The sequence below is a fragment of the Styela clava genome, chromosome 2 (genome assembly GCF_964204865.1).
Source record: "Styela clava chromosome 2, kaStyClav1.hap1.2, whole genome shotgun sequence".
In the NCBI taxonomy this organism is placed as follows: domain Eukaryota; kingdom Metazoa; phylum Chordata; class Ascidiacea; order Stolidobranchia; family Styelidae; genus Styela; species Styela clava.
In genome coordinates, this window is record NC_135251.1 from 15,183,556 (window position 1) to 15,319,540 (window position 135,985).

Sequence of the window (135,985 nt, forward strand, 5' to 3'; positions counted from 1 at the left end):
AGTAAACGTGAAAGTGTAAACCATTTCTATAAAACGCTTAATATACTCAAAGTTGAAGATATAATGGAATTTGAAGTAATATTATTAGTCTATGATTTCCATAACAATTCTTTGCCAAACTGCTTCGACGACATAGGCCTACTAACTAAAATTACTTCCAATCGAAGAGATAGTTTCAATTTGTTCATACCTTCATGAGTACATCTGTGAGCCAGCATTCCTTTATGTTATATTGGGCCCAAGCTGTGGAATTCTCTCCCCTCGAATTTGAAGACATTGAAATCCAAAAAATTATTCTAGAAAAAAATCAAGTCCTACTTGGTACCAAATATTAAAAGTTATTATTTCAGAACCACACTGATATATATTTTCCGTATGTAAATAGCTACAACCTCAAAGAAAGACCATGACAAAAGTTGGGACACTCCTCACTTGCACATATTTTAACTGGCACATTATTTTGATGAGAATGTTAAACAGTCATAATATTGTTATTGTCTCTGAGATTGCTAACTTATTTTTGAACAAGCAGTTAAGCTCTCTTCATCTGTTTTGCATTCTAGTTGGCCATTTATTTTGTTCTATAATAGCGTGCATAGCATACATTTTTTCCTCATATGGCTGTTCACATTCTGACATCTGCATGCGCATGTTTCCTTTTTGTTTCTGATTCTGATATTCCACATGTATGATCTTTGTTTTCTATTTGGGTGGTGTGATTCTTTGTGAGGGTTGTAGACGGTATAATTTAACTCCTGTACCTATTATTGTAATTAGGTGACCAGTCGAGCTATATTAGGATTCTCCCCTACATTTTAACTTGCTGTAGTACTATGCTGATTTTATCCTTGATCGAAAAAATGCTGTGTGGAGCAGGGTTGTCAAACTCGTGGGTTTTCGATGGCCGCATTGCATCTTGGGAGTTTTGCAAACGGCCGAAAACAGTTTCAAATTTTTTTTTATTACATATGTCCTGACGTTTGGCATTTCTTTTGTGTCACCAGCTTACTAATATCAGGCTGAAATGATTTTACAGTAGCAACTCTAATTAACGAGGTCACGTGATCATCGGTCAATCTGGATCGTTGAGAATGTTTGATTTATTTCAGTAATGCAAAAACATTGTGTTTGTCATTTCATGCATAGATCAGTAAACAAACAAATAACTGACTTTTCGGACCAGACATTTCTCGCCACATTTTCTACAATTACGTGGCATAGGACCGCTTGAGTTATGATTGATTTTTATGATAGTTTTTTAGTAACTAGGTAGTCTTATAATTATGATAATATACAAACACATAAAAATATTTGTTCGAGGTTGATCTTTGAAATAGTCATATTGACTGCTGAGCTTATTCTAATATTGTCTACTGATATTGTATTCTTTCGTTGTACTGATGAAAATGTGACAAATTAAACAATGTGCTTTAGAATTTTGAGAAATGTTGAAATATTGCAACTCCCATTTTTTTTTTTCAAAAATGCCTCCTTCTTCATGTATTTTGCGTTCTATTTAATCCTGAAATTTTTTTTTCAAGGATTCTTTTGCCAGCTTGAGTTTTATTCAGTGGTGGGATTCAAATTTTTTTGTCAGCCGGTTCCATCACAAAAGTCATATTTTCAGCCGGTTTTGTTACAAACAGAACATTGACTTTAATCAGTAAAGCTAACCGGTCCGCTGATCTCATAAAATTCCTTGAGAAGGTTCCATAGAACCGGTGCGAACCGGCTGAATCCCCTGGGTGTTTTTCAAATATTCAGATTTTCAAATATTCTTAAGCGAATATTCTCTTACAATTATTCGAGGGCCGCATTGGAGGTGCTCTGGGGCCGCATGCGGCCCGCGGAGCGCAAGTTTGACACCCTTGGTGTAGAGTAAAGCATGAAAATGTGTGATGGTTAGTGTGATGTTATTGATTAAAATAATGGCCAACATGTGTGTGGTTTGACCGACATCGAAACGTTTTTGCATGGTTTGTGAACAATTTATCTTTTGTCCCAACCACAAACTCCTCTTCCGCAGGTCTTTCGACTAGCAGTCAAATGATAGTTAAATAATATGGATCAATATTTACACAAATCAACAACTTCCACTCAAATGTGGGGGGTAGTTTTTTATTGATTTCTTATTTGCAATCATTGAATATTGTATTCGCAGATATATATATATATTTTTCGTTTTTCAGGACGTCATGATGATTAATTTAAAAGCTAGCTAACTCAACATAAAAGGTGTAAACATCAACAAAACTTGCAAACTGATGAATCATCCGTGATGAATTTGAGTTTTTCAATTTTTTATTTTATTTGTTTGTATATTTTTCTTCTCACTGAGTAATTTAATTGATTTTAAGTCTCCCTTTTTTCTCCTCCGACCTTATCATGTCTCGATGATTGTATGTGTGTGTGCGCGCGTGCGTGCCTTAATTAGTTTTTATACTTTTGATTGAGCGAACACGTACTATTTCTTTTATCAATACCTTTCCATCTAAAATCTGTACGCTTCAAACCTTCCTTGAGATTTTGTTTGCTCTCCCGATTCTATACCCAGTTATTTTTTCATTTTATTTTTATCTATTACTTTATCGTTTATTGCTGATTATTGAGTCGAAATAAACTTATACTAAGTAAACTGAGAGGAAACGCATTTCCTTACCCACAACAAGGTTAAACCATAACGTCTGGTGTGTTTTCATGTAATATCCATCACGAAAGAATATAATTATAAGTGTCATTACAAAACCAAACACGAGAAAAGATATCGAAAATACCACAATATTTCTCGGGAAGCAATTTTAAAATTTAGTTTAGCACGACCGCAATTCAAAACAAAAGTATTTTTTAAATTTAAACGACAAACATAGTTCTGAACAATTTATTCAAAGCGTTATGAGTCTTCGTGAAAACTATACAAATACACCCAGTAAAAATTATGTTTACTTCTCAACAGAGTACAACTAAAATCGATAGTCATTAAATAGTTATTTTAAACTCAGGTTATTTATAATGATGGAAGAATACGAGATGAAACATTTCATTTAAGGTTTGCGATTTTCGACTTGATATAATACAGTAGTTAATTTCTTAAATTTGTTCGTAAAACCACATAATTCTTTCAACGAATGTGATTCGTGCAGTTTGTCGAGCGTAACTTTGTTTCGTCTGTTATATTTACTCGTTTCGTCACGGTATATCAGCATGCGAATGACTCACTCGTACTTGTTTGTTTACATTTTTTGCGTCAGAATTAAATATATATGTTATATTAGTAACACCTAAAAGTTACGTTGATTTTGAAAACGAAATTCTACGGAACTTCGGTAATTCCTGGAACTTCATCGCATTGACTTTATCAAAACTGGATTTTAATGTAATAAATTTCCTTCTTCCAGTTTTCGGTCCCAAATCTATTTAAAACCTACTACCCATTATATTTACTCAAACCTACCAAATATGATTAATGGTTAAAAAAACTTGCTTGTGAAAAACGTGATTGTCGTAATCACTTATGATGATAAATATTTTTCCGGAATTGCACTCTAGAAATAACAAGATAATCACGAATTCATTGTTAAGACCAAATGCCAAGTAAGTCAATATAATTTATCATCCACCTTGAAAAATGTAAACTCGTCTACTTTGATCTATATAACAATGCTCAAATTTATGGACACGAAGACCAAAACGAAGTAGTACGATCATCAAATATTTTACAGTACTGGTGCCGTTGTCTTCCCTACTTTTACTGACCACCAGATCGCAACAAACACGGAACAGCCACAAGGTGCGCAAATTTTTATTTTGATGACGACTTTGCACAAAAATTCACAGCGAAAAACGATTACATGGTAACCAGCGAAATTTTTGAGATAAAAAAAGTAAAAACCTTCTAACGGCAAAATCAATCACCAACCACTAAAACTTTCAAAGCAATTAGTCCAGTACTTTGAGGTAAAAGGCAATAACAACAACAAGAAAAAAAGAATATTAACAACAACAAAAAATATAATAACTAAACGATCTATAGGTTCACTCGTGTCCAATAGCGCTAACTATTACATAAACTTCACCTCCAAGCAGTGGTGGGATTTAAATTTTTGTCAGCCGGTTCTATCACAAAAGTCATATTTTTCAGCTGGTTTTGTTACAAACAGAACATTGACAGAAAAAGTAATGCTAACCGGTTCGCTTATCTCATAAAATTCCGTGAGACGGTTCTATAGAACCGGTGCGAACCGCGGCTGAAACCCACCACTGGCTCCAAGTATTTAGAACTCTCGCCATGGATTCAATTTTGTTGCATGCATTTCAAATTTATTGTACTTAAATTTGGCACGCCTTTCATAATTTTGTCAATCGACCAATCAAAATTATTGATGTAAATATTGCTTAGGAATTTAATAGACATCAAGATTTTGTTTAAATTAAAAATCGTATTGGAAGATAATATGAGAGAGGTCAACTATAGGTTGACCGCTTTGATATCAGGTGATGATAATTTCGAGAGACGACACAATCATTTTTGCGGTTAGAATTCACATATAAATTAGAGTTCATTCGTTGCAAGATATCAAACTGAAATCGAAGCCGTATATTCTTCACAGGCGCGATGTTTGGAAGAGACTACTACTAATTTAGAGTATGACACGAGATATATGTCGATTATTCAAAAATAGAAGGTTGAGCTTAAAAATTTCAGAAGTATTTTTCACGACTCAGTCAAAGCTATACGAATATTTCAGTTGAAAACTTAAGTGAGAAAAGGGATACGCTACCGATGTTCTATGTGCAAAGTGTAAATGATTATGTAACAATGTAAATAATATAAAGGAATGTGATCGTTTGGTAAATCTGTTTGAGACAATAACAAGATAATTAGTCGAATAGTCTTTTATTATTACTATGGTCTATATTTCACTATCAAATGGTTATATCAAATTGAATAGTTCTTTCTGTATTTCTTGAAAGTTTGTTTTTGGTACAAGAACAAAACGGTATGACGTAACACTGATACGTTGCGTTTGTTTTACTGATAACTATATTGATATTGAATCTTGCGCCTAATATACGCAAGTATCCTTCTAATAGGTTATATAAGGTTCCACATGCACATGCTACATCAAAACAGATAAATATCTTTTGCTTCTTGGAATGTTAAACAATAAATTAAACTAGAAAACTAAAAGAATGAAGGATACTCCCGAAGTATGTGAACCAAGATGGCGGACACCGAAACGTAGTATGCGTACCAAGTTAGGATTAGGCCATAATTTCAGGTACAAATACTACGGGAGTCACTTGGCTAGTTCACCAACTCGTAAGGAAATTGAAATAATAATAAAATTATTTCCTAACCCTAACCTGGTAAAAAGTACTGCATTCCGGTGTCCGCCATCTTGGGGCATATACTTCGGGTATCCCGAATGATGGATGAGGAAACATTTTTTAATATGACATTTTGTTTACCTTTTATGCAGTTTTAGTTTATGCAATGGGTTCAAGTTGGTGTCTAATAATATTGATAATATCTATATCAAGGTAAATAAAAGCTCCATGAATTTGATTGTTTTTATGTTTTCACGTTCACTCAAGGTTAAAATATATATGTTAGAATTTTTATCCTAACATTTCGATTTTTATCAATAGTTTTCAACGAAATCTATAATTTTTACAGAATAAATCTCCCGTCTGCGCAATTTGTGAACGCAACTAAACTAGTTCGAGAACCAACTGAAGGTCGGTACGGTACATTGATAAGAAATTTGATAATTTATAGCATCAAACAATGTTTATCAATATTTTAATAATATCCAGCTGTAGATCAAAGTTCTTCCTTGTATTATTGAAAGTAAAACTATTTACATATAATGTGCATAATGCTGATACTGCACGATTTTGGTAAATTGTTTATTTTTATACAGCGTGTTTTAGCGCATAATATTGAAAGTGCTTGCTGATATGTCTGCATACGAGAGATTTTTGAACTGTTCCTTATTAAATACGTCGAATGAATACAAATTTCCAGGCTTGTCCATGGGAATGGGATTCCCATGGAAAACGTCCCATGGGATGGGATAGCACAAATTTGTATTTCCCATGGGACACGTGGGACCCGAAACCGTATGATTTTCAGGAAAATAATGGTAAAACATTTCATTATGGACTTCGTGTCCATATATTTGAGAATAGCTCTCTTGTTAGTTATGAAATATATTCAGCCTTAACAATATACTTCGTACATGTATAATAGTTATGAATATGAAGTTAACAAAGTCCGTAAACGTTATTGTTTTGCATGTCTATTCGTACATGTAGTCCTATTTAGTAGACGCTAAACCTAAATTTAACAATTTTTATTGAATTTTATTCCATCGGGAATCCCATGGAATGGGATGGGACAGGCATAATTGCTATGTCTCGTGGACAAGCCTGCAAATTTCTCAAAATAGTTTTCATTTTGTTTTGATACAATTAGACGACCTCTACTACTGATAAAGTATTCTCTTTGTGTTCTGTCCAGTTGCGTGTATTAAAGACCCTGATGAACATATTTTTTGACTTCAGCCTATGCGTATATGCATTACCCACGACAGAAATTTGAACAACATTTTATCAGAGATATGACTTGGTATTTTGCGTCTGATCCCAAAAGAGGAAATCGAAATATTCGTTTGAATATCTTGTCGAATAAATGTCTCCACTTATTCAGTAGTGGCGGCAATAATCTGAAATAATACCCTTTCGATGGTAAAATTATTACATCATAATCCGAAAATGTTGAATTTGCTGACTAATCCAATCGGAAGCGGATCAGCGGTCAGTTTTCGTTTGTCACAGAATGGTTTTAACTTCCAATCAACTTAGATGTGGTGCCTTTCTCCCTATACTATACAAAAATATCATTTGTAAAACTTTACACGATTTATAAGTTATTTCAAAAATAATATTTTTAAATATTTCAACAGATCTGCTGAGATGGGTGTCGCGAATCAGGTACATAAAAACAAATTGTATATTTTTTAATAAATATTTATGCAGAATAATATGAGACATACCACAAGAGAAACTCCTAATTATATACAGAATACAATTTAAAGCGAATGATGATTATCATATTAGTAAGTATTAGTAGATCAAAAAAGATCTACCAAGAATACAAAGTTGGTTTAATTACAGAGATTAGTCATCTTATTCAGTGGTTGACTATTTATTTTATCTCATGTTGTCAGGGGTGGGTATTTTAAGGAATTTATATTATCAATATATACCACACGATATATTAATGCTTATATTTTTCTGGTTCGGCTTAATCCGGTACTTTATTAGTTATAAATAGAATCAAAAATTGTTCTCTATCAATGTCTTTTTATAAAGGTTTGACTGGGTTCGAAAACACTCGCATGTATAAGTTTTAATTAAGATAAACTATCAAGCTGTAAATTTCATAAGTTTATAGTCATGATGTTGTAATCGCAACGGAAAGTCAAAGTGTCAGGGCATATATTATGGTGGTTTCAAATAATTAAAAAAATTTTCAGTGTACTAGTCACAGGGTCACTCAAAAAACGGAATCCATGAAGTTCCTGATTATCTCCGTGAAATTGGAGTAAATTATTTGATTTTGTTTATACTTCTGTTTGTGTATGATTGATACCCAAAAATTTCAGGAATCTAGGACGTTTTGCACAAAATTGGGGTTTTCGATAAAAAATGTTCCGAATCATGCACAAACAGAAGTTGGAGCATAAACAAAATTTAATAAATTTTTAATTTCTGTAGAAGTTATTAACAAATTCATGGGTACCGTTTTTTTGACTCAACTTGAGGAGCAACTTGGGGTGAGTTGTCATGGCATATTTTACACATTTCAGATTACCAAATGATACAACTTGTAAATTGAGAGGAATATCAGATCTTGGCATGAATGTAGGTGAGTTTATCAATACAAATCAAATTTTGTATCAATTTTAAAAAAATTCGAAATAAAAAAATAACTGGTTTTATTAATTTGATGATTTTCCCCAAACTCGTAATGCAATTTTCGTTTGCGATATTATTATGTTATTGGAATTTATTATTATGCTACAGGCTATTTGTCGAAGTATTCAAATTCGAAAAAGCATGTAAAAGAAAAATGATGAAACGTCAGCAGCAACAATTAATGAAAACGACTGTTTTCGAAATCATAGTCAAGACCTGATAATGAGGCAAAGAACTTCTGTTTTTTAGATGATTATGTTGTCCCTTCAACAAATTTACCTTGGATAGTGACGATTGAACAACATGGCAGACGAAAATGCGGTGGGATCGCTATTGATTCTAACAAAATTCTAACAACAGCTCACTGTTTTATTCGCAATCCAAGACAATCTAACCATAAGCCCACACCCAGGCCGTGGTAAGTAAATCAGGTTACTATTTCTTTCATTTTTTTGCATAAATAAAAATTTAAATGAAAATATAAAATAAGCATTATTGTTTTATGTTCATAAATATTTGGTGTAATATTTATAGATAATGTTGCAACTACCAATAATAGTGTAATCTATATCGCTGTACATAGTGTCATTTAATTGAAATATTTCTTATTGCAAAAAAAAACTAAATATGTATATGGAAGAGAGAGACGATATATTGGAAAGCTACATGTAACATCGCATCACCATACAAATAGAACCATTCAGACAAATCCAATTTTCTAAATAACAAAAGCAAAACGAACAGTATTTCAAATACTTCAATTGACTATGACTCGTCTTATATCAAAACTTCTTTCGTCAATCATAGCAAAATGCTGGAAAATTACGACGTCAGAAGTTCAAATGGAAAGAAGTATAATATAAAAAATGTGAAATGGCATAAAAATTATCACCGCGAAAGAGGAAATGCAGACTTTTACAGGTAAGAAAGCGCTTACTCTAAATAGCTCAATTCATTTCACATTTTCTAGATAAGAATGCACAAGATACATTGAATATTTACGTACATTTTACACCGGAAAAGATGTGCCGAATAAAAGTATTTTCTGAAAAAACACCGGTTTCGTTATTTTCAAATATTTTTTTGTGGTATTAAATAAATATAATTGAAAAACAACATGGTAAAGAGTTTTTATAGGTATCGTAGATCAAACAAACAATCGTTTCCTATTTTTTATTGCAAAACGGATTTGTTTTATCCATTAATCTATTTTTGAGTATTTCGCCTATTTTGTCGGATAGTAAAAGTGATAAGACAAAACCTTGCTACATGACACAAATTTATACAAAATGTAATTATATGGAGTTACTTTTTCAAAGAAGAATTCACACAAACTCACAAATGAAAGAATTTATACATCAATCGACAAATAAAACAAGTTTTCATTTCAGGATATTAGGCCTATACATTTATTGAGTTTATATAATAATAATCTTACGAAGACAAAAATAAATAAAAACCGTACGGACCTCCTGAAGTATGCGCACCACGATGGCGCACAACCTGAACTCAGGTTGTGTACCAGGTTAGGATTCAGGTTATGCGACATCTTGGTGCGCATACTTCAGGAGTAACAACCGTACAATATTAAAAATAAAGCAATATGAAACTTACAATACTGAATTTCAAAGTCTATGTCCGTCCAAGGGACTCTCTCTGAAAAATATCCAATAACAATTTATACTACAATGAAAAGAATGTTTGTTACAAGTTTAAGTACAGAAGATGTCACATTATGAAATGTGTATTTTTGGGGGTACTCCCGAAGTATGTGAGCCAAGATGGCGGACACAGGAACGTAGTATGTGTACCAGGTTACGGTTAGGCCATGATTTCAGGTTCAAATACTACGGGAGTGACTTGGCTAGTCCCAGAACTCGTAATTTAACTAAAAAATATAATAAAAAATAAGAAAAATTGGAATAAAATTATGGCCTAACCCTAACCTGGTACACATACTACGTTCCGGTGTCCTCCATCTTGGTTCACATATCTTTTTTTATGTATATCCAAATTGAATCAAGCGTTTTTTTTTTTGGTTTCTTCTCTTTAATATTTGCTTTGTTAGTAATGTTAGTTATACATTAGACATATCTAATTTCGTTTTAATACACTTATAAGATTCGACATTGCAGTTGTGGAACTCGAATCACCATTATCATGCGGTTTTACTCGTTGTTTGAAAACCAGTTATCCTGTTCCTACTAAGAGTCATGTGTGCTGGGCAATAGACGAAACAAAATCAGGTAATAAATCTATTGTAAAATGAAAATAAGAATCTACAGCAATCCAGCAATGAAAAAATATATTCGAAAATGTTGTAAAAGTACGGCTTAGTTTTTTTTAGTTTAAAATACTTTTGTATTGAACTTTTACTCCATGCTGACAATATTGTCAAAATAAAACAGGATTGCCGACTTCAGATCAAACACAACTACATCTCACAAAGATTGTTGTTACTCCCTGCAGGGAAGGCCATCGACCGCATCACAGAAAATTTCATTTGTGTACAAATAAAACAATGGCGGAGGTAAGATTTGTAACATGAGTATGGCGGTTTTCAGTCAACGCAATCTTGAAATAACAGCTAACCTTTTTCACCCACCCTAAACTAAATCATGGTAATTGAAATACATGATAAAATAGATCTATACTGAATAGAAGAATCTGGGTTAGTTGAGAATACGAATGACACTCCATCAACCGTCGTTTAAAGATAAAAAAAAGTAATAGGAAGTTTATATGCATTAGGGCGATAGAAATGATTATGTTAAAGAAAAATACCAACAATATGATCAACAACAACATAATAAAAAAACGATCCGTATGAACATTTCGTGCCCAATAATTCATACGAATAGATAATGATATAGACATCAATAATAGAACTTTATCGTTTTGCTATTTGAGTTCAAACAATTCAAAAGAAAGGGGGAACTATATCTAATTCATGAATAAAATGCATAAGCCATAGCCGATTTGGAAAATTGAATTACTGCGTGACAAAGCCTTGGAACTGAAATTGGTGTCTAAATGAAACCCACTCACCGAAAATTGTACTCAAAAAATTCAGAAACGAGAAATATGACATTAAGTAATCAATCAGGAAATCACCTCAATAGTGGATGGGATCAGAGATTAATTTTGTCAGAGTGAAACATTCTACAAAGAAAAATTTCCACGGTTGAGCTGTTTGAGAGAGGAATGTCTTGAGTTGAATTATCTTGAAACCCTAAATTAGTTAACTTGGATTAGTGTACACGGATATTGTATATATACCAAAAAAGTGGACTTGTCATATTTTCATGTTTATAATTTTTTCGCTTAGTCCAAATATACGTTTTATATGAAGATTTCATGTCAATTCTACTCTACGACTTTCTGAACACTCATACATAATTTCCGAAACCCATTTGAAAATTTTCGAAAGTATCAACATTAATCACAAAAAACTGCCGTATATACATACATACAGATGTAATAGAGGATTTTATGTCAATCAAATAGCGGTAAATGTCAATCTTCATTCAATATAAGTGAAGATACATCAATTATTGTTTCAATACCGCTATAATTGGGCGTTAAACTTACATCGAAATTGAAAACACATTGTAACGCCGGTCAACCTGGTTGATAATGTCAATCAAATGCGGAATTTATCGCGATAAACAAACAAAGAGTTCCGACATAAACAAGTCAATCTTTTGTACAAATAAATTTAAGAACGTATGTCTATTATCATACTTACATAATCTTTTTCTGGTGTTCTGAAAATGCATGAAATATTTTCCGTAAATCTCGACATTTTTCACAAAATTGTGATCAAAGCAAGGTCAACTCAAGTTCTGTTAATAAATACGGATAATTTATTCAAAAGTGAATCAGCCCATAGAAGTTCCAGAAGTTACTTCCAACACACCAGGAAATACGTATTTGAATTTCAAAACGAGTTTCAATAGAAGTGAATTATATCGTGCAGCCAGTCGACGACAAGCAAACGATATCAGTTTTAGCAAATGGTATCCATTTGTATATTTACTTTGTGACTTGTTCTATTTATATTCGTCGACTCGTTGACGTGTATACAGACATTAGAAGCGCAGGCAAAACTTATATCGTTTTATATCGCGGCCTTTCACCAGTTGTCATGAATTGCCCTTGTCGGATGATAAAATGAAAAATATAATACTCTTTTTCATGTCTTACCTACAATTGCTCCATTACTACAATTGCAACCACTACTAAACAGCAAAATGCTCACCTATTGCCTAATCTAATGGAACACTCAAATAAAGTTAGGTTTACTTAGCGGGAGCTCTCCATGAAATTTTGCAAGTATTGACTTTCACGAAAATGTAGTTTGACATTTTTCGAGAATGTAATTTTGTGAGGGTTTTACTTTGCGAAAGCGTACTTCTTCAAAAACCTAATTTTGAATAAATGTACTTTTGCCAGAATTCGGTCTTGAGTGTAAAAATTACTTTGCACCAATTATAAATTCCCTACAATAGAAATGTTGTGGCATTTTATCCTAGCCAAAAAGCTTATTGCCCGCCCTACTTTTTAAGCACGTACATGTAAAAAACTGCAGTCTCGGAAAAAGTTTTTGCATTGGGGGTTAGGCTGTTCGCCCAATGCGCTTGATAGCACGTTGGCTGCTCCTGGTTAAAACAATATTATGAGTTCACTGTTCATCCACACCCGCTCATCTTACCTAAAACCGTCAATATATAGATAAAGATTACAATTATAAGAGCAAATGGATTGTGGTATTATATGGTATGTCAATAACAGATTATGGTCATGATTCAATATACAATTTCGTCTAGAAATATAAACCAGATATACAAATCACTGACTTATGGCTTTCATCTTGCTGTGTATAAGTTTTCAGGAACTTGCACCTTTCATTATGTCTGATAGACACGATAAAATTCACATAATGAAAAACAAATAATAAAACAAAAACATATTCGACGCAGTTAAATCACGTTGGAGATCGTCAAGTATTTCTCTTTGAAAGAATCAAATTATGCGCTTTTACAGAAACGACATTGAAGATATCCCCAGCTAACATGACAATATATATTGAATACCAAAATGCAAAGCAATTTACTTTTGAGCAACGTGCGGTACAAACAACAATTATATTTAGTTTGGGCAGTGTCGGTTGGTTTTTCATTAAATACAATTATGTCCACATTGCCATCATGCTATATTTGGCTCCAAGACTGAAAGATGAAGTCTTAATACCAAGTAAAGTAAATCAAAATTGTTTCATATTTCCAGGGACAGAGCGGACAGCCAATACTCTGCACCGATATGAAAACTGGTCATTATTCAATTTCCGCATTGATATCTCAAAGAAACCCTAGAGGCACTGCAACCGTGTTAACCAATCTATATCACGATGTTTTTCCAGATAAGTGGGCATCCTGTAACTCAACTATTGGAAAATTCCCAATATCACCATCTTAAAATAGATGACATCTTTCGTTGTTAAACACTGGATTCAAAATATTTATTTATTTATAGTTATAGTTATAAATAATGTTGGCCTAAAAACATACTTTTTAAATGCATTTCAAATATAATGAATGGGATACGTGCAACATTTTTGTTAAGTGCAATAAATTTTCACCCATAAACTGATAAACAAATCGCAAATTTAAATATTAGTTAATGTTTGATATCTTTCATGTATGATTTGTAGTGAATTGACACCACTATTCTATAACCATCCACAAAATTAGCCCATTTATAAAGTTCTCATTGCACTCCCAATTTAACCGTCAAATACGACAGGGTTTGACGGGAGCTTGCAGAAGAGTGGGTCCGCATGGATTCGACAGGCTCGCAAAGGTTAATGCGAGTAAAAATGTTGTTAGTAGAAACCTGCTCGCAACAGGCATTTTTATTGAATCTCTCGAAACATTTTAAATCGAGGGAATGTGTAATATATCATAGTGTATATGAACTCAATACGTTTATGTATGTGTCAGACTCAGTATTACAAACTTGGTTTTCCAGTATTACATATTTCAGTCCAATTTCATGTCCTTTAATATCGATATTGTTTGATGAAAGAGGTGAAAGAATCATTTCTAAATTCGTTTTAATTTCTAACTACGACTTACACAATAGAATATATATTTCAAGATATTTTTGTCTATGCCACTGTGATCTTGCGTGTTTTTATCAATGAACTTTTAGCTGTATATATTGTTTATTAATAAAGTGTAATGCAATGAAACTAGTAGTCATTCATGGAACGGTTTTTCATATATGGTGATTTTGAGACCACACCTAATCGATAAGGATTATTGGAAGAAACTGTGAAAACGGAAATGTTGTGAAATGTCAAAAAATATTATAATTCTGGAAACCATATTTATTCAACAAGTACACTCCATTATTAAAAAATTGCTGTTAGCAACATGAAAGAATAATACTGAGAAAGACAGCAATGATTCCAAGTAAATAGTAAATGAATAATAGTAAATGGTGATTATTCAAACGATTTCAAAAGAACGAGTAAAGTTGTATTTATCACCCAGACAAATCGCTGGTACATCGGTGTATGTTTTTTCCTTTCGAGAATAATTGCACTTTGCAAATGTTATACAAATAATTGAAATAAATTTGAATACTATAATGATTCCTCAATGCAAACAAGACTAACCCGCATAACATTGAATATTTTGAGATAAGACATCACTTCGCATTCACAAATTGAATTTTAGTGAAATTTAAACTTGAAATTACGATTGCGAACACAAATCTATTAGAATGCGATACCACCAACAGCAAAGTTGTAACTTTATATCCCGTAAAATTTATTCCTGTTAATTACTGCCATATATCCTCATGTCCACGTGTAAATAATGAATCAAATAACCATCAATTAGTAGATAATATTATTCCTAATTATAGGATATTAGCGACAGGTTTTGCTAAACAAGCTGCTCTTTTTATTGTCTATGAATAACCTTACCACTTTTAACATGCCCGTCGTCGCGTGCAACCTGTCCACAAACATATCGTAAAAATAGAATATGATTGAGTGCTTTTATGTTCAGCATGAGATTTTATCAGACACCCATGCTGGTATTTAATAAACCATGTAAATTTTCTAAAATTATGTTTTATATTGTACATACCTAAATACAATTAATCATGATTATGAATACATGGGAGAAATGTGTTTATGGTTGTGTATCAATATCAATTTTTAAAATGGCGGAAAACATTGGAATGCAATGTTATTAAAAGATCAATACATTGCGTGCTCATATGAAAATGTCATCAAAGCAAATACAGCGAACAAAACTCCTTCGGGGTAATGGTTCATCTGACTTGTAAGCTTGACGTGGAATATATATATAAAAAAAAATAGAACACTGAAGCGGCAGTGTAGGCAAGAAGACCTAAAACAATCATAATCCGCCTACTGGAAAATATTTTGTGGCACTCCTCTAAATATTATTTTATTCCAGTCAAAATTTTGGAAATTAAAGTCTTGTAGGTCGCGTTTTCGGTAAATCAATAACCAATGAATAAATCTGAATTGATTAAGTGTATTTTTTTTTTTTTTATGTGAAGCGCTTATTTGATATGCCTACATCTGTTCTACATTCAATATTGTACCTTATGTAATTGTTTTCACATACGCTATAATTTTATCAGAAATTCCATATTGCATTCCAACACGCATTCTTTAAATCTTTGTCGAATTAATCGTAGAAAACACATGACTATGTTGCTGTAAAATCTTGTATACTCTTGTTCAAACATTAAATTGGTATGAAGTATATATTTAATGTGTTATTTGATTAGTAATATCTAACAAATCTATATTTGTTCAACATATCAATGAAAATTTCCAACGTTTTGTTGTTTCAAAAAATAGTTTGGCGCTGTTGCCCACGAACTTTATTTCGAAATGTTTTGGTTGTAATATTGAAATACCCACATTGATGCATCGTAAGCTTATATAATATCTATAAAAGCTAAATATCTACATACAAAAATTGATTGCAGTTGCAAACATGAATGAATACGAAAACATTGATGGAGTTGAGTTTCGTAGAATTGGAGATGGTGGATTATCAGGTATTTTTCGTATTTGCTTTCTTGCTTCATACATATTATTAATAATTACCGCTGTGATTTTGTAAACTAATATATGCATGAAACTACTTTATGAATATATGGTTACAGAATGTTAGGCGCAATAAAACTGGGAGGAAAAGGCAAGTAATCTCTATATAATAAAGTTTACTTCACACTTCCTCAGACACAAACCCAAACTGAAATTTGCGATGATCATGCAAATACCGCTTTTAGCATTGCATTTATCTTATTGAAAAATAAAATGTATTTATTATTGTGGATATGTTACATCGATGCCCTGCTATATTATTAGCAAATTTCCCGGGTGAAAATGGCTGACTAAAAGCAGGAATGTATTGACGAATATTTTATTATAGCACCTCCTCTGAATAAGAGACCAGATGAAACGAAAATTGCACATACGACAAAATGGAGATGGATTTTCATAACAATTGGCTTCTTTGTTATCTCTGGCATATCATCTACAGCATTTTATCTAAGTTGGAAGGTAAACTGCAATCGCTGAAGTCATTTTATTCTCTAGGATCCATTTTTGTGTAATGCGTCGGAGGTCGCTTCTTGGAAATAAGCCTTGGTGTTAAATTTTAGTTCAAACTATTCTGTATAGTACAGTGTATACGATCTGAACAAATTGAACTACAGCATATTACAGAGTTTCTGCCCCAAAAATTGCTTTTAGCGCATCAAACATTCATTTATAAATGCGTCACGACTTTATTTAACGAATGTCCAGAACATTCGGGTTTGGGGTCACTTCTAATTGGTCGAGCAACGACTACTTTTAGTTACGTACGTTTTTCAATTGCATTGTTACTGTATGTGTATTGTGTATTCCTGCAATAGCTATACCAAGAACAAACGAATAATGAAGAAATGTGGAGGGAAGCGCTGACAAAGATAAACATGACCATATTCAAAGGTATGGAAATTTTTGTAAACTGAATACATTGACATTAGGCATTAAATTCTGCATTATCTATTACCATGGGCTTGTCCATGGGACATATTTTTTTTTCATAAATCATCTCATGGCGATTTATGCCCGTTCCATCTCATGAACCAGTCTGGTAACTAATCTAAAAATAAAAAAGGCCATGTGTATTTATTTATTTATCCGGTGTCTCACCACGAATCAAATAATAGATAAAACCAAGTGTAGTGCTGACGTAATCAATTTTGCTATCATAAATAAAATGTGTGCTGTCCCATGGGACGTTTTCCATGGCCACGGTTGACTATTACTACTGCATTCATGATAATTTATTAAGGTTATTTGTTGAAGAAACTCTATTTGTTAGACTTCTCTAATAAAACAAACACTTCTATGGAAATAAAATGTGTACAAATAATACATTTTATAGTGTGTTGTGTAAAGCAAGAAACCCAACCAGGAACTGCTAACGGATACTGATGATAATTATAATTTGAATAAATAATTCAAGTATTTTTTGCATAATTTCATAAACATTCAATATACAGTATGCAATGAGGCACTTCAGCGGAAAATTTTCACTTATTTCTGTATTGCTCTCTTGTTTAACTACTACGCAGATTCACGTGGATATTCATATTTGGAATATGAATATTCTACCCCGACCGTATCGTAAACTAGGGCTGGACTACGATGTTCTCCATCCATAGGTTCCTGCAATATATTGCTTCATCCAATTTGTAGCATTTTGTATCGAATTTGAATGAATAGACTTTTACATAACGATGCAACCCGATCTAAACTTGGTCGCTTCAACACAACTTGTAATGTATTTTGTATGTTTAGAAATCCAGAAGAAATTATCAAGCTAAAAACATCCATCCGGAAGTTTCCAAATTGTTGGGATTGGTAATTTCAGTTATTTAATGACATCGTGAATACGTTTACTTTTCTTTATATAAGATATACGATACAAAAATTTTAAGTGAATTGTACTAGTTCTATTTTATGGTAATGATTGCAACATGGCTATACAGGCTTACATCATCATTTTTGTGGGCAATTTCAATTTCAGATATAAAAAAAAACGCCCGTCAGGTAAAGGAGGAAACATGCACCATATGTACTCATCTAAGTATGCGTTAATGGATACATTTCCATGATCATCTATAGCTGAACTTAAAATTTAATTTTATGATAAAAATTCCCTGGAACTGCAATCTTGTGATTTATTCACTTTAGGCGGCATAAAAAAAAGTGAGATAAAGCGATTCGTACATTGTATTTTTTTTGCGTATGTATTGTTTATATATATATATATATATATATATATATACATATGATAACGTATACGTTGAATATAATATTAATGATGGGCTATTTAGTTTATAAAACTTTTTTTCCTATAGTCGACCACAATACGTTTTTGTATAAGGGGTAAGACCGGCAGTAAGATCGGGATCTTTTATATGAGTTATGTTTAAAAAATTAAAGAATTGTTTTTGTTGATATGCTAGAATTTGCTGAATGAGAGTTTGATGACGACGAAGAGCCGATTTGCGTTATCTGGTCTTTCAGTTTAACGACATTTAAAACACATTCGTGCTGTTGTTACGGCCATGAAGAAATTCATTATTTATGTGTATATAAAAAACCTTTTTTCTCCTAAAAATTGTACTTTTCCGATTTCGAGAAATGAAACACTGTTTTTAGTTTTTATATAGTTTAAGACAGTGCTTCTCAAACTTTTTTTTTCGCGACCCCAATTTTCATAAAATCGAAGCCTGCAGATACTCGCGACCCCACAACTAGAAACGTTCAGCTAATATATGAGTTTATTTACAATGTACCCGTATATTGACTGAAAGTGAACGTTGGCGGGGAACATTGGCACAAAAAATATATGAACGAGTCCGGCAAAGCGCCGGAAAACAGGATAACCTCAGAAGATTTGATAACACATGGCATCGTATGAAAACCACGGTGTAAAATCTCTTAAATCAGAGTTATAACGGTTCTTTGGCGAAACATCCATATTGTAAAATTTAATGCAGGTATGCTCAATAAATAGGTCAAAATTGAACTATTGTAAACCTATGTGGAACTAATCAAGCTGTCCCAACTCTACAACGGATTACAGTAGCATTCTTTCATTTGAAATAAAATGACTTGCTAACAACGACAAAGAAGACAGATTGCTACACAAATAATACTAGTCTGCTCCACGAGTCTGAATTTTTTAACATTATCATCATAGCATCACCAAACAACGCTTTTGCTAAGAGTTGATATATTTCACCCGCAACGTATCAAACCGGCATAATTTGAGGAGCATATTCATGGCATGTCGATTTGAAATGGGTGTTGTTGTGAAAAGCACCCAGGATTTTTTTAACGTGGGGAACACGATGTATCTGAAAAAAAAAAACATACGCCAAAGATACAATTTGTAACGCCGTAAGACGTTTCAAAAACTAAATATTGCATGTTGTTTATAACAAAACTCCGTTAATTTCCTTGTTGCGTGTCGCTCGACTCCCTTTTGTCAGACGTCGTTCGGAGAATTTTCAATTTCACAAATATAAACTGCCATCGCGGAAAAGTCAGGAGTAGCCAGCAGTAAAACCATATCACGGCGTTCGCTCTTTATTGTTTTTGTTTCATAAATAAGGTAGCCGTTGGGTATTTGTCGGGGATAAACTAATGTAACAGCACTCTAGTGAATGTTCCAAGCGCAGTATAACCACAGAGTTCCCACTAATATGAACGATAGTTGAAGCGAGTTGATTTTTTTTCTATGCACGAAATAATAAGGTGAGATGAACATCATTATAAGCGGCCACTAAAAGAGATAGCGCATCTTAAACACGATTGAAATTCTGGCGGTGTTAAATTGCGCACAGAATAACATAGTTCTGACCGCAAAGCGGGGGCAATCGAGTTTTCGAGTCAATCTGAAATGAAAACACAAATATACAAAATCTTCCGGCATCCAAGATAATTTGCGCTGTCACATCTTTCAAACTTTCTACTCTTGCCTAACAGTAACCAAGATCGATATGAGTTACCTGTTACTATGAGTTGGGTGTAATAGAGAGAATAGTATAACGAACATAGTAGCCATATAGTAATTGTGATGAAACGTTTGTCATAATAAATTTAGGGGAAAATACATCCTAATCATCATTCTAGAAATTTTTTAGTCAACATTGACGTAGGCCTGTCACACTTACCTGAAGATTTAAGGTCAGCCGCCCGAATTTCTGAACAATATATGCAGAGTCATATCGTAGGGTGGCCATATTTCCAAACCCGAAAAGAAGGACATATCGTTTGGTAGAACAATATTTCACATGTGCCCGAGATATACATTATATATCTACTAAATTCCTTAGGATTAAAAATATAAATAACAATAGACGAAGTGACGACAATGCAATAATGCATTCTTGTCCTGTCATCGAGCAACTGTAGCCGCAAGTAATGTACACCGCTGGGCATAATGTACTGGGTCTACTGACATAATATACTGCTAAAATCGAAATTTCACTAAATTGCTAAAAACAAGATGAAATGACATGAAGATAATCGCAAAACAACACGATTTTTACGTGATAAACAAGTATGCATTTAACCTAGAGAGGTGGTTCTAAACTTTGGCGTGTCTGCCGAACCCCAAACGATATTGTGCTAGCTCAAGTTGAGCCCCATTCAACGGTTGATTTACTGAATTAGGAGCGCAATTAGAACTTTACAATAGAGAAGTTTTGTGAATGGTTATAAAAAATTATGATGTAACCGTAGATATCAATATGCAGTGTGGAAATAGTCATTGTCGTGTCACAATGGTGCTGGCAGCAATATCTTTTGTTGTATAAAAATTGCACTTTTGAGATCGGAAAGATGATACGATACCTGAAAAATGTTGGTAGCTCAGTCATTTCTCAAACTTCTAACGGCATTCGAATGCGGATTAAAGCGTTTTTTTCATAGATTCTTGCAGGAATTAACATAGACTACCAGTCAGGGTAGGAGAACTTCGCTCGTTTATCTTCGCTAGTTGCCTCAGCAAGCCATAACACTAGTCAATTCAGTGACAAAAGGGATGCGACAATATGTCGAAAGTTTTTTAGTTAATTTTATGACGAAACAATACGAAATGCGATTTTTTTTTATTTCTCTATAAATGCGACGCAGGCCACAGATAATGAAGCGGCGGGCCACATGTGGCCCGCGGGCCGGGGTTTGGACCACTCTGGTCTACCTTATGACTCAGCGTTATTTTGAGGCCGTCCAGAACGGATGATAATTTAGCAAAGCTCTAATGAAATATTTGTTGCCACAAATGTTATATATACTTAGTGAAACTAAAAACGTCTTGAACCTATATCAATTTATATACACTTATTTCCTACATTCAACCTGCTCGTAAAACTGAGCTGCAATTTTTTGGTGGATTAGAAATGAGGTGTTGCGCACGAAATAAAGGTATTTTTAACCTATTTTGTATTCGGGGTTTATTGAGGTATTTATCGACATATGTGGTATCTCAATGCATTGCTCACTTCTTTCAAACTTTTCCTAACCCATCAAAAATGTTGAATATGTCGTAAAAGAATTTCAAATATTTAATCCTTCGAAAAAGGAGGACATTTTGACATTCTAGAGCGTCCTCGGAGGACATAAAATCTTTACCGAAAAAGAAGGGGTGTCTCCAAAATGTCGTGTCCCACTCGTCCCATTTGTCCCACGTGTACAACTTGTTCCACGTGTACCACTTGTTCCACTTGTACCACTTGTCCCACTTTTACCACGTGTCCCTCTTGTCCCACTGTATCACGTGTCCCACTTGTCCCACGTGTACCACTTGTACCACGTGTACCTCTTGTCCCACGTGTCCCACTCACGGGTACGGAATATCATATTTTTCAATTTCTAATTTTGAATAAGGTTGAAATTTTTGTGAATATAGAATTGTCGAACAAGATAAGTACGACTGGTAAATTTTGTATTCTATGGAAATTTTCCGAGATATTGGGGACAGGGAAAAATATTATTTTGACCACGTAGAAATGTCATTATTGCCGATTTATTCAAGTATTTAGTATCGGTGTTTTATTCTAAAGCTGAGTTACGTGAATTCTCAACACTGAGTATTAGAGAGATTACCAATTTACGGAGTCTTTAATTATTATTATTTAATACGAAAGAAACACGAACACGATATAAAATTAAAAGCATAAAAAAGTCAAATATCGCATTCCGGGGTCAGTAATACTGTTCGGTTAAAATTGGGACCTCAATTTACAAACTGTGATACAAATCCTACAAAAAAGATAGAAAGAAGCATAAAATTATTTTGTGTTGTGAATGCACTCCTTAACCACATGCTCGACTATTTTCGACTCTATTTATATTTTGCTAAGAAGTTAACAAAAAAGAGGCAAAGTCATCCCATAAACTGGGTCCTATCTATATTGACAAATAAATATGAAACGTTCATACCGGTGCATTATTGTATTTTTCCCAGACCAAAATTCTTGTTTTGCTCGAAATGCATTAGAGGTGCATTCTATTCACAGATTTTGGAAAATATGATGCTGACAGAAGATTATTAAACGTGTAGTGAAGTCTTTCAAAGATCAAGAAAAGGGAAATTTCCCTTTGTCGTTAGTATGATTGGAAAATTATTTATCAGTCGGAACTCTTGTGTCCTAGAAACGGAACTCAAATAGGCTAATGATATTTGACGATTCTGAGTACGTTAACAAAACTACAATCAAAGTGCGAGCTTGGTAAAATATGTTGGTGATCGACATATTGATCGTATTGTCTCTTTATCTTCATCTAATTCTCGACCTGAGAAATGATGTATCGTTTTAATGCTTGATGGGGAAATGAATAAACGATTGGTGTGAAACTAAAAGTAAATAAGAAATAAATTTACTCTCACATTCTGGCGAATTTTGAACATATACGAGTTATATTCTATTATGTGATATCGTCCCTAATTTATAATTTCCTGATAATGCATCTTTCGGGTACGTACAAATCTCATGATGAACCCAACCAAACACAATCTGTTTAAAATCCATTAAAATTTCGGCAGGAGACGCATACTTCTATAGAAATAGGAGACATACTCCCACAGAAAGCCACGATCCGCATTCCGCTGCTGACAATATTCAATAAATGATGTTGTCACGTCACATTTATTAATCGTATCAATTAGTGTAAAGGTGCGTTTTAAAGATACTCCTACACCCCTTTCTTGAAAAATATTAAGGTGATGGTTCGATTAAATGATGTGAAGTACCAAAAGACAAGGTATTGTTTTATTTTGCTGATATAAATACTTTAAACAAAACCAGTCCAGAATAAAATATCTATATCTAGAAAATAAATTTTTTGAACTTGAAGGTTATCTGATTCTGAACGATGCCCTAGAATTGATAATTTTTAATTACAATGACATTTTCATCATTTTTGTTGAAATCTATCTGAATATACTAAAATTTCGAATCTAACTTCAATAGAACGAATTTTTTATTTTGTAGTCAAAGGTCAAATAAGTATTCGAAATCACACCTCGAATATTAGGGTGATGGTTCGATTAAATGATGTGGAGTACCAAAAGACTACGCATAGTTTTACCTTGCTCCTATAAATACTTTTAATTGCTTATACAATACAGTATCGCTGGACAACTTAATAGTCACGGCGAAAATCGCGTTTTCAAGACCATCGCCATCATGAAGCAATATTTTCGAGTTTTTACCCCAAAATTGATAAAAAGCACGTGCAATGCACTCATTATATTCAAATATTTTTGAATACAACAACAAAAAAACGACATCGAACACGCAAAATTAAAATAATCGATGAAACCTTGGTAACTTCGACATGCGATAATCAGTTTCTTGCTCAAATTTATTTGGGAAATTCAAAATTCTCATTTTTGAATGAATACATTATCACAAAAGTGGGTTTGTTTTTTGACCACCACGGGGTCAGTTGGACAGAGTTACCCAAAGTCAGTCATGAATAGTAATATCTATTTTAGTGGAGAACAAATTTGTCGATACTATTCCTTTGATTCCGCATAATCCTGTAGACAACCACAAGATAATATGAATCAATGAAACAGAGCCAAATTTATTTCCTCAAAATACGACATATCATACCATTAAGCCTACAGATTTCGAAGAGAGCACAATGTTCACGCACGATTCGAATCTATGTTCCAGTGTAGCGATATTACATGCTTACAACTACGAAAATAGTAGATAAAATTTTTTGTAAACCAACTGGCGGTGCCATACCTTTCAACTTCTGCCGAAATATAAAATTATTTTAAACTTTGTAGTTGATAGGATATTGATCTCAATATGCAATACATTAACTTTGGAGACGCCAGGAGGAATGTTTTTCCGAATCGCTACCATATAAGGTGCGTACGAGTCGTATGCAATCTTGATTTTCACGCATACAAGTTATTCGCAGCTCAATATCGATCAATGAGGTGCTAACATAAGTTCGATCGATTCATAGGAGCAAAAAGGAACAACTGTGTGGAGTTATAAATACCGATGGGTCGAACGGTATTCATTCATTACTTCATTGGTTAAAACAACTAAGGTTTACGGATTTCTATCTAGTTCTCGATATAAACAGCAGCAACCAAAATGTCCGATGGCGAAGAAGATCAAACTGCAATCGTTTGCGACAACGGATCTGGGTTAGTTAAATCAGGTTTTGCAGGCGATGATGCGCCCAGAGCTGTTTTTCCATCCATCGTCGGACGACCAAGACATCAAGGTGTTATGGTTGGTATGGGACAAAAAGATAGCTACGTCGGAGATGAAGCCCAAAGCAAGAGAGGTATCCTTACTCTCAAGTATCCAATTGAGCACGGAATCATCACTAACTGGGATGACATGGAAAAGATCTGGCATCATACCATGTATAATGAACTTCGAGTTGCTCCTGAAGAACATCCAACTCTTCTCACTGAAGCTCCACTCAACCCCAAAGCTAATAGAGAGAAGATGACACAAATCATGTTCGAGACGTTCAACGTCCCCGCAATGTACGTTGCGATCCAAGCTGTACTTTCTCTATATGCATCTGGTCGTACAACTGGTAAGTGTTCAAGTATATGGTTTATTCGCGCATTTAGAAAATATATTTTATACTAAACGTATTCTGCTATTTTTTTTGAATCAATTCATAGCTAAATTGGTTTAAAATAAGGATGAAATGAACTTTAATTTGGAATTATTTGGAACTTGCATTCATATTCCAAGGCTGAACGACGATTGTCATGACATGTGAATGACTGTATTCATTTTATTCCCTCCAGGTATTGTGATGGATGCTGGTGATGGTGTATCTCACAACGTCCCAATTTATGAAGGATACGCTCTGCCTCATGCCATCGCTCGTTTGGATTTAGCCGGTCGTGATCTCACCGATTACTTGATGAAAATTTTGACCGAGAGAGGATACTCTTTCGTAACAACCGCAGAAAGAGAAATTGTCCGCGACATCAAAGAAAAATTGTGCTATGTCGCACTTGACTTTGAACAAGAAATGGCAACAGCTGCTTCATCAACTTCTCTTGAAAAGAGCTACGAACTTCCCGACGGTCAAGTAATCACCATCGGAAATGAACGTTTCCGATGCCCCGAAACACTTTTCCAGCCTTCATTCATTGGTAAGTATTAGTTGAAATTGACTCTTGTACTTGAGAACATGATACTGCGCAATTTCTAATTCTAAACGTTCTTTCGTACAGGTATGGAATCAGCTGGTATTCACGAAACTACTTACAACTCAATCATGAAGTGCGACATCGATATTCGCAAGGACTTGTACGCTAACAACGTGCTCTCCGGCGGAACCACTATGTATCCTGGTATTGCTGATCGTATGCAGAAAGAAATCACTGCCCTTGCACCAAGCACAATGAAAATCAAGATCATAGCCCCACCAGAAAGAAAATATTCTGTATGGATTGGAGGTTCAATCCTAGCATCTCTTTCTACCTTTCAACAAATGTGGATCTCAAAACAAGAGTATGATGAAGCAGGTCCTTCCATTGTCCACAGAAAATGCTTTTAGAATAGGAAATTGTTTTCGATATTCATGACTGCGATAATTTAACTTTTTCGGTTAAACCTATGTCTGTTTTACTCTTGATTTTTGAAGACTTTTATTGAAATATTATCAGTCTAATTTCCGTTTTGCTTTTCGAACACTCGTTTCATCACTCGGTCTATAATTCTCACTCTCACTTTCTTTCTACTCTTTTTTTTTCTTCTCTTCGCCAACAATTTTCATACCATCTACTTCTTTCTCCTTTAGGCCTTATTTTTATCCAAATAGTATATTTTCTAGTAAGATTATCAAAAACTTAACAATACTATAACTACGGAAGTTACAATATTTATAACGATTATGCATTAATAGTATTTATTCCATACTAATTATCCAATTAACAGGTCTATATTTCAACGAAACACTTTAATTAAATTGGACTAATTGCAATAGTCGATAATAAAGTATACATTCTAATAAATATTTTGGTAGCATAAAAATAGCAAATTAAAAATTATTATTTGAATGGGAAATTGCCTCTGTTTGTTGTATCAAATAAAAAATTGTAGAAAAAGTTTTGTTCGTGCAGAAAGATGCCCAATGCACAAAAATGGCAAGTTTTGTGCCCGATGCTTTGCTGTGGAAATTTTGTTTGCAAATTAAGATGACTGGAAACATGGCTCAATTCTTTTTGCAAGTTAGTTCTTAGTATATGACCCAGAATCACCTTCTGGGTAAGTTGTTCTCTAAAAAACAATATGTGGGTGAGGTACAATAAATGGCGAAACGACGAAATGAAAATATATTGCTATCAAAAATTTGATTCATAGGTTTAAAATACAGAAAACATAATGGCCAGAAAATAACCGTATTTAAGTTTTTGAAGGATGTTCTCACATATTTGCTGCTCAGAAAAAGTCTCTGCATAAGCCTTCATTTAGACCCGGGAACTGGGCCCATGCAACAACAGAGAGTTATCATAAGCTTTTTCGCAAGCTTCCATTAAAATCAAGTTTTCCACTTTTGAGGTGGCTTCTTTATCTTTCAAAAAGATTCAAAATTTTGCATTTTGCTTGCAGTTTTAGTTTTGCAGGCTACATAAATGCTGCTAAAACGCAATTTTTATGTCATTTTCAAGAAGAGACCAATTGTTCGCAATAGTAATAACCATTTAAATATAAAAAGGCCAACGACTTTTAGGCCAATCATAAAAAAAAACATTGGCATTGGATTAAACTATGCGCTTACTATACGTTAGAAAAATCACTGCTGAACAGTAGTATCATTGATAGAAATTTTCCTTACTAAGACCAGTATAAAATATAAATGCAAAAAACAACTTATCTATACAATCATCCTTTCTGCAATGAGTTGTTTGATTTACGATCAATACGATCCAAAATTTCCATTAAAATCAAAGAATCGTTGGCAATTTGCAACGCCAGGAATATACATTTCTCCATTTGCCATGAGAAAAAATTATCGTTAAATATTTTAATAATTTATGAAAAATTTCAATTAATTGCATATCGATCTGAAAAGTATTTGTCGAAATATATAAAGGTTTGTAAAAATATATTTGAAATCTTTATGTCTAAATGTGAGCACAAAATTTTAAAGATTAAAAATCAATATAATCAATAAAAACCAATGACATCCATGGTAAGGGTATTGATTTTTAAGCAAGTTTTATCAATTCGCATTGAATATTTACAAATTAGCTTGAGGTTGTTAAAAATACCTTCATTACAAACTTATTGCGAATAAGAAAGACATTGAGGATTCAAAACCGTTACATTACTGGAAAGCATGGAGCCGCTGGGGAGTGATAAGCCACAAGATAATATTTTGGAAAGTAAACAATGAAAATTGATACATAACTATTAATTAATATAGTTTAGTAAAATCAGTAATTTGACTACAATTTCAGTATACTCGGTATAACAGTGGTTCTCAAACGGCGGGGCGCGCCCCATAAGGGGGCGTAGACAATTTTTTGAGGGGGCGTGAAGCTAATTTAAAGCAAATATATTTGTTAGATTTTGAATAAAGCATACTTCCATCTTACTATCTGTTATTTGCAGTTTATCGTTAGCTAGTTATTTTTGAGGTGGGGCGCGAGACTTGACAAATTCTAAAAAGGGGGCGCGGCTTATAAAGTTAAAGAACCACTGCTCTAGATTGTGATATTATATTTTTTACAACGTCAAATGCAAATCCACAGACAAAATCAAAATGATTCATATTTTATAAAATGACATACACGGTTTCGTTATGAGTTCTCCAACACAGTATCGAGATCAGTTTCCCCCAGAATAGAATAAATTCCTAATAGTCTATTTTCTAATGATCTTCTCTATTATTCCTTGAACAAGAGAGCAATGGTCAAATATATGTACACGATGGTCGCGCTTGGTACTGGTGAGGAAAAGCGTTAGAGCGCCGAGTTTGTTAAAAGGATCGTCGAGAAAGCTTGACAGAATAAAAAGCTCTAAATAAAATAATAAGAACAGCAAAGTTTTGTATGAAATATCAAGTACCTTGAGATATTCAGAAAAATCAAAGTAATAGTCTTTTAGCGGCATTAACCCTTCAGGTACTGAAATTTAAATTCGAGAATTCTATTAATTGCGCAGTGAAAAAAACGTTTTTTTCTTGCAGCAACAATCACGCCAACAAGAAAAACCACAACAACAATTTAGCAAAATGATTTATATGTACACGTCCGTACCCAACAAGCGTCGTTATTAACGATATCAATAACACTCATTACACCGTTTAACAAAATGCGTCATTTTGCAGAGAAACATAGATACAATTGATAACTATACTTGCAGTGACGCAACTAGAAATTTTCTAACTTGCATTTGTTAGCTAGATTTAGTTTTCTGTGATTTACGCAAATCTTTTGATCTTTTGAGGTAATAAATTTTAGTTCAGTTCTATTGAGTGAGGTTTAGAAGTGTCACAAGATTGTACAGTGACGTTGTTGGCAATATTCTCATCTGCTAAATTGTATATATACACTTATACAGTATATAAAAGTGTGTGGTATAATAGTAGTATATGTGAAATTATTGTGTACCGAGTTGAGAAAATTTAATCGGTTGACCGATTCATGGAACAACAGTCACTATTGTTTATTTGTGTTCCCGACTCTGATTGTTGAATTTGGATGTTTTTCAAAATTTGTATAAACGACGACAAACCATATATGAATCCTTTATCGGGCCCTACAGTTTTTGCTTCGTCGTCGTCAAACGCTTCAGTTCGACAATGTGCGAAGTCTACCAGTCTGACGTCAGTCCTTGGGGATTTATCGTTTACATGTATTACGTCGGCATCATGTCCTTCATAAACCACAACTATTGAAGAACCAAAAAAACGATATCCGTGTAGTCTCGAAAGTACAGAAATAATTATTTGAACCTTTTCAATAACACTGTTAATCATCTTTCTCCTCAAGGCATTGTTTTTCCCGGTAAAAAACAGTCTAACGCTGTCCTCAAGTCCTTTGGGAGTAAGACCACGACCATAAAATTTATCTCGACAAACGAATCCACCATCTTGATATACCTGAATAACAGATCAAACACGCCAACATATCAACATGAACCATGCAGGTTTACTTACACTTCAATAAACATGCTACGTTAATCAAGTAATTTTTTAACTATGGCTGTAGGAATTCTGCCGACCGTCGATTATCAACCAATTCTTCAGATATGATTTTAAAGTAAACGTAAACTCATTTACGTACCTGAAATCCAGATAGTCGTAAACCAATTGCAGCTGTGGTAGTAGTACGGTTTTTTCTTTCACGATGACTAAATTTTTCCTGAGTACATTCTGATTTTGCATACAGCTGTGTGCCAGTTTTCATATCCAGTATACAAGGTTTTTCAAATTTTTTAGTCAGATTTTCCAGTATAATATAGGCTTTTGACAATGAAACGGCAATGTTAAGCGAAAAATTTGTGTCGATCAAGTTAATAACGAGGCATACTTATTACTGTATCAATATCCTATAAGTGTGGTAAATTCACAAACACATGGCGTTTTCTATCAACATTACAACCAATACAAATCATACTGATTGCAGAAAATTCCACTTTCATCACGATCATCAACAGTCGTAGGTAAAAAAGGGATATCAACTTCCACTTCGGTATAAGTCCAAACTAATAATTTCAATTCAGTAGCAAAGGATACTAATTGTTTTTCCTTCGTGTTTTGTGTGACGTCCCATCCTCTGGACCCTTTCTGCCCAAGGATTTCGACCAACATCACATGGTGGGGCGGGAAGACCTTTACTGAAGTCGTTTGTGAAAAAATTTCGCTTGAAATTCGGATCTTCTTCTAGTTGGCTGGGTTCTAAATTCCTAAAAATCAAACTGAATAACTTACCTGCATAATGCTCATTAGAAACAAAAAACGTAAAATGACCAGAGCATTTATGATGATCGCGGTCAAAATAAATATAGTATTTGTTTATCATTTGATAACGGTTTCATAATTGTAAAATTGAATAGATATATTTGAAAAGATTGAGTACCTGTATTTATAATCATTCTGAAACGCTCTTTTCGAATTATCCGAGGACGCAGTAATAAATCCATTTTTTCGACCATTCTCAAAATGACCATTAAAATCATATTTTCCGACTTCATCAACAGATACAGTGACATCAACAACGCCTATATTAAACCAAAAAAGAGTAGTTTCATTGCTCTTGCCTCAATAAAGTTTATTCTTATTTTGAATATACGAAAGGAAACTTAAAGCAAACTGACAGTTCTAAAATGATGCTGGCGAAATAACCTTTTTACGTATACGTATAAGAGGATTAAAATTTAAAATAGATATCACATTATATAGAAATTCATTCAAAGAATTATAATGTCAATAATGCAATATTAACACTGTGTTATATATAATATATATGTTTAAATGAAAATCAGGCAATATCAAATTTAATAAAAAAAAATGGTTTTGTTGAGAAATATATAATTATGTTGAATTTCTAGTAAGTCCCATTAAAATCTTTAAAAACGTCATTCGAAAATTACTAATCCAAAGATATATCAATGCAATAGCGTTTAAAATATTCAAAAAATTTATAGCCAAATCAAACGCCACATATGTGCAGTATGTACAGACCACGTATCATATAATATTTATTCCAACACACCTTGAAATAAGGGTAAGTGTGGCCTGAGAGACTCATCGACGTCTCGATAGAATTCTAGTTCCCGTCCATGTTTCACTTTACAAATAGAAGCATAATCCGCTGTTGTCAGCAAGCAATCATGCCCTGTTACTTGATTCGTGTACTGAATTAACTTCATTATTATATATAGGTGTCAACGTCTTTATGCAAAAACTTAACTACGATAAACTTGAAAGCTTTTACTGTTAAACTGAAATCTTTCATATAGGATAATTCGTTAAATTCAAGTTCACGTACGAATATGTCACTGCAAATTTTTTGGAAAACTACAGCTCAAAAAAAAGATACATTCATTAAAAAATTGAAACTTTGAAATTTTAATCTTAAATTATTACCAGTTTGAAAATTTTTACATCAACTTTCTAAACATTTTTAACGGAAATCCAACTGTTACCTATATTTGATAGAACTGATAATCACCCTCAGCGGAATCTGAAAATGAAAAATACCGGGGTGTTTTACATCATGAAACTAAATCTAAAGTTTGTTTTGTAGGTTATGCAAGATATGCATCGGGTGATTAAAAAATCACTGTGCTGATATAATATATTTGTATATTTAATCGTGGAATGCATTAAAGTGTCCTTTAATCTGTGAAAATGTATCTTTCTAAATTAATTTACAAATGTTCGGAGAATTCCACGTACCGGTACTTATATAGATGAAGCAATATTCAGATTCGGCATAAGCGGTACGCTTTAATCAGTACTATGACAACCAATTTTCCAAGTCCTGCATGAAAAAGCCTCAGTGAGTGCAAACATAATTTTTGTTTTGATGCTATGCTATGCTTTCACTCTCGAACTCTTCGCCATACTACATTACAGCGATGTACCACAACTTCTTGGTATTGCATTTAATGTAGCTAAGCTTGATTAACCAAGTAAGCCAGACGACCAACTTCATTCTGTCCCTCGGCAATTGAGTCTATAATACTGATGCAATTTAAGGCACACGGCACAATACATGAAGTACCAAGACATATAAGCTTTTAGGATTATTTGTAGATCTCGAAACATTAGCTCAACCCAAAACCTCTCTTTTAGTTAAAATGCATTTGGCGCTAACGTTCTGTTCAATTATATGCAAGACTGCTTGGCTCGTTTCCAGTGGCGTGTCAAACTTTACTGCTGCCCAGGACTTTCTGATAATGCTGCCCTTTATACCTATCTTAAAAAATGATTTGGGGAATAAACAAATTATAGATGTTGTTATACATAAGAATAAATAAATTAAAATTCAAGTAAGAGTAAAATGTTTGAAATATTATTATTTAAATCATCAAACTAAGCAACAAACTTACCCCTATAACGTGCTGCCCGGGGCGGCTGCCCCCTTTGCCCTCCTCTAGTCATGCCACTGCTCGTTGCCCACAGATTTTAGCCAAATACAAGACAACAAAAACAGTAAGACGGTCTAAAGTCAACAACGCATCTAAATTTCAACCTTCGCTCAACTGAGTTATCACCGTGTATATTTCTCGTGTTGAACAGAAGAGATGTTTGTTCACGTGCAGCTTGTGCACACAAATCCTATGCGCACGACGGAAATTTTGCTAGATTTCATTTGTTGACCTCGCGATAAACATACTTGGACATTCCAGACGCGATGGGATGTTGTAAGAGTCTTCATATAAGTTGAAATACAACATATTGACATCAAAATTACAACTGCAACTTTTAGTTATCAAGACTAATTTCACTATTACTTATGATTACCTCACGAGTAAAAATCTTGACCCAAACATATAAGTTCGATGTCCAAATAAGCTTGCTATCAGACGGTTGTTTTCTCTATTACTTGGTATATGGTATAATATTTTTGAAACTATTTTCGAAACAGATACCATTGTATTCAAAATATTTTGCACGGGAATAAGCTATACAAACTTATTTTACAACCCAAGTATGTTATTACAGTCAGCGGAACTGCAACAACTAAAACTTTGTGTCCGAACTGATCAATACTAGTGTAATTATAGGCTCAGTACAAGATAATAGTTAATTTGCGTCTCGAATCAAAACCTGTCTGCAGTCACGACAATAATTTCTAAACAAGGCCAGGCACGAGCATAATATTTTCATCGATGAGGCAACGTCACGCTCATCATCCGGCGCAGCTATTACTCATACAAATTTCCTATTGATAAGTCCGACCAGCTTGTCTACCAAGAGAATGGAATGAATGGATTGTATCTATACAGACAGAACTTTTTTGAAGGTTACCACATATATAACATAGTTTGCAATACTAAGATAACATTTTGAAAGTATACACTCTACTATTTTGACGATGAGAGACGAAGATACATAGCGCCTACTCACCAGAAATCACCCGTAATATTTAGTGGTAGGCTACTCATTTGAACTCGAGACATGTAGTGATTATATTTTAGAGCACTCAAAACTACAAGTTGGATCCGCTCGTATATATAGTATGGATTCGTAAAGCGGAATGAAACCATTCCATCTTATATTTTTTTTCGGCAGGTAGCTCGAATTCGATGGAGACTTTTAGCTCTGTTACTACATGTGCCGAGATATATAAACAATAGATAAATATTAAAGACATGGAACCTCTAAAAATATATTACCTTAAAATCATATCACTTTAGGTTTAGAGTGACGAGATATAGCATTAACGATAAACATAATTCCGCAGAAACAATACAGTTTTGTCCAAAAATGGAAGCAATCTCATAATATAAATACCATAGCGCGAAGCGCTTTAGGGCGAATAATGGAAAGAGATTAAGAGGTTAACATCGAATAGGAATGTAGCATGAGTTTCTTATACAGCTGAGATGCGCTAAAACAATACTATTATCAATTCAATTAATGAATATTCAGTGTTATTGCATTATTTACATGTTTCTTTATCTGCCAGAAGTTTCAAACATGCAGTTTAGTTTTGGGTATATATTTGGTATGATATTTACACGAGACAACAAAAATTGGAAATTAATTTATTGTTTTTTCTCTGGAATGTATTCATAGGAAAAATCTTTGTTTTGATCGGGAACGTGGAACCATTTTCCATCCATCGTATTGAAGTCGTCACATTCGAGCACGGAAGAATCGGGCACCTGGCAAGGAGACATGTGCATTAAAAAGAAACCTCGGCGTTATCCGTGGTATATGATCAAAATCGATTGGTAGATATAAACTAACTTCAATCTTTTTACGATTTGCAACAATTCACACATGAAGAAATAACTCCAAAGGTTAAGGTATCTTTGTAACATATATATACCTTTTTCAGAGGAGTGTATCGTGCGTGAAAATGATCTTTATATGAGACGTTATCTGCCCTGAAAACAAATAAGTACATGCTAAATAAAATTATTATTCCAATTGAATTTTTTAATTTCAAGTAATTAATTTTTTCAATATATATACAATTAAAAATGTTTTGTAACATATCGGTAAAGCAAAAATGACCACGTTGCAGTAAGATAATAGCAATCACATTGACGAACCTGTTATAGCAAGAAATATAAGCCCATCTTCTGCGATCGCTCAAATTTTTATCGCTGGTATGCAAAAGGTTGCAGTGGAAGAATAATCCATCGCCAGCTTTCAACTCTACGTATATTTTATCCATAATTTTCAACGCCTGGAATATTCATTTTTTGCATTTTAGATTCAAGCAATCAATAAATTTGATGCCCAACATTTTCTTGTGCTAAGTAAAATTGATCAGCTTCATTGGCTGTTTAATACTTGTTCAATAAAGTTTAGGTTCATGCTATTAGCAAAGACTTTTTTAGCTCAATTTAAATTGTATGTACCATTCCAATCCAGCTCCAGAAAATCTGAGTAATATATATCGCTTAGAAGTATCAATCCACCCCTTTCGGAGTATGAATAACTTACCTCAGTCACTCTTTTCGGGTCCGCTCCGGCCTGGTCTCCGATTCTGGTATGATCAATTCTTCCCATTTTATGTGAACCTTTGACGACCTATATATGTCTCAAATAAAACGACGGCCCCGAATAACATTAATTGCGACTTCAGATAAAAGCGTTCTATTACTATGGAGCTGTTGTATTTCACTCTATTTAAATATATCTTGACGAAAGAAAAATTTTTTATTAAGCCAAGTTGAGGATCAGTATCTTATTAGTATCAAAGTTGGTGAAAATAGTTCCGTTTTGTTACAATTATTCGACCATGAATTAATATATTTGGTCTGTATTTCAAATCCGACCTGCAAAGCGCCATTTCCTTTGTCGGCATCGTCAACTGCTACTTGAACTGAGATCATATCTGGTCGTAAAATTCCATTAAGATACCAATATCTGCAATATTTGAGCTTACAATAATTATTGAACATAATAACCGTATTGGGTTTGTTTTGTAAATTTTTATATACACTTGACAAATGGCCAAAATTTGGCCGCAGAAGGATCGCAACGCAAAGTTTCGTGTAGGCAGAAAACAAGTTGATAATGTACCATAGATATTTGAATTATCATTATAAAAATCGTCCCGATTTACAATCAACTATTTTTTTTTAGGATAAAGTAAATATAAAAATCGTCACACCCGTAATCTTGATGCCACTGAAAAGCTCCTCCTGTTCGAGCATCTTTCAAAATCATTTTAGTATGGTAGTGGAAAACCTCTCCTCCGATTAGCTGTAAAATTAAGACCACCCCAGATATTTAGAAGTTGCCCGGTATTCTATTTTCATTGTGCCTATGGAACGATTTAGTCAATACGAATAATTTTGTATAAAAAATATGCATTTGTTGAAAGCAACTCGATTTTCACCCAAAACTGCAATTATAGTGTATGTATAAAAAGTCTTTTAGCAATGAATGGTTAATGCTCAAAACTCTCGAAAATAAATTGAGATTGTTTAAACATATTAGAAAATTTGACAACACAGGGTCTGTTTGGTCAAATTTAATTTTCCATTTAAATGTACGAATAATTTAGATTTAACCTTCTCGCATGTTCCAACCACTCTTTCACATCTTCCCATAACACCACTATAATCATCTCCAGGATGATTCCATAAAATTATTCTTATTCTCCCACCATCGCCATCTGAATCACTATAAGACCTTTTCATCAGTTCTGACTCAGGTGATTCCAAACTTTTTCGCAATTTCGTGATTTCTTCGTCCGAAAATAAGTTCCTGAACAAGATAAGGAAACGTTATATTTAAGATAACGGATCGAATGAATCAAATTCTACTATTTCAAGTTTTTGAATATTTGAATCAGCTCGAGGAGATATTCCCTCGTAAGATATATACATGTTTTTGGGATGTTAGAATAATTCAAGTTCGCCATGAACTTTTCATTCCGTTCACAATATTTCAAATGGAGTTGGTTATGATTTGAACCTGATATTGTTAAGGTGGTAGGGCTGTGCAGATGGATTTTACAAATAAATCACTATAGGCTCGCTTACTGGTGTAATAACGTCGTTTGTGAAGATTGCTAACCAAAATGCTACCAGCTCTTATATGAATTTGATTAATCTAAATATGACAGATTATTCAACCTGACGATAATGAATCCGTTTTTAGAGAATTCATGCTTCATGGATTCAGTAACTTCAAATTTTTGCCCAGGTTTCCTTTCATATATTGGTAGCTTTGTTCCATCGTCTAAAATTTCGTAATCAAAATATACGCTTCATTAGCAGTTATGGTCCGCGTCTTTAGCAACTTTGTTGTCGTACTATAATGGGAATTTTTGATTTACGTTTCATCACGTCCACCTCCGCATTGATATAACGAGAATATCGGTCAGAGACCGAAGACTTATCGATCGAAAGTTAGGGGATCCCCCAAAACAGCGCTCTTACTCCATAGTGACACCTTGTGTCCCATCACTAATTAATTAATAACTCGCTAATTATACTACATAATTCATCCAAAATCAATAGGCTTCTGGTACGAGATATGATGAATGCACATGCAAAATCTGCAGCGGATCCAATCTCGCTTTCGTGAGATATCGCGTGCATCTAACAGACATATAGACAGACAGACAGACAGACAAATACCTATCAACATACTTACCGATCTTAAGATTGATAAGTAATAACATCACGCACAATAAAACAGGTGATCTATGAAATTAAATACTCACGCTCCATAATGTATCTGATGAGTCACCGAAATTGCTTCAATGGAGTAAATGTTATATTATTACTTTATTGGTAGCGTGTTCCAAGATAACAATTGCTAAAAGAATTACTGATTTGAATATTAACCCTGTGGTAACTTTTCTGACACCCCTTGCTTGAAACTCGCAAACTCAAAGGGATCGATAGGCCACGCTTTCGCGGTCTGTATTCATACTGAAAATCCAAATCAAGTGAGCTTTTGCCCTTTTGCTCTACGCGAGGTTTCCGTCCTCGCTGAGCTCACCTTAGGACACCTGCGTTACTCTTTGACAGATGTACCGCCCCAGTCAAACTCCCCGCCTGACACCGTCTTCAGAGCGGATCGCCGGCGACCGAACGCCGCCGGCTTAAGGCCAGAAGTGTGACCCGGGGTTGCCGGGTCGCTTTTCGCTTTACTGAATAAGCAAAAAAACAATGGGAGTAGTGGTATTTCACTGTCGGCCCGAAGGCCTCCCACTTATCCTACGCCTCTCATGTCTCTTCACAAAGTCGGACTAGAGTCCAGCTCAACAGGGTCTTCTTTCCCCGCTAATTCCGCCAAGCCCGTTCCCTTGGCTGTGGTTTCGCCGGATAGCAGACAGGGACAGAGGGAATCTCGTTAATCCATCCAAGCGCGTCACAAATTAGATGACGAGGCATTTGGCTACCTTAATAGATTGCGCCACGCCCGAAGAGTCAGACTCGTTTGTTGCGCATATTTATATGAGCGGAAAACGCTAAAATGGAATAACCTTTTGTATGCAAACAATTTAATCGGTGAGTGTTTTAAATTTTTCTGAAGCCTGGAATAAGCAGAAATCACTGAAGCGTGACTGTGGTAAAACAGTGGGTATGACTGGCCAGAGAAGCTTATATCGTGTAACATTTACTGTTAGAAAAAACGAGTTTAACAAATTATCAAGAATCAAATGACTACAAATTTCTGCAGTTAGTGTTTCATATACGAGTATTTCGTCACTTGACGAATTGGCTATGAACTATTTTATATAAATGTCCATTAAACGGTTCCATTACATTTGAACCCACGTACATTTGAACCCATGACAATTGCACCTGTATGCTATTGCACCCATGGAATTTTTTTTGTTTTTCGGATAGTTGAACCCATACTAACCCTAACCCATGGGTTTTAGCACCCGCATATAGATTGAACCCGTGGATATACACATGGGTTCAAATGTACGTGGGTTCAAATGTACGGTCACCCCATTAAACATGTATGCGACTGTTTGCAACGATATGTCAAATTTGTCTGTGATCTTGGGTCGCTGCGTAAGATTGCTGTTTCGAATATATACAATATTAAAAATACTTAATGAACTTTCGAAACATTTTTGTGTAAATGAAATCGCATTCATTCTGGAACGCTGATACGGATTCTGACTCTGATATTGACCTACATGATGCTTCGACGTTGCTGAGCAAATATTTTATACATTCCCTCTTGGACGGTATTAGGTTTATTATTTTAATTGCTACGTTATTGGGGACAAAGCTAGCATGCTACCAATTCTCCATTCTGAATTTTTCCTCGACCGCGTGGACGTACCTTGGTAATTACTGCACTGCGAGCTATTATTTGGTAACAACATAACACCTCCACATGGCTCACTCAATTGCTTGTGAATTGTCATGTAGACTTGACAAATACAAGCCAGTGAACTGCTGTGCATTTTGGTTAATAATGAACAAGCCTGTTTAAATATTGTTCAGAGATAATCATACAAACAAACAGTAAACTTCTGCTCTTAATATTCGCAGTCGTAGGGGCTTAACTAGAATCAGTGTTTCAAAATACAATTGCAGAATTTTTAGCTATCACCTCAATTTTGCATTAAAATTTTAGGAATGCCTGTCTAAGATCACATTTTGACATCTTGTAATTTTTTTGCATAATAACAACTCAACGAATCATAAGTTTCAATATTTGGAAATATATATATGCTAATCATTATATTTATCTATTGAATAGTTATTGATCATCCTTCTTCGGTATATATTCATAAGAAAATGTTTTGTTTTGCTCAGGGATATGGAAAATTTTTCCCTCCATGGTGGTGAAGTCGTCACACTCCAGAACAGCAGAATCAGGAACCTATAAGGAAAATACAGCAGGTTAATTCAAACAATTCGTACCATTTTTCATGTGAAATCAGAGTTAGCGAAATCACTGATACTCAAAAATTTTAGCATGGCGTTTATTACATTTTTGAAGGCGGTACTTTGTTTCCTTAGTCCGGAATCATTTCGGAAACAATAATAATTTAACACAACGTACAATTCGTGTCCAATAAGTACTTACCTTTATCAAGGTCGATTGATTCAGAAAATGGTCCTTATACGTGTCGTTATCTGTCCTGCAAAACAAATCAGATTTGTGATATACATAGGAAATTGTAAACAATGATCTCAACACTTAAAAGAATCATATCAAAATTAGAAATGATCTGTCTAAATCTAAGTGTACTATCCTATATAAATATACTTCCCCGTGGTCTCAATAGAAAATGATTAACAAACAGACATACCGATTATAACACATAATGTAACTCCATCTTCGTCGATCGCTTAAATTTTGATCGCTGGTGTGCAGAAGATTGCAATGAAAGAATAAAGCATCGCCTGCTTTCTTGTCTACGTATATTTTTCCCATAGTTTGCAGAGCCTGGAATATAATTCTATGTAAATATATATTAATATCCATATGTCTATTTAACATAATATATATAACATATATGTTTGTCCACAAAGTATAACCACAACCACAGCAGACTTTTTGGTTGGTATTTCATTCACTATTTAACGAAATGGAAGTTTGAAAAATTCTAATCCAGAATGTCATAGGCATTGGTTTCTATGTCAGACATCGATTAGGAGTGAAACCTAATGGTGGAAATTGTATTTGCTGCCTCATTGAAGGCCTACAACTTACCGCTTCTACTCGTTCCATGTCGGCTCCAGCCTGATCTCCTATTCTGCCGTGATAAATTCGTCCCATTTTGTGTGAGCCCCTGATGATCTGAGTTTTGAACATGTGACGCATGAACAAATCGTCATTTTATTTTTCGTATTTAACATCTAAAGTCACTTTGTCGTCCAAACATAAAAAATATAGCGGTGCCACGGCGACATAAAACTACTTTGGATGTGTCACACACCAAATATATATATATGACAATAACTGATCTCATATTTCATCTATGAAGATGAATAAGATAAAAGTAGTTCAAATAATGGTTTATATGTGTATTTTATCCTAAACATAAATCCTATTTATTCTTTTTACAACATACTTGTAATGTGCCATTTGTTTTGTCAGCATCGTCAATAGCTACTTGAACAGACATCATGTCCGGTCGTAGAAATCCAAATAGATACCAATATCTAGAAATATAAAATGTTGTTCACACATATTTGCATATTATACTTCTAATTTACTAAATAAGTTTCTAATAATCTCAACTGTGAAAGAATTTATATAGAGAACGACCGATAAAGGTGCTGGTTAGGATAAATTATATCCGGTATCCGGTCGTAAGTTACTTGGCTACAGATAAAAGTTACTATGATAAAATAACTGAGATACTCAATAGGAATAATTGGAAAGTATAATAGCGAGGCTAATTTTAAAAAGATAGCTAACTTTACCTTTTTGCATGTCTCAACCACTCTTTCGGATCTGCCCATAATACCGCTATAATCTTCTCCAGGATGATTCCATAGAATTATTCGGATTCTCCCATCCCTGCCATCTGAATCACTGTAGGTTCGTTTCATCAGTTCCGATTCTGGCGATTCCAAACTTTCACGCAGTTTTGCAATTTCATCATTCGAAAATAAATTTCTGTCATTCAAATTTTGTCAATCAACTGTGTACATATAGAAGCTTTATGTTTGGTGAATTTGGTTAAAATATAATTTCCGAATATGCTTCGTATTTGTAGAATCTGTCATTACGCGAACTCAAATATCTATTTAATTGAATATATATACCTTATAAATGAAACAAAACGCATTGCACCTGACAATTATGAATCCGTCTTTTTCAAAGTCACGCTTCATTGCTTCGGTAACTTCAAATTTGATACCAACTTTCTTCTGGTAGATCGGCAACTTCATTATATTTTCTGGAATCGAATAATTACAATATACTCGTATGCGAGCTTTATGTACCGTCTGATTTTGACACGCCCAGGATTGGATTGACTAAAGTGCGGCTATAAATTGCCACAAGCTTATAGAAGTAGTTTTTGCGAGAAAAGCTTCTGTGCCAACAGTGCATATATATATATATATATATTCCCCTAGGTAAATCGGATTTGATGATGCTATCAGGATTAGGAAAGCTATGGATTAGCCAATGACTAGAGAAAACATAGCGTCACGCTAATAATCGAATTGCGGAAGTCATTTTTGGCGATTTCTCATTTTCGAGTTTGTGCATCTCTGATTCCAGCTTAGCGCGTATTAATTTGAATTTATACTACAAGATAGGAAGGCGTGCACTTGTGATATTCACTGTCCAAGTCCAATTCACCTTGGTTGGCTTTTATATTGGGTGCATTGCTGTTTTATTCTTTATATTTAATCTTAGCCTTATTTCGGTGGGTGTGCAGAACGTGTTATATTGATGAAATATATATTTTTAAACATAAAAAAAATATTGTTATTCAAACTGATTAGCTCTTTTGCTAATTACATTCGTTTTTGGAATGTTTAGTTTTCAGGACTGGTGCATATAGTAAAGTTGCAAAATTGCGTATGTCCCCAAGTCATAGACACATTCCTGCCTAAGTCACAGTGCGCCATTATGACGTCACTTAACTCAAACTGCATCATACAAATTAACTTAAATCTGGCTACGATCAAAAAATTGAACCATGGCAAAATATTGACTCTCAATGGCATAACAATATTATTAAGAAATTTTTTTTTATTATTAGGAAGTTTTTTTCTCAAAACTGCTAAAAATGACTTACGCAATTTGGTTATTAGCGTGACGATAGGGCAATGCAACATTAGCAGTTAGTGCGCCGGAGACCGAAGGTCACTAAACATATATATATACTATATAAATCGGGCAACTAGATGAGATGGCCCATTGATTGTACAATATCAAAAATAGATATGAGAACGATCAAAAAGATATGAAAACGATCAAAAATAGGAATGAAAATGATTTTAATAGCATATATAGGCCGTAACAAACATAAATTTTAAATAGAGCTCGGAACTAAACTCACGTTCCATGATGTGATTGATTTGTCTTGAATATCTCTCTCCCCAATTTCTGCAATATCGCTAATATTTAGATAATTCTATAAAGATGCTACGTCTTGAGTAAATGTAGCCTACTCAATAACTATATAAAACCACAATTTGAAAAGACGTCTCAGGCTATAGTATCAAAACAACCTAAACATTTTATTGTCAACCTTTAATTGGATAAATCACTGTTCCGAGCAGAATTTTGGTTATTGTTCACAGACAGACACATGCATCGGTTGCGGGTTCTGCTGTGGGCCAGATCTGAATTAAATCATTTTATACCTCTCTTTTAACCCTAGTCTTTCTAATACTCGAGTACTCGTCTTTAAAACTCTTACTGATATAGCGTACTTTTATAATGCTACTCTTTCGTTAGTACAACCGTCATAAAAACAAATATTTGCATTCAGAGGGTTCCAAGAGTCTTGTTGCATACTATCATAAATATATTTCGTATGGCCTTGTTAGGATATTTATGTTGGTGAGTATGTAGACTTTTGAATCACTTACAATAACTATATTCACTCTTGCTACAGCATCCCTACATTATATGATACACAACAATACACATACGGGTCCACGGGCGCAAAAATGAAAGTGTAAGTGTAACAATAAGTTCTGTAAACTCATGCAGACTTTGTTATTATTAATTATTTAAAACAGTGTAACCGGCAAAGACTTAGTTAATGAAAGATGATATCATTTTAGTCGCTTTCATTATCTTTGCACCCGCGGACATTTGCATCCCTACTTTTGCCCACAGATTTTATCGCCCGCATATAGATAGCCCAAGTATATACATTTATCTAAATCAGCGTACATTTGCACATGCCTGTTCATGGGCGCAAATGTGCGGTTATGCAAATATCTGTTATTGGGAATGTCCAGGGTACAAACGTCCGTGGTTGCAAATGTACATGGGTGCAAATGTGAAATGTACATGTGCGGGTGCTAATAACTGTAGGTACAAATATCGTGGGTGCAAAAGTATGCGGGTGCAAATGTTGTTGGTGCATTTTACGAGTGCAAATGTTCTTACACCATTTTAAACAAAATGTTCGGCGCTGACTTTTCCGATCTGTAGATATTTTGTCTTGCCTTGCTAGGATATTTATGTTAGTGAACAGTTAGACTTTGAATCACTTACAATAGCTACCTTCACTCTTGCTACAGCATCCCTACATTTTATTATAAACATATGGATCCACGGCGCAAAAATAGAAGAACGATGACCCAGTCAATAGCACAAGTTTATATTCAAAATTAGCGATCATATACTGTAAAAGGGTGAACTTTTAATTGTATATATTTTGCTGCTAAATACCTTTCACTGTGTTTCCAAATTTATGAATCTAAATCTCTCACTTTTTTACGTGTAACAATAAGTTTTGCAAACTCGTGCAGACTTTGTTATTATTATTTAAAAACAGTAATAACAGGCAAACCCTCAGTTGGTGAAATATGATATAATTTTGCACTCACGAACATTTGCAAGCGCCCACATATAGACTGCACCCGTGAACATTTGCGCTCATGAACGTTTACAAACGGGTACGGACATTCGAACCCGCGTGTTAATGGGTACAAATATGCGTTTATTTATGCCAATGTCCGAGGGTGCAATTGTTGGTGCAAACGTTCGTGGATGGAAATAGGCACAGGTGGAATCTATATGCGCGGGGGATAAAATCTGTAAGTACAGATGTCCGTGAGTGCAGTTTACGGTTGCAAATGTGCCATCAACATTTTTTGCAGTGTTCAGCGCAGACGTTTCCAATTCTTAGCCAAATCCAGTACGAAGATTTTATAACAGTTCATTTGAAACCTAATATCTTATACTTTAGTTTAATCGTCCAAATAAAAATATCCTAGACCACAAAGGTCACCCTTCAGGGTCGCACTCCCCCAGGCCAATTATCGAGACAGTTAGCGCTGCATTTGGTGTAGTGCAAATGCTATAGTATAGGACAGGGGTGGCCAACCTGCTTTCGACCGCGATCGACTAAAATCTTCAAAATAGATGGCGATCGACTGATCGGTAATAAGGTCTCACGCAAAAACGAATGGGCACTGAGTGCGCAGATAACTGCACACACCCATACAAAAATTCCACCGCTGCCAATAAGAGGGCTTTGTGGGCATATTTATTATTAAAATCGGCACAGAATTTGTATTTTTTTAAGTTGTTGATTAAATATTTTTTCGTACCCGAATTAAATGTTTCATTATTTAAATCATACAATTCAGATAAAGGGCGTGTCTAATTTTTATCCGTAAGCGTTGAAAATTCTCCAAGAAACCTTGCGAGTATTATCCAAACAGCGAAAAATAAATATTAAATGAATGTTACGTGACTGCTCAAACTTCAGTAGCCTATCTAACTTCTTCCAAACGCGACTCTTCTCTTGTTTAGAATTAGAACAAATTGAGCATTTTGATGCCACTGCAAATAAAATTTATCACACTACTCATGGAGTAAGACAATAAATTTCGCATACTGCGGAAGTTATTGTAGGATCGTTTTTCTCAGTCTAGACACGAGATATTCGGCACTTCATTTTTAAACCTTGGCAGCGGTAAAACTTGCATTTTTCACGTAATAATATGCTTTTCGGGCTTGCCCAGACTCAAATACTGTATGTGTATATTGCGCATGTAAAGTACTGTATTCTTTTTGTTGTAAAACACACAACTGGCTTGAGGCAATTTTTGGTGGTATTTTAATAAAATAAACGCGATCGACTGCACGAGACGTGGCAATTGCAATCAACGTGTTGGCCACCCCTGGTATATGATAACAGATGTAGGTCCGAAACCGGTGAATGCATACAGTAGAACGGCATCCTGTTTTCAAGCTCACTTATCTTGATTTCGATACTCTACCACGTAAACACTCAGTTTATAAGAGTTTGAATATGCGGAAATACGGTCTAAATCTAAATAACCTTCAAATCAATAGTAACCATTGCAAGTAAATTGCAAAATTGATTCCACATTAAAAATGTATTAAATTGATTTTCTAAAATGACAAAATCGGAAATTATCGAAAAGATCCTTGTAAGATTCCACCATCCAATCAGCATAGGATGTTCGAAATATAGAAGAATGTGAAGAATCAACTTCCAGCCAGATTGACCTGAAAGATGAACATTGTATTACCAAAAGTAGAGTAAACGTGAATGATTCTAATTACGACAATTTGACGATATCTTTGACAAAGTAATATGCAAGAAATCAAAGATGAAATCTGTCATTTATAACATTACAGCAAGTCAACAAGTTTAAAGATGGATGATATAGCAATTAGCGATAATAGGTCAGGGGTGGGAAACTTCTCTAGTCGGCGGGCCAGATGTGGGAAAATGAAGTTCTCGGCGGGCCGGATTATAACATGAACAGTATTCAATATCTTAATCACATAATTATTCGCTAACGCAAGTAAGAAAGTTATAAATCGCGTTTAAAGTAAAGTTTGAACTTTACAAAAAATAGAGACCAAAAAACACATAATGAATTTATCATAATGTACTACAAGTGTAATAATGTAATAGCATAATGTAATGTACAGTTAGCGGGCCGGTCAAAATCTCGTCGCGGGCTGGGCCGTATGTTGCCCACCCCTGCAATAAGTGTTGCATCTCTCAACCAGAACAGGAAATTAATGTGTGAATCCTGGCATTACAAGTTATGTAATACCGCTTAACAAACTTTTTGCAACCAACCAGATGATGATCAGGATGCTATTCCAACAACAGTGTATTTACCCATTCTTTGTCAGCATATGTTTAGCCAATTCTAGAATTCCGTCTATGACGTCAAGGCCTTTATTTCCACCATGTAGTGCTATATTATCTTCATACCTTAAAAGAGTTTTTCAATCTTGTTAAATATAAAGTGGTTTCATTAACTCATACCGGTCTATTTAAATAATCTATCAATGGTATAAAAGCTTACATTGATATTTCATCTGGAAGATTTTTCATATCCGATGTTGGTATGTAGGGTGGGTTGCTGACAATAATATCGAATGGTGCAAATTTTTCCAGCAGTATACTTTTTGCAACACCACATTCAATGTGAAGTATCTGAAGCTAAAACAAACAGAAAGTTTACATCAGTGTAAAAAAATACCACACAGATTTGCTATAGTTTCTTAGGACATGCATATGACAACAACAACATCTAAACAGCATGTCAATATTTTTTTTTCAGAACAAAAGATTCTTGAACCTTCAGTACAGAATCAGCTTTGCTGTTTTTTGATTATTTAACCAAAACACTGACTCTGTTTCTTTTAACAACATTTTTACCACATATTGTGTTCTTTGAAATAAATTATTCCCAATACAGGCACAATCAGAAGTTGACATTCAAAACCTGTGGCACTCAAAGTGAACAAACAAGGAAGTTGATGATAAATGTTTCAATACCTTAGTCAACATGTCTAAGTTCAACAGTTTAGAATTTTCTTTTGATAACTGGACTGCATGAGAAGTTGCATCTATAGCAACAAATTTCACATTTTCATGTTTCAAGTTGTGCAGCAAGGATAATGTGATAGCACCTGATCCGCATCCTATTTCAAGAATCTGAAAGCACAAAATTATCATATTGTGTGGAATCAGAAAAACCTTAGCCATTTAATAATATTAGTCACACAATTCATATATCCTCATTCACATAAAAATTCATTGTGCAATAAAAATATGCAAGAGGAAAGAGTAACTGAATAAATAGTAAGTAATTGAGGTATCAGGTTCTATTTGAACATTCTTTCTAGGAAACCAAATACGGGAAATATTTCAAGAAGAAATAATACAAAAAGTACATACTTTCAAAGGTGAGTTTTTTGAACCATGATTGTTTAGACGGCATTTGATGCATTGTAAAACATGTTTTACAAGTTCCTCAGTTTCTGGACGCGGAATGAATACAGGAGGTTTCATTTTTAAATTAACTCCAAAGAAATCCCACTCTCCAAGGATGTATTGTATTGGCATTCGTTTTAATCTTTTTACACATAGATCATTAACATATGATATCTTTTCATGTGGTATAAGATTGTTCATGCAACTTTGCGGGACAAGTGAAATCTGTTATAAATAAATTTTTGACCATTTATATATAAAAAAAAAGCACCAGAATCTGATCAAAGTTTTATCTTTCATTGACAAAATTACAATCGCTTGCCCTGGGATATTAATAAATAGTTATTAAGATCATGTAATGAAACTGAATTTGAAAATCAATCTAATATATTTACCACTTCATATAACTATATAAATAATTCAACAAATGTAACATGACTCACAGTTTTTTTGTTAAACAGATGAGCAAATATATATCCCGCGGATTCTTCTGGTTCAAGAATGTCATCAGAAATAAATCGATTGTACCAGTATTTGTATAATTCATTATATGTTTGAGAACTGTTTCTGATGTCTGATGAAAATCTATGAATCTGGAGCATATTTTCAACACGAGTCACTGACAGACACTCACCAAGCAATTTGTAAGAGTTCAATATTTGTTTTAAAATTGTAGTCATTCTCCCCACATTATTCATACTAAGTCGAAAAATAACAGACAAAAAAATTAACAGGTCAACATATACACCACAAATTATTATTTATAATAATAAAATTAACATTTCATAACCACTACTGGGATAGAATGGAAAGCTATGCGGTTGTTGACAAAGTAATATGCAAGAAATCAAAGATGAAATCTGTCATGCAAAACAACCAATGCAATTATAAAATCATAATACGCAATAGGTAAAGCTCATCTGATTTTCCATAGAGGAGAAAAAGTAGAAATAACAACACGTACTCCTAAACTGGATAGCCTCTAGTAAATCATCATACAAGAAGTGCCTTTTGAAATCGAATACGGTTTTAAAAAAAAAAATTCTGGGCATAGAATATGGACTCTCATATAATCTCTCTTCCCATAATCATATTTTTAGATCATCCCACATCCATATTTACAGAATGTAGCATTGAAGCATCTAAATCTTTTGCACCTGAGTGGGTGAGTATGTGTGTACCATATGTTATGTCTATCAGTTTTTCATTTCCAACGCGTTTGATATCAACTGAATACTTGATGTTCATCATCATTGCTTCATAAGGAACATATGAGGGTCAGGATTTTATAGAGCCTATGTCCCATTCCCGTCTTTGTTTGGTGAAACAATGGTGGTGCTAATAACAAATTCTTCAACATTTGCCTCCATCACAGAATCGGCATCAGAATCCGGATCTGGAAAATAAAAATTACAACAACCCATTATGCTGTTATGTACGGAATAAAAAGAATATTGCATATATCAGAATTTAGAACTTCATTCATAAAGTATTGCCAGATTCATCAAACTTTGGGGTATTGTTTGTTACATTCTTTGGGTTTTTATATGTTAAACTAACTCAAAGAAGGGTAAGCATTGCTCATTGACTGCATAAAATTCCATGTTTATCAATTCATGTACCTTCAAAATCTGATCCAGAGTCTGAACTTTGTGTTGAATATTTCTTGACAGTATCTTGGAATTCAATATCATCATCATCTGAAGATGATCCCGTTTTTTTTCTTCTCTTATTTGATAGAAATGCCTGATATTCAGCAACTAATTCAGCTGTTGTTAATTGAGATTTCAAAACTGATGTCCATTCCTAACACAAAAGAAAAACATTTCAAGTCACTTACAATCAAAGCAAATTTATTATCAATTCGGATAGTAGAGAATTTAAAGATTCAAATCAACAATTATAATTCATTAGAATATGTTCGATATGTCAAAAGTCTTAATAATCAGTAGAACCAGATTTGAATCCCTAATCCTGAGAGATTGATACCCCGAATTCATTAAATTTTATAGCTAGAAAACCAACCAATAAACTGGCCTTTGTGTATTCGTAGAAACACTTTTAAAACATGGTTCAATTTACAATAGATTTGATGTTCAATATATTTCAGGGAATGTATTCAAAATGGCAAATGATTAATGACATTGAATTTTGACAGCTATTTCATTTGGTTTCAACTGATGTTCTTAAATTAAATGTTTCACATTTATATTATTACTGGTTTCATGCTATGGTTGTATGTTGTTGTTGTGCAAATAAACTAGACACCTTTGATTGAACTTTTTCCACTGGGCTTGGACTGTCATTTTCCAGTCCCGTTACTGTTTCACATTGAATACGAGTACCCGTAGATTGCATCCCATACGGTCGCTTACCCTATTACTCCTACAAAAGTCTTGATGGTGGAGGAAGCCACAACCGAACAGCGGTTGCGTGAACCACCTACCGTACTGCCTTACGGCGACAATGAGTCCAGTCCAGCAATCCTCTTGCACAGCGGTTCCCAACCTTTACCTGGGGGTCCTAGTGTGGTCGCGAAGGTCTTGCGAAACAGTAGAAAACTAAACAAAGCTTTAGGTTGCCATTTTGGCTTTTTTCAAAAACGTTTGGCGTCAGAATTTCCGTTTGGCTTTTTGGCGTTTTTTTGGTTTTATTCAAGTCTATTCTAGTGTATATTATTAAAATCATATAAAATACAATATTTAGTGTGTGACAACTGAATAATAGGATAGGATTTACATATTTATCCCGGGGAAGAGGAAAGCCGATAAGACGGCTTATCCATATGGCGAACCAGGGCCTCTCGTCCGGTTACCATTCCAAGTCGGGTATGGGATTGGTTAAATTGTTTTGTTTTCAGAAGCATGGACTTGGTGGCGAAGGAAGCCGTAACCGACCAGCGGTTACGTGAACCACCCAACGACAGCGAGAAGCCCAGCAATCCTCTCGCACATAACCATCCCTGCATGGGATTCGAACCTGCGAACCCACGCAGAGTAATTAGAGGTGCTGTGGCGAGCGTATTCCTAACGCTAAGCCACACCGCCTATTACCTGTACTTAGCTACTTAACATCAGGCTTTCCTGGAGCATCGATTCCCTTGTTTGTTACATTTACTCTTAACCATACCCAATAAGAAATAATTGCAGTTTCTGCAGCTGCTCAGACAGATGTTCAAGCAGGGTTGTAAACATTGCCTCGTTTTTATAGTTTTGCATGTTATTTGTCAGTTTTCAGCTCTGTTTCCAAAAAGTAGTTGTATAACTTAATTTTCATTATGCCTGATATGGTTTATGCAACGACTAACATACCGGGTTTATGTGAGCTTTAGTTTAATTCTGCAATTGCAGTAATCCAAATTTAGTCTCACGAACGATGTGATTAACTACGCTAAAATTACTGAATTAGATATTAGTGGTCCACCTGTGAGCGGCACAGGGTTAGATAATTTTTTAATAAAATTGATGGTTTATAAATTTAAAAAGTGAAAAAATGTTCTATAGTAAAGTACGATATAGGGAGAATTTTTTAAGGTATATCACAAGTTTAATTAGAGACATGTAGGTATATTACATACTGAAGCGGCACCCTGTATTGTATATATTGAATGGTGAAATAATTCTGTCCACTTGATATTTATTTCACCTTCTACAGTTCTATAGGAACTTTACTTTCTATTTGTGTGCCTCACTGATTGAGCTGATGACTCTACATCATCATCAGTACCGGTACGTTGCCAAGGGCTTAAAATCTGACAAATCATGGGGCTTTTGTACTTGGTAAAATTGTTGGCTTATTTTGTGTCTTGATTTGGCTTTTTTTGATTGCTGGGATCTGGCAACCCTGGCTGTGGAACGCCGGGATTTGGTACCGAAGGGTTTAATCGTAGTAGTATATATTTACGGTTTAATCAACCCCGTGTAACTCCGGAAAATTCTCCCGATGTTGAATTCGCCGACACGCTTGACTTGGTGCTGACAGATTATTATTGCTTCAAAATCATCGTGCGACTTCCTGCGTTTATCTGTGTTCTGACGGCGCTGTCTCGCGTCAAGATTAAAAGTAAGTGACTTATAAATATTCAAGTTAGTTGTGCACATGGAATATTACACGATAGAACTGATAGAATGCAGATTACAAAACAAAATAGAGGAACAATCAATGGAGTGGGAAGGCCCTAGGGACCGGTTCAGCACTCGAAAGCACATTGACAGTAAGATTTTAAATTCACTTTGAAGCTCCCATGAGTAGATGTAGTCTAGTAGAGAGCCACTTTGAGCTACGATTGTTCAGCATAAAAAAGAGTAAGTTGTAAATGTTCTTATAGGTACCCAATACAGTAATGATTTGTCAAGGAATGCAAATTTTGATAAGAGATATGTGTATTTTCGGATCATAAAAAAGTTGCAGCGTGAGGATTTATGCTGTGTGATCAAAGCAGTAAGCAAGAATACAAATTAACTGATGGGTGATTGAAATTGTGACGTCTGTATGAAAAACATAAATTAAACACACATATTTTAACTTCAATTAATTAGTGTTTTATGATGGAGTTCTACTGATCTTGATAACTTTTTCCCATACTCATTCTGTCATTGTATAGAGGACTTGCACGGGTCACGTGACATTGTTACTAGACGGCAATAAAACAAAAACGTCCATTTGGCTCCTGTCAGTTGCAAGTCGGATTATACGTTTGCGTTTTGTTTGGCTGTTGAAAATGGTTATTTCGTTGTTCTGTTGGCTGTACGTATAGTATAGACAACGAAATGGATCTTCAGTAATATTCCACTGATTTCAAAAGATCCTGAACGTCGCGCAATGTGGATATCATCTATTGCCTATTGGCAGAACTGCTTGGTGTCAAGTCCAGAAGCCATCTTACTTGTGTTTCACTGTTTGCGGACAGCACTTCGTTGATGGTGAGTGATAATGTGGTGATAGTGCGCCGTTATCAATTTCTTTAAATATTCACAAGCTCCCTCATTTCAATGGAAAGCAGATGACAAACTACTGTTATCAGTAGCCCTAGGCGTGGGCCTACTTGACTTGTGTAAGACGGTAAGGAATTAATAATCAATAATCAACTACTGTTATTAGGAGGCCTACTTCCAGTTGCAGACTTGACTTGTGTAAGACAGTAAGGAATTAATAATCAATTGCTGTAAGGTATTGTTTCCCTGATTAGCAGGTAATCTATTACTAAGTGTGAAAGGTTGAATAGATAACTAAAGTTTAACACCAGTGGTCATGCAAAAAATAACCAGAATTCGCCATCTAGGAATACGCTCGCCACCGCATCTCTGATCACCCTGGTAGTTTCACAGGTTTCAATCCCATGCGGGGATAGTTATGTGCTAGAGGATTGCAGCTCTACTCCCACCGAGGGTGGTTCACATGACCGCTGATCGGTTACGACCATTCCCCACCATCCAAGTCCATGCTTCTGAAAACAAATAACTGGCTCCCCCCAGATAAATCCTATCCTAATGGTGCTTGTACAACTGATGTCTTTTTATTGTCATTGGTAAAAAAGATATGCTACCCGGAATCAAATTCATTTACGACTAGTGGCTGTGGTGGGATATGGACATAAATTTCACCTTCCTTGACCGTTAGATTTTATGAAAACTCTTATCTTACAGATATGGGTGCGACCATGGAATATATGGATGGCAAAGTATAAGTTGCAACAATACCACAGTGGCACAAGACCTCAGCATGCGTGACTTGATAATACATCCTCAGTATCCATTTATTGATGCTTATCGTAATGACAAAGTAACTTGTCATTACTGTGGATTGGTGGAGATAGAGTGTCCATTGTGCTTTAACGAAATCAACTTCAAGACGACCCTATCAAGAAAAAAAAATTGTTTCGGTGGGTCTGGTCGTGAAGGTTTCAGTCTAATGTTGGACACCGACACTACAACCAGTTACAGTTGCCAATGAAACTTAAGCGAGGCGTAATATTGCGACTTTGTGATCTGAAAGGAAATTCTGATGGGTAGCCGGCTAGCCGCAACCTTTTGTTTAAAGAATATTATGAGATACGACTTAAGAGTCTAAACTTTTATTTGAGAGGGGTATAACCCAAGCTAATTTGCAAATAGTATTCATGGTATTCATTTTAGAGTAATTATAAATTATATTTGAAAAATAAAGCACATCAAAAATGTATTTTTAAAAAACAATTGGTTTTATCTGCAGATACTAGGTTGATATTGAGATTGACCATTTCAATGCTTAATTTTCTTCAGTCAAAAGGCACACTTGATTCGCAAAAATTTGTGAATGCGCACAGTACACCAATTTGTCTAATGTTTTGATTCCATAGGCAGGAGGTTGTGGATCGGTGCTGCTTAGGATGGGATATTTTTGCCTCTAAATGCATATTACGTGTATTACATGTTTCACATGAATCCATCGTGCTCAGATTCGACTGTTTTCAAGGTCTGAAGGCTCCAACAGCCTTATTTTATGGGTACACAAGAGAATTTTCAGTGTGGCATGCATGGGTCAGTTGGAGTCACCAACCTCAAGATATCTATAAGCAAGGATAAGATAACCTGGGAGTAACATTCCATAATTTAGAGTAAAAAATGTATCTGCCTCCACTGCCCTTTCAAATGGAAGATATGATGCCTCGGGGGTAATTTCTATCAAATATTTTACAGTATTATGGTTTTAGTGAAAAGGGGTGTAGACGGCTTTTTTTAAAGTGTGGTAGGTCTAGTCGAAAGACACATTAAATGTTTATGCTAACAACTGCGAATTAATATTGCAACGCATACAAGTTAACAGAATTTGTGGAAATGGTCCTGCCTTTTGCCTTTCTTCAAAATCCTCTTTTTTCTAACTATTCTCTTCTTTTACTGGGGATGGCGAAAATTCAAATATCAATGGGACATGTAAGCAGCTGATAATGGGTTATCTTCCCTTTCTCCTGAAAATAAATTACACACTAATCATCATTTGACAGTGCCAAGTTTGTGTATCAGATCAGTAATAAATTACCTGCTAACTAACAAAACAATCAGACAACACCTTCTGACCATTAATGAAGATTTCTTTCAAAACACAACTATGCCTACCAATGTGGGTAGTTTTTAGGATAGAATTTATCTGTGGTTGGGGACAGATTGCAAGGTGCAACATCGTACGATTACCATTCTATGTCGGGATTAGTTAGCCATTTATTTGTTTTAGAACTAGAAGCATGGACTTGATGGTGGGGGATGTCGTAATCGACCAGCGGTCATGTGAACCACCCTTAGTGGGAGGAGAGCTGCAATCCCCTCGCACATAACTATCCCCGCATGGGATTGGAACCTGTGAAACTCCCAGGGGGATCAGAGATGCGGTGGCGAGCGTATTCTCAGATAGAGAATTCAATTGAATTCTGGTTATTTTTTGCATTAGCACTGGCGTTAAACTTTAGTTATCTATTCAAATTTTCACACTTACTAATAGATTACCTGCTAACTAGGGAAACAATACCTTATGGCAAATATTGATAAATACCTTACACGAGTCAAGTCTGCAAGTAGGCCTACGCCTAAGCCTACCAATAACAGTAGTTTGTCATCTGCTTTCCATTGAAATGAGGGAGCTTATGAATATTTAAAAAAATTGATAACGGCACATCATGACTCACCATCAACGAAGTGCTGTCCGCAAACAGTGAAACACGAGTAAGATGGCTTCTGGACTTGACACCAAACAGTCCTGCCAATAGATGATGTCCACATTGCGCGACGTTCCGGATCTTTTGAAAACAGTGGAATATAGCTGAAGATCCATTTCGTTGTCCATACTATACGTACAGCCAGCGGAACAATACTAAATAACCATTTACAACAGCCAAACAAAACGGAAACGTATAATCCGACTTGCAACTGACAGGAGCCAAATGGACGTTTTTGTTTTATTGCCGTCCAGTAACAAGGTCACGTGACCCGTGCAAGTCCTCTATACAAAGTCACCAGCTGCATATTACAACATAAGAGGTGTTTTACGTTTGCCATGATAATCCATTTTGCTTGATTTCAGGCTGGTACTAAATAGTTAGCCTTTCACATAAATTGGATACCTATTATTGCTATTATCTAAACATGGCTTCAACATATATATATATATATTTATAATTTTAGATGTGTCAAAAAGTTTTGAATTATGTGTTTTTAAATTATTGATTTGTGATCAATAGCAATAACTTTTTTGCTACTGCAAAATCCACCACATTTGTCGAATGCATTAATATTTCTCCTGGAATTGTTACATTTTATTAATTCCAATTTGGTTTGTGGGGTATTCACATTTTTGTCTCAAATAATACTTTTTCAAAGTGGCTGTTATACTTATATATAAACACATACATGCTTAGATGGTAGACAAGGTTCAATCGTTGTGGGCAATTTATTTCAAAATATCGTAACTGAAATATAAATTTTTGCAGACGTCTCGAAACTCACTTTTGAAGAATGATTTGCTGTCACCAGACGGGGTTTTGGCATGGAAACACATCTAGAGGGATTTTATGAAGATATGTCTGAAAAAAATATTTGAAACAGCCATGTAAACTTTCAGACCAACATGTTTAACTCAATAGCTTGATAAAAATGTCTGTTAAATATTAAGCACAGGTAGGCTATAGCACAAAGAATTGTTTTGGGTATTAATTCATTTGTATTTTCTAATTAGATCCATCTCCTATTGAGCATTTAAATACTTGGATCATGATTATTATTTCTAAAATTACCAACAGTATTCAGGTCATTAATAACAGATGAACCGGGGAAATTTTTCTTTGTAGGTTCTTCCTGCATCTGTTGCTAGGATTTCGGAGATGTCTGAATTTGAAGCAACGCCAAGTTTTGCAAACTGCAAAATACCTTTTTTGACACATGCGACAGCAGTACTGACGTGGCTTCCCTCAAAAACGGAAATCTACTACTACTCTCTGAAACATCTGGAGACAAAAGACTGCAGTAGATCAGCTGAAATTTCATAAATTATTTTACACACTTGAAGTCTACAACAGGTGATTAGCTCAAGGATTTTTTAACAAAATAAATGCCATACAGCTACATGCAACACATTCTGTAGTCATATTTAAAAAACAACAACATTTCATTGCTTCTCCAGCGTATGAAGGGCTCCAAATACTGGTACCTTCAACATGTGATATACCATATTAGACCAAACATCTGTCAGACCCCCCTTTAAGTGTAAGATAAAAGTCTTCTAAATTGTTTTACTATATCATACATATAAATTTTTCCTGGCTTGAAACACTTTTTAGAGTTAGACCATCGAGACTATTATGAACTAACATTTACGATCAGACCTGCTAGGTGTTTTGGTCTAACTTGTCAATTAAAGATTTCAGACCTCCCCCACCCCCCCTTCAAAATCTTCAGCAATGCCCGTAGGGCCTCACCTTAAATATTGAATGAATCGCCAAAAGATTTTCAGTTTAAAAGATGCATATTTTGCAGTTCGCGGGGCTGGGAATCCATCGGTACTCCAGTTGATTGAAAAGCAGCAACTAAAAAGAAATATGTAGCAATCTCCACGTGATAGAACCTAAATTGCCTTTTTAATCCAGCTAAGAACCACTCCCAAAGCTTTAAAAAACATCAATACCACTATTAATATAACTCGATATTCAGTGTTTATTCACATTAGTAATTAAAATAATAATTTGTATTTCTATGGATTATTGAGAAAAAAACTTGGGTACTCCAGAAATACGTGTACCAAGATGACGGACAACGGAACATAGTATGTGTACCAGGTTAGGCCATACTTTTAGGTACAAATACTACAAAACTCACTTGGTTAGTCCCTGAACTCGTAATGGAACTAAAATAAGGAAAAAGGAATAACATTTTGGCCTGACCCTAACGTGGTACACATACTACGTTCCGGTGTCCTCATTTCTTGGTACGCATACTTCAGGAGTACTTGACTGTAATCACATACATCTTAATCTTCGTTCTAGCTGCTTTGTTTCTTCAATTGTTTTCGTATTCCATGAGTCCTATTGTCCATCTTGTTGTTATTATTTTGGAAGCAGTACTTTGCGTATACATTTGCTCAAATATTTTGAATACTTTTTCAAGTAGTGTTGTTACATCTTGACATTCAGTTACATTGTTTAATAGGTATTCGCTCATGAATGATTTGAAAATATTTTTCTTCTATATCAAGTGTCGGATGTTCAATGATGTGATGATGGAAATAAATTTATGCTGCTTGCATGTGTTGAGATAGCCTTTGTATAATCATTGACTCTTAAAAAAGTTATTTATAGATTGGTTTGATTAATTTCTTGAGCAGAGCCTTGTGTTTCTGGGTTGCATTATTAACAGAAATTGCTGCTCTACCTATGCATTCCAGATTGTTGTCACATTCACAAAAGCTGCAGTGCGCAAATCACTGGCCCTTCGTTTAGTTTGACGCCGTTGAATTCTTTCTCATAATCATCACGGCAAATTTTTTACGTTTACTCATTTTATCTCTTATGAAGTTCCAGATCTAAACTAAATTCAAAGTTTAATTTACTGGTATATTCATTTAAAAGCTTAAAAATAAGGACACACGTCAAAATAAAGATATTTCTTAGAAATAAAGACAAAACTATTTCCTAAAACAAAGACCTTCAAAATAAGGACAAATTCTAAGAATAAGGACGTTGTGGCAGCCCTGATTATAGGTCAAGTGGAGAAAAAACTTCTGTGAAGGCTACAATACTTGAGATGGAGTGAGACCAAAATGCTGTGCTACTAAGCGTTTTTTTTTTTTTTATATGAAGTGCAAAGTATTCATTTTCGTCACCACTTTACCTACATCTGACTGACATTTTTTGCAATGCATCGCATTTTTGATGCCTTGCTTTCTTTCGACAAGGAAGTTGTCACATCATCCTGGTCATTTGCAAGTCAGACTGTGTCTTCATTTTCACAATTATTTGTTCATTTTTATCAAATTTCTTCGTCCTTTCAGCAAATATTTCGATTAGGCATCAATGAACAGGGCTAGTTTTCGAGCTGTGATGCAGAAGCGTCGTCGTCGTTAAGCATCTTGTCTGAACAAAACCAACCGTGACGCCCGCCACTTGGAGGTGCAACTTCGCCTTAGTTTGTTTATTATACTGCGAGCGGAGTTGGACATCTAGTAGTAGTATATATTTACGGTTTAATGCAGAGTAGGCTTGTAGTCTATGTTGTTTCATCGTTTTCTTCTCTGGGCGTAACCGATGTACCAGAGGACGTGCAATATGAACTTCTTGATCTTCGTTGTCACGTGATCTATTTTGTGAAAAAACATTAGCCTAGTTCTGGTGCTGCATGTATGAACTTATCTTTCCGAATTCTGCTACCGGTACGGTACCATTTGCCACAACGTATTTGTGCAAAAGCGGCTTTTCAGCTCTTCTTCAGATAAAAACAAAGGCACGAAATCGAATGAAAATCGAGGATGATATGCGACTAGCTTTGTCAAAAACTCAACCACGAATTACGCAGTTGACTAAGCGGTTTCAATGCCAGCCGTCACATAGAGTAAAACTGCAGCTTGATGAAATTAAATTGCACAATATTCAATTTGCCGGTTGTTCTATTGATAAGTATAGAAAGTGATGCAGGGGGTCGCGACTCGCGAGGTATGTGTAAACCACCGAAGGGGGTCGCTAGCCAAAAAAGGTTGGGAACCACTGCTCTTGCACATAACGGGTGGAGGCTAACTCGCCATGGACCCCTCGCCATGCGACGGCGGTTAACGGGTACCGGATTACCGGTATGCCTGCAACTGTACGAAGGCTCTTCCTGTAATGGGAGATGGAAAAGTAACTGTTTTATTTATATTTATCAATAGTGAGGATTAAATGTGTTTGGTTAGAATACTATGCAAGGGATGACAAAGTGACAGAAAAACGTACCGGTAGCGTACGGTACGCGACACGCAAAGATTAAGATTTACATATTTATCCCGGGGGAGAGGAAAGCCAATAATACGGCTTATCCATATGGCGAACCACGGCCTCTCGTCCGGTTACCATTCCGAGTCGGGTTTGTTTTTTTCGGAAGCATGGACTTGGTGGTGGAGGAAACCATAACCGACCAGCGGTTACGTGAACCACCCAACGACGGCGAGGAGTCCAGCAATCCTCTCGCACATAACTATCCCTGCATGGGATTCGAACCTGCGAACCCACGCAGAGTAATTAGAGGTGCGGTGGCGAGCGTATGCCTAACGCTGGGTCTAGTATAGTTTGGTACCACAAGTACTTCCAGTGGACGTAGCATAACGAATTTTGCATATGTTATTCCTAACCCCCACCTGACTATGTCACTAAAAAATTACGACACTACGACGTCATCAACACGCCATAAGGCCTGCCGATATAATTACGATCGCCCGAAATGGCATCAGCGCCGCCGATAACGAACTCGCCAAGGCGGCAATCTCTCTCCTATTGTGATCGTTGTGACGAGAAACGAGAGAAATAGCTTGCTCGATTTCGGGTGATCGTCTGCGCGCTTTGGACAACCATCCGCATACTTTGGTGGGCCTTATTACGGCACTGTGGCGTTGAAATGACGTAATTTTTCGGTGACGTAGTCAGGTGGGGGTTAGGGTTTACATATGCAAAAATTGTTAAGCCAGGCCAAGTAGAAGTGCATGTGGTACAAAACTATACCGGACCCCTAACGCTTAGCCCGTTGAGCCACACCGCCGCGCCAAAGGATGTCTCAACTTAACATTTTCCTCTAAGCATGCTAAATATATCATCATATTAATTGATTGTGTGAGCACTAAATCAACAGTATGCAATCTAACCCAGTTAGTTACAAAATGCTAAGTTCTATTTCGCTACCAGCAGTCTCATTTTATTCTAAACAGCCGTTGAATGCGAGCTCGAGAGAGAGAGAGAGAGAGCTAATTCGCCATGAATATTTTCTCTATGTTTGTTGATAGACATCGCGAGTTCGAGAGAGAGAGGGCTAACTCGCCATGTCTATTTTTTCTATATTTTTTGATCGACATCGCGAGTTCGAGAGAAAGAGAGGGCTAACTCGCCATGTCTATTTTCTTTATATTTGTCGATCGACATCGCGAGTTCGAGAGATCTAGGAAAAATATCATCAGAAATTAATTTATATTAATATAGATAGATTTAGACCCATTCCCGCCATTAGGAATGATAGGGTTTTTATTAGTCTTAGATATTTTTAATGTTATTCTAGCTTCTCAGGCACTGAACTACGAAGGCACTGGGAAATTAAGAAAAAACGGACACAAGGGAAATCTACAAATTACATGTAAATATTTTTACAAATTTTAGTAGGCTTAGATATTTTTAATGTTATTCTAGCTTCCCAGGCACAGAATTTTGAAGGCAATGAAGAAATTAAGGAAAAGACTGATACAAGGAAAATCAACAAATTGAATCTAAATATTTTTACGAATTTTATTATGCTTAGATATTGTTAATATTACCTTATCTTCTCAGACACAGAATTTTGAAGGCACTGAAGAAATTAAAAAAAGACGGAACCAGAGACAAATCTAAAAGACGGGTAAATATGATACATGTGTTTTATGAGGCAGGCTTACTCTTTGCATCTAGTGTTCATTTTGATTTTAGTTCGATATAATATTTTCTGATTATATTAATACTGATACAATAATGCACGAAGTATTATGTTTATTGCTGATATTGAATATTTATTGATAAAGCATCATTAGTAATATGCTGTATCCATATTTGCCTATCTTATTTGTCATAATCATTATTTTCTCTTTTCTACTTTTGAGATATTTGCAGCAGGAAACAGAAGATCGTGACACCGACAAAGGAGGAAAAGTATTAACTATTAACAGGGCTTGCCATGGTTTTTTTGTTTTCAATATTTTATTTGTTATAGATAGATTTAGACCCATTCCCGCCATTAGGAATACCCGCCATTAGTAATAATAGGGTATTTATTAGGCTTTGATATTTTTAATGTTATTCTAGCAGAAGATAACTTACCGAGAAATAGAAGAAGCCGAACAAAATCTGCGAAGACAATCACGATAAGGTATAATATAATGCATTAATGACTGGGTTTTTATTATTTTGACAAGCCACTATTTTTGGTAGTGAACTTTTTGTGGTGGTCCATTGTGGTTTTATTAGTATGGTCCCGTTTCCCACATTGCCCAAAATAGTTAATTCGTTTGGCATTTAAATATGGGCATAGGGCGTTTCAGATTTTTCTGGAGCGCGATAGGACCCCATTTAAAAGTCCTAACGAGTGGAAAAACCGACACCCCTTGGGTCCACATGGAAGCTCGGTATTATACTTTATCAATTTAGAATATATTTTTTATTTTAATTGTTAAAAAATGCAATGCTACTATATGCAATGAATATATATTACTTACAATTTCATTTTGATTATTCAAAAAAATGTTACTACTCCAATTACTTTGCCAATACGTTTTAGTTGTATTTTGCATATATATAATAAATGGAGAAAATATATCTGTATAATGAAATATATTTATTTGCTTTGTTCGATTTTGACTGTATTCTTCTATTCCCTATCGAAATGGCAGATCTAGTCAGGCTATTAAATGATATAGCTCCACCCAGCAGAATTGTCTGTATCAGACAGCTATATTTAACTGATAAGAAGGTTTTTATTATCAGTTGGACGCTTGAACCATGTTATTCTCTCATACATCAAGAACCAGATTCAGATCTTTATTTTGTCTGGCATGAAATATTATAATGACACAATCTAAGTTCCCAATTGACTAGGGTTCCTGAAAGGCTACCAAAATAAATGCAGTGAGGGGCCATCAAGAAAATGGGTGAGCATAGTCAGTTTTACTTTGTAACTTCATGCATGGGTAAGCTTAGTCAGTTTTAGTTTGCAACTTCACGCATGGGTGGTGAGCATAGTCAGTTTTGCAACTTCATGCATGAGTTAGCATAGTCAGTTTTACTTTCTTCATGCATGGGTGAGCGTGGTCAGTTTTACCTTGTAACTTCATACATAAGTGAGCGTAGACAGTTTTACTTTGTACCGTCATGCATGAGTGAGCGTAGTTAGTTTTACTGTGTAACGTCATGCATGAGTGAGCATAGGAAGTTTTACTTTGTACGTCATGCATGAGTGAGCATAGTATGTTTTACTTTGTAAATTCATGCATGAGTGAGCATTGTCAGTTTTACTTTGTTACTTCATGCATGGGTCAACGAGTCAGTTTTACTTTGTAACTTCATGCATGGGTCAGCGAGTCAGTCTTACTTTGTAACTTCATGCATGAGTGAGCATAAGTAGTTTTACTTTGTACATCATGCATGAGTAAGCATAGTCCGTTTTACTTTGTAAATTCATGCATGAGTGAGCATAGTCAGTTTTACTTTGTAACTTCATGCATGGGTCAGCGAGTCAGTTTTACTTTGTAACTCCATGCATGGGTGAGCGTAGTCAGTTTTACTTTGTAAATCTATGCATGGGTCAGCGAGTCAGTTTTACTTTGTAACTTCATGCGGGGGTGAGCGTAGTCAGTTCTACTTTGTAACGTCAGGCATGAGTGAGCGTATTCAGTTTCACTTTGTAACGTCATGCATGGGTGTCATAGTCAGTTTTTGTAACGTCATGCATGGGTGAGCGTAGTCAGTTTTACTTTGTAAAGTCAATTTTACTTTGTAACGTCAGGCATGAGTGAGCGTAGTCAGTTTTACTTTGTAACGTCAAGCATGGGTAAGTGTAGTCAGTTTTACTTTGTAACGTCGTGCATCGGTGACATAGTCAGTTTTACATTGTAACTTCATGCATGGGTAGGCGTAGTCAGTTTTACTTTGTAACTTCATGCATGGGTGATTGTAGTCAGTTTTACTTTGTAACGACATGCATGAGTGCGCGTAGTCAGTTCACATTTGTAACGTCATGCATGAGTGAGCGTAGACAGTTTTACTTTGTAACGGCATGCATGAGTGAGCATAGTTAGTTTAAATTTGTAACGTCATGCATGAGTGAGCGTAGTCAGTTTTACTTTGTAAGGTCATGCATAGGTAAGTGTAGTCAGTTATACTTTGTAACTTAATGCATGAGTGAGCATAAGTAGTTTTACTTTCTACATCATGCATGAGTAAGCATAGTCAGTTTTACTTTGTAAGTTCATGCATGAGTGAGCATAGTCAGATTTACTTTGTAACTTCATGCATGGGTCAGCAAGTCAGTTTTACTTTGTAACTTCAAGCATGAGTGAGCATAGTCAGTTTTACTCTGTAACTTCATGCATGGGTAAGCGTAGTCAGTTTTACTTTATAACTTCATGCATGAGTCAGCGAGTCAGTTTTACTTTGTAACTTCATGCATGGGTGAGCGTTATCAGTTTTACTTTGTAACTTCATGCATGGGTGAGCGTTGTCAGTTTCACTTTGTAACTCCATGCATGGGTGAGCGTAGTCAGTTTTACTTTGTAAATCCATGCATGGGTCAGCGAGTCAGTTTTACTTTGTAACGTCAGGCATGAGTGAGCGTATTCAGTTTTACTTTGTAACGTCATGCATGGGTGTCATAGTCAGTTTTTGTAACGTCATGCATGGGTGAGCGTACTCAGTTTTACTTTTTAACTTCATGCATGGGTGAGCGTAGTGTAGTCAGTTTTACTTAGAAAAGTCAATTTTACTTTGTAACGTCAGGCATGAGTGAGCGTAGTCAGTTTTACTTTGTAACGTCATGCATGGGTAAGTGTAGTCAGTTTTACTTTGTAACGTCATGCATCGGTGACATAGTCAGTTTGACAATGTAACTTCATGCATGGGTAGGCGTAGTCAGTTTTACTTTGTAACTTCATGCATGGGTGATTGTAGTCAGTTTTACTTTGTAACGTCATGCATGAGTGCGCGTAGTCAGTTCACATTTGTAACGTCATGCATGAGTGAGCGTAGACAGTTTTACTTTGTAACGGCATGCATGAGTGAGCGTAGTTAGTTTAACTTTGTAACATCATGCATGAGTGAGCGTAGTCAGTTTTACTTTGTAAGGTCATGCATGGGTAAGTGTAGTCAGTTTTACTTTGTAAGTTCATGCATGAGTGAGCATAGTCAGTTTTTCTTTGTAACTTCATGCATGGGTCAGCAAGTCAGTTTTACTACAGACCAGACACAGACTTTATATGACGTGATATGTTTCGTCTGCACATTTTATCTGGGTGAAATATACCATAACAGTGTTCCAAGTCTCAGATAAGTTTCCGCTGAATTATTGGAATACAATACGCTAGCGTTAATCCTCCAGATCTGGTTGTCGACCAAAAAATAGGAATATAATCCAGTGGCGGCGCGTGGAAAAAATGCGGTATACCGGTATCTTATGTATACGTATGGGTATTAGGATTACACACCGCAGTATTTTAGATACCGTATCAGCCATATATTAAGAAAGCTTAAAGATGTCACAAAACGAAAACTAGGCACTGAAAACAGACATTTTTTAGATGAATGGCAGTGTTTTTATTTCTTTATTGAAAAAAATCGAACTTCAGCGATTAGTCTTCCGTGCCAACAAAATATTTCAGTTCTGAAGGAATACAACATTATGCGTTATTATGATCAGTTGACGAGCGTATTTCAAAATTTAATTCATTGCTTGATTCGTACAAAAGTCAAACAAACATGTTCAAAATATTGTGAAATGTGTAACAAAACAAGCCATAAATAGCCATTCATACGATGCCATATGCTTGATGAGCAAGTAACTTCATTAGTCATTATCAGTTGCAAATTACTTGCTGAAAGCCGTGCTTGTTATTTATTCCTCGGGAATTCTATCAGCTAAATATCATAATTATTAATTTCATTACATAACAAACTGCGATGCTAGGTGTATCTAAAATCAAGCTTAGGCCTATTTTGGTGCCTATTTCTCAAAATTTTCTGAACCCCAGCCGTGTCGTCGCGCACTTTTTCTCGCTCCCCTTTTTTGGCCCTACAATTTTATTCTGCGGTGTATTTTGGCTCGCCGTCAATCAATTTGGGGGACCCCTCATGTACATCGTTTCTTAAAGACATACAAAATTTTGAGAATACAAATAGTTTCATCGCTAATAGCAAATTATTTACCACCCCCTAAATTTCGAACCACCCCCCCAAAAAATTAAAAGCTGGGGAACATACTGGTATGCAAGGAAATAGTTTGGGATAACGTTATCACTTTAAGTCTGCAAAGTATCTCACTACCTAATGATGGAAGACTTGAAAATACATGGAGCATTCGTGATAGTCCTCTCCAGTGTGACAGAATAGGATTTCGCAGTAATGGTAGGTAGTGGCGGGACGGTTTTACGGTAATACAGAACCGCTGTTCGGAATAGCCAACATGTTGGCTCCATAAATTCTCATTGGCAGGTTGGTGGGAAATAGCCTGATTTTATGACAATTTCTGTTCATCCCGACTTTAGTTGGAGAGGACAGTGAAAGACGAACGCAACTGAAAGCCTGGTAATTTTATCTTTATTTTGTGATATTATTAGGAGTGTTTTTTTTTCAGGCTGGGCTAATATATCAGTTCAATTGAATATATATAAAACTGTATCATGTTGTGCCAGTTAGTATTCGGTAAGTTGCATAATAATAGTTTTATTTGAACGACTGGACAATCACTGTATCGTCAAGCTAATACCCGAATTGTGTAAGTCATCTTTGGCGGCTTTGAGTTTTTATTTATAAAATAGGTATTTATGTAATGGTGCGCACCTGTCTGTTAATTCAAATTTTATTTTAGGAATTCTGAAACCCATAAAAATGGAGATTTTGTATGACATGACATGTGCAATTGTTTTGTCATAAAGAATTATCGTTGTTACCGCAGGACTATTGTGACGTCACAAAGGCAAAATAACCTCGCCGAAGGATTTTCGAGTTTTTGCATCTCAGATTCTAGCTTAGCGCTTATAAATTTGAATTTATTCTATAGTATAGGAAGGCGTGCACTTGTGATATTCACTGTCTGAGTCCAATTCACCTTGGTTGGCTTTTATATAAGGGTACATTGCTGTTTTATTTTATAATTTCGGTGGGTTTGCAGAGCATGTTATATTGATGAAATATATATTTTTAAACATAAAAAAAATGTAATTGAAACAGATTAGCAATATTGGGGATTAGACATTGTAGATACTAGAAATTACATTCGTTTTTGGATTGTTTGGTTTTCAGGACTGGTGCATATAGGCAAGTTGCAAAATTGCGTATGTCCCCAAGCCATAGACACATTTCTGCCTAAGTCACAGTGCGCCATTATGACGTCACATAACCGAGTCATACAAATTAAATTAAACCCGGCTACGATCAAAAAATTGAACCATGGCAAATTATTGACTCTCAATGGCACAACAATAATTAGGAAGTTTTTTACGTTTTTCTCAAAACTGCTAAAAATGACTTACGCAATTCGGTTATTAGCGTGACGGTATGCTACAGCTCGTGAACGAGTTATATCGATAAATTAATATGAAACATCCATACCGGTGCAATATTGTATTTTTCCCAACCCAATTCAACAAAATTCATTTTTGCTCAAGATGCATTTTTGATCAAATAAAGTCCGCGTGGCCCATTATGTGTTTTTAACCTAGTCCAATATTTTTTAAAAAGATATACTTTATATTATCTTTTGAAAAATAAATTTATTTTTTGTTTTCCTAATCACAGATTTGGGAAAATACGATGCTGACAGGAGATTATTGAACGTGTACTGAAATCTGTCAAAGATGTTGTGCTCCTGACTAACACGACGCAACGCGGAGATAAATAGAGAGGGATTCCTAGCAACCACAATTACGGTAATTAGTTTTGGAGGTATAGATACACAAATGAAATTTGGGCGACAGAATTAACTATATGAAAGATTAGGTAGGAGGATATCATAACAATGAGATTTATTGCATTAAGGCTTGCGTAAAAATGAAAGAAAAAAAAATAACGACCAAAACGAATGATATGATCAAATAAGAAAAAACCTCACATTCAGCAAAATTGGCATCGAAAACTGTATCAGAAATAGGCCTGATGACGGACGAATTTGACTAATGAATTCGGCCTTGACCGAATGCATTGAGATTTGTGCCCGTAAACTCAATGGAATTCCTGAATCGAATTCTAATCTATATTCTGAGGATCTTCGAGTCCGACGTCCTTTCCTTCCAAAAGGCTGTGGACACTGAAAAAATTTTGTGGTATCAATGTTCTGTTACAATTACGGTTTCGCTATTTTCATCGGTCTCGAGTGCCTGGATGCAAACATCAATTGTCTTAAGAAAGCAGTTTTCAGGATACCAGATTGGATTTATAAGCCGGAAATTTTGCGTCGCTCAGTCAGACAAAACTTCAAACTATGGTGTCACACTGGCGCGCAACATATGTCACATAATCGATTTCCCATGATTCCGCTGAACTTACCTAATTTTGAGGGTAATTCAGGTTCATGTGTTTACTTTCAGAGGTAATGTGTACTGAAACTTCACGCACCAAAACAAGAGAGTCAGTCGGGGAAAAATGTTTAAATTGTCAGCTTCATGCTTGGGTCAGCGCAGTTACAAATGTTGTGCTTCTTATTAACACGACGCAACGCGGAGATAAATGGAGGGGGATTCCTAGCAATCACGATTACGGTTATTAATTTTGGAGTTATAGATAGATACACAAATGAAATTTGGGCAACAGAATTAACTATATGAAAGATTAAGTAGGAAGAAACCATAGCAAGTAGATTTAGGGCATTAAGGCTTGCGCAAGAATGGAGAAAATGAATAAATAACGACCAAAACGAATAATATGATCAAACAAGAAAAAAAAACATCAAATTCAGCAAAATTGGCATCGAAAACCGTATCAGAAATAGGCCTGATGACCGACGAATTCGACTAAGGAATGTGGCATTCACTGAATGCATTAAGATTTGTGCGGTAGATATTTTTTAATTCTTTTTTCAATGTATTATAGTTATTAGAGCGTATAGTAACTGTAAGTATATTTCAAAGTTTTATGCCCATGAACTCAATGGAATTTTGTGTACGACTGTAGTTCCCGAATTAAATTCTAATCTATATTCTGGGGATCTTCGAGTCGGATCTCCCTTCCTTCCAAATGCGGTGGTCACTGAAAAGATTTAGTTTATCAAAATTCTGTTACAATTACGGTTTTGTTATTCTCGTCAGTCTTGACGAGTGGTAGGCTGCAAGTTGTATCCGTTGTCTTGAGGAAACCATTTTCAGGGTACCAGATTGGATTTGTAAGCAGTTTTCAAATTTTACGGCTCTTGTCTAAAAATTGAGTGCCAAAAATATTGCCAGCGAAGGCGAAATTTTTGGATCGCTCACCCATACAAAACTTTAAATTCTGACGTGCAACATATGTCACGCACAATGATCAATTTCCCATGATACCACTGAACTTACATAATTTTGAGGGTAATTCAGGTTTATATGTTTACTTTCAGAGGTAATGTGTACCGAAACTTCACGCACAAAAGTCAGTTATCCTCGTTTCTACGACTGTGTTTGTAGCTTTCTTTCCTATATTATGTCTTGTATTGGACTGTGAACATATTCAAATATATAAAGTCTAAAGAACATTTTATCAGACTCTAGGCTGCTCTAGGCTGAATATGACTTTCAAAAATGATGGACTGCAGAACGAAACAAATTGCAACATCAACACAACCCTATCGATAGCTGAATTTATTAAATCATGATTTTCATTTTATAAACGTAATCTGTATCTGTATGCTTCCATGTATAGTTTGTATGTAACTGCATTACATCTTGATGATTAAATTTTCTGTCTGCTCTATACCCCAGTAAAAGACAGCTGTTAGGCTGAAATGTTTTAGAACTAAAACCTTTCATTTTGGAGTATTGTAAGTAATTTGAGTCATATTTTTCAGTTCTACATTATAAATTCAAAAATATTTCATTCTTCGACTACAATATGGCATTTTTTATTGTGGTAAAAATAATACTTGTAACGTTGATTGCATATGGGGATTTTTCAGAAGATAAAACTTGCGGAACTCCACTGAAAAAGGACATCGAATGGAATAATGTGCGTGAGTAGTGTGAACTATGCTGTTGAAGATAGATTTCATTAATTTTTATGTAACAATTTTTCAGCTTCCAGCGGGTCCTTATTATGATGTTCTGGATATACCTAAATCAGCGATACCAATCGGCTGCTGGAATATTCAGAATATTACCGAAGAAAAAGATCGCGTGATTTTAGATATGACAACATTTTCAAACAGGTATCGTACACCACCCCATTGACCCGTGCTGAGCATAATCGCAATCACCACGACAAGTATTTTTGTTATCAGGGAACTCAGTAGATTATCTATTCGTGAGGAGTTTTTCCGTACAAACAAAATTGGTGTTTACAAGATGAATAGATTAAGTGGTGAGTGTATTTGGCGCTGCTATTGATATTTCAACGTCTTATAATTATTACCAAAAATCACGTTGATGTTTCAACGATTTTTTCTATATTCTCGGATTCAGGGATGGAACTGGGAACGGCGTTACACCATTTCAATGATCATAGTAGCGTCAGAATACGGAAGCTTGCTGATGCGGGTATGCAATTTTTTTCTCTCATTTTTTTTTTTACTGTTTGTTTCTTTCGATGTTACTTATTCTACCAGAAGGCCGGTGCAATATATTCATTAGTTTTAGGTGGAACATTTTCATGCAATGTTTCTTTTCTTTGGATTATAGATTTGTACACGTGTTATATAATTAATCATTTATCCAATTATTTTTTAATATCACGAGTGACCAGTCAGAAATTCGCAAGTCGCATACGACTCATTACTGATGCAGTAACAGTATATGTGAATTTTCTGCGCTCCCGTAGAATGGGCAACAATATGGCGGACATAATATGTGTACCAGGTTAGGGTTACGCTGTAATTTGATTCCAATTTTCCTTATTTTAGTTCTATCACGAGTTCGGCGACTAGCCAAGTGACTCCCGTAGTATTTGTATCTAAAATTATGGCCCAACCTCAACCTGATAAACATATATACTACGTCCCGGTGTCCGCCATCTTGTTGCACTTACCACGGGAGTACCGAACTTTTTATATATACAATATTGAGTAATCTCAAATTCAATCCGAGATATAGTTTCAAGGCCAGTCATTCCCAACCGGCAGTCCACTCACCTCTAAGGGGTCCGAAAGGGTTTCAGAGGTCTGTGGGTGCACGAGATGTAGCACAACGTCAAATGACCAATCAATTCTATATATAAAATTTGGCATTTTGTGAGATATCAGACGTTTATCTCTCTGCATCGCTTTACCCGTGAGCTAAATTGATCGTTATTTTCCCATGTATGTTTCTTCTGCCAGCGATTTCCTTTTTATCTCCGTAGCAATCAAGAACAAAATTTTTTTGAAGTTGATCAGACATTTTTTACACTCGGCAGACATTCAAACATGGTTGTAACCATTGTTTCGTTTATGTAATCTTGACTGCCATTTGCCATTTTTTTAATTTTATAGATATAAATCGAATTACTAAGCCCCCTGTATTTTGAGAATAGTCGGATTTTAGTTGTGTAACCTTGTGGATTTATTATATTGAACATTTCAGAAAAAAAAAACTATCCGATTGGCAGGCATTCAATTTGAAATGTTCTGATGCTAAACGAAGATGATGCCTGAATTTGTCCTAACAGACGTCTGCACGTTTGCATCCTGTTCTACAGTTATCAATAAAAAAAAACGTTCTTCCTGTTCACAGAGGCTGCAGATGTTGCTCGACACGAATTCATATTTCTGACTGACTATAAGACTTATTTCATGTTTGTTGGATGCGAAGAAGAAGGTAAGTTTGAGAGGATTGAAGTCATACGTAAATGTACAGAGACGGTGATGTGAAGTACAAAGTAAGAAAAAGGAAATATTAAGATCAATTGTTTACATATCCCTTTTAGATCCAATTTGACATTTGAACACTGTTTCAAAATTTAAACATGTTTTGTCATTAAGGCACAAAACGACTCCTACACAACATTTTATTAGCAAATCACATATTATTTAAATTTATGTCACAATAAATGATTTTTTTTTTTACAAACATATCTGCGTAATAGCGATTTTATTCCATAGAATATAGAACATGGGGGTGCAACAGGTGGCCCACGGGCCCGGCCCGCCACGTCATTTAGTGTGACCCTTGTTTGAGCATAAAATTCTATTCCGACATTTTATGCTACACCTATTGTCAAAGCTAATGTTAACGAAATATGCAAGTTTAATATCTATCTATCCTAACTCAGAACAGTTGGCGCTAAAAAGGGGCCTATATGGTACACGCCATTTTCAAGCAGCGATTCCATTGGAGAACTCCGATTTCTGGAACATGTGTATGAGTGACTCTACACATAGCTGTCGGGTGCATCGAATCCCCCATGTATCCATAAAAACAAATAACGAGCTTTTTTTGCTGTTCAGGTTGTCTTGTCGAAAAGTATAGAAATAAGCAGTAAGTGAAAATGACCATGTCCGGCACTATATAATTGGGTCATTGTTTCCAAACCAAAACTGCATTTCCAGTAATAGCGGTATTTTGTCTGCTAGGCCATCTAGGGTTGTAGTACGAGTGACGAGTCTTACAATAAAACTGAGCATCAGTTGAAAAAACTACATGCTTCCATTTGTTATAGCTCACTGTGTAGTCTACTCCAGTCTCCGACCATGACCGCCCAAAAATCACTAAATTAGTCCACTTTAACATAACATCTGTGGGCCATGCCTAAAGATAACAAAACTGAATCCAGAGTATCCACTATCCATACATCACATGACAACTTGCTACTGTACTGCATTCTGTCTGGAGTGTTAAAATTTTATGACCCAGGACAAGACACAATCAAATATGATCGGAGATTAGGGTGCTAAAATCTATGTCTGAATAATATACTTAAACGTGAGTTACAAAGCAAACGTGTACGTTACTACCAAGGCCTGCAGAAACTACAGCAAGGTAAAGAAGCCTAGATTGGGCCTTAGTCCTTAGGATATCCCGCAAAAAATTTTTTTTTCTGGAAATACTATTATTTCTAACTCGTCTTAAGTTACTATAACTTAGATGATACTTTATGTTAACACTGTCGTAATAATACTCTTACCAAGTTTGTGCTAATGATCCTCTGATTGAATATATATATATATATATGTCTATACATTTCAGTGATTGATGCAAAATCTTTGTCAACTTTTCCAATTGGTATTTATTGTATATATTTTTTTATTACCAGATTGGATGGCGTACGTAAAAGCGACCACTCCACAAATCACCGTCAGCCAATTGAATCACATATCGAATGCACTAGTGGAGAATGGTTTGAAAGCACCGGTGATGGTTTTAAAAAATGAGTGTGTGAATGGCGGCAAGCCGGGGAATAGAGTTGTTATTGTGTAAAAATATTTACGTGGTATATATATATCAAAAGGTTCCATTACATTTGAACCCACGTACATTTGAACCCATGACAATTGCACCTGTATGCTATTGCACCTATGGAATTTTTTTTGTTTCACGGATAGTTAAACCCATACTAACCCTAACCCATGGGTTTTAGCACCCGCATATAGATTAAACCCGTGGATATACGCATGGGTTCAAATGTACATGGGTTCAAATGTACGGTCACCATATCAAAATATTGTTGTAAATAGTCAGAATGCCTAAACAAAAATGAGTGTGACATTTCATTTGCTTTCAGTCACCAAGAAAAGGCGAGGAAGAGTTTTATAAAGAGTCATAATATCAACAAAAAGGTCTCAGAACTTTAAGCGTTGAACAAATGTTCAATCCTAAATAATCAACAAAGTTTAATCCAAGTTTTTGTTGGACCTATAGGCGACCCTCTATCTTGATTGTTCTGTTTATTTGTATGCCGAAGCTGTAGCGCCGTAACGGCTGGACCAATATATGAAATTTCACATGTAGGTAATCCAGTCAACCTAGTAATTTGCGCTTCAACGGAAGTCTGGATTAGAGTGGCAACAGCGAAAAACGCGCCGATTGTCGAGAAATTTTTAATTTTCACACAATTTATCGCGGGTTTCTCGTCAAACATGTCGGAATTTCAAGAACGCTGCCTTCAGCAGTGGAAAATACTTTCCGAACAAGTCCTCTTTCGTTGAGTGCGAGCATTAATTATCAGAGTATATCCTGGGCTCCTACAACTTATTATAATAGGGGGTGAATATATGGAAATTCAATCATAAATGACATTGTCTACCTCTCGGCAGTTCCAAATATTCACAAATAGCCTCATGTGTGATATATATACTTCTAATTGAGCCCACTAAGCGTACTTCCATTTTAACAACCTATCAAGAGTTTTTTTTAAATTTCTGAACTTTCTTCATGTGCTTTTGCTTTCTCAACTCAATGCTTTAGTTTTTCCGAAATACATCTCAAGTGAGTTGAACACATTAAAATTTTAGCCACATTTTCCATCATAAAGACAAAGAGAAAAAAGTATTTCATAAATTTCATCTTCTTCGCTCTCAGGTTTGTGGTAATAATACTTTAAAAAGGAAACACAATTATTCATCTCAGTCTCACTGCCAATATTTAATACCAATGACAGAAAAGGAATAAATGTTAATGCTTAATTTGAGGTAAAACCAGTTGTTACACTCACACAAGTTCTTCTCAGGGAATATCAATGCAACGCACAAATGTATGGACATTGGACACAAGGAACACTGTTGCCGGATAATTCTGTCTTAGAGTAACTTCGATACGCGGAAGGTATGCGTTGATCATTGATCAAGTTCAACAAAAAATTAATAAAGAAAAAATATAGAAGTAATCACCATCTGAGGAAAATGTCATTCTCTAAACCGGGGGTGTGCAAACTGCGGCCCACAAAGAAAAATTGTGCGGCCCGCGGAGTTCCAATTTTGAATAGTGTGCCAGCGAAATGAGTTTTTAGATTAGGTAATCTGGTACGTGCGAGCAATTCCAATCTATTTGCGTCGCAAAGCCTATACTAGTACCTGAGTTCCGCTGTCATGTTAGCAAAACTAGCTAGCAAAATTCTGTTGCAAAAAGGTTGCACATCTCCGCTTTAAACTACCAAAAACGTGAAAGTGATTTGTCCAGTAGACTACAGGGAAAGTGTTTTTATCATAATACCCACGTGTTAACGTGACAAAAAAAACCCAATAAAAGTAGCACCAGCATCAATTTTGTATCCACATATAAACCAACATACCATTCATCAGGATCCGTATTCCTAGCTGAATTGACATAATTAAAGGAACCAACCTGAAAATGATCAGCATTACACATGCCCCTAATGTCGTGGTCTGGTTTTCATTGCCAAAAACACCATATGAAGGTCTGTGACATTCTTTCGATTAAACAAATTCTCTGAAAATGAATTATTTCGTGAAAAAATTACATTTCTTACCAAATGCTGGACAAGAATTTCGAGATTTAGTATGATGTAAACCAACGGCCGGCAATCTTTTTGGGTGACAGACCTGTAAAGCCTGACCAAAATTTTACAACCTTTTTACAACATTTTTACAAACGAACTAAACTTATGTAATAAATCATACGCGTTAGAAAACTTATGTTGACAATACATTCAAAAACAAGTGTGATGCTATTTAATGTCAGATCTGCATTTGTGTGCTGACCATTATCTGTACTACCAGCCTACTTCGGTTATTCGTTTTTGTAGTTGTCAATTTTGAAAACCTGACCTCCCATACAAAAAAAAGATAACAGTGCTATGTCTGAGAATTCATCTATTCTAAAAGTATTGACCACAAGAGTGCCAAGATATATATTGCAAAGATGCTTTTCAACTCATTATAATTTGAAATTTCAATCAACTGCTCTTTATAAGACAATCTCGTCGTTGACAAGACAGTTTCATAGTTCGAAAGCTTCATTTGAGACCTTAGTATGACAAGAACGCAAAATAGACAAACTTCGTTGCTCTCATTTGCGGTATGATTTCGTATTGCCAAAACAATTCATTGTCCTTGCTCTTTAAAGTTTTTTGGTTAGTGGATGATGTCCCCGGTATAACCACACTCTCAGTTTCATTAGATATTGGTGGTCGCAGTCATTCAAGAATTGGATTAATAATATCTGTTTAGCCTTAACTAATTTTATTACAAAGTTTGCTGCGAGTCAGTAGCCACACTCTTAGCAAGATCTAAATCATATTGATGTGAGACTAGCTCACGCAGATGCAGGGGACGCATCAATATTGCGCCATATTAACGTGGAAATTGTTTGTGAAGTTAGACGTGCAGCTCAGATGAGTTGTGTTTGTCAGGTTTGTTTTTATTTGCTGTATTTTAGTCGTAGGGTTTGTGGTTGGTAGATTACCACCAATAAAATATCACGTTATCCTTGACAGGCAGGTTTTGATCCGTGCCGCAAAACTTTGGCGGCTGACTTTTTAGCTGCCACAAGCCGATGGTGTGAAGTGGGATACCAACATTGAGGTGTATATAAATCAATAAGTACCACGGAAGAAAGTTGAAAGCCGTGGTGGGTAAAACTGTGCTGCCACAAACAAGGCATGTAGGCTGTAATGTTAGGACTGCCTCTTATTATGACAAACTTTGGGTAAGTTAGAACATTTTCCCTATGGATACAGTTTTGATGGATTTGGGATTAGATTTCAGGTATAAGTAGATATAATTCCGCATGATGAACTAATGTCTGGTACATTACCAATTTTCATAACCTTTGACCGATGCTCCCAGCCACGGTTTTTGTACTGTTTAGGGGGACGCTCGTTGCCGAGCAGGATGCGTCTTATCTTAAAAATTGCAATATTGGTGATATGCAAAAAATTATTATGTAAATGAATTTAAAAATTAAAGCAGACTTGAATTTTTGCAGAAAGTTATGTCTCAAATTTACAATAAATAGGGATCTGTTTATATTACACTGTGGATGCAACGGAATTCAAAAAGAAACAGTTTCTTCATTCAAATTTGAACACAATAATATTTTGTTCTCCCATAATAAGTAGGTTCAAAATATATTGCAACAACATGAGAACACAATTCCCAACCAAGCATGCTTAGCAAGGGTACACTTTGTTTGAACTTTACCACAGCTCCTTTTGTGATTGTATCATAACCATCCAAAATATATTGAGAAAAATAAACATGATAAATAAGGTTCAATGCAAATGTTTGAATATAATACCTATGTAGAACAGCGAACGAATTGTGAATTGTATAAAAATGGTGCTGATTTTGGAAATGAAAGTGATAGAAGCTTTTACGGTTGTGATGAATTGATTTTGCTTAATCAATTATGACATACCTCAATCAGCTCATTCTAAATTTTCTATTACTTATGTAATCACCTTTAGACTTATAAGGCTTGGGTATGTTTCTGTTCTCTGGATTTTTGATGACACGCAATGGCCCGGCTGACATTTGTTAGTTGTTGGCAAAAAGTTCACTGAGACTGTTTTCCTATTTCATAGTCAGATTTAAGCTTCATCATAGTTCATGTTTTTAATGTAAATATTATATAGGTAATATATAGATTCAGATTCTAATATATAAAAGCAAAAAGGCAACGAACAGTGTATATGTTAAACAGCCATGTCATATCGGTATTTAAGAAGCTTTGTCCCATTTCACCTTGCCATTAATGTGCATATTGAAATACTATAATATATGATTGTTTGGAATCAACATATTTTGTTATTTCATCATTGGAGTCTTCTCATACTCTATTTTGTGAGGTTTCCGATTACAATTTATATTCACATTGTGTGGTCAAGTCAGCAAAACAGACGTTTTTCAGTCTGTGATTTCGCTCCACAAATTTGCCACCTAAGTTACAATTTCTTCTAATTTAGGCTATGGAGTATGGACTATGTCTCATTTTAAAGGGCCTCTATTACAATAATTTTCATAAATTGGACTAGGTTTTATTTTCAGGGAAACGCAGTAGTAAGCAGTGGCACTAACACAATAGTACGGTACCGTACTTTATACTTTCAAAAAGATATTACGATATACCTGATCCAGTACACACCAGGTGAACATTGGCACTCAATGAAGCAACATCTCGAACTTGCGAATGAAAAGCGAAACCGCCGCGTCTCCCTGAAGTGAGGTAAAAATAGCGTCTGGCAGCAGCCGTCACGCTCGGATGGTTCGTATGAAAGTTGGTAATGACTTATGAATATAACGGTAATGGCGGCATAAAACCATGACAAGAGACGCCGCGGTCCGTTTGTGGCTAGAGACGCCATGAACTGGTAACTGCGGCTCTAGAAGTAACACAACGTCGAAAACGCAGGTGGTGTTGTTACAAATAAGAAAAAGTATTCAAAATAATGAGATAACGAGTCTCCTGCGGGCTACGTTAATAGGTTCCGCAGGTCGGACATTGACACATTTTGAAGGAAAGCGTTATTGCCAAAGATTTCATTATGATAGAAATCTTATTTTTAGATAATTCAGTTCATTAACAATTTGTGTTACCACTCCCGTAGTATGTGTACCAGAAGCCAAGTGAATATCCCCCTGCCAATAGGTTTCAGTCCCTTTACACAATTTGATGTAAAATAGGCGCACAAAATTATTCACCTCTATATTGGTGCACATATTTCGGGAGCGCCCAATTTTCAGAGTTTCGGATCGAAGTTTGAATTCACCGTAGTTGGAATACTTTCAAAGATACTTTTACCAAATTCCAACTATTCTTCAAAAACCTAAAAATCGAGTTTAGAAAGCGTTCTTAATACTTGAATCTCGAAACTAAACAAAAGTTAAAACGCAATATTTTCACTAAAACTGACGAAAATGTCTGGTCCTCAACATGCTCTTGATTGAGAAGAGACTGATTGAGAGTTGTTTCTGTACATTTATTAGGATATTGTTTGTTTCATTTCTAAAGACCGTTATATATCGTCAGACTAATAAAAAAATTGCCTAAGTCAAATTTTAACATTTTGAGTAAATCAAAAAAAACTTCATAACTTTTCCATTTTTCAATTTATTTCAAAAATTTTTTTATCTAGATTTATCTTATCAAATTTTTAATTATTTTAGGATATCTATAACTTCCAAATTCTATTTTATATGCGCTAAAATTGACTTAGGTATTTTTTTATTCACGCACCCTGAGTTAGGCAATATTATTCACATCTTCGCCCTATATTTTCTCTGTACATTCGCTTGACCTATATACTTTGTAAACGTCCATTCGGCAAATAATGAGAGAGTGACTTCCATTAAATTAATATGACACGGAAGCCAAGTCAAAATTCGATATTCCTCCTTAATCATAATTTGGCTTTGATGAACATTAGAATAGATGTCTGGCCCACAGGCCAGATGTATTGTATTCAATTGATACAAGGAATGTAAAATTTCACAACTCAAGCAACAAACAATATAATAGAATCAAAACATAAATAACTCTTTTGAACTTAAAACATCAACATAAACAAACAACTGTAATCATGAATTTATAGTAGTATACTTCATTTAAGTTTGTATAATCTACTCGTGAGGAAGGTTGTCATAAAAAGGATGACAGTCAATTGGCATAATTGATTTCATTTCTTGAAGATCATTAAATTTCCTTGCACAAACTGGAATACGAGATCTGAACATTGGCACCCATTGACTTTGAACATTCTGTACACGGTGTGGTAGCGCTTTCCAAATTGCTTTCTCAAACGAAAGCTTGTAACGAATACTACCATCACTTTCGTACTTCAGGGCACGCAAATCATGCACTCTGGGATCTCCTACTCTTTTTCCGGGTCTAATGCTTTGAAGGAACAATTGATTCATTCTTTTGAAATCAGTGTGCCTCATTTGGCGAACATGATAGGATGATGGATGGATTCTTGCGGATTCCATAAGTACGATCAAATCTCTTTCAGAAAAAATGTCGTCTACGATCTTTCGTTCAATGACGCTGTGCATCGAGTCACATTCCATTTGTGTATGTCCAGCCACCAAAAATTTTTGCTCTATATCTATGTTGTAAGTTCTTGCCAGACTAGAATATGCATTGGCTACCGTGCTATTCCTATTTTGGTAACCACATCCATCGCTCCACAAACTATGATATGCTTCAGCTCGGGATTATTACAAATGATTCGCTTAAAATGCTCAAACTGCAAGTAAGCAAATACTTCACTAGAAAGATTGCCTTCAGTTTCATTCCAGACGTAGCAGTAACCTGCTTTTGATTTCGTATCATATAAAGTGAAATTGTGTACCTGTAGCTTAGTTCTGTAATATGAGGGACTAGCTCTCGTTCTAGGACGTAAAAGCACGGCCTGTAGATCCATCGTCCAAACGGATTTATTTGCACTTGCAGAATCTTTGTCGGTTATTATTTCTTTTCTAGCATCATCCTTCAGTTTGATATGCAAGCTATACACAACTGTACTCATGTTACCATGTTTGTAACCTACACACTTATCACACTGATCCTTTCGGGGAATGAAAACTGAGTATTTATATCTGTGGAAAATCTCGTTGAAATAAGCTTCACTAACGACCCTCCTGTTTTCTCCCTCTGCAACATTTTGGTAATGTCTGTGGAGGGCAGATATTGTGGTGCCTGGATACAAAAATTTTATGTTTCTGTAACTTGGCAATTTTCTGCAATAATGGGAGTCTACAGTTGGTAGTGTGCTGAGCCACTCTTTTATAAACTCTCTATCCCTTTCACTTACTTTTGCACACTTTCCACTTTTCGGACCTGCTTGAACAACAGCTGTTTGGTTAGAAGAGGTTTTATCTTTAATCCAAGATACCAAAGTTCTGCAAGGCATCCCAAACGTGGAAGCAAACATTTCTTTGCAGACTGGCAGCTCAGAACCATTCGAAAGCTTTAGTTTGTAAACATATTAGGCCGCGAGCCGAGGCCCTGAAAAACGCCTAGAAAGTGAGTTTCGTAGCGCACATCAGGTAATTACCTGAAAATGATTTTAAAATGTTCCTCAAAAATTTAGTAACAAATATTGCCTTGTTCCCACTTCCAAAAGTTGCACGTTTTACGGAAAAGACGCTTTTACTACAAGAAATATGTGCTACGATCTGTCCTATATTCTCTACATTTTCGGCACTGAACAATGACTTCTGCATGACGTAACAATTGAATTAAACCAGCTGTTAGCGAGCGGATGAATATTAGTTATTTCTGCTCGACCTTGCGCTGAGTTGGGCAGGCTTCCATAGCCCTGTTTAGTTATTATTAGTTAAGTTATGCTAAGACGTTGTTGAAAAATGTATAAGTAAATTATTAAACACTTGTAGATCCTTACCACGGATATGGGCCGTGAGACGAAACCATGAAAACGCCCAGAAAATGAGTTTCGTAGCGCACATCTGGTAACTAAATAAATTCTTCAGTTTTGTGTGAAAACGAACATAATGAACGCATTACAGCTTGTCCCACAATCCTGGTGCGAAATTGAATATAAGAGGTTCCCGGAAATTCAATAACCATAAGTTTACAACGCATACATAAGAACTATGCAATTCGCGAGCCCTACAGCGCACTAACACAAATGTATTCCTGTAATGTTTTGCCTGACCAAAATCGGACTTCCTCAGTCAATCATAATTTATTAGGTAGATTACGAAAAATATGGCATACATGTAACCAACAACAAAAAATACTTTAATTGTGTGACAGGAGTCGGGAGTGACCTCGAAAGCAGCGACACCAACAACGCTGATTCACATTTGAGAATAAATTTTATGTAATAACCACAAGCAGTTTACAACAAGAACAGCATAAAAAGCTACATCCATTTTATAGAAGCTATCAAGTATCAAACGTATTTATTTTTAAGCAATGAAGTCACAAATTAACATCGTGAGCACGAAAACACAAATAAATCAGTTATTTCTCACTTAGAAATTTACCGCAAAAGTCAAGAAAATTAAATGAATGTACAATATGTACATAACATAGTTAACAGAAATATTACAATTTACAATTAATCTTTTTTTAGTTTATGTGGTTATGTATTTGAACAAAGGCAATAATATTTCTAGAAACAGGACTACGACACTAACAAATGCCCGAAAAAAAAATAAATGTATGATACTTATTAAATCAACTGTAATATCTAATTCACTTTCTTCTGAATTGTTTTCGAAATCCACTATCTCAAAAATCGACTTTTCCTCTATAGGTGTACTGTGATTTCTGCAGTCAATACAAAAACAAAAATCTGTGCAATTTAAGTTGATTTTGGCACACTTTCATAAATTATTTTGACTATTTTTCTTTGCAGTTTGCCAACTCAAGAACTGATTTGAGGGCCACATGCTTCTTCAGTGAATCCTTGTTGGGTGGAGGGTATAATCCTCATGTTTGACAGTGTTAAATAGACGTGCCCTGGTATCATTTACATTCTTCATATCCTCTTCAAATTCCTCAGCTTTATTTATTAATACCTCGTTAACCTCAAAAGATCTTCATAGTCGAGGGAAAAAAATGAATTGAAAATCTCAATGAAGTCTCCAACATGAATTTGATGGGCAGTTCCAATTGCAGAAAAGTGCTAAAGTATTTCAATATGAATAGCCCATCTAAGCTGTTTGCAACTATTATGATTCTCATATACCTTTAAGCTTCAAGACTTCTTGTTTAATCCATTTTATAGCACTGATAGCAGCAGGGATCAGAGCCTGCGTTAGGTCGGATTGGTGGAACATTGCCGTTTTCTTTTGTAGTACAGTATCTAAAATAAGGAAGAAAATAATATTTGGAGCAGCATGATTTTAAAAATACCCCTAAATACTAACTAATACCTTGAATACATAATGCATTTTATCTGATGTACTAAATGAGCGATTATATGCTCATTGCATGTTCTACAGTCCAGCAGTGTTTGCATACCATTACTAGACTATATCTACACTAAATTTTGATATATCACAGTCTGAAATGTCCTATGACAGTATGAGTATGGACTATAGACTATATTTTGAAACATCAACTGTTTGTCTACAACTTCATTTCTCACCTCTCAATCATTTCCAATGCTACCTTTCTTTCCACTCCGGCATAACTTATCATTGCTTCCCAGGTTCTTGTCGACTCTATGAATTTAGATTTAGAACAACCGACATTAGTAAAATTGATTAATTTCTTCTCTTTCACACAACCGTGCATTACAGAAACAGCCATTCATTTCTATTTCCAAATATGCTGTGGCCTATATAGTAGTATAAGTCTGCTGAATAGTCAAGAAGAGTCATTAAATTAATCATAAACATTTCACGCAAGCCAGAAAATATCGTTGTTTGTGACATATTATTCTAGGTCTAGCCTTCCTTGGAGTTACCGCACCGTACCTATTTAACAACGTCTTATGAGCTAGTGCTCAACTAAAATTGCTATTTATGTCAAGGATATACAAGTGTTTAATATCTTACCTATACTTTTCAACACCTCCTTAGAATAACTGGACTAATATTACCGGTAACTGAAAATAACTATGGAAAGGCTACTCAACGCAAAAGCGAGCAGTTGAGTACATCTGATATTCATCCGACCACTGGGGATCCACCTACAGCTGACTAACTTGACTGTTACGTCGTGCAGAAGTCTGCGTTCATTGGCCCATGATACCGGAAAAGCAGAGAAAATAGGACAGATGGTAACACATATTTATTGTAGTAAAAGCGTCTTTTCTGTAAAACGTGCAACTTTTGGAAGTGGGAACAAGGCAATATTTGTTACTAAATTTCTAAGGAACATTTTAAAATCATTTCCAGGTAGTTACCTGATGTGCGCTACGAAACTAAAAGATAAATGGCCTCGGCTCGCGGCCTATATGAAGATTTTCTCCTAGATACACCGGATGATCTTTGTTGTTTAACCTCATGTGTCCCAACCAGAGTATTTATGAATATTTTGCGTTCATTCCAAGTCGTCATAGACCAAAATTTAATGAACATAGCAAGTCTTTGATCTTCATCTACATTCTACAACGTTACACTGGCGAATTTTGACTTTGCTACAGAATGCAGATCTACATGGTGGCCCTGGTTGACGATTGGGCACATTCTTTTCTTTCCAGTTTCTATATGTTTTTCCAAGGAGGCGCCTGATTTTTACTTTATTTTGTTTCCATTTATCGTGCACTGGTCTCTTTTCTCGGTTAGGTGAGGGCTCGTCATAGGTTTCAATAGTGCCATCTGATCTTGTAGAGCCTTCATTGGTATTGTTCGAAATACTCGTCGTGTCCAGATTATCGAGACTTACATCAATATCCAGTATTTCGTGGAACGGTAAATAGCCACTTTCACTATATAAATATGCATCGGAATCCCCCTCGAAACCATCGAGCTGAAGCTCTATAAAACTTCCAACTTCATTCACCTCATCTGTGAAAATTAAATACGAATATATATTAAGATCGCTCGCTACTATCGCCGTATAAATCCGCATTTTTGGCGTTCAATAACTTACCACGTGTGACACTATCATTTGCAGAAGCATTTCCAAGTAGAGCATAGTTTCTCAGCTTCCTGTGACTCCATACTGTTAATATTCGACCACTACAATTACTTGTCGGTAGCGTCCAGATGTTGAAACAAGAGAGCTACGCACAAATATATGGACACGTTAGACCAGAGCGAATCAGTCCTTACCGGTACCTTTGACGCTACCGGTACCCTCAAAAAAGTTCTAAATTTCCAGTAGCAAGAATTTTGCAGAATCAAAACGTACAGCCAGTCATGACACTGACTAAAATCCGTGTTCCCATGGATAAAAAATAATACAGCAAAATTTTATACGAAATATCAAATTTCATAGAATTCACGCAAAATTTTGAAATAAATAAAAGTAATAGCCTTCTAGCGAAAAAATTAATCTTTAACCGCTGAAAATTTCAAAGCAATTGGTCCAGTATTCGAAGAGAAAAGCGACTTTTTAAAAACGTGTCAAAGAACAACAACAACATAATATTGAAACGATCGTTATGTCCACTTCGTGTCCAATAAATATATATTTTAGTACACCCTACTTGAACCAGAAAGCGTTGCTAGTCGAAGAGTGTCGTAACGACACCAGAACGTACAAAAACTGGATGCGGACAGGCGTGTTTAAATGTGCCTATCTCAATTATAGTCAGTTTAGGCAAAACCAAAATCTGCCCAAGTCCACTTCCTGAGATAGGCAGATTCGTTTTTGCCCCCTAGCGGCTGATTTATACCAGATATGAATGTTTGAATAACATAGAAAGATAGATCTTTCCCCAACGAATCCAGCGATACCAAAATCTCAAAATCGACAAAAAGTGACTTAGGCAATTTTTTTATTAGTGTGACGATATATATATATGGTAGTCATCTCGGATTTGCGTTCGTGTTGTTGCCGGAGTAAAATATTTTGTATTATTCTAGATTCACATTTTGTAATATTCTGGGTATCTCTTTTGGCAAATGTGTGTTCAACGATCCACCCACAGCTGCAGAGTGAGCTGTCCTACGGTTTTTAGTCTGTATGTCACGCACAATGATCAATTCCCCATGTTTGCACAGAAATTATCACGTTTCTGCATTATTGTTTGTAGCTTCATTTCCTACATTTTTTCTTGTATTGCAATGTAAACATACATCAAATATATACAGAACATTTCGACAGACCTTTGTCACATTGACATATTTTTTATTATATAGTTAAGAGTCGAATTCGAATTTGTTGTCCGTAAGTAACAACACTGACATTTTACTAACATGTACTAAATTTTCTATTTTGCTCTATCCCGGCTTAATATTTGTTATTGTATTTTTGATTTAACTTGTTTTATTCAATATTAAAATAATAATTGACTTTTACCAGTAAGTATTTTATTTGTTCCGTCATCACTATGACCACCCGCAGTCGCTAATTATAGTGTTATGGAATATTGATTGGTAATACAACATATTACTAGATATTTGTGTTAAATTCCGATATTTATTTTCGTCGTACATGAAACATTGTACTAGTACAAAGTACATTGTACCAATACACTGGTACTGGTTTACATTTATTTATGAAGAAAAATATATAGAGATATGGAGATCATATTCGAGCAGCGTAAATGTTTGTCATATATACTTAGTTTTAATGGATTGTTGCACCTTATTTTGGAAGATTGTGAGTAATTTGAGTTATATATTTCAGTTCTATATTATTGATTAGAAAATATTTTAATCTTCGACATAAATATGGTATTTTTTATTGCCGTAAAATTGATACTTGTAATGATGATTGCGTATGGGGAGTCTTTAGAAAGTAAAACTTGCGGAACTCCACTGAAAAAGGACATTGAATGGAATAAGGTGAGTAGTGAAAAATTCTTATTGTATTGACATTACCCAGACTACTTCGATCCGATCAGATCATTATAGTTTCATATAGACAGAACCGTCGATATAGTTAGTCTTTTACGTCGGTCGGCAATGCATTTGTTAAAAAAAAATTATTGCTTTCTGTGTTTTGTGTTATTCACATCTAATATTCACTGTAATGACAATTGTGATATGTGTTGTATGATCGTAAATTTCTTTAAATTTTCATGTGTTTTTTAGCTTCCATCGGGTCCTTATTATGATGTTCTGGATATACCTAGATCAGAGAAACCAATCGGCTGCTGGAATATTCAGAATATTACCGAAGAAAAAGATCGCGTGGTTTTAGATATGGCAACATTTTCAAGCAGGTATAGTATACCACTACATTGACCCCTGGCCTTGAAGCGTAATTGCAATCACCACTGCAAGTACTTTTGTTATCAGGGAAGTCAGCATTTTACCTGTTCGTCTGGAGTATTTTCGAACGACCAAAACTGGTGTTTACAAGATGAATAGATTTGGAGGTGAGTATATTTGGAGCTGCTATCGGTATATCAAATGTTTACATCTATTACTTGAAAATCACGTTGATGTTTTAACGATTTGTTCTATATTTCGTGATTCAGAGATGGAATATAGAACGGCGTTCTACCACTTCAATGATGATAATGGCGTCGGAATACGGGAGACTGCAGATGAGGGTGTTCAAATTTCAAATTTTTTACTGTTTGTTTCTTTCGGTGTTACTTATTCTAACAGGAAGCCTATGCGAAATGTTTATTACTTTTAGGTGGACATTTTTTTGCAATGTTCACTTTCACTGACTTACATTTGTACATGGGTTGTATTATTAACATGTTTAATCATTTATGCTATTATTTTCCAATATTATGAGTCACCAATCAAGCTGAATGTTCGCTAGTCGCTACAATTTCAATGTATATTTCTTTGGACAACAACTTCCTTTTTATCTCCGTAACAATCAACAATAAAAATAATTTGAAGTCGAGCAGACACTTTTTCCACTTTTTCCACATGGTTGTACGCATTGTTTTCTTTATGCCATTTTATCAAATTACTGAGCCATCAGGTTTATTTCGGAAGAGTTGAAGTTTAGTTGCGGAACCTTGTGAATTTTTTTTCTTCAAATAAACAGGTAAAATTTGACAGCGGAGGCTGACAGCTGAATGCGTTTTCGTATTAATTCTTGCCGCAATTCGAGATATATTTAGATTTGTCCAATTTCAATATTTTATACTTTTATTGACCGTTTTCGTCAACGAAGATACGATAAATACATATACACCTAAAATACTAATCCCCTGCCTGTTAATTTTTTTCGTATCATTCAATGTTAATCCCACTAACAGTAACGACAGTACTCATGTGGATGTTGTGGTTCTATATGGCCCCGTAACACATTAAAATGTAGTGTAACTGTGTAGTGTAAGTAAAGCAAGCACCGGAGTAACGTTATCAATAAAAACGTTCTTCCTGTTTACAGAGTCTGCAGACCTTGCTCAACACGAATTCATATTTCTGACTGACTACCAGACTTATTTCATGCTCGTTGGATGCCAAGAAGAAGGTAACGAAAAAGCTTCATTAGAGGCTTTTGGTACAGAAGATCTCTATCCTATCCATATAATATGTAGAATTCATAAAATATGCTGTCTCGCAAAAATGAACTTTTTTTCTCGAAATAATATTATTTCTAACACGTCTTGAGATACTAATAAATCATGCTTTCTCATTTAAGCTGCGGTCAGAATTTGGTTGAAACTAAACACTTTGTTGATTTCTTCCCAGGTTTGTAGGCTACTAATGATCCTCTGGCTGAACAGATACATATGTACAATGTACATACATTTCAGTGACTTTTGAAAAACCTTTGGCAACTTGTACTTCAATTACTATTTATTTGTATATTTTGTTTTCGTTATCAGGTTGGATAGCGTACGTAAAAGCGACCACTCCACATATCACCGTCAGCCAATTGAATCATATATCGAATGCACTAGTGGAGAATGGATTGAAAGCACCGGTGATGTCTGAATGCCGGCGATTCTGGGAATGTTGTTGTTATTGGTTAAAAATATTTACTTTTCATAATACTGTTGTATTATGTCAAAATACTGTTGTATTTAGACAGAATGCTGAAGCAAAAATAAGTGTAACATGTTTTTGTCGACCTAAAAACTTCATTTGCTTTCAGTCACAGAGAAAAGGCGAGGAAGAGTTTAGAGTTATAATATCAACAACAAGTTCTCAGAACTTCAAGCGCTAAACAAATGTTTGATTATTTGTAATCAACAAAGTTTTATCCAGATTTCATGACATTTTCAATTTTCTTGCAATTTATCGCGTCAGAAAAATCGAAAATTGAAATTTTGAGAAGGCTGCCTTCGCCTTCAGCAGAAAAAAAATACTCTTCCGAACAAGTCCTCTTTCATTTAGTTAGTTAGCCTCAACTATCAGGGGAGGTCCTGAGCGCCTAAAGTTGGGTATAATTGGGGGTGAGTACATGGAAAATCAATCAGAAATAACATTGTTTATTTCACACCGATAGCTCTCGGCAGTTTCAATTTTCACGAATAGATAGCCTCATGTGCGATATATACTTCTAAGTGAGCCGAATAGGCGTGCTTCCAACTTTTGCAACCGAGAGGAATATATTTGAATGCATAATTTGAGGCAAAACCAGTTGCTACACTCACACAAATGTATTGACATTTGACACAAGGAAAACTGTTGCCGGCTACATCTGTAATATTAGAGTAACTTCGCAATGCGGAAGGTAGCTAGCTGTTGATCACTGAAGCTATTTAATGTCAGATCTGCATTTGTTTGCTGCCCATTTCGGTAGTTCGTTTTTTATTTGTCAATTTTGAAAACCAGATCTCCCATATAGGGAAACGAAACAGTTCATGTAAACCTTATGTTGCTATGTCTGGGTATTCATCTAAGAGAATTGACCAAAAGAGTGCCAAGATATATATCGCAAAGATGCTTTTCAACTCATTATCTTATGAAATTTTAATCAACTGTTTTTTAAAAGAAAATCTCGTCGTTAACAAGACAATCTCATAGTTCGAAGAAGTTTCGAAACCTTCATTTGAGAGCTTAGTATGACAAAGAACGCAAAATGGACAAATTTAGTTGCTCTCATTTGCGGTATAAATTAATATAGCAAAAACAATTCATTGTACTTGCTCTTCAAAGTGTTTTATTTATCGGATGATGTTTCCGGTATAACCACACTCTCAGTTCCGTTAGAAATTGATGCGCAGTCATTCAAGAATTGGATTATTGATGTTTGTTTAGCCATAACTAATTTTATTACAATATGTGCTGCCTGCGAGTCATTAGCTACATTCTTATCGAGATCTTATTCGTACTGATGTGAGACTTTCTCACGCAGATGCAGGGGACGCATCATTATTGCTACATATTGACGTGGAAATTGTTTATGAAGTCAGACACGCTGCTCAGATGCGTTGTGTTTGTCTGTCTGGTTTGCTTTAATTGCTGTTCTCTTAGTCGTAAGGTTTGTGGTTGGTATATTTTAGAGGTGTGACTAGGGCCTTATCCGTTTTTGCGTCACCTTTCCGTGGACCGGTGATGGGCTGTGGCCCGATGGTTGCCGACCACTGATGTAAACCACAATATTGGTAAACAGGATTGAATTTTTACACACTATGAATAACTTATTTTGCTGACTTGTTTGGTCTAGATCCGTGGTTCTCCACCTTTTTCAGTTCGCGGACCGATAAAATTTCTAAATAATTTTCGCGGACCGGCGGACCTTCAAAATTAACCAAAAGTGTCATGAACACAAAACATAATCAAAGGAATGAAATTAGGACAAAAGCATGCGGTGCAGAAAAGGACAATCCAATTTAATAGGAAATTTGCTGCTGTCTTTTTGACATTAAACGTGTTAAACGCTGTTCTAATGAAGTTTCTGCAGGGCGAAGTAGAGCCGTTTGAGCTGAATAATATTTTGCTGTTTGTTTGGCCTCATTTAACTATCAAACCTCGCTAAATTATAGGCCTACTGTCAAATTACGGATCGTGCGAACTGAGAATTTTTCAATCTGGTACCGTACTATGTAGGGTTGAAACCCGGGAAATCCCGAGTTCGGACTTTTTTTTTTTAATCCCGATTCCGCGATTATTTCCAAAGAATCCCGGGTTTTTAAGGCTTCGTTATCCACATATATAGATATTCTCACAAATTGTAGGATATACCATTTTATTTAATACTTATTTTGAAAAAAAAAACATCCATGCTTACAGTTTGAGTCAGTCAGACTAAGTGGAATTATTGTGCAAAATGTTACCGAGGAATTATTATTTGACTAGTAGAATTGCCATTATTGCCGACTTATTTAATCATCATTTGAACTCAAAATAGCATTCAGGATTTACGCAATGAGTTTGCAGGGTTTTTATTTACTATTTAATACGAAAATAAAAATAAAAACAGCCACAATAAAAAAGTAAAATCAAGAAGGTCAACTATCGTCTTCAAAAATATCCGCATTCCGGCGTCAGAAATAAAGGATTTTTAGCTTAAAATTAAGGCAGTTAATTTACAAACGGTGACAAAAAGATCAAAGCCGACCCAAAAGATAAACATCCGAATAAAATCCCGAATTCAACTCGATATTCGACAATTCGTTAAAATTATTCGATTCGATGGAAGTATACTATTTTATCCACCCGAGCTGTAATCACGCCAGCAATCTGGCGAAACGCGTGATAGTCCAAACAGTGATGCAATGAAACTTAATGAAACCTTCATAAATTTAGTAAATTGCACTACTTATTGACGATTACTTCATATCTCGAACACAAAAACGGTTATCTTTTTTTAGATAGTTTCTGATGATTTTAGAAATGGGAGAAACATATTGAATTGTAACAAAAATGAATTAGGTTGTGAAAAATTGACACTGCATGTGATAATAATAAGGGCGTAACGTAGAAAGGCGAGCAAAACCTAAGCGCGTGATCGGAGGCGCGTTTGAATGCCACGTATTACCCGTGCGGCCGCGCAACGTTTACAAAAATGTGAGGTGCTCCGAAGACGCTCTCGTTTACATTAATGCAAGAAAACAGTTGTAATATCGGCAACTATTAACCATTTTTTGCGTTCGACTATCGCACTCTTTATAAGTAGAAAATGTTTGCGTTTTGTGATAGGTGTGCCGCAAATATTTAAATAGCTAAATAGTGTGCCGCCATAAAAAAAAAGGTTGCTAACCACTGTCCTAGATGCTCTAATATATCTGTGTCGATATTGCATGAAATAAATAGGTGATTTTATTGTCATGCAAGTTGTTTCAATGTTTTACTTAATCCCGAAAAATTCCGGGAATATACGGTTCAATACCGGGATTTCAAAAACTTGCTCCGAAATCCCAACCCTAGTACTATGTGCTATCAAACTCCTCCGTTATGACGTAGGCCGCCGTTATGAGGTCATAGACTTAACAAATATCCAACCGTTCAGGGTTTAAATGGGCATAGGACCTCTCACCAAGTTCGGTTGTCAGGCGAATACCGGTACTACGAATCAATAAGAGTTAAAATAAAATGACGTCAATACTTTGTATTTTGCAATTTGCTAATAATATATTTATATTGGAATATATTTGGCGGACCGGCAGCAAGGTTGCCTCGGACCGACGGTTGAGAACCACTGGTCTAGATATCAAACTACCCAGCGTGTATCTTTTATGATGAGATGCAGAATCAACCTTTTTCGCTGCAGTTACCGATAGAGATTTCATTCTCTCATTCGTAAGTTCATGTATCACACATATTTCAATAGATATTTCAATGTAAGACTAGTAGTATCTTTCAGAAATAGTCTTCGCAGGTTATCATCAGAAACCCCGATCAAAATTCTGTACAAATAATTGAATAGATTTAGCTGACACCTGTGCTCTCATATTAATTTGATGTCTCGTTAGTTCTATGTTTGACTTGGGTAGGCATATTTTAGCAAATTTACTTTTCATACATTCTAGCTAGATCATTACGATACCCAGCAGAAATGTCACCTCTTGCTGACTCCTATGTGAAAGACTCATTTTTGGGCCTGCCCTTGTTTCCAACCAAATTGAGCAGTATGCGTGTTTTAGCTTTGTCATTCAGTGCTCCGGTGAAAATATCATATTCACGAACGAATGTTCTCCAGTTTTAGCAACATTTTCATCAAAAATCAGAGGATCGACTTCATGTTTGTTTATTGGTAAACACACAACTGTTCCGGAAGCTTGAGTGTGTCATGGATATAACACAGGCATCATAAATAATAGCACTAGGCAGCATGCAGTACCTCAAGAGAGAGAGAGAGAGAGAGCTCAACAGTGGCATCAAGAGACATAAATCATTAATAATGACTTCATAATTAGCATCTTACATATGTCACGCACAATAATCAATTTTCCACGTTTTCACAGAACTTATTTAATCTTTAGGTTTATTTGTTTACTTCTAGAGGTGATTTGTACTGAAACTTTACGCCCAGAAATCAATTATCCACGTTTCTACGGCGTTGTTTGTAGCTTTCTTTTCTCCATTTTTCTTGTATTCGACTATAAACATAATCAAATGTATATATAGGGCTATAGAAGATTTCGTCAGACTTTGGTCACATTAACATATTTTTATTGTATAGTTAAGAGTCGAATTCGAATTACTTGTTGGTAATTTGAAAAAGGGGACATTTTAGTCAAAATTGTTACTGGTGCTTGTTACACAGCATGTGAGGTAAAATTCAACGACAGGGAGCGAGTTAATTGCTAAGTAGGTAAAATTCTTATGTTGAACTGATTATATTCACTAATGATTTTGCTGTTTCACCCTACCCTGACTCAATATTCGAAATTGTATTTTTAATTGAATTATTTTAATCAATATTAAATTTTGATTTACTATATTCAATCAGTATTTTTTCGTTACGTCATTGGTATCATTCATAGTCGCAAATTATAGTGTTATTGTATATTGATTGTTAAATTGATTAAATTGAATTGATCCCAACTGAGTTATTAAATGTTTGTGTTATTCAGATTCATATATTTATTTTCGCCGAGCAGGAGACAGGCACGGATGGTTTACATTTATTTGTGGAAAATATATATGTAAGGAGTATTTATATAATATTTGTCATATATTCTTAGTGTAATTGGATTGTTGCACTAGGACGATTATGGTTTTCGAAAAATGATGGCACTTAGAATGAAACAAATTAAATCTTAATAAACCTCAACGCAAACCTATAGATAGTTGAATTTATTAATCTATGATTTTCATTTCTTAAACATAATCTATATGCTTCCATGTACAGTTTGGAGAGATTCAGACTAAACCTGCCCGCCGAGTGTTGAATAAAAACAATGCAGTACAACATTGGATGGATGTGATGGTGTATGTAACCGCATTACATCTTGATAATAGAATCCCCAGCCCACTCCCATACCCCAGTAACGGGCTACTGCAACGTTTAAGTTGAAATGTTATAGAACCAAAACTTTCATTTTGGAGTATTGTAAGTAATTTGAGTAATATTTTTCAGTTCTACATTATAAATTTAAAAATATTTCAACCTTCGACTACAATATGGCAATTTGTACTGGTGTAAACCTAATACTTGTAACGTTTATTATATATGGAGATTTTTCGGAAGGTAAAACTTGCGGAACTCCTCTGAAAAAGGACATTGAATGGAATAAGGTGAGTGATTAGTAGAAACTATGTTCTATGATGATAAATTTCATTAACTTTATGTAACAATCTTTTAGCTTCCAATGGGGCCTTATTATGATGTTCTGGATATCCCCAGATCACAAAAGCCAGTGGGGTGCTGGAATATTCAGAATATTACCGAAGAAAAAGATCGCGTGGTTATAGATTTGGCAACATTTTCGAGCAGGTATAGTATACCACTGCATTAACTGCCTAAGCATAATCACATAGTTATCACAATCACAGCATTTTGTTATCAGGCAACTCAGCATATTACCTATTCGTGTGGAGTTTTTCCGTACAAGAAAAAATGGTGTATACAAGATCAATAGATTTAGTGGTGAGTATATTTGGCGCTGCTATGGGTATTCCAACTTCTTACATATTATAAAAACTCACGTTGATGTTTCAACGATATGTTCTATATTTTGTGATTCAGAGTTGGAGTACAGAACGGCGTTTTATCATTTCAATGTTGATAGTAGCGTCGGAATACGGAAGCTTGCTCGTGCGGGTATGAACATTCTTTTTTTCTCTGAAATTTTTACTACTTGTGCTTTTTGGTGTTTCTTCTACTGGGAGGCTGTGTTAAAAACCTATTACTTTTTTGGCGAAACATTTTCGGGCAGTGTTGACTTTCACTGGTTTACATTTGTACACGTGGTATATTATTTTTATTTAATAATCATTGATGCAATTGGTATGGAGGCTATATGAGCTAAAATTAGATGCCCGTATGGCAGTTGCTCGAACATTTCTATAATTGTATTTGATCACAATGATGTAATCGAATACCAGTGGCAAGTGATGTGAGCCGTCGGTCAGTCGTAAAATTTGGGAGTCTGTCAGTCACGTAATTTTTTGAAAAGGCTCAGTAATTGAAAAGGGTTGGGAACCACTGCCCTGTGCGCATGAAAAGTATTAGCTTTTAGTGGGAGAACCCCGTAAATCTTACAAATTGACAAGCATTTAATTTAAAATGTTCTGATGTCGAATGAAGATGCTGCCGGCCTTTGTGCAAACATACGTCGGCAAGACTCCATCCTACTCTGCCATAGTGAATGATTATGTAAAGTAAAACCGATCTCATAAAATACTTTATTTTGGCTGAAATCGATAGCCAATCTGTACGAGTACAATAAAATCTTTCCTCGGGTTTACAGAGGCTGCGGACCTTGCTCAACACGAATTCATATTTCTGACTGACTACCAGACTTATTTCATGTTCGTCGGTTTTCAAAAAGAAGGTAAGTTTGGTAGATTAAGGGCCATCGCAGACTTTTGATTTAGAACATGCTTTGTTAATTGTCTCCTATATAATATGTGTGTGGATTTTGATTTTCAACAGCTGCGGCATCTTAAAAATCAACTTGAAATCAATTGTCTCGAAATAATTTGTTTTTAACACGGTTATTCATTACTAAATGATTTTTTATTAAACTTATATAGGCGTATGGTTTACGTGTGGTCAGAACTTTGAATCTTTTATTTTAATTGACTCTATCTGTCAACTTGTTCAATTAGTATTTAGTTCTATATTTTATTTTCATTGTCAGGTTGGATAGCGTACGTAAAAGCGACCACACCACAGATCACAGTCAGTCAATTAAACGACATATCGAATACACTAGTTGAGAATGGATTGAAAGCGTCGGTGATGGTTTTAAAAAATGAGTGTCTGAATGATGGCAATCCGGGAAGTGGTGTTGTTATTGTGTAAAAATATTTACGTGGCATATATCAAAATATAGTTGTAAATAGTCGGAATGCTTCAACAAAAATTAATGTACCATTTATTTTTCGTCAATCTTATAATAAGATTCACAAATCTTCATTTGCTTTCAGTCACAGAGAAAAAGCAAGCAAAAATTTTAGAATGGGTCATAGTATCATAAAGTATAAACAAAGTGCAGTTACAAAATATCTACCAAAATTATTGCAAAACCCTATTTGTGAACTTTAGAAAATTTTTCAGTAGGCCTACGTAAAGTGTTATCAAGAAAAAGCCTTTTTTTGTTATAATTGTACGTGCATTCGTTGCATAACTATCTGGTAAATCTTCTAGGAATGACATTATTTGGTCGTACCGATATCATACTTACAACCCCATGTGTATATTCCTTAATATATAGCTCAATAGGCATGCTGCAAAATTTTTTTGGACTAGCACAAAAGTTTGTAGGGAATATTAGTAATTTGCACAAAATGATGATTCAGATAGATCTAAACTAGTCAAAAAACCTTTTTCTTATTCGAAAAAAACTCTCTTACCTAACACGTTTGTACCACATAAGCTAAAACTCTAATTGTCCCTTTAGCAAAAGTATAACTCATTTAACACGTCACTGTGAATCTGTTTACGATAGCGTCGAACTTCTATATATATAAGTCGTACGCTATTGTAGCAGTGGGCAGTGACGGGTGAAGAGTGGAGTAAAGAAGTAATCAGCATCAACAATGTATTCATTAATATAAAATAAAGATATCCTAGTTTTCTAATTGCTCGATTTTCTTCATGTGTATTATCTATTGTATTTAAAATAGTAAAATTAGGTAACGATTCCGTTTCCGCTGATATGTACAATGTCAATTCTGAGACACGGTTGGCTTTGCCATTGAAACAAAACTATATTCTATTCTTTTATGACTTCCCCAATACAGTACTTTGGTTTTTACAGAAACACATCTTCTTAGTAAGTCAAACAAATAACACTTTGCAAATTAAGCCCTATTTTTATCGTAAAGCCGTAGAGACACAAAGCATATATATGCTTCTTTTTTAATTTGAGAGTAACCAATGAATTTCATTTTTTCCTGTTGCATGTTGGTCTGAAAAAAAAATGCATTCAAGTGGTAATTATACTGTACTATAAGAGCATCGTCTCATGGCAGGAGGTTTTTGTTGATCGCTGACTAGGCCCTTTTTTGTGTTGATAACAACAAGAATATTTACAAAATCTATAGGTGGACGTTTAACGACCGAAAACTTTTGGGAAGGACATAACTCTTGCTTAATTTGAATATGCAAACATTACTTACTGCTCGTGCGTTATAATTGAATTATAACAATGTCCGAATCTTGGTGTGTTATTGGTCCCTTCTAATATAAAGTAATCAAGACTTGGGGAAGGTGTCCTGTGTGACACGACAAAAAACTAATAAAATTATTTAAATACTTACTGTAATTCAGTTGTGTCAGTTTTGTCGAGCTGGCATTGAAAAATAAAATGAAGTAGCCTTTTATATCTTCTCTTAAATGCGGGATTCATAGCGCCATATATAATAAAATTTAGACAAGAGTTTGTTAACGCCAGCCACACTAAAAACTAAAAAAATGTGTATGGTATTACATAGCACAGGTGTTTGTAAGTAATAGCAACATATCCATTCATTTACTTCAATGTTTTTATATGATTAGTTTGCTACGAGTACGTTGTTAGAAAACATATACTGCAACCACTACACATATGCTAGTATTTGAAGTAAACGTTAAGAAATGATCGATTTCTATTGAAATTCAATATTTGAACAATTAAGCCTATATGCAATCATATAAGATCTAATAAGTAATGACATCGTGGTGATAACTCATTTCATGATATTAATATAGGTAATTATGTAGGCTACGTACGGTAACCGATTATTAAGTAATGTACTGTTGATATGCATAAAGAAGTGATTCAATTTTTGTAATAATATCATTTGAATATAGTTTATATCTTTCTTCAATTTTAGAAAGGGTTTAAATTAAGTTAAAGTCAGCCGTTATTCAGATTTCTCGAAAAATAAATTTTTTCTTCCTTCTATTGTTTTCATACCGTTAATGTTTAGTAAAACAAACACACCTTTTTCAAGTGTGGCCTTATATCTCCTGGGTTTATCATAACATGTAGGGCATATGGAGTCCAACACACAAAGAATATTACAACTGCAGTAAGCAAAGTGTATGTGAGATTTCTTTCTCTTCTAAGCGAAGGTTTTCTATCAGAATAATTGGCCAAAGATGTTGAACCCTTTTTCCTAAGGTTTCTAACCCAGCTTCTGTTTTTGTTCACTTTTCTATAAAATCAAAATGATGAGATGTATTTTCGCAATGCTCTGTATTAGATATTTTTATTCAGTATTTTATTTCTTATCTATATTATTAATTATTGTTAAAATCTTTGATATATTTTCACTACAATAAATTACAGATTCGTTACATTACACACATATAAATTTCCGAAAATTGTGATGTCGCTGATTTGAAAATAACTAACATACACCGGTATCGGTACATTACTATACTCACCTGAGAATTTCAAAATAACAAAATAGTATAGTCATCAAAGGTAAGACTACGGCTGCCAGAATGAGGGCAATCGAATATGATAATGAAGCCATGTCATGCCAAGCACAAATCAACGATTTTGCATCATATCTAGAAGTAAATGTTAGTGTGTAGGTATATATATGTCAGAAAAGGGCATGATCTTTTATATTTTAGACAATAGTAAGTCTAAGTTCCCTATGGTAAGGGTGACCAGAAAGCAAAAGCAACTTCAAAATGTATAAATATGCAACCTGATGCATTTATTTCTAGCTTTCTCAAATGTGTATTCTTAAAATAGCGCAGAGGACACTAAGAGAAATTAAATATTGGAGAAAAATTCCTGATTAAAATTCGTTTGTGTAAATGTGACTCAATGCGAGAATTTGGTCAAACCGTAAATAATTGAAATCTTTGATACATTTTTTCGGGTTCATTATAAAATGTACTTACGTGATTTCTCCCCATCCAGCCAATGTTGGCATTGTGATTAGGCATGACCAAATCCATGACATTATTGCCATAAAGATTCCGACATTTTTAGTGAAGTATTTTCGATAAGAAACTAGTTTTACTATCGCCCAGTATCTGAACAAATAATACATATGTTTAGATTGTTTACTAGTATTGATTTCATGGTGCGAAGAAACGACCCTAAATAAAAGTTTAAATGTTTATTTCTGCATCTAAGATTAACTATTTGAATAAAACTACTTTAGTATTTAAACGACTCTAATTATGTACTTTAAATAAGTCTATCAATCATACCATTTGGGAAATATGAAGCCTCGATTGGACTTAATTGAACTATGGTTAAAGGCCGAATGCCTGATTTTTTGGAAACTTGAAATATACACCAAAACCTTCTAGTGGGAAGGAAGAGACAAAAGAATGTTTGGTATGTCTATGAGGTGAGAACAACCTTATCGTCTGTTTTTGCTTTGTTAGACGATTACTCAAATAACTTTTTTTCTTACAAAAAAAATTAAAAACCATACCTATTGAATGCAATCAGAGCCATATTAGCCAAAGAAGAAACACAAGTAATGGTGACTATGAATCCAATTATCTGACAAAATATTCCATCAACGATTCTTTCGCTTCTTATTATTGATGCTGCTATGCAAGGTAAGGTCACGGAACACACCTACCAGTAGAAGTCAATGTGAATGAAGCGTAAGATTTGCTCTGAAAGCAAATACTGTAAGATTCGTTGGCGCGATATAAATATATATATCGATATTTTCGCATATTAATCTAAATTCTAGTCTAGGAATAAAATTCACAAAGGCCAGTTCGTGTTTTTCAACAAACTGACTCTTCTACAAATACCGTTATTCATATGAATTTATTCTTGCCCTGAATGTAGTTAATTTTTTGTACTCTTTATTAGTGGTATATCAACCAATAACAAAGAAAATTGCAAGAACATTTTATATTCTTTGTAAGACTCAAGTTAGGATTATCTCACCAATACATCAGCCACTGCCAAATTAATGATAAAGATATTCCCAGATGAATGCACTTTCTTCTCTAGCACGATTGAAAATATAACGATCAAATTACCGATTGTTCCGAGAAGTATTATTGACATGATGTAAATAAACTCGAAGTACTGTGAAACGAAAAAAAAATTCTGAATATTACAAAAATTAATGAAAATAGAAATATTTTGCGCTTTGCATTGGTTTTAATATTTAAAATACTTGCCTGCAAAGTTCCAAAATTTGGCCAGTAATTCGTGTCGTGATGTTGTGGGGAAACTGTAGAATTTTCATCTTCCATCTCGAATATTATTTAAGCTCTTGATGCGTCAATTTTCAGCTATGATAAAAACTAGTTCATCCGCGATCCTTTCTCTGCCAGCATGTACTTTTTACAAATACAAATAAAATACCACCACATGTTCAGGCGGATCAGCTAAAGCTGACTGCCCGAATGTGCCATATATCAACTCGCAAATTCCGACAAATAATAATTGATGGTAAACCACTCTAACGGTTCGAGGAAATGATGAATTGTTTGATCTTAGTAAATACCACACGTTAATGGTCAGGCTGTGAAACAACTGTAAAATAGACAAAAAAATGTGTAGAATAGAACGTAAAATTAACACTCTTCTGTTGCCATTTTGATTGAATTGTATTATAGCAAACAAATATACTAAAGGTGTATTGTGCTCGTTTACAACTGGTTGTGCGTTCTAGTGTAATTAGATTAGAGTATGTGATATAATCGTATATCTATTTCTTTTTATTAATGCTAAACCCAATTGAACTAGCAGGATGAACTTCTTTACAGTGCACGTAAGAAAAGATGAAATGTAGGCAATACTTATACGGTCAATAAGCATACAAGGTATATAATAATCATATACCAGTTAACAGAAAAATGTCTTATTCGTCATGATAACCTATTAAAAATCTATTAAGGTTGAGCGAAAAAGTAGTTATTCACATTTTTTCCCCTTGCTTGAAGGAAATTTTTCGGAAATACTACAAATGTTTCGAATTTGAGACATACTTGAATTTGAGACATACTTTTGAAATTTAACCCCAACTTTCCGTGCTCGATTATAAATCATGCGTAAAAACGGTAAGAACAAAAAAAAAGCACTTTGATATTTAAATGCCAAACTGAATCCGGGTAATAAAACGACGTTGTTTACTAGTATCAAACATTTGGTAAATTCACCAATAATTTCTCTACAATGAAAAGATTTTTCTCAAAGCCATATTTGCAAACGCCAATTAGATCAAGATTTTTATCTGTCCCAAACTCTATATTCGAACATAAAAATTTTAACCAATTATTTTGTTGTATATCGCAAATGTTTATGATATGTCTAACAGTATTTTCCAAGGACACAATATGTTGCCTTCCTGACACGACATCATTAGTTGACGTAGGAAGCGCGTAACTACGAATGTAAATCATGTTTGCTAAGCATAGAACACAATATGGCAAGTATGTTGTTTAGAAATAACATCATAGCATAAAACAAACTTTTGTCCGTTTGAATTAATAATCTGTGTATGATAAATTTCACATAATGATACAGATACCACGACGTTTTCTACATATTTGTCTTGCAATAAAGCAAATTCGAACATGTGAAGTGCTTTAATTCAGTATTCTCTTTTGTTATATACCAGACATAAGGAGAAGCTTCAGCATAACAGTTTTCTCATTCACTCAAACTTCAAACAAACTAAATTCATCATGATTGCAGACAAACATAGCATACTAGTTTCATGCTTAAATGTTACGTCAAATTTTTCTTGCCTAAAACGTCAACGATATTTCACCCAAACCTTGTTTTTTCTCATGAGTACACCTTCATGTAATAACATTCGATGCATTCGGCAAGGAAGTTTGCTGTAGCCATTTGACTTTCATGCTGACAAAATTATACTTGAACAAGCTTTCTTGATCCCATATAAATTTACTACGCGGTAAAATTGTATGCGCGTTTATTGAAATACTCATGCACAATTTGGACACTAGTTTTTAATATACATTTTACTGTAATTCCGTGTTTTGTGGGACAGTTCGTTTCAGTTATGTGCCTTATCTTCACACATAAGCTTCAAAAAACACAGATATGATTCCAAAATCAAATGCATTTGCAGCAATTGCACATTACAAAACTTGAGTTTAAAATATTCAAATTTATTGGTTTCTAGTGGGATAATATTGGTATGGATATTATTGTAAATAAAAGCATGTGAGATAATTGCTAACAAAATTATGACGATCAAAATTTATATATTTTCTGTAGGATTTCGTCCAATGCAATTCTGAAAGCCTGCATTGGGAAATACATTGGTACACTGGTAAAGAGATACCCCTACACAATATACGTGTACTCCGACAATAAATACTCCGACTTTCAGCTGTGTTACTGATATGCATCCTATACGACCATATCTCGAAATCAACTATTTTTATTAGACTAACATCATATGGGTGAAACTATAAACTAATATTGAAATTCATATATTATATACATAAAAAAAACATAAAAATTTCCAAACAATAATTACATAACAATTTGTGAAAAATATTCACGTAAACAAATATGATTGAGTTTAATGAATGACCAACGAATAGAAGGATGACAACAAAGACGAAGCTCTTTGACAACCATTTTTTCTCATTCTTCTTCTCTGTTGCTCTTGCGATAATTCGTTTTTCTTGACGACATCACTGAGTCACTAAATCAAAGAAAATTGAAATTCCCATTGGCGTTAGAAGTAACACTCAAATGAGTATACTAATTAGTTTTCTGAGAATGCACTGAGCGAGAAGGTTGTTTTGTGAGAGCGTACTATAGAAAGAATGAAACCAATAAAAAAGACTATTTTTTAAAAAAATATTCGGCTCAATAACATTTTTTGTAATTCCTTGAGTAAAATATTTTAATATTTCGGTTAGTTAGTTATAAAACAAAATTAATTCATATAATATTGAAAATTAATGTTAAAAAAACTCTTTTCTAAACTCACCGCATTGATTCAGAATGTCCAGTGTTCTTTTTTAAGCAAAAAATGAATCTGAAGAGTTTTTTGTATCTTTTTTTAAACGCATTATTCATTGTTCCGTATATTATAAAATTCACACATGAGTTGCTGAGTGCCAACCACACAAAAAACTGAAACAAAAATTAAAAGATTTTTTAACATCTTTTTATAACAATTACATGTAGGTTGTACACGACCATGAGAGGGTAACTTTGCTTGAAACTGTCATTAACTTATGGATTCTCGTACCCAAGATTATATATGGGAAGTAAAAGTCTCATAGCTCGTCATTATAGTGTAGAAAGCTATTTAGTTTAGATATATATTAAACTTCTAGGCTACCCTCAGGACTGCGATTAATATTCTAAGGTTTGGGCATTAGGGCACTCGCTTGTGATTTGAAAAAAGTCACAATCAACAGAATTATACCAAAAATTGCTATGAGGCACTTTCTTGAATGCTGATCCCAAATTTTGATTCACTTTACCATTTAGTATCGCAAAACTGAAGTAATGTCAAAGATATTTTACCGATTTGATGAAAAATAAATCTCTTTGTGAGTGAGATATCTACCTACCTTCTTAGCATGTGGTCTCACGTCTTCAGGCTTTATTAAAGCATGTGCAGCATACGGAGTCCAGCAAACAAAAAACACAATCACCGTTGTTAACAATGTATTTATTAGACTCCTCGTCGCTTTCATTGAATGAGACGCAGCGCCTTGCGATGAAACACTCCTTCTACCGAGACTTTCCACATTTTTACTGCTTTGGCGGACTTCTCTAAAATTGGTTTTCGAATAAATTAAGTGTGGATAAAGTTGAGTGATTTCCTAAATATTTTTACCTGAAAATTTTGTAGTAGCAAAATATGATAATTGCTAACGGTAAAAGCACTGCCATGCCGATAAGAAACAATGAGTAGGACATCGACTTTGTTTCGTCCCATCCACACACCAACGACTTTGGACTGTATCTAAGAATGATTATTTTATGGATTTGGTAATCATGGTTTATTACAGAAGTAAAATAATAAAATAAAATTTCCTATTCTTACATGATTACGCCCCATCCTAGCAAGAGAGGCATTGTTAGGAGGATTGACCATGACGCGATTGTCAATGTAATCCCGATACGTTTAGTGAAAATTCGACGATGGGACGCAGGTTTCACAATAGCCCAGTACCTTGAAAATAGAGAGGAATTTTTGAAGCGTCTTTTCAATTAAATCAATATTGCATTGCAGATAATTAAATCTCTTATGCTTACATTGTTTGCTTTGGTTGGGAGCAACATTGACTTATTTTTAATTACATGAAAAACCTGTTGTGAGTTCGAATATACGGATTATGTACCATCTTTTAAAATATTTATATCGGTCAATTTAAATTTAATGCCTATGTATACATACATACATACAGTAATTTAAATCATCAAAAATTTTTGGGAACATAAATAAGGATTAGAGTATTTTAGACTTTAGAGTATTATGCGATATCATGTGAAACAATTAATTAATTTTTACATTAGTTACTGCCACAGTTAGTGTAAAGTTTCTATCTTGGAGGATATTATTACTCTAATTTACAGAATGGACTAAGGTGAGTGGATGGTTTTGTAGAAACTGTTTCCTTACAGTATATTGTACCTAGTGAGAACTGAAGAAAGTATAGTTAAATGAATTATTTGCTTGTGTACTAACCGGTTAGCGGCAATCAATGTCAAATTACATAGAGAGCAAGCACACGTTGTCGTAGCCAATAATCCGGCTATTTTACAAACAACGTCGTCTAGTGTTCTATCTCCTTTTATTACCGTTGCCGCTGTGCATGGCAGAATGACGGAACATACCTGTATTTCAAAATAGTTATATTCGATAACCGCACAAAGTCTCTTTAACAAAAGTTCACCCGTTTGCGGTGGAATGAATGAGTGATAAGCAATCAAATTGTTTGAATTTGTCCGCTGAAGTGGGTATTCAAAAGCATGTTCGCTATTTCTAATTATTCATAGAGCCAAACCTCGGTATCTTACTGTCATGTGGACGCGAACATTATGATAAATATGAGCAAATTGAATTTATTGAACAATAACTTCAATAACCAATACTTGCCAAAAAGTCAGCAATTGCCAGATTAATTATGAATATATTTCCGCCAGAATGTACTTTCTTGTCTAATATAATGGAAAATATAACGATGAGATTGCCGAAGGTTCCAATTATGATCACTGCGAATAGGTATACAGCTTCGAGGCACTAAAACACAAAATATATAAGTTGGTGATTTGGCTAGAGTTTTGTTTAATCACATTCACAGCAATACATTTGTATTTACAATTTAAAAAAAAGACAAAATGCAAATATTATACCTCAACTAATTTCAAAACTGTTTTATGATGTGCACTTTTGATACAGATGGAATTTTCTATACCTACGGCCAATATTGTTCTACAGTAATACCAAACAGACATTCACAAATCGGATTTCCGAACAACGGTTGATTTTTCAAACTGGGCTTTAGAAAGGGTACATGATTAATAAGTCCGCGTAAGAAAAACCTAAATGAACGACAATCATGAAATTGTTTTGTTATCGAGGAAAATGTAGTGTATTTCCAAAACAGCGATCTTATCGATATGGCTATTCTTACAATTGAAAAAAGAAATTCTTCAAATGTTCATTTTCAATAAACTATCAATTAATTTGAAACTTGAAATTTCATTTTGAATTAACCAGATGGCACGTCGCATACTATATGTGTACTTATTTATCTAATTACTTTCAGGTGTAATCGACCTTCTGGCAATAATTCTTATCTTATAAATTGTTTTCAGTACGTCAATAGGAAATAAATGATCTAGTCAAACAATATCCATACGATATGTTTGGTGCGCTTGCAACTTCATGTATTTATTTGTTTTTGCACATTTATGAGCAACTGCGAGTTTGAACTTCACTTTAAGATACTTTTTGATCAGTTTTTATGTACTGATTGATTCATGCAAGAATGCGAGAATTTATATTTTAATCACTTGTACTTTCTAATTATAATATTATTGCAAACTCTTGTAATTCAATTCTGCACATGATTCACATACTTTGATCTATAGATTCATACTGCAATAAAATTTGATTATTCATGAAAACAATATTATAGGCGAATAGATCATACATATATATTTGGAACACATTAAAATTAATCTTACCTGCAAAGCTCCAATTTCTGACCAATAAATCTCTTCTGTGTTATTCATTCTATAAGTTCATTAATTTTCTACTTTTCAACCAACCGAAATTCAAATGCTTTTATTCGAAATATAAAATGAGCTTTGCATACGCACATGTAGACGATTATACTTATATAAAAGATCATTTCAACGACTATATCGACACTAACCAAACGTAAGGTATGACATAGCCCATAAATGCTTCCTTACTCATACAAACAAACAGATTTTTTATTGGTACTTGGCGTCTTCCGATAATTTGTTTCTATTGTTGACGTGTTTTGAGTAATTACGTCTATAAAACGACTCGTCGTAAAATATAGATTTCTGTTTTCATAAAGTGAATTTTTTGTATACTTCAGCGGGAAAAATATAGATTATAATAGATTACAATTATTTTTCATGACGTGATTCAGTGTTGTACGTCAGATCAAAACTAGAAAACTATCTATTAGTTTTTTGAAAAATCCTAGTACTACTGCATTTTAAGATAGCCAAGTGTTAGTACTATGGGTGGGGTCGTGGGATTCAGTTAAATTCGAAGTAAAAGAAAATACTTTATTCTCAATTACTGTAAAATACTACAAACTAACATGAATTGTGGAAAACACTCCACGTACAGCCATCAAATGAAACTATTATATTAAAGAACGAACAATCCTAAAATTGCAGACATACTGCAACGATGTATTCACAATTCAGTTAACATATAAATACCACGCATTTTATTAAATATCACACGCAGTGAATATTTTAGTCTTCCATGAATACTAGGTAATTCTAAAATTTAATTACTCCTTATTTTTATACAAATTTGGGAGCTCCAGAAGTATGTGTACAATATGGGGATAACTAATTTTGTTCGCCTACTTTACATCAAGTTGTGGTAAGGGACAGAAGCCTGTGGCAGGGGGTATATTCACTTGGCTAACATAAAAAGATCCCTAAACTCGTAATGAAACTAAAAAAGGGAAAAAATGAAAATAAAATTATGGCCTAACCGTAACCTGGTACACATAATTAGTACCCAAATTTGCACGACGCAAGGACTTGAATCCTAAAAGAAAATGGAAAGAGTATGAGAGTTTCAGTTGCTGAAGCCAGGGAGACAAATCATGTTAGAAAATTATCTCCAAAATTGCTCAAGCGGATTAAGATCAGTTGCAGTCACACCAGCCAGATTGTTTCATTATTGAAGTACAAACGTATCTTCTTAGTATGGCATATACGGTTTCTTAAATATTGAGATCCCGGCGTACCATCAAACGGGATTGATGTATATTGTTTCTATAAATTTTTTCCGTTAGACTAATTGATAAAATCATAATTATTGCTGAAATCTTGAAAACTTGATATATATCTTAAGTCGTATTAAGGTTGGTATATTGGAATCGATGTCACGAAAACGTTATCCGAAACTGTCTCCAATATTTTTAATATAATATATAAACCATTTTATACACAATGAACCGAACAAACTACGACTTGAGTTACCTTAATGCAACATTTTTTTCTGCAAAATACTCTGTTCTTTAAAAACCTAGATTTACGCTATAGTTCATTTTTACATAACTCCATTATCGCACATGAATGTTACTACAAAACTTGATTCTCACGAAACTACATTATCTCAAAAAAATTTTCGTGCCGAACTACATTGTCACCAAAGTCCGTCTACTAAAAAATAATCTGACGCAATCTTTTTCTCGTATTAAGAAAAATGATTTAGCATCACGCTATTTCTGGCTAGCAATCCTCAATGCTTTTTCAGTTACAAATAATAAGGCCTATAATTTTACCAAAGTTCAGATCAGATAGTATCATATAATATAATCTCATTGTAGTCTCATATTTGAAAATATTCATGCTATATATATATATATATCTTTATAAAATTCCGATATTTTTTCAAGTATATATGAAATCTCAACTGCCCAACAAACTACAGATCGGCATAACAAATACAAAATATTTTGGCAAAGGATGGACTCAATTATGTTCGAATTCATCACCTATTTTCAAGTACCTGTCACTCCCCACAACTCAACCATATTGTATTATCATAATTATTCGTTCGAGGAAAATATAACTTATAATAAATTACATTGGTATTTCCTGAAACAGCAGCAAAGGAGGTAGATTACGAGAATATTGAAACACACGCTTGAAAAATTGCCGAATACTTCAAAATTTTAATTTTGACAGTCGCATATAATATAAATATTAATCAAAAAAAAATCGACCCATTTGCTGTTTGTTCATGATAAAAGTACATAGACCAGGGTGACCCACAGAAACGGAACCAATACAATATGTTCCAAATAAACTGGGTTCCGTTTTTGGGGTCACTCAATATAATGGATTCGGATCTAAACTATCCAGCTTTAATATGTAGAATAGATTTAAAATACGTATTTATTTTGACTTCCGCAACAGAAAAGTTCCATATGTTTTCAATGCGAGTTAAAAAGTCAACTTACTATACCATTGACAATTAATCGGCTGACAGACCTTTGAACGGATATATTTAAATGCTGGACCGCAATAGGGATCCCGTACACAAGCGTGTTTTAGCTACAAATATTTCAATTTGCTTGATACGACGTGGTTCGTTTTGCTAAATCGTTGTTATTGTCGTCAGTCTTTTTGTTAGTTAAAAATCGCTTTTCTTCACAACTAAGGGTAAAAACAACTTGAAATTTTTCAAAGATGGAGAAGATCGCCAAAAAGCAATAACTTTTTTTGGACACGAAATGTACCGATGGATCATTTTGTTGAATTGTTGTGGTTGTTATTAGTATTCTTTTCTTTTGCTGTTGTGAACCTATTGCTTTCCTTTTTACCTACTGGACCAATTGCTTTGAAATCAGTGTTTGAAGGTTGTTGTTTTTGCTAGAAAGCTATTATACTTTTATTTATTTCAAAAATTTATGTTATACTCCATGGGATTCGTTTTTCACGTTGACGTTTTGTGTGATAACGTTATCAAAATTAAAAATGGCGCACCGTGCGGGGGTTCTGCGATCGCTTTCAGCAATGTTGGTCTTGTAAAAGATCTGATGCTACAGTTGTGACTCGAATCATTTGGTAGTTTGGTATTAATGTTGAGACTGGACGCATAAATCATCATCCGCGCGGGACTTGGAATTTGCATAAAATCAAACGGTTTTGTGATGACAAACTTGAAATGTTGCTGTTGTTCAGCTGTTATAAGGCAGTGGCAATCTACCTAGTATTAAGAGATGAGATTATATTGCTAAAATTGCATCATAGACTGCTGCTAGGCTTGATTTCTGCCAGTGGGTGTAGAACTTGCTTTGTTACGGTTTTATGAAATAGGGATTGTGTTCAAATTGAGCACGATACGGTGTAGATTTTTATTAAGAATTTGCAGAAGCATAACCCAGTTGCATGGATGCTGACTGATCACACTTTCCACACTGAAATATAAAATTAAAGAGTTTTTTGTATCTCTTCTTGAATGCCTGGTTCATGACTCCGTAGATTATAAAATTGACGCAAGAATTGCTGAGCGCTAACCAAACGAGCACCTAAAAAAGAAAGTTTGTAAACTAGTCGACTTTGACCTAATCGATAGCAAGAAATCTTTCCTACTCGCTTTAAAAGATTAATAATCTATATTGAGCAGTTATTTATAAATAAAAACGTGTTATTTAGAGGTAAATGGATATCGGTTTTCATATTTTGAAAATCTCGTAATTCTTTAAATGAAAATAAAAACATTCCCCCAAAATAAGCCCTACTGTTATTTTTTGAAAGAAAATTGAAATAATACGCTGTCTTATTTTTGGGGAAACACGGTAGATTATTTCTTGTTCATTATGTAATTATTTGTCTCCATTACAATTCCTGTTTTATAATTTTTCATTTCTTGAATCAGCAATGGCAATTCTGATTAAGTTCATTCAGGAGTGAATACATATGTTATGGCATCGGAAATGAATTTAAAATATGTTTTCCAACTATAAAAGGATGTTACCTTTTTAACATGAGGCTTCACATTCGAAGGATTAACCAAAGCATGCGCGGCGTATGGTGTCCAGCAAACAAAAAATACAACCACAGTCGTCATGAGCGTGTAAACTAGATTTCGCTCCTTAGTTAAAGATCTCGATCTACTTGACTGTGATGAGATACTTCTTTTTCCCAAACTTCGCACGTCTTGCAAACTTGACCGAACCTCTCTGTCATTATTTAAAAAAAATATTTGAATCTGGTTTTGCATACCTAATATGATAAAGTCAGTTAATATGAAATTGGATTCAGAACAAGACACCCATATATGACGCGATGCAAATGGTACGAGGGCCCCGATTGTTATGTCAATCGAAGCCATCAAAACGCACCACAAAATGAATGTTTTCATGCTTCATAGACCCCCGCAAAAACAATATGTTTTAGTCCGCCACATTCAGTCTAGGATGCTGAACTATCGTGACGGCCTGAATGTGGCCATAGCATTACTGACCACCTCTACCTTTGTTTTTGAATTTACGCGATGATTTACTGGTTTGTAGTTATTTGAACGTGTTTTTGGCGATAGTTTAACGGCTTATTTGCCTCTTTAGGATTTACAGGTTACTGTGTTACTTTATACTGTAAGGAGTACATAAGGATAGTAACTGTGTTTTTAACACTTTTAACCATTCATTGTTAAGAGTGCACCTGAAACAAAGTAGTTGCCCGATTTCATTTCCTACATAATTATTAGCACCGTCTTATGCCTGAAATTTTGACTGGTAAATATTACACATTTGATTGCACAGATTTCCAATTCGCGTAAATATTAATTAAACACTAGCTTTACCTAAATATATTGTAATAACTGAAGATTATCGTTCCAAGAGGTAAAACTACCGCAATCACAATGAGGAAAATTGCATACGAAAGGGATGCTGCATCATGCCAACCACATATTAGAGACTTTGCATCGTACCTAAAAATATAAAAATCGAACAATTGGCAAATTTCACTCGAAACTTATTTTATCCATCTTCAATAATCATAGAATAGAGTGCTGTTTAATAAATGTTTTACACGCCAGAAGTCTTGCTGAATTCAAAATAAATTATTATTGCGTATAAGCTTACGCGATATCTCCCCATCCCAGTACTGTTGGCATCGTAATAGCAATTGACCATATCCATGCTGACATTGCCAAACAAAGTCCAGCTCTTTTGGAAAACATTTGTCTGTAGCAAGAAGACTTCACAATAGCCCAGTATCTAAAAACATGTAATAATGAAGAGGAATGGACTATCTTATCACTTCATAATATATTATTATTATAATTGAACAAAAGCTCGAAAATATTAATTTTATAATTGAATAAAAGCTCGAACATTCGAAAATATTGAAGACATTTAAAAAAAAAAAGTAAAATATTGTTGATTTTTTGTTATAATGGTCAGCTTGGTATATTTGACGACGACAGCGATAAATTAGGAAATTACATTACATACTTTTCGTACTGTTACAACAGTGACGTTGCGTTAACTTACCTATTAGCAGCGATTAGGGCTAAATTACACAGTGAACAAGCACAAGTTGCGGTCACAATAAATCCGACCACCTCACAGAATATATCATCGACAACTCGCTTCGTCTTTATTATTGTGACAGCTATACATGGAAGTGTGATTGAGCATATCTTGTGACATAAAATAAGAAGACACAAACTTAACAGTAGGTTTCAAAAAGCTGAGAGTTGGTATTTCTTTGAATACTAATTCTAAAAAAGAATTGAGCTTTGTCAAGAATAGGCTACAACGTTTTTACACGAAATAGGTCAGTATTTGTAGCCAAGTTATTTCGTAAAACAAGCTTTCCAATCCCCCGCTTCATATTGCAATCAGTTGTAAAATATCATAATGCAGATTTAGACTTATAAATACAATGAAGTAAAATTTGACAACAATTTTGCAAATATTTTTTTTAGTGTGTTATGTGAAACGGCAATCGTATGGATAATAAAACTCGTCCTATATTTTAATTTGGTTTAGAAGTATTTACATGTCTGACAAACTGTCACCTGAGGTTTCAGGAAAAAATTATGTTCATTTGATAATATATACGAGTATGTAAAAGTAACTTACGAAAAAATCCGCTATTGCTAGATTTATAATAAATATATTCCCTCCAGAATGCACTTTCTTGTCCAGAATAATAGAAAATATGACGACAAGATTTCCGAGAGACCCCAATGCAATTATTGAGACGATATAAGCAAATTCGAAGTACTGGAAAATTAAATGTAAAAATATATTTAAATTGCAATTGTAAACAAACTGTCACCTAAAAATTTTGTTTTGTAATTTTGTAACTTTAAAAATTACTAGCAGACAGGCCTTTTCGGTAACCATGATTTGCGCATTAAAACGCTACAACCACGACTGAATTATAGTACGACTTGTATTGGGAAGCAGTAAAGATAAAATTATAACATGGCCTTACAGTGAAGCTGAGAAACGCTAATAATTTTTTTTGACAAAATTATAGTTCTAGCTAGGTGTAGTATGGGCTTCTAGAATTATTCAGCCATACTTTTATATAAGAAATGGTAGTTTAACTATTTGGCAATGTTTATTCTCGAGAAACTGTTTTATGCCGCGATATAACTTACAACTGAAGTTGAACATCCAGTATACCTACACTCGTTTAATCATTGAAAAAATAGAATGGGTTGAAACCTGGAATATACTCTCTAGCTGTGCCAGAATCAGGTTATAGCAAGGGCAATATTAGTCTTAAACTTAAACCTTTGTCATTAGGCATACAAAAGCGATTTAAAAGTGATCTAATAAGTTTTTGTTCGGCAAACATAATCTACCTCGCTTGAGGCTGGGCTGATTATTTCTAGCACTAGAACTTTCATCCAGAATATATATCAGCACGGCTTAGCATGTACTCCTTGGAATCGGAGTCGGCATTATAATTTCCCAACTAGAGTCGAAGTCGATTGTAATTTTTTTTTTTCTCACTACCCTGACTTACGGGAGTAAGCCGTAAGCAAAATACATATGCAACAACAGTTCGCCAACGATTTTCAACCTTAACTATGCTTATATATGTTTAAATTGAAATTATACTAACTTGCAAGACTCCAAATTGCGGCCAGTAGTTTATCCTTGTTCCCGTTGTTATATCGACGCTATCGCTAGAATTTGCCCACATATAAGATTGATTCATATTTTCCTTGTTTTATTTTTATATTTCTTTGATATACATAAGGTTCATTTATACTACCTCCAACTACAGACTTATGCCATACTAACACAAGTTATTTCGACAAAACGTCGATTCGATAGTGTTCGAATTCATCGCCTATTCTCAAGTACCTGTCACGCACCACAAATCAATCATTTATATTATTACGTTATTCGTTCGACGAAAAGATAACTTAATTAATATATGCACTCTTAGGAAACTTAAGAGTTTTGTATTTCCTCAAACGTAGCGTAGTGAAACTATAGGCTACGAGAATATGGAAATTCACAAAGATGGAAAAGACGCTTTTTTGAAGGAAATCAGCCCACTACATGTGAATTTCGACACCCGTAACATAGAAGTTTCATAATATGTTCTCAGCGTAAGGTGAAAAGTAAACAACATACGTTGACAAACAATCAGATGACGGACCTTTGAACCGAGATACCTAAATGAAGAATGATAGCAATCCGGGCCAGAAGCGTATTTCGGATGTTTCTCATTTGTTTATACAATCACGATACCTAAATATTCATCAAATAAATTTCTTATCATTGTAAAAAGTAGGTAAGTCGCATGTGTTTATTCTATAAACTCCACTCAGGAATTCTGTTTCTTTGCACTTGCTGATTTCTTCCACAAAAACAGCTTTTGTAAACGTTCGACGATGTGTCTTTATTTGTTCATAAACATCCTTGCTAAAAATAAGTTTTTTTATGCATATTTTATACGCGGATCCGCATACGGATTGGTCCGAAATAGTCCCTGCCTGCACACTCATTTTTTATTTCTCTCAACTGTCATATTTTTGGGAAAAAGTCTCTCTTAATGCACTGTAAAGTAAACAAAATTGCAATATTAGTAATATGCCTTGAATGACCTAATATTCGTAAACTATAAACTTTGTATATATAAATTATTTTGTATATAAAAACAGTTGATATGAATTCTCTCAGTATATTTTGCTTGTCCTTAATGAGTAGAGAAATAACCTGTTATAAGATCACGCCCCTGTATTTTTTTATCAAACGCAAAACGTGTTGTTATAAATATTGTCTTTTCATTGGTAATTCTGTACCCGCGAAATAAACATATGCTGTTGAGATATATATAGATAAATAAATAAAATCATCAAGCAGTAAGTAGAATTCGTTGAACCAGGTCACTCGACATCTGCTGTAATATTCTGGATAAAAAATAAAAATAAAATTGACTTTTTCAAACCAACTATTTTTTAATTACCCAACAAATAGTATACATATTCATTTATGCGTACAAATAAACAACTTGCAAAATATTAATAATGTTAAACTATTGAGCAACAAAGTAGATTCTTACTTGCATTGACATAAAAATATAAGTATTGAGATGGGTAAAGTCAAGTTCTAATTTATAATACAACAATACGTTGAAAATTGAATAGCTTAAAAGTAGCAATATTGATTATAAGTTGTAACGTAATTGTAATTTGTAACATTGTAATTTGGGTTGAAGCTTATTGATTCGTTTTGATAGAACTATCTACATGAGTATTATTCACCTAAATGTTGCCAATTAGGCCAACCTGACGCCTTTGAAAACCTTCAATTCATCCCGTGTCTGGGAATCTACCGTGGAATTGTTGAGTGCTCTTATTAAATTATATTCACGACTTTCCGATGGTCGATTGAGCTCTCGAAGCTATAATAAAAAAAAAATTCTAATATTAAAAAAAAAAATACATCGTTTTAATCTTCTAAAGTGTATCTTGTAAATCGATTGTTAATCCGTTATCAAAAGTTTATTTTTCCATCACACTGAAGATACACCATGTACAAACAAAATAATAAATAAAAAAGGGCATTCCAGGGTGGTCCATAAGCCAATAGTAGTTATCGAGCCGCGACACGTGTTATTAAGCGGAACAGTAATTAACATGAAATTAGACAAAGGTCGGACAAAATATATTAAAAAATGTTTACGTCAGAGTACGTACAATTTCGAAAATATTGTTATGAATTTGGTAGGCGCATTCGTCACTGTGCGTAAAAATAGTTACTGTTTTCTAGATTTTGCTCACTGACGACATTAAAATATATTATTAACTGAATTTATACATTATCTAACATCTCCGATTTAATGCTTGATTGAAAAGAAGGAACAGCATGTCAAGATAATGGAGAGACATGATTCGTCACTTTTTTAAATAAAAGAAACATGAGACAGAAAACGTTTGAATATTAAAAGATTCATTTACCGCGATTGGAGAATTTCCTGCGTTTTTAATCCGAGAACGATCTCCTGTCCCTGGAGAACTACAGCCACTGAATAAAAGAAATGCAACTAAAAAAGGGCATCTATGTTGCATAAATCAACCATGGCGAGACTAAATTGTTTGCTACACTAAGTAACTACGGATAAATAGGGCCTGGAAGCTTACTATGCACGTTAGGGCATAGTTATTCGGAAACCATAAAGTATTAATGTGAAATATTCATCATTTCTTTCTTGAGTTAAGATAAATTTATTATATATACATCAGGTTATATTTAAGAGGAGTTTTAATTGAATAATCGTATTTTTAATAATTTTTGTATATTATATGATTATTTTTTATACCTCGCACTTTGTCGTCTGGACGAAGTTCCTCTCTTGATGCAACGGAATATAAATTGAAATAATTTACGATATCTTTTCTTGAAAGCAGGATTTAGAGTTCCATAAATAATAAAATTGGCGCTGGAGTTACTTAATGCCAGCCAAACAAGAACCTGTACATAAGTTGGAAACATTAGTTATATAGTCACCTTTTTTATAGCCTTTCTTGAAACAAAAAATAAAAAATATAGTACACGATTAGAATAACATTTTTATAGCTTATTTCAGTTGCAGTTGGATTTAAATGTTGGCTCCGACGTTATTATTCATATTTATAATTAATCAGTTGCTATTAGTGTCAAATGTTCGTGTTTAAAGGTATCGTTTACTATGCATTCCTTTATAATATGGTCGTTTACTCGAGTCCTACTTGGTTAGAAAAACTATTTCTTTAATTGTGGAAACAAACACGAAAGAAAGCAACTTGTCGAAGATTTTATTAACACGATATTTGTAAGCGTAGTTGCTCATTTATTAGTGGTCAGAAATAGAAATAGCTAGAAGAAAAAGTAAAAATCTTAAATGTGTATAAAGGTAGATGTGGAAAAGGGCGACTGGAATCTCCAAACCGTAACGTTGAAAATTTAGCACCACTTGTCTGAGCTCTTTTCTAACGCTCGGTATAATATTAATTAGCCAAACTTGAAACGAAATATACAAGTAATTTCTACGTAATTCTAATATGTATATATATTGAACATATATAGCTTTAATCTCGCATAAGACACATTAACAACATTCATCTCTAACGACATCTTGGGAGGAAAATAAAACATGATAACGACAAGAGAGCGATGCTAAAATATATAGACACGTAAACCAACAACAATAAGAAGAACAACATAATATCAAAGCAATCCATAGGTACACTCCGTGTCTAAGTATAGCATGTTGCTTCACGGAATATGAACGGCATTATAATATTTTATAATATCATGCAACATCTGCATCTCATTATTCCCCGCTTAAAAAGAAATGGATCCAGACTCGGTAAGGGACCAAGACAACACTCCGATCGTTGGTATTCATTTGAGAGGGGAAATTCTGAGGAACTCAATCTCTTAACTCAATTATTTATCATTAAATTGAAAAAACGAGAAGTAGCATATACGTGATGTGAATTGTATCTCATCTCCTTCGTTAATTTCAAAATGAGCCCAAAAAAGTGGTTTAAAATCAGCAAGCATTTCTATATTATAGAGCATAATTATCATCGATTAATATTCATGATTGACAAACACAACAAGCAAATGTTTATACTGAGCGCGCAAATTATTTTAATTAAAAATTGAATTTAATAACTTTGTGAGAAAGTTACTTGACATTCAGAAATGTACATATTTAGAATATCAAAAGATATATTCTTGTTTTCGGTTTGGTTCCAAAAAAAATTTTCAGTGGCAAATCCCACCTTAAATACAAAAGAAAATAAATAAATGAGCAATTGAATTTGAGAGATAATTCGATCAATAAATGTGGCTTTCACTTTGACCATTATTCAACCGGTACACGCTCTGAACTTTTTAGCTTAAAAAAATCAGTGAGAAGTAATACCACACCCAGTATTTGATTGCATTTTATAAGCCACGAATCATTTATATATGACAAAAGCCAATATCGAAATTGTTTAGAATACTTATTTAGCGGTGGTGATTTAGCCCACACTCGGGCGTAAATAATAATAGACATAATTGTTGTCTTAATAAGATGAAACTTCATTGTTATTTCTATCATTAAATCTGGCTCGATATAAAATTGAGAGGTGTGACAAAATTGCTTCCGTATTAGTATAAAAATAGAATAAATTGATGTATAAAAAAAAGATTTAATATATTCACCTGCCAAATTGACAAGTAAACAAACACTCGCGCTTTACTCTTGAAATCTCCTGGTAAAAACGTGTTTGATTTCAAACTTCTAGTCTAGCTAGACATTTTATAAGCAAACTCTATTTGTACCCACATTTTACAGTATAAGATTTACATAGTAAATTTTAAGAAAATATTATTTGGTTTTAGTTCCACTCACAGTGGCGGCCGATTGGTATTTGTTTTAAACGTCCCGTCGATTTATAGCAAATTTTGACCAAGTTCCAATGAAGCCCATAAGCTGTTCTTTTGTCTCGGAATTCGTACATTTACAATAATCGTTTATCGCGAGATGTAAGTTTAATTAGAACAACAGTAATGTTTTAGATCAAAAAACTTATTAAAAAATGACATCATGTTTACTAAATCTACGTTGCTGTTTTTATAATGTCACAATATATCAGTATTTTCAGTGAACTTACTTTATTGATCGAACCTCTTGGATAAAGTTTCCCTAATGACAAAACAAAATTTACTATTAGGGCGACTGAAGTCTGAACGGTGTTTTGGTACACCGTTGGTTATAGCCGGATCAAATTTCAATACGAAAATTTAAAATTGAATCATGGAAAGACATCGGATGTTTGTTTTCGATATCTGCCTATTATACCCGGTCCATACAATTTCCTGCGGGGATTTGTATTCCGGTACACTTGTTAGATGCATAAATTTGACTTGTATGTGATTGGTAGTAGGTGGTATGTGATCTTGACAGAAATTTTTCTATAATGCGAAAATAATGAGTTAATTCGATTTCTATGGTTTTGGCCATGTGCCGTTAAGTTTTAAAATCCAACGCACTTGACCTTCATTTACGATAGGATATGGTATTGTTATCGTTCAGAAGGATAAGACGACCTAATCACATGACGAATCACGGTCTCTTGTTCGGCCTGGTTTATTATGAATTGAACATTCAATCAAATCAGATATCATTTCCGAATTCAGCAGCACACATGAATGTAATGTTAAACTGAAATATACATGATCAGATACAAAGTACAATTTTTGGTGGATCAGTCAATGATGGATCGTGTTTTATGTAGCAATCATCGTAATTATATCGTAAATCAACTGGTACCAATAAAACGGGAAACACTGTCAACTTCGAGTATTATATGTTAAACTTCGAAACTTGATTTTGTTCTAAATACCTTTTGAGACTATGTAAAGATATACATTTTGGTTTTGTTTGAAGGCATCTCAATGTTAAGTCGAAACGATGTTGCTCGTGGCTGTTCGTCGTGTTAGGAAGGCATTTTCGCTAAGTCTAATTTCACAAGACCTCAAAATTAAGTTTGGAACGATTCAAAATTTTTGAGCAATCACTTTCGCTCTTATAATTTAAAAATTTAAGCAAATCATTTTCAAGTTTACAGTGAAAATATCAATGCATTTTACTCCAATTTAATGTTACGTCAAAGTGATTTCTGAATATTGAGAGCACACTATAAACAGGCATGACCTTTGTTAATATTTTAATCAAAAAATGCCATGGAAGATATTCGGCCCTTGCAGTAGAAACCTAATAAAACCTAATAAATTTTTCAACTCTCTTCAAAATAATATTTTTAAAGAACGTGCTGAAATTATATAAACAGAAGGCATATAAAGTGCGTTAAAAACATACTCTTGCACTTCCAATAGAATGAAATTGAAAATTTATTTGTTTACCTTCTTGGCGTGTGGTGATATGTGTTCAGGATCAATTAAAACGTGTATTGCATAAGGGCTCCAACATACGCAAAAAACAATCACAGTTGATACAAGTGTATAAATTAGACTACGCTCTCTCTGCATAGATCGTCGTTTTCTATCGCCAGAATTAAGACTATTCCCGTTTGATGCCAAGTTCCGCGTCCATCGGCCACTAGCTCGAACGGTGCTATGCAATAAAAAAAATATAAAAATAATGTATGTTTGCTTGATTTTGAAGGAGGGATATGTTTCCTAATGCATCTTCATGTCATTATCCGAACGAAGCTGCGTGGTGTCACTTAATTGAACGGAATTACTGTGTTACTAAAAACAATACTAGATTTTAAATGTACGATATGAATTTGCTAACTCCTAACAATCGGAGTGACGGCTAACAATCTAACCAGACAACTGAATTTTCGAGATGACTATCTTGATATTGGCAGATGAGTTACACACTAATCCATTATGCCGATTACGTATTTTATTGTATATTGTTGCATTATTCAAAACAATACGGATAAAACCTCAAACAGGCGTGGTTATGTAGAATGTATTAAATTATCTGATTTTTCCATAATATGAATAAAATGATCAGGCTAATGCGTTCAATTAACAGGATTTTCCACGGGACATAATTTTCCCGTCCCATCCCATGACAATTTATGCCTTTTCCAGCCAATTCCACAGGACGTTTCTCGTGGGGTTTCTGTGGGAGTGACAATCCCATGACCAAGTCTGGTAAAAGTTAAAAGTGCATTTATTTATTTATCTATCCGATGTTCCACCACAAAACGAATAATAGATACAAAAAGTTTTAGAAAGCTAGAAATAAAAACCAAGGGTAGCTTCTCAAGTTGCCATAAGGAAAAATGTCAATTTCACCCCATGGGATTCTCATGGGGAGGAAGGCAATCCCATGACAAAGCCTGCAAGTTCATAAATTACCAAGTCATCTTTGAGATGTACGATTTCTAAAACGATGCAGCACTTGTGACAAATATTTATGTACATTCTTACGATAACTTGCAGCAAATTACCTGAAAATTTTATAATATGAGAAAGCAATTATTCCCAACGGTAAAAGAACCCCGACAAATATTAGAAATATTGAATAAGATAGTGATGCTGTATCCGACCATCCACACACCAAAGCTTTGGCATCAAACCTGTTTGTATTAAAAGAAAAGATTCAAAATTCTCTGGCAAATTTCAATTTCAAGTTCATGCTGATTTAGGTTGAACATCAAAATAAACTCGGCAATAAAAATATAACCTAGGCTAGAGTCCAGAGAGTGAATAATTAAAATTTCGAATGCAATATTGAGCTACAAATATTTCTTTTCGAGTTGTAAAATACGTAGAATAACAATACGTACGTTAATCCTCCCCAACCAAGTACTGTAGGAGACACAAGTAAAATCGACCATATCCATGCAGATATTGCCATGGTCAATCCAATTTTTCGGGTGAATAAACGTCTGTAAGAAGCTGAGCGCACGACTGCCCAATATCTGTACATAACATGGACATGTGGCATTGTTTTAGAAGTTAAATGTTTGTAGTATTAGGTAGGTTCATAATTCATCCTATCAGAAATACTCTGTGCAGCAATTTGAATTGAATGACCTACTGAACTATCCGTTGAATATTGTACTGTTGATAGTTTTGGTAGGTGTATAATAAAGAGCGCATTTTTGACGTGCGAAAATTTATTGCACGTTGTATAACATAGATTTCAATTTTCGAGTTACGTAATATGTTACTACAGGCGATTATGTTATCGGTAATAAATGTAATAAAACAAACGAAAGCAAATATATCTATGACCTGACTGAAAACGATTTTTGATTGGTAAATCGTAATAAAGTCTAGGCGTGTTCGTCATAATTTCATCTTTTACCAACTGAATATAATGGTTTGTTAATAGCTAGCTGCTAGAATGTTTTCCATCTGCACATTATGCAAGACAAACTCATAAAACTATTCCATGGCAGAGCCACTTTTTTTTGTTTGTTTCGAGATGCATGGACTTCATGATTGAGCAAGCTATAATCGACCAGCGTTTCAGGCCCGGAAAGCACACACCATCAAAAATGTGAAAGATTTATAATGGAGAAAATTTAGAAAAGACCATGCTATTCTGATTTATTTCCGTCTAGGTTATAAATTATTAAAGTATCCACATTCACATCTTACCTATTCACTGCAATGAGACATAAATTACACACAGAACAAGCGCACGTTGCCGTAACAATATATCCAACGATATCGCATAAGAAAGGACTGAGTGCATTAGATTTGATAATAATGTTCACGGCTACTGATGGTAGAGTTATTGAACACACCTGCCAGAAATAATATTGATTAATTAAGACTACGAAAAATACGATGAAACAGAAAATAATGCTGTGTCTTTACACTTCTTCACAGCACACACTTGGAACAATTCTACCTATTTCCATTTTGGAGCACCAGTCGCAACCAAAAATAAACAATATTGACATTCTAGTGAATTTAAATAGATTCGCTTAATACGTTAAAATGTCGACTTCTAGTTTTAGTTTATAAATTTATTACTATTTTATTATTCATTCTCTATGTAAAATGCAAATATTCCGCTGCAGAATAATCAATTGGGCAATTGTATCATATGTTACAAAAATGAGTAAAATTGAAAAAGTTTCTTTTGATCAAATCTGATTTGATCAAATAAAACTTATTGATACTCACCAAAAGATCCGCAACTGCCAAGTTTATAATGAAAATATTTCCGCTCGTGTGAATTTTTTTCTCTAGTACGATGGAGGATATCACAATAATATTTCCAAACAATCCCAAAATAATTATCAGCAAAATATATGAGAACTCAAAGTACTGGAAAATAGTTTTGAAGGATTGTATAACTAGAATGGATATAGACACAATAATAATATTTATAAAACAGCATTGGTTTTATTTATTTGGGCCATTGGCACACATTATTAAATATACTGCTGATTTTTTGTTTTGTTTAATCAAATTTGTTCCTTTGATTAGTAGAGGGGGCTTGGACATATTTTTTTTTTAAATTTACTTTGTGAAGAACTTGTTTCGAAAAGGAAAAACATTTTTTTATTGAATTACACACACACACATTTAATTCCAAGCAATGAGTTCTAAGAAATAGAAGCTGCATTCAAAAATGCAAATTTTTTTTCAAAAAATATAGTAAATCAGAAATAACTTGGACTGCATATTATAGTTTAATTTATACTTACTTGTAACACTCCGAACTCCGGCCAGTAATCCACAGTTGATATTGTGGCGTTGTAACTCTCTAATTCGTTTCTGCTGGTATTGTTTGTATAATTAACCATGTCTTTATAAAATTGCATAAAAGTCCCGGAATCTGAACCTCCGACACGAATAAAAGCGAAATTTTATAGATGAGCAGAATTGTTTGTAAACATAATTATTATTGACATCTTATTTGTCAACTAACGCTCTTATTTGTTTAATATTTTATTACTGAAAGTAATGAAAACACAAATATTTATCATCATTAGCAGTATACGTATGATTTGTTTTTCAAAATTCATGACTTAGAATGGTCAACCTCAACCCTAAACACGGCCGAAAATATTTGGCGTGACTCGGGATTCCGTATAACGCACCCGAGTGTGCATAATGTAATTTGGTATGAACTAAGGCCTTCATATTGATTCCTTGACTATATGCATTTTTAATTTCATGGTCTCTTGTTGAGAATATTTTATATTTGGATAACCAGAAAACTATGTGCACCGTGATTACCCATTCCTTTAGGATATTTATATCTTTGGTTTGAAGCAACTCGTGTGGAAATGTTACTGAGCTGTCAATACAGATGAGGACAAATGATAATCTAACGTTCTCAAAAATATCCAAATGCTTCATTTCCTTGCAACGATTCATCTGTTAACGTATAGTGACATAGCCTGGCTATTTTCCAAAATGGATACAATAAAAAGGTATCATGAGCAGCATCGCACATTACATTTTATCAATAATGTAGCGAACTTTGTTTTTAAACTTGTCGATGTTGTGTTCGGTTGTAAATTTCAATTACAATTAAGATTCTCTATAGTCTATAAAAATAATACCATCACATGACACATTGTATTACGCAACGTCTGTTCTATCTTATACGGTTTGTATTTCATTTAGTATAGCTGATTTCACCGAATTACAACTACTTCTAATATCGACACGGAACTATACGCCGTTGTACAATATCAGTTTTATTGTAGTCGCGATCATCTTAGACATACCTGGAACTCTATGTCTGAAAAGTAAATTTTTGGGCCGTATACTTTTTCTTCGCGCCTCGAACTGTTCTCTGGTGTCGCGTTTTTGTGAATATGACGTCACGTTTTCTTATTTTCTGTTTGTATTCAATGTCCTCCCCTAAATTTTGCATCTTAACTAGGCAAGTTAGTCTCTTTGATTTAGATCTTTGCCAACTGCTCGGGATACACTTCAATCCAAACGTACGTAACAATATTTGTACTGCAATAAAATAAAGGCCTTTTTCTAAAATGAGAGATGAAATTTTAAATGAAGTATAAATTGCTTAAAATCAGGTGATACTACGATGCCTTTAGGCGCAATCAATTTTTATGGTTACCAAGTGTCCGACAATGTTTATCAAGCTTGTTTATTTTGGGAAGGTATTATTGACAAATATATTTATTTGAGAAAGCTATACTTCACCCAAAGTTATTTTATCTTCGTTGACATTTTTCGCAAGCCTGATGTCTTTCGTTTTCGAGCCTTTTCTTGAGAAAAGAAAATTTGAGAAACCCAATGTACTTAGGGGTATGGTCGAATTTGGATACTGCGAGAAATACTTGGTGTCGTGGGTGATTGGGTAAAGCGCCGTGAAATATAGACACGTATTTGTGGCAAACTAGGATCGGTTTATGTGGTTCTGATCTGTTATATTATCAGTTTAAATATGTTGCGATTCAATGGCTATTCTTGGGTCTGGTTCGGTTATCTGGCCGTCAGCAACCATTCCCTTTTACAACCAACCATATTTCGGCGGCTAATTCATCATTTTTGCCATTTATGAAAAAGATTGTGAAGTATCAATCCAAAATTCAAGTTTATCCGAATTCAATATATATATTCGTAATTGTCAGAAATAAGTAAAACCATGCACGACTAAAAATGTGGCATGGAGGACCCTCTCTCAGTAACTTCGTCACATTAATTCCTTATTTCACGTTTTCTAATTGAATTATTTGTTCAATTTGTCTGTAACATCTGCACTTGCTGATGACGCATGTAGATTTCGCATTTAGTGAAACCAACTACACAATTTTATTAAAGCTGAGAGTTTAGTTCGTGACTGAAATCTATTAAATGGACAGCCATACAACATTGACTTTCAGACGGCATTTTATAAAATTGAATCGTAAAAATTTGTATAACCAGATATTTTATTACATTGCGTAAGACATTATGCTCTATTATAAACAAAACTATTCTATTGAGAGCGATAATTCAGAGTGAGTACAGTACAGGTTGTGTCGGTTAAGAAAATAAAAGAATAATGGTCAAATATATTATGTAAACGAATATCAAACCGTTCCCATCGATTGAAATAAAACAGCAAGACTTTGGGTAAAATATTGGGTCACACAGATAAATTTGAAATCATTTGCCCCATCAATTGTGAGAGGAGCAATTTTTTGACAAGAACAACGACAGCAGCAACAACAACAATTTTGCAAAACGGTCCATATGTACACCCCGTGACCAATTTTCACATGGGAATAAAAAGATGTTGACAAACATTCATTTGTGCTTCTGTTGGCATCGAGTATGTTTTATTTGCAGAGGCATATCTCGCATCGTGTACGACGAGACTAGTTTTAAGGTATTGATATTGACAAACTATGAAATTACGTGTTTTCTATATAGCTTGACTTGGTCGAACGAATCTGATATCAACGTGAGGTCAATTTTGAGTCCGACTCTACTTATAACTGTATCAATTTACTTTCAATCATTGCACAAGACATTGCTATTGACAAATTCAAATGAAAAGTGCTATTGAAAATAAATTTTAACATCATCTGAAAATTGTTGACTTGAGTTCATTCATTCAGAGTTCAGACGATACTCTATGTCGCCCCCCTTGCTATCGAAATCGTTGACAGTTGGGTATGAACTCGTCTACTAGTGTAGCACTGCTTACAGCCTGAGCAGTGAAGCAAAATGTCACTATAGTTACTAAAAATTTTCTTCCATTTTAGTTAATATAACAAATTCTGGCCCTTAATCGGTAGAAAAATTTTTATTCAAAAAAATATAAATACTGCACATTGAATACATTCAATTTACCTACAATAAGGCGTGATGATCACTTGAAATTGAAAACAAAACCTTATTAAACAGAGACGGTGGATGATGAATAGTGTCACCGGGCAGACATCAAAGTATTTATGTATGTAAGTAATTGCGCATTGATATTCATTCAGACTAGCAATTGGCCTGTGTGCTAGAAAGTATAAAGAGCGAAAGTACGAGGGTGATGCAAGACAGCAATAAGCAAATATGTAAACAGTGTGTGTCATAGGGAAGGCAGATAAAATAATCACACCAATAATATATAAAATAAATAATTTTTATAAATATTTACCAAAGACTGGATATAGAACACCCATGTATATTAGAAAGGAAAGAGTCTCCATTTTAAAATCCTATATACTTCATTTCGTACAGTGTTGGTGGCATAGTAGTCTATATTCCAAACCTACGTTAAAGTTTGTATGGATGCAATTTTATAATTGATTCAGATAAACTGAACCTCGAAACTTTGACTCCGCTCACACACTGTATCTTAAACAATTTTAGTCATGTTTAATTAGTTTAGTCAGTTTGATTATTTCGGGGCAGCCATTTTTTTCTACGGCGCATGCATTATGTATTGTATGAACGACCTTATAATCCTAAAAAATGACATCAGGAGAATGTGGCCGGGAAGTATTTTGTAAGGGCATGTCATTGGCAGCTGTATCGTCGACGTAGGGTAAGTTGGCAGTGTCTAACAGCGAAACCGTAGTCAGGGGACAGCGATGTTTAATTTTGTCCCTAGTTGCAATAGTCAAACTTATGTTATCTGTTTTTGAGTCTGTTGTATTTTCTTTCGTATTTTTTCTTGGAGGTAAGCCAAATGACTTGCCAGATCTTTTTCTAGGAGGTGTGATTTCTCTAGACTCAGGTTCAGGAATTATATTCATCTCAGTTGTTTTATTCTCTGTTTTATTATTTAAATTTTTAACAATTATCCCATCACCGCCGCCACCAACATCTTCTAAAAAGACTTTACTGATTGGATTATTGTTTGCTTTCTTTCTTCCATCACCAATCGGTGATGATGAATCATTTCGTGACTTTTCAATTTCAGCTGCTTTTTCAGTTTTTTGAAAAAGTTTTTCCAGCTTCCCTTTTGCAAAATTCGTCCATTTTTTCTGTAATTCGTCAGCAGCCGCACGTTCTGAATACATAGTTTCCGCTTTCTTTATCAATAGAACGCGAAAATCTGAAACTTCGTTGACTAAATCGTCAATACGTTTTCTATATTTATCTTCAACTTCTCCAACCTTTTCTTCAAACTTCTGTTCATAAACCGACAAGTTTGCTTTTGTTTCATTCAAATCATGTGTCAATAACTTAATCTCACGTTTTGCCGCGAGAAGTTGGTCTTTTACGTCTTTTAGGTCATATTCGAGCTGTTCTGCTTTGTCTGCTTTAGCTTTTAATTCTTCGATGCTGGATTTTCCATCGCTCATCTTACGCATAAAATCCTCCATTTCCTTACGTTGATCATCCACCATTTGTTGCATTAGTTCTTTATACTCCTTTCGAATCGAAATTCGTTCTTTATTAAAACGTTCTTCCATTGCTCGTCTTGTATTGTCAACCGCATTATCCACAGCTCTTTGTTTATCCCATTCAAACTCTTTTTTCCTATCGTTCCATTTTCCCTCCATTTCCTCGGAAATTTTGGAGCGGTAATTCTTAAAAGATGCCTGGAGCATTTTATACTCTTTCTCTAATCTTTGGTATTGACCTTTCAAATCCTCTTCAAGCTCTTCCAGTTGTTGAGAGTGTTCAGTTTTGAGATCCTGAATTATTTCTGCTTGATTATTTAAAATTCTCTGTAGTTCCACCTGTTTGGACTTCTCCATTTCGAGCATAGTTTGCTCGATGTCCAATTTTGCACGCTTTTTTGTGCCAGCGTGATGAAGTTTCTCTTCTTCTAAATAAACTGAAAGATACCGAACTTGTTCCTGAAGACTTTCGATTAAAACTTCCATCTCCTTCGCACTTATCTGAGGTTCGAGTGGTTTCGGGATCTTGGGATCGAAAAACTCGTCGGGATCTATTCGAACCTGCAGCTGGCTTGCGGACCGTGTAACTTGGCAACCGGATCTCAAATTAAAAGTTTGCACGCTCTTATAATCTCTTGGGTGCTTTTTTAAATTGTATACCGGGCTGAATTCGTTACTTCTGCGTAACCAGGTATGGTAAGCTGTCTCGTTAGACCTAAAAACCCTTGTTCGAGTTACGAAGCTCCCACTTCCCGGCCTTGATATGTTGTTTTTATTCAATACATCACTCTGTAAATGAACTCCACCACTGTTAAAGTCCGAATGAGCAGTTTTCGGTCGCATTTTATCTCTCAATTATTATATTATTTATATACTAAACAATGATTATCACAGTAACTTTTCGCGACACAATAGAAAAAAGAATATTTGTAAAGCAAATATACTGTATTATCGAGAACTATTAACAATTACAAAGTTAACTATGGCACCTTTCACTAATAACACTCTTTTGATTCCTGATTCAACTTTAAGCATACCACGACAGTGCTGAGTATAAATATATTCAATTGTTCTCATATCAGGGCGGTGACAAAGAGATCTTTTGTTTGCCAACGTATTCAAGCTCGTATCCCATGTCAAAAAATAACATTTAATCACGACCGTGTACACATTTCCCGAAGGCAAACAATCGAAAAATCTCAACAACAGTGTTTTTTGGTTCAGAGTTGAATGTCTTTATCGTGAAATCTCTAATCCCTAAGCCTATTCTATAATTGAGTCCTTCAGGATATGAAGTGCTACTCATTCTCGTTCGCCGCTGAGATCAGTCAATTAGGTTTACGGTACAAGCCATTCACAGCAAAATGTTGGAACAATAGAATTAAATTTAAATCGTTTACAACATGTGATCTACATACACAGCACCGTAATATAACAAATGCGGGCGGAGAAATCATGTAGCTACGTCGGAGACAAAAGATTAGTACCATATTAAGCCTAACAATACACAATTAACAAAGCGAACTTTCTTCAAGAAAATAATAATCTACTATTCAACTCCAATATTCTGGGCAAAACCCGTCAGAGATTTGGTAGCATCATTAGTCGCCTGGTTACGAAGTCAAGTGTCGGGACGCATTGGTGACGTCATATAGCACCTCTTTTCCCGAGCTTCATAATCTGATATTAATTTGTTTGTTTTTTGTAATCTCATGTTTGCCGTATCGCCGAGTTTGTAATGGAAACTAGAATGTTGCAAACAACCATGTCAAACTCAGTCGATTGCTGGTATGAATATTGCTTTATTCAACCCTGCGTTTCGCTTGATTGAATTGTCGCGACCATGTGGATTACTGCTGGTCGAGTTTTGATGCGACGCTTGTAATGATTTGATTTCATACCTAGACCGCCAGACCAGCAAACTGCGTTTTTGGTGCATAGAACTTCATAGATGATATTATAATGGAAAAAAACATTTTAGGTGAATTTGATTTGACGATTTTTTTTGTATCAGATACGGTATCACTGATACAACAGCATTACTTTATTATCATGACAGCATGAATATCTGAATATGCTACGTCTGATCTGACCGTACAGACGTCTGTCAGTCCTACAGTCTGTTCGTGCAGAAACTAGAATGGTATAATTTAATAATAGTAGTATAAGTTTTTTTCTGTATTTCGACGCCATAATCCAGTAATCAGCATAACACGCAGGCAATAAAATGATTGATAAACACAAATCAATAAAAACTGAATATGAAATTACTGAATTAGGAGAGCAAACAAAACCTTATTACTTCATTAGAATACTGGAATAGCTGAATAGCGTGAAATATGTACGTGTAGTCTTGAGTCAGTAAGTTGAAGGCAGAAAGGTGCATTTTGTGATTGTATACAATATACACAGCTCTGATATACTGGATATAGGCAATACATACAGACATACGGTATCATTCTTAATACAGTACGGTACAGCAGTAATACCATCATACATCTGTACATTCATGATCTAGGTATATATTCCGACATTGAGATAGGGACACACAAAGTTACCTGGTTAAAGTATTAAGTCAGTAAGTGCTGAAGTGATAGACTACATACGGTAGCTCAAGCCCTAAATTATGACATACTGCTGTACTTATATTAGAAGATGGAGATTTTAATACAACAACTCAAAGAGCAAGTTGCCATGCTAACGGCTTATCTCAAAGAAGAACGTGATAAACATGTGCTTGCCAGAGAAAATTTAAATTTGGACCATCAAAATGAAATAAGAAAGTTGTCAGAGGAACATAATGTTGCTGTGTGTAATTTAGAAAGAAAACACGAAAACTATGTCTGTCTTTTAAAGTCACATCACAAATCAATTCTAAACATTTTAGAAAAAACTTTACAAGATCGGATTAAAAGGCTAAGAAACGAATGTGCACTTTTACAAGCTGCATTGCGAAATTACAAGGAGGTTGTTCGATCAGATATGGGTATTCACAACTTTCTGACATTTAGGAAACCTTGTTTCGGTATTCTAGTGTTAACATATTTTCACAGTCAATCCAGCAATCACTGTGGTTCAAAAAAACATGACAAGCTGATAATGTTATATAGTCTGTGAGCAGTCTTTGATAGGGTACTAGATGCTTTTACAAGACTTGGTAGTAATGCATGCTAGATGAGAGTGAATTCATATTATCAAATTCTTTCAAATTATCAGCAGTGTTTTTAATCAGTAAATGCAGAAATGTGAATAAACGAGTAGCAATTCCCATTTTCTTCGTGTTTAGGTAAGGTATGGAGCGAAAAGGAAGAATGTCTGAGGCTAGAAAATGATGAGAAGATATCTGAAACAGTACGGAAAGCAAAAATGATTATGGAACGAGAGTTTGAGATAGAAAAAATAGAAATGAGAAAATCATTTGAAGCAGAAATGAACAAAAACATCACAGATGCAGTTAATAAAATTTTGTCATCCATGATAAATGGTCAGTTTATTTATATTGTTTATAATGTGTACCAGACAAGACAAAAGCAAAATGTATTATTCTTAGAATTGCCACAACATACTTCAATTATATTTTACATACTTTAATATAGGTTTTCAATTCAGATACAAGAAGTGGAAGTGAGCTTGGGCTTATCGAGTCTTTTCAAGCTATGGAACTTGATAATCAATTAATAGATCAATTGGCAGATCAGGATAAGGAGTCCAGCAGCAATGCTCTTATTGAGAATGATAATATACATGAAAATGAAGTGACTAAAGAAGGAAGTTCGTTGAATGTTTTGTCTCAGATAATGGAACAATCTGATCAGGTTGAAATTCAGAAAGAAAATTACGATGGTGAGAAAACGTTGGAAAATCAGATCTTGAAAGAAATAATTGAGGAAGAATTAGGTGTGATAGGTTCAGATACATTGCAAAGTTCTTCAGATACACCGAGAGACTCTGAAATACACAATTTAATCTTGGAGAATTTGTCAGATGATGAGGTTCAGTAATACATCCATATCTGGCAGGGATATTGTGATTAAAAAAACTATATGAACATTAATTTGTTATAGTGACTAAACAACTAATTTATTTCTATCTTATTCGATTATTTGTGTTGCGCAATAATTTTGTTACCCATCTCTAATATGTTATATTAGGTACTCCTGAAGTATGCGCACCAAGATGTCGCATAACCTGAACCCTAACCTGGTACGCAATCTGAGTTCAGGTTGTGCACCATCTTGGTGCGCATACTTCAGGAGGTCCTTATATTAAATGTATCGACGCCAGAAAATATATTTCTGTTGAAGTATTGTTTGGATTCACTACCTAATGATTATCTATATAAAAAATGAGTTTTAGTTTTTTCGTGATACAACCTGAAATTTATACTATTAGTGACTTCATCAAACCTCTTGTCTATAGTTAACCGGAGAAATTCTACAGTTTTAGAGACACATTTTAATAAAAGTAATAAAAAAGCTCAAAACATTTTGTTAAATATGGTTTGAAGTCTCCCTCTGTACACCATATATATTTATTCAATATTTTGTAGATCAGGTTATAATAATAAAATGGGTAAGGTCAAAAAGGAAATCCCTGAAGATACTGACGCAGACAAATCAGCTGATGCAAGCTTTCTTACTGAGAATAAAAAGACCTACGATGAACTTCTGGTACATTTGAATCCAATATCGAAACCACTTGCTTCAAGGAAGCTCACAAGGAGATTGTACAAGTGAGTATTATGTTTCAATACTTAAGGTCGATACCTCGTTCTCAACCTAAGACTTATCAGTCTTAGTTATTAGGTGGCAGTTGTGTATGTCACCTACAGTATATTCGTAATATAACATTGGCTAGATTCCATCCTCTTAATTATGAAGTGGAAATAAACTTGATTTCTTCTTAAAAAATCGTGTATTACGTTTAGTTATATTTTAAACGGTATTCCTGGCATTACCAGTTGTAGGTAGAAGTGATTTTAAGATCATTTGTTGGGAGTAAGTCTCAGAAATATATGTTTTTACTTATTCAGATGTGTCAAAAAGGCATCTAAGGAAAAAAAATTGCGAAGAGGGGTCAAAGAAGTTCAAAAGTTTTTGAAGAAAGGCGAGAGGGGGTTTGTGGTGTTTGCTGGAGACACCAGGCCAATTGAAGTGATGTGTCACCTGCCAATATTTTGTGAAGAAACGGACATTCCATATTGCTATGTGCCAGCAAAAGCTGATCTCGGTTCAGCAACAGGATCGAAAAGGCCAACATGTTGCCTCCTAGTAAAGGAGGATTCTGCATATGAAGACAGTTATAAAGAATGCCTGAAAGATATAAAAAAGTTGCCACCACCTGTTTGACATATGCCTAAAAACAGATATATTCAGCATGGATACATCAACTGACTTGAATCCAATGCCATGTCCGATACTTTACATTGGACCCAATGATATTTTACTAATAAATATCTGATAATGAATTTTCGAGACACTGCCAGTTTAATATCAACTAACTTTTTTTTAACAAGGCAAACAATCATTTTTTTGAAAAATATACACTGAATTGGACAAGACATGATTAAGAACTTGGATGTTATAGTTGGGGACATACTAAGAGATTAGAAATAAGCAGTTTATTTTGGACAGCCCCCTGAATTTCCCAGTTTTAAATATGCTGGTACACGAAATGGTAGAACGCATAGCTTTCAAAATTTATTTTTCTCAACGATGATCACCATAGAAGCTACTTTGGTTCATTCAACTACATGTCAATATAAAATGATACATCTGTTCACAGGATTTCATTCGAATCGGCATACACTGGCTGAATGCGACTATTGCTTAGGGTTCACAACTAATGGTCCAAAGTATAGATGTACCGATACTACTTTTGTCACCGATACCAGCTAAAAACGCTGATACCGATATTTAAAAAAAACGATACTCCGATGCTATGTAATTATTACCTCAAGTGTGCAGGGCAGACTGGTTGAAACAATAGTCCATGAGCATCATTCATAGTGCCCATCATTTCAAATTGAATGTTGAAAAAGAGATATATCACAAAATAAAAAAATTGATGTTTGGGATTCAGATGCATTGTGTACTGACGCTAGTAATCTCCGTGTTCATTTAGAAAACTCTTAGAGTTAGCTACCATGAGTAGTAATATAAATACATATTTAGCCTATTATTCCTATCAAACTGATACATTGAGTAAGGTACGCAGGATTTTTTGCCAATAGAATGTCGTATTTTGTATTTTACGCACTGGAAAATCCACTAACATTCGATTGATATATTTCTTCAAAATTACCATGTAATATTAAAAATGTCAATATAAAACTTTAACAACTAAAATAGCCATATTATTCGAGCTAGTTTGACTGATAAATAGATAAAACAGGTCAGAATCCTATTCCCGTTTCTACGCGCCGGGGTAGGACGTGCATGGCTCATAGTTCACGATCTCTCCATGCAAAATAAAATTTTAACACCGGTTTTCTGACTTTTAAAACATTCTGTATCTTATTAAAAGATAAACATATCAGTATACATTTAGCCGATACAGATACAATACCGATATCGAACAATTGGCCGATACCCGATACATCTCTACTCCAAAGTAGAGATGTACCGATACCACTTTTGTCGCCGATACCGATACCGATCCGATACCAGCTAAAAAAGCCGATACCGATACCGATATGCCGATACTACAGAAAGGCCGATATTACCGATATTCCGATACCGATACTATGTAAATATTACTTGATTAGGTGTGCTGTGTAGGGCAGACGGGTTAAAACAATGGTCTTTGAGCGTTGTTCATAGTACACATTATTTCAGATCGAAAAAAAGATATATCACATAATATGAAATTAATGTTTGGTGTTTGCTTTAACTGGTTAAGATACACTGTACAGTAACGCTAGTAATCTCGGTGTTCAATTAGAAAACTCATAAGCCGGGATGTCCAATTTGAATTTAATGTTAATATCGCGTCCTTCGAATATCTTTATTCGTGTTTAAAAGAATATCGAATATCACCCACACATTCTAGAGCCGCCGTCCTACGTTCAAATTGAAAGCATTTTTCAAATATTTTATTTCGTGGCTAATCGTAATCGTCGACGCAATAAGTCAAAGCCAACATGAAAGAATATCAATCAGCACCGACCAAAAGAAGGCCTACATATAACCGTCGAGGATGTTTTTTTACTTTACTATTTTATATTATTATACAATTGCCATCAGATATTTTGAGACAGTCTAGGACTCTAGGCCCTCTGGGACTAGGCGGTCATGTCAATATATCTATAAAGAAATTGTGTAGTTAAACAAAATTAATATCTGCGTAGAGGGATAATTGTGTCGGAATTCAGTTTATCGATGTCGCCGGACTAAATGACACTCGTACTTGACGACAAACAGTCAAGAATTTATACCCGTGCCAAAAGTCCATGTGCCGTTAATAAGGACCCCAATTCCACTGTATGATTTAAAACTGGGCGCCTAATTTCTTTTTGTTATGTGCCGTGTTGATATATTTCTTCATAATTACTATGTAATATTAAAAATGTCAATATAAAAATTTGACAGCGAAAATAGCTAAAAATACGTGAATCCTATTCTCTCGCGGGGGTAGGGACATGTATGGCTCATAGCTCACGATCTCTCCAGACAAAAAATGAATTAAAAAGTAGTATTCCAACTTATCTTTTAAAACATTCTGGACCATATCAAAAAGGTAAATATATCGGAAATATCGGCCTTAATCTAACCGATACCGATACATGGCCGATACCGAAAAAATGACCGATATTGCCGATACCGATACCCGATACCGATACATCGGTACATCTCTACTCCAAAGTAGTTGACAGGATTGTCCAAAACTAATAGAATATCAGAGTATTCGAATAATTTTTTCAGCTAATTTTAGAAAAATGGCCACCTTTCGCCGACATCGAGGTGTTTTGTTTTCGAGGAATACCTTCAAACGATTTTCTGCACTTTGTCAAGTATATATTGTAATTGTAACGACGATTAAATAGAACAGTTCTCTTCGTTCTATTTTTCTGTGCGACACATATTGTTGCGACATATTTGCACGGTTGCGTCGTGGACATCGCCGACAGTTCCGTGCAAGGCTTCCACCTAATTTACGTATTTATTTCCAGTTACGTTGAAAAATTGAGAATTGTGTAAAGCCCCAATCAATAATCAAACGCCCTCTCATTTAGAAAGAATCCACTCCAGCCTATCCCGTGCCACTACATCGGTCCTGCACTTCGCCAACCAAAGTGGAATCAAAATTTGATGAAATAAGTATCATGTACTTTTAAATGAAGCGCGTTTGACACAATTCAGTAAATTTCTTGAAAACGATGCAACCAAGGTCAGATATTAAATAAGTTGTGTTCATGTGATTATAATACCCATACCATATGATACCCAATAAATCGTCGCAAGTCCGAAAAAACAAGTTGATTTATAAGGAAACATATTTTTTTCCATTTCCCGCAAATAATTTTGATAACAATATTAAAAGAATCGACTTTCCCATGGGATGATTCTCTATTGCGAAAAATATTCAAATCCATGACCGATGCCATCATTTAAAATGCCTCTTTTATTAATTTAATTATGTTCAAGACAACTCACGGTAAATTAAAGCATTACTCCTGGACTACTCTGGACATAAAATTTGTGGTAAACTGCCCAATTATAATCAATTTTTGATACTTATTTACGTACCTATGAAAAAATAAAGTTATTACTACTCGTATTCTTGCGATGTTAT

General features: G+C 34.6%; 14 protein-coding genes and 2 long non-coding RNA genes across 20 annotated transcripts; 7 read left to right on the top strand and 9 right to left on the bottom strand.

The window, feature by feature from the left end:
• The first annotated feature begins 7,851 nt into the window (after positions 1 to 7,851).
• LOC120335455 (tabserin-like) lies at positions 7,852 to 13,494 on the top strand. Its single transcript, XM_078119920.1, has 6 exons — positions 7,852 to 7,933; positions 8,233 to 8,401; positions 8,791 to 8,904; positions 10,105 to 10,229; positions 10,392 to 10,513; positions 13,273 to 13,494. The coding sequence occupies exons 1-6, from the start codon at positions 7,852 to 7,854 to the stop codon at positions 13,459 to 13,461; spliced, it is 801 nt and encodes a 266-aa protein (XP_077976046.1). The 3' UTR covers positions 13,462 to 13,494.
• A 2,514-nt stretch (positions 13,495 to 16,008) lies between these two features.
• LOC144431414 (uncharacterized) lies at positions 16,009 to 18,127 on the top strand. Its single transcript, XR_013479987.1, has 4 exons — positions 16,009 to 16,095; positions 16,473 to 16,603; positions 16,960 to 17,035; positions 17,894 to 18,127. It is a non-coding gene; the product is annotated as an uncharacterized LOC144431414 (long non-coding RNA).
• Positions 18,128 to 24,658: 6,531 nt separating this feature from the next.
• On the top strand, positions 24,659 to 26,679 carry LOC120335717 (actin, muscle). The gene is made up of 3 exons (XM_039403306.2): positions 24,659 to 25,189; positions 25,410 to 25,763; positions 25,845 to 26,679. The coding sequence occupies exons 1-3, from the start codon at positions 24,733 to 24,735 to the stop codon at positions 26,168 to 26,170; spliced, it is 1,137 nt and encodes a 378-aa protein (XP_039259240.1). The 5' UTR covers positions 24,659 to 24,732; the 3' UTR covers positions 26,171 to 26,679.
• Positions 26,222 to 31,616, bottom strand: LOC120336214 (inositol hexakisphosphate kinase 2-like). The gene is made up of 5 exons (XM_039403837.2): positions 31,338 to 31,616; positions 30,702 to 30,843; positions 30,359 to 30,528; positions 29,907 to 30,085; positions 26,222 to 29,722 (listed from the first exon to the last, which is right to left on the bottom strand). Exons 1-5 carry the CDS (start codon positions 31,492 to 31,494, stop codon positions 29,246 to 29,248), a joined length of 1,125 nt encoding a protein of 374 aa, XP_039259771.2. The 5' UTR covers positions 31,495 to 31,616; the 3' UTR covers positions 26,222 to 29,245.
• A 1,991-nt stretch (positions 31,617 to 33,607) lies between these two features.
• Positions 33,608 to 38,199, bottom strand: LOC120336164 (L-proline trans-4-hydroxylase-like). Its single transcript, XM_039403774.2, has 9 exons — positions 37,488 to 38,199; positions 36,895 to 37,000; positions 36,328 to 36,523; positions 35,925 to 36,016; positions 35,587 to 35,677; positions 35,252 to 35,338; positions 34,855 to 34,991; positions 34,629 to 34,686; positions 33,608 to 34,461 (listed from the first exon to the last, which is right to left on the bottom strand). The coding sequence occupies exons 1-9, from the start codon at positions 37,492 to 37,494 to the stop codon at positions 34,342 to 34,344; spliced, it is 894 nt and encodes a 297-aa protein (XP_039259708.2). The 5' UTR covers positions 37,495 to 38,199; the 3' UTR covers positions 33,608 to 34,341.
• Positions 38,200 to 39,292: 1,093 nt separating this feature from the next.
• Positions 39,293 to 42,893, bottom strand: LOC120336647 (uncharacterized). The gene is made up of 8 exons (XM_078119013.1): positions 42,768 to 42,893; positions 41,546 to 41,651; positions 41,173 to 41,368; positions 40,818 to 40,908; positions 40,457 to 40,543; positions 40,053 to 40,189; positions 39,827 to 39,881; positions 39,293 to 39,619 (listed from the first exon to the last, which is right to left on the bottom strand). Exons 4-8 carry the CDS (start codon positions 40,872 to 40,874, stop codon positions 39,497 to 39,499), a joined length of 459 nt encoding a protein of 152 aa, XP_077975139.1. The 5' UTR covers positions 40,875 to 40,908; positions 41,173 to 41,368; positions 41,546 to 41,651; positions 42,768 to 42,893; the 3' UTR covers positions 39,293 to 39,496.
• Positions 42,894 to 45,776: 2,883 nt separating this feature from the next.
• On the bottom strand, positions 45,777 to 48,955 carry LOC120336649 (MTRF1L release factor glutamine methyltransferase-like). Of its 2 annotated transcripts, none has more exons than XM_039404375.2 (7): positions 48,818 to 48,955; positions 48,104 to 48,359; positions 47,625 to 47,885; positions 47,223 to 47,381; positions 46,747 to 46,883; positions 46,557 to 46,652; positions 45,777 to 45,928 (listed from the first exon to the last, which is right to left on the bottom strand). In XM_039404375.2, the coding sequence occupies exons 2-7, from the start codon at positions 48,356 to 48,358 to the stop codon at positions 45,799 to 45,801; spliced, it is 1,038 nt and encodes a 345-aa protein (XP_039260309.2). In that variant the 5' UTR covers position 48,359; positions 48,818 to 48,955; the 3' UTR covers positions 45,777 to 45,798. The 2 variants fall into 2 exon arrangements, with proteins under 2 accessions (XP_039260309.2, XP_077965888.1); XM_078109762.1 differs by having other exon boundaries at positions 48,104 to 48,253; positions 48,818 to 48,953.
• On the bottom strand, positions 48,360 to 51,461 carry LOC144417946 (uncharacterized). Its single transcript, XM_078109763.1, has 3 exons — positions 49,929 to 51,461; positions 49,283 to 49,466; positions 48,360 to 49,056 (listed from the first exon to the last, which is right to left on the bottom strand). The coding sequence occupies exons 1-3, from the start codon at positions 50,016 to 50,018 to the stop codon at positions 48,956 to 48,958; spliced, it is 375 nt and encodes a 124-aa protein (XP_077965889.1). The 5' UTR covers positions 50,019 to 51,461; the 3' UTR covers positions 48,360 to 48,955.
• An 18,163-nt stretch (positions 51,462 to 69,624) lies between these two features.
• LOC120336884 (uncharacterized) lies at positions 69,625 to 73,178 on the top strand. Its single transcript, XM_039404657.2, has 6 exons — positions 69,625 to 69,774; positions 69,843 to 69,973; positions 70,046 to 70,125; positions 70,227 to 70,301; positions 71,472 to 71,555; positions 72,991 to 73,178. Exons 1-6 carry the CDS (start codon positions 69,661 to 69,663, stop codon positions 73,152 to 73,154), a joined length of 648 nt encoding a protein of 215 aa, XP_039260591.2. The 5' UTR covers positions 69,625 to 69,660; the 3' UTR covers positions 73,155 to 73,178.
• Positions 73,179 to 81,320: 8,142 nt separating this feature from the next.
• Positions 81,321 to 82,986, bottom strand: LOC144418083 (uncharacterized). The gene is made up of 2 exons (XR_013473418.1): positions 82,753 to 82,986; positions 81,321 to 82,467 (listed from the first exon to the last, which is right to left on the bottom strand). It is a non-coding gene; the product is annotated as an uncharacterized LOC144418083 (long non-coding RNA).
• A 2,945-nt stretch (positions 82,987 to 85,931) lies between these two features.
• LOC120336681 (uncharacterized) lies at positions 85,932 to 98,044 on the top strand. 2 transcript variants are annotated; one of them, XM_039404411.2, is made up of 7 exons: positions 93,503 to 93,520; positions 93,669 to 93,826; positions 93,895 to 94,025; positions 94,099 to 94,178; positions 94,278 to 94,352; positions 95,002 to 95,085; positions 95,395 to 98,044. In XM_039404411.2, the coding sequence occupies exons 2-7, from the start codon at positions 93,713 to 93,715 to the stop codon at positions 95,556 to 95,558; spliced, it is 648 nt and encodes a 215-aa protein (XP_039260345.2). In that variant the 5' UTR covers positions 93,503 to 93,520; positions 93,669 to 93,712; the 3' UTR covers positions 95,559 to 98,044. The 2 variants fall into 2 exon arrangements, with proteins under 2 accessions (XP_077976767.1, XP_039260345.2); XM_078120641.1 differs by lacking the exons at positions 93,503 to 93,520; positions 93,669 to 93,826; positions 93,895 to 94,025 and adding exons at positions 85,932 to 86,065; positions 86,315 to 86,445.
• Positions 98,045 to 99,023: 979 nt separating this feature from the next.
• On the top strand, positions 99,024 to 132,752 carry LOC120335510 (H/ACA ribonucleoprotein complex subunit 2-like protein). Its single transcript, XM_039403020.2, has 3 exons — positions 99,024 to 99,058; positions 131,742 to 131,924; positions 132,225 to 132,752. The coding sequence occupies exons 1-3, from the start codon at positions 99,039 to 99,041 to the stop codon at positions 132,538 to 132,540; spliced, it is 519 nt and encodes a 172-aa protein (XP_039258954.2). The 5' UTR covers positions 99,024 to 99,038; the 3' UTR covers positions 132,541 to 132,752.
• LOC120335508 (melatonin receptor type 1C-like) lies at positions 109,200 to 113,148 on the bottom strand. The gene is made up of 7 exons (XM_039403017.2): positions 113,011 to 113,148; positions 112,014 to 112,157; positions 111,420 to 111,568; positions 111,009 to 111,143; positions 110,726 to 110,854; positions 109,898 to 110,102; positions 109,200 to 109,448 (listed from the first exon to the last, which is right to left on the bottom strand). The coding sequence occupies exons 1-7, from the start codon at positions 113,104 to 113,106 to the stop codon at positions 109,278 to 109,280; spliced, it is 1,029 nt and encodes a 342-aa protein (XP_039258951.2). The 5' UTR covers positions 113,107 to 113,148; the 3' UTR covers positions 109,200 to 109,277.
• Positions 113,983 to 122,809, bottom strand: LOC120335507 (melatonin receptor type 1B-A-like). Of its 2 annotated transcripts, XM_039403015.2 has the most exons (10): positions 122,588 to 122,809; positions 122,061 to 122,204; positions 121,527 to 121,675; positions 120,707 to 120,841; positions 120,368 to 120,496; positions 119,304 to 119,514; positions 115,723 to 115,874; positions 115,361 to 115,427; positions 114,665 to 114,804; positions 113,983 to 114,310 (listed from the first exon to the last, which is right to left on the bottom strand). In XM_039403015.2, exons 1-9 carry the CDS (start codon positions 122,702 to 122,704, stop codon positions 114,679 to 114,681), a joined length of 1,230 nt encoding a protein of 409 aa, XP_039258949.2. In that variant the 5' UTR covers positions 122,705 to 122,809; the 3' UTR covers positions 113,983 to 114,310; positions 114,665 to 114,678. The 2 variants fall into 2 exon arrangements, with proteins under 2 accessions (XP_039258949.2, XP_039258950.2); XM_039403016.2 differs by lacking the exon at positions 120,707 to 120,841.
• On the bottom strand, positions 124,833 to 128,554 carry LOC120335506 (flagellum-associated coiled-coil domain-containing protein 1-like). Its single transcript, XM_039403013.2, has one exon. It carries the CDS (start codon positions 128,033 to 128,035, stop codon positions 126,308 to 126,310), a length of 1,728 nt encoding a protein of 575 aa, XP_039258947.2. The 5' UTR covers positions 128,036 to 128,554; the 3' UTR covers positions 124,833 to 126,307.
• Positions 128,695 to 131,731, top strand: LOC120335509 (uncharacterized). Of its 2 annotated transcripts, none has more exons than XM_078120632.1 (3): positions 128,695 to 129,173; positions 130,479 to 130,676; positions 130,802 to 131,731. In XM_078120632.1, exons 1-3 carry the CDS (start codon positions 129,155 to 129,157, stop codon positions 131,191 to 131,193), a joined length of 609 nt encoding a protein of 202 aa, XP_077976758.1. In that variant the 5' UTR covers positions 128,695 to 129,154; the 3' UTR covers positions 131,194 to 131,731. The 2 variants fall into 2 exon arrangements, with proteins under 2 accessions (XP_077976758.1, XP_039258952.2); XM_039403018.2 differs by lacking the exon at positions 128,695 to 129,173 and adding an exon at positions 129,237 to 130,178.
• Positions 132,753 to 135,985: the final 3,233 nt, after the last annotated feature.

Bases quoted from the DNA above. Each gene is read 5' to 3' on its own strand.
- LOC120335455 (XM_078119920.1), top strand. From the start codon at position 7,852: ATGGCATATTTTACACATTTCAGATTACCAAATGATACAACTTGTAAA. The intron at 7,934-8,232 runs GTGAGTTTATCA...TCTGTTTTTTAG, and splicing joins AGATCTTGGCATGAATGTAG to ATGATTATGTTGTCCCTTCA. The intron at 10,514-13,272 runs GTAAGATTTGTA...TCATATTTCCAG, and splicing joins CAAATAAAACAATGGCGGAG to GGACAGAGCGGACAGCCAAT.
- LOC120335717 (XM_039403306.2), top strand. From the start codon at position 24,733: ATGTCCGATGGCGAAGAAGATCAAACTGCAATCGTTTGCGACAACGGA. The intron at 25,190-25,409 runs GTAAGTGTTCAA...TATTCCCTCCAG, and splicing joins TGCATCTGGTCGTACAACTG to GTATTGTGATGGATGCTGGT. The intron at 25,764-25,844 runs GTAAGTATTAGT...TCTTTCGTACAG, and splicing joins TTTCCAGCCTTCATTCATTG to GTATGGAATCAGCTGGTATT.
- LOC120336214 (XM_039403837.2), bottom strand. From the start codon at position 31,494: ATGAAGTTAATTCAGTACACGAATCAAGTAACAGGGCATGATTGCTTG. The intron at 30,844-31,337 runs GTGTGTTGGAAT...GGTTTAATATAG, and splicing joins ACACTTACCCTTATTTCAAG to GCGTTGTTGATGTCACTGTA. The intron at 30,086-30,358 runs GTATCCTTTGCT...CATTGTCAAAAG, and splicing joins ACACGAAGGAAAAACAATTA to CCTATATTATACTGGAAAAT.
- LOC120336164 (XM_039403774.2), bottom strand. The intron at 35,678-35,924 runs GTGTGACGATTT...CAAATATTGCAG, and splicing joins CAGTGGCATCAAGATTACGG to ATATTGGTATCTTAATGGAA. The intron at 34,687-34,854 runs GTTCGTCAATGT...ATTTGTTTTCAG, and splicing joins TATATTTCTTGCTATAACAG to GGCAGATAACGTCTCATATA.
- LOC120336647 (XM_078119013.1), bottom strand. From the start codon at position 40,874: ATGATGTCTGTTCAAGTAGCTATTGACGATGCTGACAAAACAAATGGC. The intron at 40,190-40,456 runs GTAAGTTGTAGG...ATTATATTCCAG, and splicing joins ACATGGAACGAGTAGAAGCG to GCTCTGCAAACTATGGGAAA. The intron at 39,620-39,826 runs GTAAGTACTTAT...TTTTCCTTATAG, and splicing joins ATCAATCGACCTTGATAAAG to GTTCCTGATTCTGCTGTTCT.
- LOC120336649 (XM_039404375.2), bottom strand. From the start codon at position 48,358: ATGAATAATGTGGGGAGAATGACTACAATTTTAAAACAAATATTGAAC. The intron at 47,886-48,103 runs GTGAGTCATGTT...TATTTATAACAG, and splicing joins ATCTGTTTAACAAAAAAACT to ATTTCACTTGTCCCGCAAAG. The intron at 46,884-47,222 runs GTATTGAAACAT...TGTTTGTTTTAG, and splicing joins ACTTAGACATGTTGACTAAG to CTTCAGATACTTCACATTGA.
- LOC144417946 (XM_078109763.1), bottom strand. From the start codon at position 50,018: ATGCAATCTACGGGTACTCGTATTCAATGTGAAACAGTAACGGGACTG. The intron at 49,467-49,928 runs GTGTCTAGTTTA...CTTTTGTGTTAG, and splicing joins TGGAAAAAGTTCAATCAAAG to GAATGGACATCAGTTTTGAA. The intron at 49,057-49,282 runs GTACATGAATTG...TTTATTTTCCAG, and splicing joins CTCTGGATCAGATTTTGAAG to ATCCGGATTCTGATGCCGAT.
- LOC120336884 (XM_039404657.2), top strand. From the start codon at position 69,661: ATGGCATTTTTTATTGTGGTAAAAATAATACTTGTAACGTTGATTGCA. The intron at 69,974-70,045 runs GTATCGTACACC...TTTTGTTATCAG, and splicing joins ATGACAACATTTTCAAACAG to GGAACTCAGTAGATTATCTA. The intron at 70,302-71,471 runs GTATGCAATTTT...TCCTGTTCACAG, and splicing joins ACGGAAGCTTGCTGATGCGG to AGGCTGCAGATGTTGCTCGA.
- LOC120336681 (XM_078120641.1), top strand. From the start codon at position 85,952: ATGGTATTTTTTATTGCCGTAAAATTGATACTTGTAATGATGATTGCG. The intron at 86,066-86,314 runs GTGAGTAGTGAA...TGTGTTTTTTAG, and splicing joins AGGACATTGAATGGAATAAG to CTTCCATCGGGTCCTTATTA. The intron at 95,086-95,394 runs GTAAGTTTGGTA...TTTCATTGTCAG, and splicing joins CGTCGGTTTTCAAAAAGAAG to GTTGGATAGCGTACGTAAAA.
- LOC120335510 (XM_039403020.2), top strand. From the start codon at position 99,039: ATGTTTGGTATGTCTATGAG. The intron at 99,059-131,741 runs GTGAGAACAACC...AATATTTTGTAG, and splicing joins ATGTTTGGTATGTCTATGAG to ATCAGGTTATAATAATAAAA. The intron at 131,925-132,224 runs GTGAGTATTATG...TTACTTATTCAG, and splicing joins CTCACAAGGAGATTGTACAA to ATGTGTCAAAAAGGCATCTA.
- LOC120335508 (XM_039403017.2), bottom strand. From the start codon at position 113,106: ATGAATCAATCTTATATGTGGGCAAATTCTAGCGATAGCGTCGATATA. The intron at 111,144-111,419 runs GTAAGTTAACGC...ACATGTTTTTAG, and splicing joins GCCCTAATCGCTGCTAATAG to ATACTGGGCTATTGTGAAGT. The intron at 110,103-110,725 runs GTAAAGCTAGTG...AAATAATGACAG, and splicing joins AGTTATTACAATATATTTAG to AGAGGTTCGGTCAAGTTTGC.
- LOC120335507 (XM_039403015.2), bottom strand. From the start codon at position 122,704: ATGCAATTTTATAAAGACATGGTTAATTATACAAACAATACCAGCAGA. The intron at 120,842-121,526 runs GTAAGATGTGAA...TGTTATGTACAG, and splicing joins TGTCTCATTGCAGTGAATAG to ATATTGGGCAGTCGTGCGCT. The intron at 119,515-120,367 runs GTAATTTGCTGC...TTTATTGCATAG, and splicing joins TCATATTATAAAATTTTCAG to CACCGTTCGAGCTAGTGGCC.
- LOC120335506 (XM_039403013.2), bottom strand. From the start codon at position 128,035: ATGCGACCGAAAACTGCTCATTCGGACTTTAACAGTGGTGGAGTTCAT.
- LOC120335509 (XM_039403018.2), top strand. From the start codon at position 129,848: ATGGAGATTTTAATACAACAACTCAAAGAGCAAGTTGCCATGCTAACG. The intron at 130,179-130,478 runs GTATTCACAACT...CTTCGTGTTTAG, and splicing joins GGTTGTTCGATCAGATATGG to GTAAGGTATGGAGCGAAAAG. The intron at 130,677-130,801 runs GTCAGTTTATTT...TTTTCAATTCAG, and splicing joins TTTGTCATCCATGATAAATG to ATACAAGAAGTGGAAGTGAG.